At 56.0% G+C, this 123,880-nt stretch overlaps 2 protein-coding genes across 13 annotated transcripts; one reads left to right on the top strand and one right to left on the bottom strand.

Moving 5' to 3' along the window:
• Window positions 1-4,915: 4,915 nt before the first annotated feature.
• On the bottom strand, window positions 4,916-36,877 carry CA5A (carbonic anhydrase 5A). 3 transcript variants are annotated; one of them, XM_069456268.1, is made up of 7 exons: window positions 36,572-36,873; window positions 30,335-30,532; window positions 16,532-16,650; window positions 14,062-14,157; window positions 13,851-13,913; window positions 9,766-9,921; window positions 8,167-8,385 (listed from the first exon to the last, which is right to left on the bottom strand). In XM_069456268.1, the coding sequence occupies exons 1-7, from the start codon at window positions 36,711-36,713 to the stop codon at window positions 8,227-8,229; spliced, it is 933 nt and encodes a 310-aa protein (XP_069312369.1). In that variant the 5' UTR covers window positions 36,714-36,873; the 3' UTR covers window positions 8,167-8,226. The 3 variants fall into 3 exon arrangements, with proteins under 3 accessions (XP_069312371.1, XP_069312369.1, XP_069312372.1); XM_069456270.1 differs by lacking the exon at window positions 16,532-16,650 and having other exon boundaries at window positions 4,916-8,385; window positions 36,572-36,877; XM_069456271.1 differs by lacking the exon at window positions 13,851-13,913 and having other exon boundaries at window positions 36,572-36,874.
• Window positions 36,878-40,422: 3,545 nt separating this feature from the next.
• BANP (BTG3 associated nuclear protein) lies at window positions 40,423-119,995 on the top strand. 10 transcript variants are annotated; one of them, XM_069497820.1, is made up of 13 exons: window positions 40,423-40,533; window positions 63,027-63,165; window positions 67,261-67,352; window positions 71,022-71,221; window positions 84,666-84,782; window positions 86,458-86,633; window positions 93,773-94,012; window positions 99,584-99,751; window positions 105,861-105,991; window positions 107,721-107,783; window positions 109,810-109,848; window positions 118,283-118,426; window positions 119,409-119,995. In XM_069497820.1, the coding sequence occupies exons 2-13, from the start codon at window positions 63,096-63,098 to the stop codon at window positions 119,478-119,480; spliced, it is 1,512 nt and encodes a 503-aa protein (XP_069353921.1). In that variant the 5' UTR covers window positions 40,423-40,533; window positions 63,027-63,095; the 3' UTR covers window positions 119,481-119,995. The 10 variants fall into 10 exon arrangements, with proteins under 10 accessions (XP_069353921.1, XP_069353923.1, XP_069353914.1 ...); XM_069497822.1 differs by lacking the exon at window positions 40,423-40,533 and adding an exon at window positions 41,284-41,373; XM_069497813.1 differs by lacking the exon at window positions 40,423-40,533 and having other exon boundaries at window positions 63,033-63,165; window positions 105,861-105,990; window positions 107,711-107,783.
• Window positions 119,996-123,880: the final 3,885 nt, after the last annotated feature.

Genomic DNA, 123,880 nt, shown 5'->3' with positions numbered 1-123,880 from the left:
TAACCAGGGTGGGAGGAGGCCAGACACGGAGTCATCCTGGGACCGCTAGCTGCCACCAGGAGTGTCGGGGCTGTCCCTGGAGCTCTTCTCAGGGCTGCTCAGCTGAGCAGTGCCGAGCCATGTCCCTCTGGACCTCCCCCCTCAATATGCCGGTCATTCATCTGCAGTGACAAACTGTCCAACATCCCAGCAGCCCAAACAGCCAGAAGCAGAGGGGCGCGAGGTCACGACAGGTCACGCAAGTATAACTTGCGATGCAGCGTCTACGCTGGTGGCTTGAGAGAGATGCAGAGGGCTCCACTCCGGTTCCTCACCCCCGTGTGCTTTCAGGGGGTGCTGCCTGGCTTCGGTCTACTAAGGCTAGGCAAGCTTAGCGAGCCCCCGCCAGGTCCTCCGGTATTAAATACTTCTTGTTTAATAGAGTGGGCGTCACCTCTTAGGGTCATTATGAGGCAACCAAGGCTTAGCAGGGTTGTGTAACTTGTCCAGCAGCGAGTGGACTGGAAACACACCCTTTGGGCCCCAAACGTGTACTGTACTTTTAATCATTCTGCCACTCTTCTTCAAGGACAGGGAGAGGTGACCAACAGTCGTACAGGGAAGTGTGAAATTACAGCCAGGATAAGCAGAGAAGGGGCCAAGAGAGCAGGTCACAGGGACCAGGCAGGTGCCAGTGGGCTCTCGGGGGCGGTGCCTGGCGCTGAGAGCCCGGGGTGGGTGAGATGGGCGGGGGAGGGAGGGAGCCGCACCTGCACGCAGGGCTGGGTGTTGGCAGCAGGTGGACACCCAGGAGCTGGAAGTGTGGACAGCCTGAGCACCAAGGGGACAACACCCCACCGGCGTTTTCAAGTCCCAGGGCTGTTCTGCCCCACTGTTGATTTTCACTTGGTTTCCATATGGCACCGTCCTAGATCTTCTTGCAAATGCACTTTGGTGTGTGTGTAGCTCTGTCTGCCCTGACGCCAGCTTCACAAAGCACTGACACACCTGTGTGTGTGTGTGTGTGTGTGTGAGAGAGAGAGAGAGAGAGAGAGAGAGACACACCTGCACCCAGGCTGGCTCTAAATCTTAGCAGAGAGCGCCCTCTGCTGGAACAATCAGGACACGCGTCCACCGCAGGGCGGCGGTGCACACCCCTAACAATCAGTGGTCTCCGCAGCTCTGCCATGCTAAAAGTTGTGTCATTTGTTGTCACCTGCACTGGTGGGGAGCATAGAGTCTATGGAGGGAAATTTGGGACTTTCCGTCAAAAGCCTTTGAACGGTGCATCCCTCTGACCCGGTAACTCCACTCCTGGGAATTTCTCTAAGGAAATAAGGTTGTGTTCTAAGTTTTGGCTACGTGGTGGTTTGCTGCCACTCTAAGAAAAGAATAGCCGATATTGGAATAAACGGAATGTCTGCAAGATGTGCTTTGGTAAACACTGCTGTGTGGTCACCCTTCAAAGTCACAGCGTGAAAGAGTCTTTACTGACAGGTCTGTGGCGTCCCAGTGGGGTGCCTACTGGGGTGCTGTGGCTGAGACGGGACCCCACGTCCAGTTTTTGGGGTGGGATCTGGGAAAAGCTGCTTTTGGAACAACAAGCAATTTCTGTCCCTCAGGTGGGCAGGGGGTGACTTGGCCTCGAGGCCTCTTGTTTTGGGGACAATGTTTCCCCAGGCCTCCTGGGACGGGGGAGATTGGCCTGAACCCCTGAGGGTCATGTCCACAGCCTGCCACCGCCAGGTCAGAGGTCCCTCTCTGGATCACGACCCCTTTTAGGAAGCTGCTCTCACCTGGCTGGGGCTCTCAGGACTCTGGGGCCTGTCTTGGGGGAGAGGAAGCTGTCGCGGGCCACGGTTGCTGCGGGAAAACAGCTTGGACCTGAGCAAACAGGGCAGCTGCCCGGGGAGCTCTTCCTGCTCCCCCAACCCGAACTCTCTTGTGTCATCACCACGGGGAAGGGAGGAAACGGCACGATCTTTGTTTCTAACCGTGAGGCGTCTTCTCGCTGCTGCTCGAGGGTTCCGGTTTCCCTCACCCGGCCAGACGCAGGCGTGGAGGCCTGGCGGATCCTGGCGCCTCTCTAGGGCTCGTTCTTCTTCCCGGGAAAATAACTGACCTGATCACCCCGTCGCGGATGTCGGGGCCTCGTGCGATTCCTCCGCTAGGCTTGTTCTCCGCTGTCGGGGAGAAAGGTCTGCGCCCTTTCAGCGTAGCCAGTGTCCTCTCTTCTCCGGGAGGTTTGTTGTTGAAAGCCGCGCTGTCACTGTGCTCGGCCGCCGGCTTTTCCTGTCCCTGCTGTCCCTCCTGCTGCCCGGCAGGTGTGTGTAGGGCAACCGCGTGTTGAGGGTTTGTCCCGGACCAGGCCCAGAAGGCACCTTTGTGCTGTTTAATTTCTGCAACCACAGCCACAGGGAGTCCTGTGTGTGGTGGGAGAAATAAGCAGTTCGGGCCCTAAGTTGGGTGGGAGGCCCAGCGCGGCTTCAGACGCCGGCCGCCTGCAGCCATAGCGCGAAACGGCGGCCACACGGATGGCCCCGCTCACGGGCACCGGGTTAACGCGAACACGGATTCTTCTATCAGGAGAGCTTCATTTCTGCTGCTCCCGGGGCCCCTGGCAGTCCCCGTTGCCTCGTCACTGAGCTGTCCTCCGCCCTGGTAGAGGACACGCTCCCACGACTTTGCATCTAGAAACCTGTTCATAGCTCTGTTCACCTCAAGAACCTGAGGGACAGGCCGCCCTCCTCTGCAGCAGCCCCCGCGCCCCTGGGCGGGAAGCCCCTCTCTTTGCCCCAAGGCCCCGCTGGATCTGGGCCCTCCAGTCTCTCTGCCCCCGCACCCGGCCACGCTGGTCTCGCTGCTGCTCCCGGAACTTCTCGGACCGCCCCGCTCACCCCTTGACACCTCTGCTCAGGTGTGACCCTCTCCGATGGCCACCTCTGGCGCATTCTACACTTGCTCATTCCCTCTGCGGGCTCCCTGCTGTGCCCCCGGGCGTCACCCCCGCCAGGGCCAGGCCTGGGTCTGTCTTGTCCTTCCGTCCACGGACGCAGACCGGAAGGTGCTCCGTGAACAGCTGTCGGTGCTAAACTGCAGTGAGGTTGTGTTGGATTATGCAGTGAAAGAAAGGGTTTTGTCATGTGGACATACACGAAAGGCTTGTCTTTCTGGAGGCGAAGCCCACCTGGGTGGGCCGTTGTTGTCTGACGTCTGTGCCTCTCTTTATGTGTCCAGGGCCCACAGCGGTGCGCGGGGTGGCCCCCTCGGCATTGCCAGAACTCAGCAAAGGGTCAGCAGATTTCACTTTGCTGAAAAATAACTCCCCGAGGTCAGAGACGTTTCAGTGCTAGTAGCAGAGATTCCCGAGCCGACACAGGAAGCTCTGACAAAGGGAATAATCTCCACGTTGGAAACTACACGGCCTTGATCTTCAACGCCGCGGCCGCTGCACGTATCTTAAGCGCGGCGGAAACAGAATCTCTTTTTTTCCTGTTGACACAGGTTTTAACATTTCCAGGGAGGTGGGAGCCGGGCGTCTCTGCTGTCACCCACCCCTGGGTCTTATCAAATGCCGGAGGGGGCCGAGGCTCCCCCTGGACTTTCTTCCCTCCGCCCTGGGCCGCAGGAGAACCTTCGCCCACCCCAGCGGCGGCCGGATGGGAGGGTGCGGGGTCTGAAGCAGCCGTTGAATTCTGTCGTCTGGGGGACCTGAGCCCTTTCAGTGCTGCCCACCTGGACACTTTGCTCCACCTCTCAGCTGCGGGCACAGCGGCCACGGCGCGGACGCTCCACGGCCAGGTGGGGGAGCTCAGAGCTGCGCAGGAGGTTGTGCAGCTCACGGCTCCACCCTTATTTCGGAAAGTGCCCAGGTGGATGCTGTTCCCCAGCCCGCACGATGCCTTCTGCCACGTGGGCTGCGATCCGTGCTGCCCTGTGACGGGCCACGTGCTCCACGTGTGACCTGAGCCTGTCCCGGGATCACACTCACCCCCCTCCCTGCCCTGGCTTCTCGGGGGTGACAGTCAGCAGATCCCTGATCTAAGAAAGTTTCATGTTTGTAACCAAAAGCGTCTCATGCCCTGCGGTTCATCAGATATTTAACAACGGCTAGACGCGTGCCTGGCTCTGCAGGAAGGAGACATCCACGAGGACACCGCCGCCTGGGGGTGTCCCGTGAGCACGCAGCTGTGGTAACGTGAAATGTCGGCAAATGCCAGTGCAGGGCAGCGCCCAGAGTGGAGGGGACATCGCCGCCTGGGGCAGGGACGGGGGACGGGGTCGTGGGAGCAGGCTCTGGGGCTGGGCCTTGGGAGAGAGGAGGAAGCCCACGGCGGGGCGGGGGGAGGGTGGGGCCAGGAGGGGGATGGCACCCAGGACGCGGAGCGAGAGGTCACACGGCTGACCTGGGCATGGAGAGTCCTGCCTGGGCCCCACAAGCGGGAGCACAGCTGTGCCCTGGGCACGCAGAGCGGGTGAGGACACCACCCCCTGGACGGATGCCCCAGAGGGAAACGAACAAACACGCAGGAGCGCCACGCTCAGCGACACATGCCCAGAGACGGGGGCCGGGGCCACGGGAGGCCCGTGGTCAGGCAGATGGCTGGGGAGGACGCTGAGGAGGGGAGGATCGACGCATGCAAGTAGCCGCGGAGCCAGCACGCCACGCGGGGACACCACGCACACAAGCCCACGTGGAAAGGGGGCTCCAGCCCTCACGGGGGAAGCTCGTGCTTAATCCCACGTGTGAGGAGAAGCCGCCCGTGGGTGGGGAGCAGCTTGGCCAGGCGAGTGTTTCTCAGCAAAGGCCCACGGTGGAGTGCGGATTTGGCGGGCACGGGGGAGGCTGGGAAGCAGGTGGCCGAGTCAGAAGGCCGAGACGTCCTTCAGCCGCAGCAGAGGAGCCAGACGGGAGTGTGGGGGAGCCACCAACAGAGCCCGCTGTCCCCTTGGGTTCGCGGAATGGGGGGTGAGGAAGACCCGAGGGTGACCCCTGGGCCTGGCTTTGGCGCTGGGTGGGTGGGGAGGGAGGCAATGGGCACCCCGCTGGGGACACAGCGTGAGCAGACAGCCCGCCTTTCGGCAGGAGGCACGAGTCCCACAGAAGGGGGTCCCCAGCCACCGCAGGGCACCGCATCAGGCAGGTGCTCCAGGCGACACCACGCAGGTGACACCAGGCGGCAGCAGGCGTCAGGCACGTGGAGGGAGTGGGCGCAGGGGCTGTGTGAGCCCTGGGGCGGCCGGGGGGGCGACAGGGACTTTGTCCTTGGGGCAGCGTCGAGGGGACCGAGTCGGCTCGTGGCCTGCTGGGAACGGGCCTGTGCTCTGGTCGGCCGGGAGGGCGGGAGGAGGGTGGCAGCTTGCCAGGGACAGGAACGCTTCTCACACAGCTGCGTCTTTACAAAACGAGAAAATAACATGAAAGCAAACGGAGGAAGCCTCGAACCTTCCAGGTTGGGCCAGAAATCCTGGAGCACAATCGTGAGCCCCGCCCGGACACGATGAAGCCCGGCTGCGCCCGGCCTTGAGCTCTCTCCGCCCTGGCGGGGACGGGGGTCCTTCCGTTTGTTTTTGTACTGTCGCTTTGAGGCCCGAAGTCAACACCGTTTCCTCTCGGTGTGTTTGTGGTTTCGTAGCGAGGTGTCCGGGCTGGGTCCACGTCCCAGGAGGAGCCCAGTGTCTCAGGGTTCCCACAGTTTTTAAAAATAACTCACATTTTTTCAGGAGACAAAGACGTTTGTGCACCAAGGACAGTCCCCAAACCAAGGTGAAGACAGCTGGTCACTCCCAGCTCCTCGCGGTGCTCCTGTTGGACGTGGCGTCGCCGTGTGGTCGGCAGAACCAGAGCCCGGGGCACTGCCGTCCTTCTCCCCTCCAAGGGACCGACAGGCCCCTCTGGCTCCTGGGCCTGTCTGTGTCCCCATGTCCCTGTGGAAATGGGTGGCACGTGGAGAATGGCCGTGTGGCTGCAATGCCCCAGGCCCAAGCTCCGCACTCGGAGCCCCACCTTCCGGTGGCCATCGTGGCTGTTGTTTGTTCCGCGCGGTGCAGAGCGCGGTTCCCACAGGGCTGGGCAGGTGCCTGTCGGTGGCCGGAGTTCCCGTCACGGCGCAGCTGCGGCCATCGTGGAAGGAGCTTTGTTGCTGGAGTCCGGAGCCCAGGACTTTCTCTGGATGCTGCGTTTCCCCTGGTCGAGCCAACCGGCACCGCAAGGGCAAAACGCTGCCTGTCCCCGGGCCGGGGAGGGTCACTGACAAGGTTCTCAGCTCCTCAGGCGAGCCTCAGTTTCCCCATTAAAAGCTGGGGATGATGTCACAGAACTTGTGGCCACGACTCTGGGATTGCGTGGCTCACCCCCGGCTACACAATCCAGTGAAGCATCGTTCCCCGGACCGATGGCACCGCAGGCTGGGCCTCCGTGTGGTCCTGTCCCACCGTGGGGCTGAGGACACTCAGCCCTGTTCCCCGAGACAGCAGTGGGACGCGGCGGCAGTGTGGGCCGTTGCTGGGGCCAGCGCTCCCTGCTGTTTGGCAGACCCCACCGCGTGGCCGACTGCGAGGGGCGTCAGCGCAGAACCGGAACAGAGACGCGTTCCTTTCCGACCTCTTTGCCTTTTCAGCATCTGTGTTGGCTCCTTCCAGCCCATCCTGTCACCCAGCGTCACTACCAGATGTGATCTCCTCGTAGAAGCCAACACGCCTTTTCTTTTAAACATTGTTTTGGAGAATGAACTACCTGCGGGTGCCTCAGCCAGCACAGCAGACGGTTCCTGGGGACGCTGGCACCGGGGGAATGTGTCCCACGATGCCCTCGGGGGCTAAGGCGGCAGGCAGGGCTGTGTGTGTCTGCGCCGTGTGTGAGTGGCCACAGTGACGGCCGCAATTCGTCCTCCTGACTGTTGTCTCCCGGCCTGACACGGCCCCCCTCCCCGCTGCCAACCTGAGTCCCGGAAGTGCCGGGCAGCTCCGGGCCTGTCTGCAGAGGCTCAGAGACCCGGCTCTCAGGAGGGCAGCAAAGTGTTTTCTTTCAATTCAGGTGTGCTATTAACACACACACAGTAAAGTGTGCAAACGCACGAATCTTGAGTGTCCGCCTCCATGGCTTTCCCATACGTGCAAACCCATGTGACTGTCGCCCAGGACAAGAGAGCTGTGCCGTCCACGCAGCGGCCACGGGCCACGTGTGGCTGTGTAAATCTTAACTAATTAAAATCAAGTGCAATTAAAATTCACTTCCTCCATCATGCTGACCACAGTCTGAGTGCTCAAGGGCCACGTGTGCCTGTGGTTGCTGTGCAGATAGTGCAGCTCTGGAACATTCCATCGTTTCAGGAAGTGCCATTGGACAACCCTAGTCTGGAGCATTTCCGACATCCGCACAGCCCGGGTGGCTCCCCGTGCCATTCCCAGGCTGCCCCTCCCCAGGCAGCCCGGGGGGACCGACCTAGGGCTGCTGGGCTGAAGGTACAAGCCTGGTTTTGCACGTACAGTGTGGGGCTGGGGACTGGCCCGCGGTGTCCACGTCCTGACCCCTGGAACCTGGGAGTGGGACCTGACGGAGCACCGCACCCCCCACACCCCAGCGCCAGGGATGTCACGGTTAGGGACTATGGTCAGCAGGACAGTGGCCCCCAAGGACGTCCACACCCTAAGCCCAGAACCTGCGGCTCCGTGGCCTCACGTGGCAAAAGGGCTTTGCAGGTGTGATGAAGCTGAGGGTCTTGAGCTGGGAGAGTCCCCGGGCCATCCAGGGGGGTCCGATGTCACCACTGGGGTCCCCAGAGGGAACCCCCTACACACCTGGGTCCCAGCTTCTGCTTCCTCAACCCTGAGAATCAACTTCTGTCGTTTTAAGCCACCAAGTCCGTGGCACTTTGCTACGGGAGCCCGAGGACACAGATGCACCAGGAACTTGAATTGGGAAGGAGGGTGTCAGTTTCGGGGAGCTGAGGGGTGGCTGTGCGCGTGACGAGACCGAGGACGCCGAGAGGAGACAGGGAGAGCGGAGCTGGGGGCCGAGCGATGACCCTGGTGAGTGGCGACTTGCCCCGAGGCCCCCACGCCCGCCCGGCCCGTGACCCACCCCAGCGTCCCAGCGTGACGTTCCCGTGGTACTTACGTTGCTTTGAAGTGATTTCTTTCACTTGCCACTGAAAAGCACCATGACTAAAACAACAATCTCTTTGCTTTTAATGTCAAAGTCACAAAGGATCAATTGTGACACTCGGGAAACAACATTTCCTCTTCTCAGAGCGGCTCCGCCTGTGCCCGCGGACCCTCCGCAGTGGCCTGGAAGGACGCGCGGACCTGCCGGTGGAGCAGGGGCTGCAGCGGACGGTAGTTGTCGGCCAGCACCGTCTCCTCCTCGCCGGCGGCAGAGCCCAGCAGCGAGCGCAGCGCGGACAGCTGGGGAGACACGGGCGGCGGGAGCTGGCGCGGGGCGGCGGGCGGTCCCCCTCCTCGTGCCTGCGCGGTCCCCTCCCGAGTTGGAGCAGGACAGCTCCGCGTGACCCGTGAATGCAGAGGAAGTGACGGTGCGTGTGGGCCCAGGCAAGGTCACTACAGCATTGCGGCTGCCACCACGGTGCTGGGGATCACGCGTGCGGGGACGCCGGTCGCTGTTGTGTGTCTGTCGTCCCTAAACTCCAAACCGCCTTCCACAGGCAGAATTCCCACAGATTCTTAAGATCTCCGTAGAGAAGATAGTATGGCTTTTTTAAAAGTATACAAGTATGATATACTCATTTTAGAAAATAATTAGAATATTTCGATAATAAAAAGGAAGGAAATAAACACCACTGCCGACCCACGGCCCTGGGACAACGGCTCTCAGCTTCCTGCGTGTGTTCACGTGACAGGTTAGGGCCCCGCTCAGTCACTCCCCACAGCCTTACCGTGGAGCCTTGCTTTGCCCAACAGGACGAGCGTACACGTGAGGCCAGGGGCTTCGGGGTGCGTGTGCCACTGGCCTCTCTGTCACTGACTGTGAGACCCTGCCCTGGCAGCCGCAGACGCGGGACCCAGCCCAGCCCCCACCACAGCCTTCCATAAAGCTCCCCTCCAGAGCCAGAAGCCTCCACCCAACGCTCAGACCCGTGAGCAGGAAGGTAAATGCCGCCGCGAGCCGCAGTCGGGTGTTTTGTTACGCGGCACCAATGCAGCGACAGCTGACCGGCACAGTCCGCCTGGGCTTTTCTCTGGGCCTGTCTCGTTCTCCAGCCTCTCAACACAGCCTGTGAGAACACCCTCGGCCGTCTACATTCCTCACTGCTCCGTCACCCAAGGAAGTGGAACAAACTCTAAAATCTCCTCCCCCTCGGTGGTCCTACTTCTGTGACCAATGTCTGGCCTGCATCTGTGACAGCCTTCCTTGGTTAATGAATTCGCTTACAAATGCCTCTTGAGTTCCTATTATGGGCTGGGACTCAGGTGCCAATGGTGGTGTCACGTCTGTTTACGTGGACAGAGACAGGAGAGCACCTGCCCTAGGTGAGCCGTGTGCTCAGGGCCCCGCCACGCCTGGGTGCGGGACCACGGGAGAGCAGACAGCGCCACCACGCGCTGTCTCCCCCAGTCAGGTCCCCCCACGTCTCCGTGTGAGAAGAGCCGTGGTTAGTGGGGCCTGTGTCCAATCTTGGCAAGCCCCTGTTTCAGTTGGAAATTCTCCTTGTGCAGGAGCAGCCAAAACGCACCAAAGAATAAAACTCCGTGACGCTCGATCACAATGACTTAAGGAAACTGCCAGACACAAGGGACGTCGCCCACGAGTCCTGCCACGCGGGTTACCTGGCTCTGAGCCACCTCGATGGGCTGCCTCTGGATGATCCAGGTGACCGACTCGGCCAGCGGCGGGGTGGTGAGGGAGCCCGCGTAGGTCCAGTAGTCCCGGCAGGCGGGCAGCAGGCGGGAGGGGTCGAAGGGGCCCAGGGCCGCCCTCGCGTCCTGGGGGAACAAGAACCACGGGGCGTCAGTTCTCAGGGGAGACCAGGGGCTGCAGGAAGGGGCAGACGCAGCATCCGGCTTATCTCGGCACACGCGGGCTTGGCGCGCTTGGGGGGAAGCGTCTTCCCCGAGATAAAGGCTTGAGGCCACCTGTGAGGCCACCATTGGCTCATCTGGAAGCCGTGACTAGAAAGTGTGACCCTTATATACAGAGCAGGAATTCCCACCAAATGCTTGTAGTTTTCCTTTTTTTTTTGAGACAGAGTCTCGCTTTGTTGCCTGGGCTAGAGTGAGTGCCGTGGCGTCAGCCTAGCTCACAGCAACCTCAAACTCCTGGGCTTAAGCGATCCTCCTGCCTCAGCCTCCCGAGTAGCTGGGACTACAGGCATGCGCCACCATGCCCGGCTAATTTTTTCTATATCTATTTTAGTTGGCCAGATAATTTCTTTCTATTTTTAGTAGAGACAGGGTCTCGCTCTTGCTCAGGCTGGTCTCGAACTCCTGACCTCGAGCGATCCTCCCGCCTCGGCCTCCCAGAGTGCTAGGATTACAGGCGTGAGCCACCTCGCCTGGCCTGTCGTTTTCCTTTTAAAGTCATTCATCTTTATATATTTTAGGCATAAAAATAGTACATTTTCTATTGTATTCAAATATAGATATACCATAAAATTTAACATCTTTTTTTGGGGGGGGGGGCGGGAGGACAGAGTCACACTCTGTTGCCCAGGCTAGAGTGCATGTGGTGCGTCAGCCTAGCTCACAGCAACCTCAAACTTCTGGGCTCAAACAATCCTCCTGCCTCAGCCTCCTGAGTAGCTCAGACTACAGGCATGAGCCACCATGCCTGGCTAATTTTTTTCTATTTTTTTTAGTTGTTTGGCTAATTTCTTTCTATTTTTTTTTTTTTTTTTTTTTTAGTAGAGACCGGGTCTCACTCTTGCTCAGGCTGGTCTCGAACTCCTGAGCTCAAGCGATCGTCCTGCCTCGGCCTCCCAGAGTGCTAGGATCACAAGTGTGAGCCACCGCGCCTGGCCAAAATTTAACGTCTTACCATATTTCAGTGTCCAGCCCGGCGGCATTAAGTACATTTACACGGTTGAGCAGCCATCACCACCGGCCCTCTTCAGAACTTTTCCGTCATCCCAAACGGAAACCCTGTCCGGGTTGAACACTCTCTGCCCGTCCTCTGCCCGTCCTCTGCCTGTCCTCTGCCCGGCCCTGGCACCTTCCTGCTTTCTGTCTCCGCGAATCTGACTCAGCGGGCGACTCTTGTGGGCGGAATCAGGTAGAAGTTGTCTTTTTGTGACTGGCTTATTTCTCTGAGCATAGCGGCCTCAAGGTCCCTCCGTGCCGTAGCGCGTGTCAGAGTTGCCGTCCGTGTGAGGCTGACTCACGTCCCCTGCGTGGATCGGCCACGTTCTGTCCCTCCCCTCGTCTGTGGAGGGACACCTGGGTGGCGTCCGCCTCTGGGCTGCTGTGAATGATGCTGCCATGAACACGCACGTACAACGTCTCCTTGAGATGCTTTTTTTTTGAATTTTTTGGGGTGTGTACCAAGCAGTGGAACTGCTGCATCATATGGTTGTCCTATTTTTAATTTTTTAAGGAGCCACCTTGCATTTTCCACAGTGGCTACACCGGACACACTGCCCTGCTGCGGCAGCTGGTGCTGTCTCACGCACGTCCTGACGCAGAAACGGGGAGTTCGTGGGCGCTCGGGGGGACACCCCGGCTCTCGCGCCGGCGTTTCCCTTCCCACGGGGAGCAGGTGGGACTGACGCCCGACAGTTGTCCTCACCCCCCGCGTCCCACGCTCTCCCTGCTGCTCCCGAGACTGGCCCAGTGAGCCCGTCCCTGCTCGGCGCCCTTTGTTCAGAACTCGTGTTTGCTTCCTTGCTATGTTTTACGAAACGACAGAGCGAAAGCTGCCTGAGTCCAGCGGGTGCCAGCGGTCACACACCCGCCATTCAGCGTTCATGACAGCGGCCTGCGGGGCAGTTCCGTGAATGCACCTCTGGCTCGACGGGAAGCAGAGGGACGGGGCAGACGGAACTGCCCGGAGGGAGCGGGGGCCACACAGAGAAGCCCCCACACCCAGCAGCTCCCGCCGTGGGGGTGCGCTGGAGAAACGGAGTAGGGAGTGGGGTAAGGAGTGGGGCGTGATGGGTGTTTTATAAAGGTGGTCTGAGAGGTGCTCCCAGAAAGCAAATAATGCATTAAAAAATAAAAACTGTGGTCCCGAAGGCTCGCTGAGAGGCTGACATCGAGGGAAGGCGAGGAAGAGGAGGAGGAGGAGGAGGAGGAGGAGGAGGAGCAGGACGTGCTGGTGCAGCGCCATGGACATGTCCCTACTTCACTGCTGGGGAAGGCGAGACAGGCGCAAGCCACTTGCCCAAAGCCACACCATCCACGGGCGGGACCCGGGCGCTCCGGAGTCGGGCACGTTCCGAGGCTGGTGTCCCTGGCCCCCCAGGGCTGCAGGATCACAGGGGGAGGGGGACCACCTCTGCTCAGAGCCTCCCTCTTCCCAGTCAAGCTCTCTGGCCTTCGGCCAGGAAGAGGACATCTGTGTGTGGCCAGCATCGTCCCGGGAGCTCTGCGTCCCGTCCTTGAGACGCACGAGGTCCACGGCAGCCACGTGGCTACAGAGAGCCGCTCGCCCTCGGGGCCCCGGAGCAAGTCAGGGCCCGTCCTGCACGCGTGGTCGGCCCAAGTGGCTGAGTGTGGCTCTGGTGAGCACACGGCTGTCCCTCTCTGACTGTCACTTCTTGTTCCTCCTCGGGAGGCCGAGGCGCAGAACACAGCCTCAGGACGAGAGCTGTCCCAGGCGGTCCTTCCTCTCACCCCCGACACTGTTTCTCCCGTGCGGTTTGCGCACAGGGGCGAGAAGGCCCAGGGCCTCCCAGGGCAGCCCTGCACAAACGGCCCCACAGCCGCCTCCGGTCTCTCTCCGCACGAGGTGGGACCCCTCGTGGGGTGTGGATGCTGGATGGGAAAACATCCCCCGGCCCAGGTTTACTCTGGCCGTGGACCAGTGGGGGGAAGAGGACGGGGCGCCTTGAGGAGTTCCTGAGCCGCAGACGGAACGCAGGGGGCATCTGGGCTCGGTCCCACGAGGCTGGCGGGACCAGCATCAAGGGGAACGCAGGGCACAGATCAAACGGCTCCCGGGGCCCGGCCCGAGGAAGGGCTGGCCCCCTCGCCCATCTGGACCCGTTCACACCATTGTTCAGACAGGCGCAGTCTCATCCGTCCCCACCACTGAGGATCACGACGACTCCTTCTGCCCTGGAATTCTTTTGTTTGGAACTGAATAAATAAACTACATTTCTGTGCTATTTCCACCTCTGCATCAAAGTCCTTTCTTGGCTGATCTTGGAGAAAAGCGACGTGGTTGTCCTTGTCATCTTTCTGAGCTGTGCCTGGCGTGGCGAGACCTGCAGTGTGGGCCTGAGCCCACGGCCCCAGGTTCTCCCTGGACAGGGATGGTCTTGGGGTCTCACCCAGGGAGCGTGCTGGGTGGTTCCGTGGTCCCCACTCTGAAGTGTTAACAGGTATTGATCTCAATCTGTACTAAACAAACTTCACACTGGTGGACGCCATTGCTTGGGCCAATCAATTTTAAGTAAACAGCAGTCCCAGCGACAAGCAGATGTGTCAAAACCTTCAAATGCTGCCTGAAAGGCCGACTTTTGGGAAACCCCAGTGGAGCCCAACACCCTTGCTCTACTGAGGAGCAGACCCGTTCGAGGCCCTCGGAGCCAGCAGGGGCGCGGCCAGAACCGGGCCGCGGAATCCCCTTTCCAGGGCTGGTGTCGCCTCCCGCCACAATGCCCGTCCCCGGAGCTGTGTATCTTCCCCTGCAAACGAGTCACCCGTCTGCACAGCTTTGCCGTCAGATTCCGCCGATGTCAACACGCGCAGCTCACCTTGTGCCGTATGTCCGGGAGGGCGTCCACCACCCGCTGCAGCGCCCGGTGCGGGGCTCCCAGCTGCGCAGCACGGACACGACACGTTAGCCGGAGAGGCGGAGGCGAGGGACGGCACGCTTCGCCGTAAGCGGACGGTGCTTAGGGAGCGACTCCTAACGATCCCTCGCTGCTTGCCTCGTTAGGGGGCCGCGCCCTGCCAGGGGGCTACCTTTAGAAACACGCCTATCACAGCCAGGCCGTTCTCTCCCGTGACGGCTTCCTGGTAGCTTCGGTATTTCACAGCATTCCAGTGAACTAAATGCAGCTGAAACACAGTAGAGAGAGGATTTAAGTTGACTGTGACGCAGCAAGAAATAAAACTGTCATTTCCCCTCCTGCGTGGCAGCCCTCGGTGTCCCTGTAATAACTTCAGTGGATTTAGTTGTGGCAGCCGGGTGCGCACAAGTCCAGAGCTCCCCATGACTCTGCAGCTCCCAAACGCTCAACAAAACCACTGCGATCGGGGCCGCGCCTTCCTGGTGGGACAGAAAGGGAGGATTGTTTCAACTTCATCAAACAGAAACGGGTGGTTTGGCCATTTGCTACTTCTTAGTTACCGTGGAACAAGGATTACCGGACAAAATGCAGGACTCTCGGTTACATTTGAATTTCACATAAGCAATGAATATTGTTTTTAGTGTATGTCCCAAATATTGCACATTTTCCTAAATCTGGTCCCTGACCTTGAACTTCTTGGTGTCTTTATTTTACACTCCTCCTTCAGTTTTCCTGTTGCAGGAGGATGGGTCTGGGAGCGTGGTCTTCCGTCCCAGCTCAGATCAGAGCTGGCTGGGGAGGGGCCTTCCGAGTCCCTGGTGAGCAGGAGGCGGGACCGTGGTCCCGGTGCCTGGTGAGAGCCGGGTCTCACCTGGAAGGGAAGGGGCCTGGGCGTCAACGTATTTCCTTCTAAGCATGTGGGTCGTGGTGGAGGGTCTTCTAAAGACTGACCAAGCCCCAAGCCCACGAGGACGGGGTGCAGCAAGCCCTGAGGCTTCTTGTCAACAGGCCCTGCCCTGCTGGGGTTCTGGGGCGGGTCCTGCGGAGGGCAGTGGGCAGTGGGCACAGCGTGGCCCCTCACCACCGGCTTGGTTCAGTGACCCCGGCCACGTGCATCTGGGCCCAGGAGCCAACGCCGGTGGCTCACCTGGAGTGTCGCGCCTGAGACCCCTGACCAAAGCCTTGTTCCTTTACAGACGCCACCTTTGGAGCTAGTTTTCCCTCTCAGCCCCCGGACCCCAGGGAACGGCTGCAGCCCGGGCCAGAGGCACCGCCAGGAGGGGCCGGAGTCAGGGAGAGCCCTGGGGGCCAAGTTCGCTGATCTTGTTTCCCTAGCAATAAACTGCAACAGTGTTTCTCTGTTAAAGTATCTATTTATTGAAAACAAAGCTGCAGATACAGGTTGCTAAGATTAAAGGTGCAAATGAAAAAGAGCTTGTTAGAAGCCCTATAACACTGGTTTTTGTAATTATTTATGAATATGTGTAAAGTTATAACAATAGCTGTAACTCCCTGGTTACATGTCCCCAGATGTCACCTCTGGGTGTGATTTTCATTTTTTTTCTTTTTTTGGTTTGGGTGGACTCTAGTTCTATTTTAACTACAGTATTTCCAGGTGCAGTGGCTCACACCTGTAATCCCAGCACTTTGGGAGGCCAAGGTGGGATGATTGCTTGAGGCCAGGTGTTGGAGACCAGCCCGGGCAACACAGCAACAACCGTCTTTACAAAAAATAAAAAAAACTAGTGGGGTGGGGCTGTGGTGTGCGCCTGTAGTCCCAGCCACTCCGGAGGACCCCTGAGCCCAGGAGTTGGAGGCCACAGTGAGCTATGATCGCACCACTGCACTCCAGCCTGGGTGATAAAGCGATTCGCTATCTCTAAAAACAAACAAACAAACAAAAAACCGCCAAACCAACAACTATAATATTAATTTCATAACAACAATAACGAAATTGAAAAACAGTCCGTAACTCAAACTGCATCAAGAAGTCAGGCAGGTTGGTGGTGAACAGAGGTGACGAAGTGGATGTGGCCCAATGGTGACCACAGTAGGGACATGGCAGCCTCGTGGGTTCTCACTGCACAGTGCTCTCCTTTTTTTTGCACGTTGGAAAATTTTCATACTAAAATGCTGGAGAAAATCTGTTAACATCACATAAGGCGTCACTCTTCACCCCAACATAACCACAAAAGCCACTTCCTAACACTCACCCCTACTCATTGTCTTTCCCCGCTCCCATTTCGGAATGTCGAAAATATGACTTTCCTTTAAGCAGATGATCTCTGTTGTAAAGATTTCAGATTCTCAGAAGAGCACCTCCTGCAGCTGCTAGTCTGTACTGCTGCAAGCAAACAGCTGAGTTCCAGGCTGCTAAGAGCTCAGGCTTTGTTCTCGAACCCCAGCTGTCTGACTTTAGCAAGTTACACTCAGAACCTCAGTCTCTTCTTCTGTTAAATGAGCGTGTTTATAGTACCCTCCTCTTAGTGATTAAGTGGGTAGGGTGGCCAACTGTTCTGGTCTGAGCACTAAAAGTCCCAGGTCCCAGGAAATCACTCACACCTGAGCAGCTGGGATGGCTGGTCTCCTCACACTAGAGCCTGGCTCACAGAAAGCACCTGAATGTGACGAGGTCTACGAACCTCTGCCGGGTACACGTGGTCATCCACCGTGTGCTCCGAGCCCCACTCGTTCACTGCTCCCCAGTGGAAGTGGAACTGCTTCAGTCTGTAGTGGTTTTCCAGGGGCCCGCCGCTAATTCCTGGAAAAGAAAGCAGTAAGCCTGTGTGTTCTTTCGCCCATTCGTTGAGCTGTGGTGTTGCTTGCAGCACTGTCCACATTTAGGTTGCACGATTGCACTCACGAGAGATTGATGTGGCCGGGCGCGGTGATTCACGCCTGTAATCCCAGCACTCTGGGAGGCTGAGGCAGGAGGATCGCCTGAGCTCAGGAGTTTGAGATCAGCCTGAGCAAAAGCGAGACCCCGTCTCTACTAAAAATAGAAAACTTAGCAGGGCGTTGTGGCACACGGCTGTAGTTCCAGCTACTCAGGAGGCTGAGGCAGGAGGATCTCCTGAGCCCAGGAGTTTGAGGCTGCAGTGAGCTACGACGACGCCACTGCACTCTACCAAGGACAACAGAGCAAGACTCTGTCTCAAAAAAAAAAAAAAAAAAAAAAAAGAGAGAGAGAGATTGATGTATTGCTGAACCGACAAACTCAAGTTCAGCTTCGTCCCCAGCACCCAGCCCAGCCGGGCGCCCATAGCAGGTTCACGGCTAATGCTTGAGTGGCTGCAGTTTCCGAGCGCGGCCACTGGGTGGCGGTAAGGACCCCGGCTCCCCACCTGCAGAAACACCGCAAAGGCCCGTTTCCCAGGTGTGAACCAGTCCCACAAGAGTTCCAGACTTTTCTTTAATTAAAAAAAAAGTGTCTTACTAAAGAGGCTGGAAATGATTAAAAAACAGTGTATTTTGAATTGAAAAAAATTAATCAGCTTATATCCTATCACCAAATAATTTTGCAAAACAATACACAATGAGCAAGCTTTTAAAATAAACAAATTCTGAGCTACAACGTGCTACCTACCTTTCCACCTGTCCTGGTCTCTAGGCAGCCTCTGCTTACCCTGGTCACACTACATGCCCAGGTTTTACCGGCGCAGTCCCCTCTAAGTCACCCTAAATACTCACCCTGGAGCCGACCGCTCCACCTCCTGCACCTGCACAGGGCCCAGCGCGCCCCCAGGAGCCCCCGAGCCGGCCGCAGCCAGCACCGCGCGCCTGCCACTGCGGAATCGGCTCTGGAGTGCAGACTCCTGGCCGCTGTCTGCAGAGATTCTGGCTCAGCAGGGCCGGGTAGGGCCTGGACGCTGCACTGTACGGCGTTCCCAGCTGAGTCTGCCGCACGCGGTGTCTCCTGTCCCCGGCTGCTCTGTCGCTATCAGATTCCATCGACAATTGCTGCGATCTGGTAACTGCTGGACAGTAACTGCTTTTAACGGGAACGAGCACAGCGTGCTGCGGGCTGGCTCTGTGGGAGGCACCCGCAGAGCTGTGCGGGGAGTTTGAGGGGTGGCCTCGCCCCACCCTCCCACCTCCCGCTCCCTGGGCCTCGCTTACACGAGCCCCCTTTGTGGCAGAAGTGGGGACGATATCTAGGGGTGACGAATGGGTTGAGAGTTCGACACCGCCGGCCAATGGTGGTTTCCCCCGTAGACAGAACTTGTGGCTGGAGCCACTGAACTGTTCCACACCCACGAGAGCTCAGACCCGGCCCACGATGCGCCCAGGGCCAGACACGCGCCACCCGGCACCGAGCTCCTGGCCGCCCTTCTTCCCTCGAAGACAAGGATGCTGGTCTGGAACAGCGTCAGGGCCTCAGCTGGTTTTAAAACTCTATGACTTTCGAGGTGACTTTCTATTCTCCTTACATAGACACGGATGAATTAAATCTCAACTTTAAAGATACCCAGAAATATCCCTTCCCCCAGCAAGCACAGAAAAACATGGTGAACAGTAGAGTCTTCTCCCGGCTGTGGCGCGGAGGAGCCGGTCTGCACCTGGGGAAGCCGAGGCAGCGCCGAGCGCCTCCCGGCTGGGGTCAAAGTGCAAGGCCTTCACGGCGATTTTCTAGGGCTACCAATACAAGAGGGGCGACTTTTCCCTTTGAGGGGCCTGCAAGCCGATCGGCCTTTGTGGCCGTGTGTTGTGTTTGAGTTGCTAGGAGAGGCCACGTGGGCTGCTGGGGTGCAGCCGTGGGAACCAGGGTTCGAATCCAGGTCTGACACCAAGACCGCGCCTTTCCTACTTTATCTCAAAGCACAAAGTGTAACCTAGGGACATGAGAGGGCCACAGGTGGCCGGCGAGGTTAGCTCTGGGTTCACATCTCCTGGCGCCTGGTATCGGCGGTGGAACGGGGGCTGTGGCGCTGCCCCGCCCGGTGCTGCCAGAATGCACCGGTTCGTGGCCCAGGCGCGAGCTGGGGGGTGAGTTGGCCTCTCGGACTCGAGATGTGCTCGCTCCCAACACGCTCATCCACGCATGTCGCTGTCATCTCTTCTGGAACGAAGTGCCTACAAGGCAGGAACGATGCACGTTTCATTTACGCCACAGACAGATTGGACTGGACACGTCGGGGGACACAATGTGAAAGGCTCTGAGCTAAGCACCAGCCGGGCGCATTCCCAGGCCAGGGGCCATTCTGTCGGGTTCAACATCGCACCAACAGCGCTTAGTGCAAGAAAGGGGCCTTGGCACCCCACAAATCCTTGCTGGATGAATGAATACATGAATACGTGGGATTAGTCAGTTCGTTGATTTGTTCAACGGATCACTTAGTCAGTGAACAGGCCCGTGTCCTCCGGCGGGATTCAGCCTTCCCCGCAGCAGCCTGGGAACGCTCTGTGATTTCTAGGAAAGTCCACAGCATATTTAAGGACTCGAATTTGCAGCTTAGCTCTGCCTCTAACTTGCTGTGTGATCTTGGGCAAGCAGCTTAGCCTCTCTGAGCCTGAGCCTCTCCACCTGTAACATGAGGAGAGTTAGCAGGATAAACTGAGGCAAGGGCAGGAAAAGCATTTTGTACAGCGTTGTCAGGTGATGATGGTGGAAATTACACATCACCTAACCCTATTGCAGGGATTCAGCAGTTCCATCTATTTAAAAAAAAAAAAAAAGAATGACAAGCTGTGGTCTGAGCTTCGGCGTCCTGTGATTCTACGCAGGCACATAAATAGGGTCTCTAGGGAGAATGGTCCAACTACAAGCGGCACACGTCCCTCTCGAGCTGGAGGTCTGCCAGACCCCTGCCAACAAAAACTTCACAGGAAACGGTCACCACCCACCAGCCAGCCGCGAACGGGGCCTGCTGGGCTCCGAGGGTCTTTGCGGCGCCGAGCGCTGCCCCTTCCTCTCGCAGGTAAAGGGCTAAGCCCGGAGTCTGGATGGCTTTCCCCGGGCCCACAGAGCGCGGCTCCCTGCTCTGCCCGACACCAACCTGTCCCCAGAACTCCTCACCCACCAAAGCCGCCTGGGACCCGCCGACTCCTCACTTACGTGTGGGTTTAAGGAGCCACGGGATGCTCCACGTCAGACCCTTCGCGTCCTGGACACTCGTCCTCTGCCGTGGGGCCTTCAGGACACGCAGCTCCGCCGCGGGCTGGTTCAGGCATCTGGTCATTCGTATCTGAACGGGGGACCCACTTGAAACGGCAGCTCTCGGGGACCAGGGGCCAGGCGAGCTCACGGAACACCCCAAAAAGGCAACTGTATCTCAGCAGCTTCGTAATGTTCAAGCAAAAGTAAAGGGAGAAGCCAAACCTCAGCCTCCCGAAGAACGGCGACGGGGAGGCTGGGCCCGAAGAACGGCGACGGGGAGGCTGGGCCCGAAGAACGGCGACGGGGAGGCTGGTCCGGCGGGTCTCTGCGGGTCTCTGCACGGGCGGGCGCGGGCGGCTGAGGTCTCGCTTGCGCTGGGCTGGAGCGGCCCCCCGTGGCCGGTCTGCGCAGTTGCACCAGGCTCTGCGGCGCGGCCGCGGGGTGGAAGCCCGGGCAGGCGGCTTGCTAAAAAGCACCGCCTTTGAGTGCAAAAATGCCAGCGGGCATCGACTGCCCACGCAGCCCCTTCGGGATCCAATCAGGCGTCTCATCTACGCGTCCTGAGCCCCTTTCAAGTTGGAACAGACAAATCTCATTGTACATTTACAATCTCACTGCAAATTCCAAAATTAGTCCTGACTGGCAGCGACGGCTGGCCAGGAAGTGCCAAGTGTATTCATCCAAACCCTGGAAAGCCGCGGTTCCTGGTCTCTCTGCCGAGGGCCAGAAGCGCGGTCTGGAGTCCGACCCGAGGCCAGAGGCTGGTGCCACCGTCCCCCAACTGTGTGACCTCGGTCCAGTTATTTTGCCACTTCCAACCTCAGTTTCCCCATCTGTAAAGTGGGGATGATGCTAGAACCCGCTCCACAGGGCTGTTGTTAGGATTAAGTCACATGAAAATGCCAAGTTCTTAGCGCAACATCTGGCAGGTAGGAAGCACTCAAAGAAAAAAACCCAAACAAAAAGTAGCCACTGCGTGTCTCGTGTCTGCGTGGGATGAACCAGCCGATTAGGGAGCAGAGGCTGTCACCATCCCGAGACTCACACGTCGGGCGCTGTGCGTCCCACCCGCCAGCTCCTGCGTCCCACCCGCCAGCTCCCGCCACTGCGCCTGGCGAGAGCCCCTGGCTGGCAGGCTGGCGGTCACTGAGCACCTGCCATCTGCGGGACGCTGCGTGGGCCCTGCGGGATCCGTTCCTCACAGCGACCCTGCAGAGCAGGCACTGTGAGCCCGGCTTTGAGATGAGGAGACTGAGGCAGAGAAGAGAAGTCGCCTGCTCTGCGTACCTGGCGACCCGGCAACCCGGCCACCTGGCGCGACGGTCAAGCCCTGAGCTCTCTGAGCAGGCTCAGGCCACATTCTGCTACTTGTCTTGCCAGGAAAGTCGGGAACCCAGTTTAAGGCTGCAGACCCAGGTAAAATAATTTCAAAATGACTTTTCATAGTGGCAATACAATGTCACAGTAATTCTCTTTAATGAAAGAAAAAAGCAAGCCCCATTCATGACAAGGGGGCCTTTAGCTTGCCTGCCCCCCGCCCCCGCTGTGAGCGGGGCTTGTCCACAGGGCGGCGGCGCCACCCACCGCCCCAGCCTCGCCGTGAGCAGGTGACCTGAGCCGCCTCGTCCAGACATCATCGGGCAATTGCATCGGCGAGTGACAGACCCTCCGAACACAATGACAGATGACGTCGGAGGCCCACTCTGTGCTGCGAGGTGCTGGCCCCAGACAATACCGTCTCTGCTGTTACTAATACAGCAGCCGCTGGCAATAGCCACCTATTTGCAGTTCGAGGCTTTTACCAAGATAAGCAGGCTTTTGGCAGGCATAAGTTGCTTAAGGCTTAAAATTAGTCCAAGAGACGTTTGAAATGTTCTAATTAGTTGAACTGCAAATAACACGATGTCACGAAGGATCAGCCTGTTCTTGGCGCCACTCTGCGATTTCACTAATATCACAAAGCTCCCGAGCTTTGAAGGGTTTCTGTGTGTTCCCTCGACCGGGAAGGTCGTCGTAACCTTCTCTGGACGGTAGGAGCCACAGCTTGTGGCCGGCAAACGCCCCTGCTGGGGGCCACCACGAGCCCCCAACCCCAGGACTTGGAGATGAGGGAACCTGGGTTGTCCCCTCGGTGTTAAACCCCACACTCATCACACCGCGGCTCTGGTGTGGGAGCCAGGCAAACCCGGGCTCACATCCTGGTTTCACATCCTGGTTTCGGGCGGTGTGGCTTTGCCCCCATTGTTTTATCTCTCTGCCGATCGGACTTGGCATTTGCAAAAGATAACGAGGCCCCGCTTCCTGGGAACATGGCAAGGATCAAACACTGTGATGCTGACAGTGTTAGCAGAGCTCAGATGATGGTGGCCACTTGCTATCATGACGACAGTATTGTCGTTATTGCAAATATCACCATCACCACCATCTCATCAAAGCAGAGGTTTGTAGTTGCCTGAGGCAGCTGCGACCAGCCCCAAGACAGGCCTGGCCTGTAGAGACACGGAAAGATACATATATCTTAAGAAAATGTCCATTAGAAGGAGACTGGGCCGGCCACTGAAGCATAAAAGAAGAAAAATCATTTATTCCTTCGACAAACTCTCACCGAGTTCCTACCGTGTCTATAGCACGTGTCCTACGGTACTGGGGACAGAGAGAGGCAGATGCCCTGGAAGAGCTTGGAATCCGCGAGGACGGGCAGCCTGTGAATCAGTAACGAACACAAAGGGGCGCCAGTGTCATGGCAGGCGAGGACAGCCTGTGCTGGGGGGACTAACCGGGAGAAGGACCCAGAGAGGCCCCCTATGGGAGGATGTTTCAGCCGAGCCCTGGGAGTGTTTCTATTTGTCGAGTAGAGAAGGTTCTGGGAGAGGGAGAGCAGGTGGGGAGGCTGGTGAGAGAGCACTTGCGGGAACGGTTGGGTGTCCCCGACGGCCAGGGCCTGTGCAGGGGCAGTGGGAGGTGGGGCCGAAGGGGCAGAGGGGTCAGCGCCTGCCGTGGCCAAGGAAGGTGGCTTTCGTCACAGGTTCGAATGTTCCAGTCTTGAAAGAGTGGCTGCATCATGCAAGGCTCGCCCGAGGGCACGGCCATCAGACCCCCAGCTCCCCCGGCCCTGACGCCAGGCTCTGCTCCGAGGAGGGCGGTGGGGGAGATGCTCTGTGGCGTGGGCTGGGCTTGGCCTTTCTGCTGCCGGGCAGTACTTCGCCGTGGAGATTTCCATGCGATAGCACGCAACTCGAGTATAGCCGGGTGACTCAAGGCCTGCCAGGGCCACCTACATTTTTTTTCAAGTCACAAGACCACATTAAAAGCCCTGAAGGATAATGGGGCTCTCTGTGGCAGGCTCTCCCAAACACTACAGAGTCTACTCAGCGTCCCCAACAGAAAAGTCCTAACGTTTGCCCTCCGCAGGTCTCCCCCAGAGCTCCTGCCGGGCCCCCCGCCTCTCTCAGCCGCACTCGGCCCCGCGCCCACACTCCCCACGCAGGTCTGCTTGGCCTGGCGCATCCTGGGGCGGCGGAGCCGGCTCAGGCCTCGCAGATCGCCCTTGCGGTGCTGTGACAGAGTGCGCGGCGTGCGGGGACCCACGCTGGTTGTGTGGGAAGGTGTCAGGCTCCTAAGTGACATCTGCCACGAGAGGTGGGGTGCGGGCAGTGGTGCGCTCCTTCGTTCGCTGCCCTTGACTTGGTTTCTCTTTCCATTTCCCCATGTTTCCTAACCGGAGAGCTCCGTGGCAGCAAGCACTGTGTCTTGAAGGTTTCGTGACCCGTGCGTGCTGCTCTGCCCGCGCTCACTAAATACTCGCCAAGAGAAAACCACCTGCGCAGCCGTGTTGCAGGGTCACGACCGTAGCTTCTTGTGCAGAGCGAGCGTGTTCAATTCCCGGTCGTTCTGCAGGAGCCCCGAGCAGGGGAGCCGGCTCTTTCCCGCCGGGCAGGACTCAGGTCAAGCGGGGTCTTGCCTGCCCGGACCGACAACCTCCCTCCTCTGCAGTCACCTCTGGCCCATCTCCTGCTTTCATTTTCCTCATAGCACTTGTCACTATCCAAAATTATCTTCTTTTTTCTTATGTGTTTATTTATTTGTTTTTCTGTAGACTTGGGTAGAGAAGTATATATTTATTAATTGGTGTTTATTTCCCTACCTCACTAGAACACAAGCTCTTTGGGAGCAGAGACTTCATCCCTACAAAAGACTACACAGCACAGAGGGTAACCCTGCACTATGGGGAGCAGCTGTGGTTGGATGATTAGAACCTTTGTTTTTGATCCAAATTGTAACATATTTGATCCAAATTGTTATAACACTAGCCGCCATTTTGTCCACAGTTATCCCACCCCTGGCCACAGTTGATTGGAGGAGGATGGACACTCAAAGCATGCTGGACCAATCAGAGTCCCTTCCTGAGCCCTGCACCTGATTAGCATAGGGCTGAGCCAATCAGAGTCACTGCCCTGGGAATTTGGAATTGGAATTGAACAAGAACCGGAGCAGTGGCTCCCTGGTGGTCGAACCTGTAACAGGTACACTGTGGAAGCTCTTTGGAACATTTTTGTTTTTCAGTCTTGAGAACCAGAAAAGCAGATAAAGCATTTGTAGAGAGAGAAAGAAGGATGCTGACTTCCACCTAACACTCAAAATAACACCTATCCCCCAAAATAGCCACACCCAGGGCCTGAGGGAAGAAACAGTAGCTAAATAATGGGGATTCTGGACTGCTGATTTATGAATTTGCAATGAAAAGTAACTGCCCCAGGATAAAAGTGTGGTGGCCTCATTCTTTCCTCTTAGTCAAGGGATCATCCTTGGACTGCAAGCCACCGTCCCCTTCTTGACAGCTTGAGGATTCCCTTCCGAGGAATTCCTTCTTTCCACTGTGTTTCCTCTTGGAACTTCCAATTCATGCCCCACTAGAGAAGCTTAGAGGTCCCGAGCCTCCTCCTCTCACATGGGAACAGCCCCAGCAGGCATCTTTCCTAGCCTGGTCAGCGAAAGGGTCCCCTGGGACATGGATCTTGCCTGGGATGTTGCAGGGGCCCGAGAGATGGTGAAGGAGTCCTTGATGCAGTGGTTCCTGCCCTGTCTCCAGCCCACCTGCTCAGGTGGGGGCCCCGCACCTTTCTGGACACCTCCCTTTTGACTTCTTGCTGGAGTCTGTTTCTTTGACTTGTAACTGAAGATCCTCAAAGGATGCAAGTGAAGCCTGTAAACGTCCAAATCACACTGGTCTGCAGGTCACTCCCTCCCTCCAGGAGCAAACACCCATTGAGCTCCTGCTGTATGCTGGCCCTGCACAGGGAGCCAATTCTGTGACGGTGAATGGCACTCTGCACTTGGGCTTGCAGGAATGGAGCCCCTGTCAGGGTCCCTTGGTGCCGGGGTAACTATCAATTGTCACTTAGAGGACAGAATGCTGTTATGGGCTCCACTTCACAAATGTACATGACTTAGCCTTCACCTCAATGCTGGAAGGGGTGCTGGAAGGGAATGCATTAGCCGGCATGTGGCACCTTAACTGCCCATCACTGTCCCTGTTCGTGAGTGCCCTTTCAGGAAGGCTGCTTACGAGTCACAACAGTGTCACTGGGCGGGGGGCCCCATTTTTCTTTCCTTGGCTGGTTGACCAGGTCATGCACACACACTGAGTCCTCCATGGTCAGAGAAAGCCAGGCTGCAGCCTGGCCAGCAGCTGTTCTCTGCCTGCTCCTTGTTTCCCTGGTGGAAAACATTACAAAGAGCCCATAGCCAGTGCCTCCCTGTGATTATTTTATTTTGAAGGAAGCACAGTTGGCACGGTTGTCACATATCGAATGCTTAACCCTCCCGGCACCGGGCCAAGCACTCTGCATGGGCCATATTCTACTCCTCCCACCCACCCTGTGGGGCCAGTGTCAGATCTTCAGTAAGCAGAGGAGGAGACTGAGGGTCAGAGAGGTTAACTGACTTGCTCATGCCATCCCGCTGGGACTCACACCCTGCTCTCTTTGGCTTCAGAGCCGAGGCCCTCACCCCATGCCAGACCCTGCTGCACCTGCAAGGACTCAGATGAGCTGCCACTTGGGGGCATGCTGGGTTTCACAGAGTGAGGTGGTCTGCACGTGGAATGTGACAGTGGCTGTCTATGTGGATAGGCTGCAGTTTTCCCCTCCCCACCCCGTCCCTCAGGCCCTTCTTCCCTCGACCCTCAGGCCCCTCACAACATTTGGGACGAGCCCCTGCCCCGCCTCTGCTCTCCCTTGCCACTAGCTGCTCCATCTCCAAGTGCTGGCATCCCTCGTTTCCTAGAAAAACCGTGGGCAGCCGTCCATGCTGACGGAAATTTCCTTGGCCTCCCACTTTTGTTTTGCTTTGAGTTTCTCACGCTCACCGGTTGGCGGGGCCCAGACCTCAGCAATCACATTCAATACGGAACGGCTTCTACCCCACGCACCTTCCCCACTCACCCGCTCCTTGCTCAGGAGCCATTTCCTTTCCTTCCAGCCAGGGCTGGGTTTTTTGCTTTTTCTTTTAATTTATTGGAGAGACTCATTATTCCCGTTTTCTTGCAGGAAACTTTCCCCAGCCCTGCCCGTCCTTCGCCTGTGTTTTCCATTCCCTTTGCTCCCGACTCTCAGTGGAGGTGAACAAAGAGGACAGAACATCTGAAAAGAGGGGCTTGGGGACCTGGGAAAAAGCTGTAGCAACAGGGTGGGACAGGTCACATGAAGCTGAGTAGGAGAGAGAGAGAAAGGAAACTGGGTCTTTGAGAAAATGACAAATAAAGTAAAACCAGATTGGCCTGTGTGGACACGAGCCACAGGAGGAATTACCCAACTAATTTATATGGCCAGGGAGAGACACCCAGATAATTCTTTCGGTCTGTGGCAGGGTGGGGTGAGTCCCTCTGAACCAGATGGGAAGGTGGGGAAGCCAGAAGGGGTCAGGGCCAGGTCAGATGCCGAAGGCTACACACAGGGTGCAAGAGCCCTGGACGTTAGAGCGACTGAGTCAGGGATGGGCCAAGGTCTGCTCAGGGCAACAGTGAGTCTATGTGCCCAGCATGGGCCACGCTTCTGGGAGCAGCGCCCCCCGACCTCACCTCCAGTGTCCCTTGAAAAGTCACTTTCCTCTACTTTCATCTGCATCTTGCTCCAGGGGGGTCATCCTCAGGCTGGCCAGACAACGGACCAAAGCGGGCTTCTGACGGTCAGCCCTGGGACTGTCACTGGGATTCTGGGAAAGAGGCTCTTTCTCTTGGTGTTGCTGGACTGGGAGGCTGAGCCAGAGCCCTGGCCGCCCTCTTTCCACCATGTGGGAACCCCCAAACTACAGGGAATCATCCCAGGAAGAAGCAGAGCCCCGAGAGAGGGTATTTGGATTCCTGGCAGTGTGGTTTTCCCCCCTGGGCCCAGCCATATCCTGGACGTTTTAAGATCTGAGCCAACATATCTCCCTCCTCTTTGCTCAAGCCAGTTTGACTTGGGATTCTGCCACATGCAGCCAAAAGAAGCCTTAACGAATACAGTGGATTCCTTGCTTGGAGAACAAAATGAGATCAGAGGCTGCAGGGCCCAGAGGGAGGAGGGCAGGGACCCGGGCGTGGGAGCTGGCTCGTGCTGGCTCCAGGAACCTCTGTGCAAATCTGCCCCCAGCTTCACCACCAGTGACTTCACCTTGGAAGCTTAAACTTGGCCACGTGGGAGTGTTTACACCATGGAAAGCGGCAAACACCACTCACCATGGCTCTGGTCCCTGCACCCAAGGCCAGAAAGCCAGCTGCTAAGCCTCACAAGCGCTCCGCTGCGCAGACTTGGAAGGGCCCGTCCTCCCTGGGGCCTGTTTTGGAAGTTCAACCGGACCCTGAGGACAAGTCTGAGTCATAGATCACTGACAGTCTGCACGGGCCACGTTAAACAGACTGCGGCCAACTTTCCACTTCCCCAGGCTGCACGCGGCCTCAGCGGAATTGCATTTGAGGGCAGAGTGGAAGGACAAATGCTGGTGACCCTCCAGCACCTTCCCTTCCGTGTCTCCTCTCACCTTAGTCACTTTTTACTTGTCTGTTTGTACTTAGGACTCCTGGAAGCAAGTGACAGTGACTTCAATCAAATTAATTTACCAAAAAAAAAAAAAAAGAGGTTTGTTAGTCCAGGGGTTGGTTGGCTTCAGGCAGGCAGCAGGCAGGGGCCCCAACATCGCCTGGCCCGGGCTCCCCCCACCCCGCTTCGCTGCCCCGCTGGGTGCTTCTCTCAAGCGGGTTCCCACTGCCTGGGCGCAGAGCGGACCCCAGGGCGGAAACAGCTGCTTTTATACAATTCCTGGAAATAACGCTCTGGCTCTCATTGGCCAGGCTTGAGTCACGTGCCCATTCCAGGACCAATGACTGCCGCCGGTCCTATTAGGACCGCCCCTTCCCAGCGCACACCGTTAACACACTAACCCTAGTGAGGGGCGGGCTCTGGCCGCACTGGGGCACTGGGGGCCGTGGGACAGGTACCCTGCACTCCCCGGGAAGGTCTGACTCCGCAGGTACCAGGTGGGGCAGAGGACCCTGCTCACAGGGGCTCCCATCGCTTCGGGGCATCTGCCGTGTGGCTGGCTCAGCTCCCCTGCGCAGGCGCGGCGCCTGCGGACGGCTCAGCTCCCCGTGGCCTCGTGCCCGCGGGTGCAGATTCTCTCCGCAGGGGACACACGCTCCCCACACTCCTCTCCTTAGAGAGCGGAGGAGCCCTCTGTGGTGGGGGCTCTGCGGCCTCAGGCCAAGAAGCTCTCTGAGCCCCGTTTTTCTCATCTGTAAGACGGGGAATCATCCGTGTCCCGTGTGATTGTTACAGGAGTGCCCGAGCGTGTGCCGGTGAAGCCGTGGCCAGGAGAAGGGGCTGCGTGAGCGGCATCACGGTCGCCAGGGGCTGGGACGGAGGCTGACTTGCGGGACAGACGCAAAGGCAGGTGCGGAAGTAACTTCCCACTGGACCGTCCTGCTTTGATGGAGCCGAGTGGACCCGGGGTCAGCGCCCAAGCAGGTGCTGGCAGCCACGCTGGGTGCTGTGCAGACCTGGTGCTGGGCGCTGGCCCGGGGTGGCCTCCCTTCCTCCCCCACAGCCTTGGAAGTGGGCGCCCCGTCTGTCCCCAGTCACGGGAAGAAATGGAGGCTCATCTGATCCCTTAACTCTTTGTTATTCCGTCAATTTACTGAGCACCTGTGATGCCTGCTATAAAATGCAGAACCAGACAAAGACCTGCCTGGGGGAGTTTACGTCCTCGTGGGAACAAGGCCAGTGGACAAGGTCACTGGGCACGTGGGAGGTGCTGGGACCGGGGCAGGCGCGGAGAGGGGCTGGGGCTGCGTCCGGGCCCCAGGCCTGGTGACTTGCTGGGAGGACTCCCAGGGCTGGCGTATCGTCACCCTCATGGCCAAGGCTTCTCACAGCAAAAGGGCGCAAGGCAGAATCAGCAATGGGAAAGGCACAGGTGCGCGGGGCAGCGCCTGGAGACCAGGCTCGGGCTTCCAGGGTCCTCCCCAGTGGAGTCACGCGGGACACGCTGAACTACCCCAGCAACGGCTACCGGGGCAGCACGCCAGAGACCCGGCGCCCAGCGTCCCAATGGGGGTTCTTCATGGAGGCGCCTGTGTCTAGTATGCGCCCCAGTCCCAGGCGCCCAGCGGGACAGCAGGGGCTCTGCACACAAGGTCACGACAGTATCAACAGTTCCTGATCCCACAGCCGTTTTATCCTGGATCAGATAAAACTGCAAATAAGGTAGGAATAGAAAGGATCGTCCCAAACCTGACAGAGCAGCCACCCGAGACCCCTGAGGGTCGCTGGCGAGGATGTGATAAGATGATCCCACAAGCCCTTGATGGAGCGCTGGGACCCAGTACAGGCTCGTGGCCCCCCCCACCCCCGGGACCTTTCTCAGCACCTCCTGCACCCCCATCCTCCCAGCACCACCTTCTCCCTGCACCCCCACACAGCCTCCTCTCCCGTCCTTGCTCCCCTCCCGCTGCAGTGGCCTCGCCTCACCCCAGTAGGAACCAGGCTCCCGACGCCCCACCCCGCTGTGGGCCCAGCCTCCTTCCAGGCAAGGCCAGCATGGGGGTCGCAGCAGCCACCCCCTCCCGTCCTCTACCACCCCCTGGAACGCCCTCGAGGGAAAGGGTCTCCTCTGCTCCCCAGACCCGGGTCCTGCAAGTGAGGGCGTTCACCCTCGCAGTGAGTGCCACTCTCCTGTCCCCTTGTCAACCTTTTCGCCCCACTCCTGGCCTCCCGGGAGCAAGTCTCTGTCCCCTGCACCCAGCAGCACAAGGGAGGCAGCCTTCCCTGCTCTGGCCCCTCTCCTGGGTGACGGGAGGACAGGAAGGGCTCACCTGACCCCTCGGTGGCAGAGTCAAATTCCACCTGGCAGAGGTAGCCCGTGTTCCAGACGAACATGCAGGACGCTGCGTCGTACGCGACCTGGAGTGGCTTCAGCCGGGGGTCATAGACGCTGTCCCTGGCCCGGATGTTGATGGGGGACTGCCGGGTGCCCCCGGGCACGGGGACCGGGCCTGTCCAGAGGGGGTGCACTGTGGGCAGAGAGAGGGAGACCCTGGCTGAGGCACCGTCTCCATCCGTGTATCACACAGACGGATGTGGCAGAAACACAGCCACGTGAGGCCCCACAGGCCCAGGCAGTGTGGCGCGCGGGCCACGGGCCTCTCAGCCGCTGAACCTGCACCTGTGTGCGTTGTCCCCGCCTCTCCGGACCACTCCGAGACACGGATTGCCCCTCCCACCCGGAACGGCAGCCCCTCGGCCTGCTGACGGGCTTTTGACTCCCGTGTGGTCATCGTCACAGAGCATGGCCACAGGACAGTCAGCCGAGGCCCAGGGAGGGCAGGAGGTCAGTCACATGAATCCTCAGGGATGCCACGGATACTACTCCGAAGTCTGACCCGCCAGGCCGCCCGCACGGAGGAAGTAAAACCCCAGCAGCAAGAGAAGTAAGCAGAGGCCCTCTGCCCCTTTTCCTGAGGTTCACTTTGAAATGTTTTGAGTGCGCTTTTTTTTTTTTTTTTTTTAAACGGAGTCTCACTCTGTTGCCCGGGCTAAAGTGCTGTGATGTCATCATAGCTCCCTGCAGCCTCAAATCCCTGGGCTCAAGTGACCTCCTGCCTCGGCCTCCCGAGTAGCTGGGACTACAGGCTCGAGCCACCATGCCCAGCTAATTTTTCTATTTTTAGTAGAGACGGGGTCTTGCTCTTGCTCAGGCTGGTCTTGAACTCCTGAGCTCAAGTGATCCTCCTGCCTGGGCCTCCCAGAATGCCCAGCCCGAGAGTGATTTTTAAAGTAAGATACATTCATCTAAAACATTTTGGAAAGTGCAGAGGTTTGCAGGCACAGCGGCAGCCGGCCCACAGCACCCCCAGGGTGCGCCCAGGCAGCTCTCTGTGCAAACGCCCGTGTACCAGGAGAGATCTGGGATTTTTTAATGAACAAGAATCTGCTCTTGCAAGCTGCCTTTGTCATCTAACATCCTGAGCCTCATTCTGTAAGTGAAAAAAAAAATACACTTATTTTTAATGGTGGCGCGATTCCCTCGCACAGTTATGCCACAATTGTTAAAATCAATTCTTTAATGGTGATGTTTAGATGATTTCCAACTTGTTCCAATTTTAAACAAGGCTGTGATGAAGTTCCTGTTACTTCTCTGTATTCTTGCCTGGATTATTCTTTGCTATGAACTAACCATGCACTGGCCGGGTCAAAGGGCGTGCCCAGCAGAATTCTGGAAGACGAGGAGAAAGATTTGTAGCCCTGCTGGAAGTTTTTCTCCCGAGAGGCTAGTGGTTAACACATTGTTGTTTTGGTCTCTAACGAACTTGATAATTTTTTTTCAGGAGATGTTATTTAAGAAGGAAACCATCAGAGGTCAGTAGAATGTAGGAAACATTTTAAAATTGAAAAGATGGCAGAATCACAGAATGTTTATTCTAAGATTACAACTTTTCTGCTTTTCAGTGTGACAAAGTCCTTTCTGATAGGAAATAACGGTGATGGTAGACGGTTGGCTGTTTGTTTTGCTTGTTTGTTTTAATTTTGTGTCTCGGTTGTTCTCAGCCCAGCTGACGTGTGTGGTGGCCGCACCTGCTGGTGTTTTGCTGTCTGCCTCCTGCACCAGAAAGGAAGCAGGGGCTCGGCCGTTCTGCTCACCTGTGTCCCCGTGCTTAAACAGTGCCTGATGCAACGGATGTTTGTTGAATGAATAACCCCTAGTGTGGGTTAACGGCCTTATAGATGAGAAAACAGCTGAGTCACTTTCCAAACATCTGTCGCACGTCACCTGCAGAGTCTGAACTGAGATCCCGTCTCCCAGAGTCTCCAACTGCAGCTTTCTGCAGCTCTGGGCTGTCACCCAGGTCTCGACGGTTTTTCTCTGTTCTTTGTGAACCAGGGAGGAGGACACCCCTACACCCTTCCCCAGTGGTCTCCCGAGGCCAGAAGTCCCATCATGGGACCTGTGTGTCTGGCTCCCCTACTTGAGTGGACGTGGGGCCGAGGCGGGCAGTGCCAAGGAGCAGGCTGCCGGGGGCCACCGACCCTCCACCTTGGGCTGGGAGGCGGCAGGGAGCGGCGGGGACTGTGGCAACCTGGGGAGCTCAGGGCACTTACAGGGGCTGCCGCCGCCCAGTGGGTGGGAGAGTGAACCCTCTGCTGCCAGATCTTTAGATTTTTCAAGACAAGTTAAAATATAGATTTTCATAGAAGTCTCCCGATGTTTAAGTGTTGCCAGGTAAGTTTTTTGGTTTAGGCTTTAAACATCGTGCAGAGGGAAAGACACGTTTGTGGCTCCGCCCACGCACTGAGGTGTGGGCAGCTTATTCACCACCTTCCCCCGGCCCCTCTGCGTCTGTAGGAAGCAGAACGATGGTGTGTGATGACAGCGTGTTTGCACCGGAGAAGCACCGGGAACACTTTCCCGTGCACAAGAGGCCCGACACACATTCGCTGCCCCGCCTTACAGCCTGGCAGGACGCTCCCGTCCACACAGAACTCACTAAATCCGTAAAACAATGACTAAACATGCTCGGGGAGATCGCTGGCCTGGAAGCGTTCTGCAGATACGGCCTGCGTCCAGCCCGGGCGTGCCCCTCCTCTGGATGGGTGACGACGGACTTGGGAGGTGGCATAACTGGCCCGGAACTCGGGCAGTCACACCAGGTCCTTTGCTCGGGTGTCCTTGGTCCAGCTTTCGCTTTAATTCGCAATTACACCAGCAGCCCTGGGCTCCCACGGTCTGTTTTCTCCAAAGAGCCCCTCTGAGCCGGCCCAAACCTCGACTGCGTCCACCGTCCACCGGGAAGTGAGACTCAGCACGCGGGGCAGCCCTCGGGTCCCCCCTCCCTCCCTGGGCACGGCGTCTGCCACGCTGCACAGACGTGAATTTAGACGGGACGCGGAGCAGCGAGGGCCGCAGAGGCCGGGGGACTCAGACCTCCCTGACCCACCAGGACGCGGGGTGTGGGGAGAGGGATGTTTTAGGTCCCATTTGCTGAGCTGCACAAATGGGGCCACCACAATGAAACATCTGCATGGAACATGGCATCTGCCACCACGTGAGTGCATGCGGCGATGAGGTGACGCCACTTGAATACTGAATAGGCTTCAAATATTTACTCACGTTGGCCACGGAGCTCTGCGGCCGACGCCGGCACAGCAAGGGCAATCGTGTGCTGATTAAAGTCGGTCTCGACGGGAAGTAACGGGAGTAAAACATTATCCTCCTTCTCAGTCATTCAGCAAATATTTATAGAGCTGCTCCCGCGGGTGGAGCCCCGGCCCGAGTGCAGGGGACACGGCCTGGAGCAACAAGCCGTGTGCTTCCGGGTCACAGGGGCGAGATCTGGACGGAGACCCCCTTCCCTTGACACACTCTCATTCTCCAGTCCCCAGGCTGGACCACCGCTCAGCAACCTTCTCCCCTTCCCCTCGACCTCTCTGGGAGGCCCCTGGGCTTGGCCACGGTGACCTGCTGTGACAAACAGCAGATGTGAGTGAGCGAGCAGCCGCCTTGCGTGGTTTGCAGGGTTGCTTGCCCTTCGCCATGAGGACGTGCCCAGCGGCTGCTGGTCCGGGGAGGAGGGAGACAGGCTGAGTGGGCCTGGACCCTCCCCGCAGCCGGCAGCCCAGCTAGCGGAGCTCAGCCTGGCCGAGCCACACGCAAGAAGCCCCCAGACACGGGAGCAAGAAACACCTATTGAAATGTTCAAGACGGTGCCAGTAAATGTCTAATCAGCGGCTCTCCCAGGGAATAGACACCTTTGATTTCTAGTGTTTGCTAATTACCATGGTGTAAATACCCCACCACGGCCGATTTCAGGTTACCAGTGTGATGTCGCGTCACAGACTCGGGGACAGACAAGAACGTCGGTGAGAGGCTGCCTGGCACCCATTGAAACACGAGAGAACGTGTAATTAAAATGATCCCTAAAGTTATTCTGGACATTTTGTAACTGACTTTTCTCTCAAGGCCAAACTACCAGTGATTTTCATTTACTTTTTGTACCAAATTTTTTCCCCAAATGAAATATTCTGCAGGATACCAATACATAAAACACCAAAGTAAAGGAGTGAACTCCTTAGGAAGTTCAACTCTTCCCTGTTTGGCAGAAGAATATTTTCTGTTCATCATGGAACTCTGAGATGACTGGGCAGAGCTCCGGGGTTCTGCCGGGAGCGGTTTGAGGACCGCAGCATCAACTGATTCCGGCGCCTGATACAGGGCTCACTCTCTCCAACACAAGCGTGCAAAGTCGCGCGCACGGTGTAAGAGTAAAAAAACTGTGGGGGGGGAGGGGATGGGTAAATTCACACCTAATGGGGGCGGGGGCACTTTCTGGGGGATGGGCACGCTTGTAGCTCTGACTTGGGCTGGGCAAAGGCAATTTACGTAACCAAGTGTTTGGACCCCCATAATATTCTGAAATAAAAAAACCTCGATTATTTAATCCTCCTTTTTCCTTTAAAAAGCTTTGTCTTCCTTCACCTCCCTGAACACGCACACGGTTTGCTTGGCACGCGTGCTCCTGCTGCAATGCCCACTCCCGAATTAATATCACTTTCTTTAAAAAAAAAAAAAAAATCGTGTATCACCCAATGCTCACTGACAGGGTGATGCTTAAACAAACGCAGGGTCCCCACACGGTGGCCTCCGAAGAACAGCGCAGCTGACGCCTGGAGAGCCCTGCTCTGGGCCTTCCCGTGTCTCCGTGTTTCATCCTCCCGACCACGCTGTCCCCTAAGTGCTGTCATTAACTACCTTGCACAGAGGACGAAACTGAGGCTCAGGGAGGTTGGGAAACTTGCCAAGGGGCACACAGCTACAGGGTGGTGGGGTGGGGACCCCAGTCTACGTGGCCTTGTGCTCTCAGTGGCTGTGCTAAGAATAAACAGGGGGACAAGCGCTGAGAGACAGTCGTGAAGACGTCTGCAGGTAAGAAGCCAACACGCAGATCTGCGCGTACAGCACGATGCTTCTCGTATGTTGAAAAGTCTCGTGTGCGTGTGGACATGTTCTGCGTGTGTGGAGGGAGGTGTCAGAAGGCTGCGCCCAGAACTATGCCCCGCAGTGGGCTCTGGGCGTGAGGGTTGGGGCGGTGGGGGGACTCCCTGCCTCAGCGTGGCCCCTGCACTGCTCCGGACCTGCAGAGGGGTCCGCTCTCCTGGCAGGAGCCCTGTGCTGCCCTCCAGGACCCCACCTGGAGCGCAGGGGCACTGGAATGACGGGTTAGGGACAGGATAGCGTGGAGAGGTGACATGGTTTCTGCCCCAGACCCCTCTGGGTGGGGGGTTTAAAACGTGGGTCCCCAGCCACTCTGGTTTTCCGTGTCCCTGCTGATTCCTGAGACACCCCGAGGCTCAGGCAGCTCCACCCAGGGCTCCAGCACGCCCTGCGCTCTGTCCTCACCGCCACGGGCCTGAGTCCCCACAGGGCAGGGACCCGGGCAGAGCCCAAAGTGTCCCGCAGATGGCCCTGTGGGCTCGAGGCACATGCTGGTGCGGCCCAGCGGGTTAGTGGGAAGAACTGGCGTGTGTCAGCTTCCTGCATATGTCACGCCATCTCTGTGCGGCCCAGGAGACAGTGTCACCCCCGGTTCATGGATGAGGACAGGGAGGCTCAGGGAGGGGAGGCCACCTGCCCGAGCTCCACCTCTGACAGGACACACACCTGGGTCTGGCTTGGCAGGCCCTGCTCCCTGAGCTGCGGGACACGGACGGCGGGGACGTCTGCGTCGGGGGAGAACACAGCAGCTGTCACTGAAGGCCCTTCTCTCACCGAGGAGGAGTCTGAGGCCCAGAAGGAGCCACGGCCCAGCCCCAGGCCGGGAGCGACGAGGCCACCACCCCCTCGTCCTGAGCATCTCGCCCTCCTGACGACCCTGTGAAGCGGAGGTTAAACGATTCGCCCAAGGACACCCAAGGTCACCAAATGCAAAAGAAAGAGTGGCAATCTCAACCCAAGCTCTCTGGCTGGGGACTGTCTCTCATCTCGAAGGCACAGGCAGTCAACGCAGTCAGACACATGTCGGTCGAATCGCACCTTGGGAGACTCGAGATCTACTTACAGGCGCCATTCCTGCCCCTCTGTGCGCAGGGATGCTGGGAACACCGTCGCTCCGGCCTCGCAGGGCCACGTCGGGGAGGCCCCCACGTCTGCCTTGCCAGGAAGGAGAGCCCCGACACGTTCCGATGGCTCCTCCCCAACATCCCGGGTCTGTTCTGCAGACCCAGTCAAGAGGGGGTGGCTGTTCCCACTCTCCGTCCTCACTTCGATCTGCACCACTGTGGAGTGGAGGGGACCTGCCTCTTTTCGTGGAAACTCACCCAACCCCCGAGCCTCACGGTTAAAGTTCAACCCGTGCCTGTCCCAACTTGTTGGCTGACGTTTGGTTTGGGCGTCAGGTGGGTGCATGGGGACAAGTGGCCTTCACTGGGGACAGGCCGCTCAGGTCACTGTGCTTCGATCTGGTAAATAGTGGGGCGAATCTGCCTGGGGTCGGGAAAACTTTACGGAGAGCCTGCTGGGGGCACCGGGGAGAACGCGGGAGGCGAGCGGGTGAGAGCGAAGTCCTGTTCTCGTGGTGTGGGCGCCGTGGCTTGGAGCCGTGGGACACCGAGACCAGGCACAGAGCCCTGTTGTGTGTACGACAAGGGAACGGCAGGCCCAAAGACGCAGGGTGGGGGGCTGCCGCAGTGCTGGGGGGTGGGTGGGCGTGGCAGCAGGCGCCCGTGTGCCCAGGGCTCCTGGCGACGCAGCCAGTCCTCACTCCCCATGAAGACTGGAGTGGAATTCACGCTCCCTGAAGCCAGAGGCCCCGTGGCCTGGGACGCTGTTGTCGCGGCATAAATACGAACGGTGCCCTGTCACCCACAAGAGTGCCCACGTCTGGACAGTAAGACGGCCACCCCAGCCAGACGACCTGTGACACCTGCAGATGCCAGCCGCCATGAAACCTGCTCTGGACTGGACAGCAGTTCGTCCCCAGACACCTTTTACCCTGAAACGGACCCTCCGGGTTGGGATGGAAGAGTCTGTAAAATTTTTTGGTTTAAACTTACAATCTTTTAGAGGGCAGGGATCTCGTACCTTATCATGGACTCCTAGAATCCCAGGTGTGGAAAACCCTACAGAACGCGGGTTCTGAGGCGCGAGTCCACCCAAGAACCGCCTGAAGTCACGCGCACGGGTGATCCGCAGGTTCCGTCCTTGCTCTGATGGGCCCCGCACGTTTGGTCGCCTCGGTTTCCAGCAACAAAAACCAAGCCTGGATTATGTGCTTTTCTTCCCACAGAGTCATTCCGGAGACACACCCACCCTGGGTAGCCTGAGTCATCCATCCATTCACTCATTGACTCTTGCCTCAGTTTCCTCATCTGTAAAGTGGGGACAGTGACACTGGGCAGAGCTGGCGGGAAGGTTCAGGGGGTCGATACAAGTAAAGGTGTGAGAGCAGCACTGCCATGGCTGCCCGCCACGCCCACAGCCCGGGCACCGCTGAGCCCTGACGACCCCCACCCCGGCCAGCCGACCCTCCACGGGCTCTGGGGGCATGTCCTCGGCTGTCCTCGGCCATGCGGCCCTCTTCAGCCTGCCCCTGTCAGGCCGACCGCACGGATGCGGTGGCCGTGGGTCTGGGGTCTCTGTGGCAGGGCTCTGCTTCAGTTAGAAACTCCACGTCAGGTGGGTAATTGTGCTCTCTGTCCTCTTAAAGGACCCGGTGCCTCAAGGAACTGCACTTAACACAGAACAGAAAGTTAGGATAAATGACAGCCACTGTCCCGGGTGACGCAGAGGTACCGTGATGGTAAGTTCCAGCCACGGAGACCACAAATGAATCAGGAAGCCAGCATTTGCTTTTGCAAACTAATGGAGTGTCATTTGAGAAGTCCAGCATGTTCCTGAACGAGTGAAATGGTAACACGATCACGTTCTGAGCCGGACCCCCTGCTAAACCCTTCACAAAGCCTGCTTCCCCGACGCCTCCCAGGAGCCCCGTGAGCGCTCAAGACCGGCTCCCGTGGAGGAGGCGAGGCCTGAGGCCTCAGGGACGCGCCGAGGGAAGGCTCGGCTTCCAAGCCGGGCTGGGCAACGGGCGGGCTCAACAATCTAGCCTTTCACTCGGCCTTCTGGGCTTCTCCCGGGCAACCGGGGGCATCGTGAATAATCCGTTTCTCCATCCTGGTGACGTCTTCAGAAAGAGGAACCTTCGGAGGGACTGCAGGGTCTTCCTGCAGTGGGCACGGCGAGGGTTGGCCAAAGAGCCTTGGTGGTCTGTACGAGTGGCCCGTGCACACACGTGGCGGTGGTTCCCCCATTTCTGGTGCCACCGGGGCCAGCGTGCACCTCCCGCTCCTCTTACACTGCCCGCAGTGTGGCCTTACCTAATTAACTCCAGGAGATTGGACTGGATTCTTGCGTTAACTGACCGGTGAAGGGAAGGGTCCCCACATGGCGAGTGAACCCCCTTAGTGGATATGTCTTTGCTGACGACCATTTCATTTTTTTAAACCATGGTGAATTAACAGACGGCACTACTGAACAACTTCCTCTATTTTAGCTTCCTGAGCAGCGGGGAAAAAAAATCTAAAACATCAAAAACAGTCACCAACTCCAGCATAGGCACAGTTATAGTTTTGATTGGCTTAATTTCTGATTTTGACTTAATCTGAAGTGGCTTGGGGGCCTTCGATAAGCCCTCACCGTGGTGTGGGGGGTGGTTTTGTTTTAAATGTATCCACCCTTTATTCACTCGTTCACTTGTTCCCTCACTTACGTCTGCTGCGACAGGGGACCGAGGCACCCACGCTTGAGGGCCACCACTCCGACTTCGTGAGGTCTTGAAACAACGTGAAAAACACCGTCCTAAATTTCTCTCTTCCCCGGTCGGAGACTCAGGCCCCGTGTGCAGAGTTCTCGGCCAGGGCGGCACTCACACCCGGCTCCTGAGGTGGGGACAGCAGGGGTCGCCCCGGAACTGTCCCCGCCTCGCGGTTCTGGGGATGGGGTGGAGGGGGGTGCTCAGCGGTCGAGTCCGGGCCCTTCCCCAGCGGGAGCGGACGGGACGCTCTGGCCAGGCCGCCGCGCCTGTAACAGCGGGTGGCCTTGCGGGGACACCGCCTCATCTTCCCACCGGGCCCGTTCCCGCGGACTTGCGGGGGCCGTCCGCACCGGGCCCTCCCCCGCAGCGCCAGCACGACCCAGCGCGCACTCGCGTTATCACGAGTTAACTCGTGTTAGCGGCCGTCCACACCACACACGGTGCCCCGCGTGCCCCAAGGGAGACACACCTGTCGCCCACCCACAGTTCAAGGCACACACCCCGCGGCTCGCGGGCGCACTCGGAGCCCCCCACGGGTCCCGCAGCACGGCCGCTCTCTTTCCGGAAGCCCTCCCAGGTTCCGGAACCTCGGAGCCAGCGCCTCAGCGGCAGCAGGTACGGCCCGCGGTGCGCGCACAACTCACCTGGGCCATCCTGACTACAAGTCCCAGCAGCCCGCGGCGCGGGGATAGCACAGGCGACCCGAGTCCGGAGAGACTACAAGTCCCGGCAGGTACGGCCAGCACGAACGGACTACGGGTCCCAGAGTGCACCGCGCGCCCCTGCGCAGGGCACCCTGGGACATGTAGTCATGAGGGGAAGTATGTCTTAGTCATTCCGTCCTAGAGACGGTGCGGATTCTTCAAACGGCCCACCGCAGCGATTGCTCCCGGGCTGGCGAGGCGCCTGGGCGTACAGTGGGGAAGTAAGAGCCTAGGGGAGCCAAGGTCCCGGCAGGGGAGAGGGCCGCCTGCGCATGCTCGCCGGGCGTCCGAGCAGGCGGAAGCGCGAGCAACAGGCCTCGGCGCCCGCAGGCCCCGCCCCCGGCGTCCTCTGCCCTGCGCCCAGTGAGCCTGCGCGGAGGGTGGGGCAGCGCCCAGCGGGGAGGGGCCCGCGGCGCCTGCGCAGAGCGGCGGCTTCTCTCGCGAGGACGGACGCCATTATCGCATCTCCCCGACAAACACCACGAGAATTCCGCAGCCCACACGGTAATTGCAGCTCCCGCAGCCGGTCGCGTCTCCACCTCCCCCTTCCCGCGGGGCGAGAGCGAGAGCGAGAGCGAGATCTGCCTCCTCCCTGCTGCCTCCGCCCGCCCGGCCGCGGCCCCCGCTCCGGTCCCGGCCTCGGCCCGCAGCGCCCCGCCGCCGGGCTCGGGCCCAGGCCCCGGGGGCCGCGCGCGGGCCGCTCCGCAGGGCCCTCGCCCCGGGCGTCCTGCGCGGAGTCCGTTGGCCCGGCCGGTCCGTCTGGGCTGGGGCTGCTGGGGGCCGGGGCCGCGTGCGCTCGCCGGGTGTCGGGCGGCGCTGCCCGCCGGGGACGCCGAGACCCCCCGCTCGTGCGGCGAGCTGACTCCGGGCTTGCTCCTGCGGGGCGCACTCCGCCTCGACGGCATCGTTTTGTGCCGCCCGAGTCACCGGCGTGGGCCGCAGCCCGGTAGCCCGGAGCTCGACGCCGGCCCCGCGTCTGCTGCTGGCGGCGCTCGGCCGGGCGGGTCCCCAGGGGGCCTCGAGTACGAGCCCTTCAGCCCCACATCCCAGAACGTTTTTGCTGTTGTCTGATATGGTCCTTAGAACCGTGGCCGTTGTTTTTCTCTGGGACGCAGGAAGTAGGTGACTTCCAGCCCCACGGCGGGAGCGGACGGGAGACGTTGCCTTAGTAGAGGACTGGGTTTCTTTTCACTGATGAGGCGGCAGGGCTGTCTCGGCACGGGAGGAGTCAGGATTCGCTGAAGAACTGTGCACAGGTGGGGCGGGCGTGGGCTTTCCAGGATAGCGAGCCTGCTGCACCCTGACCAGGGAGGGCCCGGGTTACGGCCTGTTGATGTGGAACAGGTAATTCCTCTCCTACCTGCAGTTCCCTGGCCTGCCCTGGAATGCACCCGAGGCCTGATGGCGTCGGTGCAGCTAGCACTACGATCCGTAGTGGGCCTCCGTCTTCTCAGGAAGGAGTTGTAACTGGAAGTTACCGGGGGACAGAAAGGTAACTTGGAAGGGTCGAGTGGTGCTGAGTAAGCTCCAGAAACAGTAGATAAGAAATAGAAAATCTGATCCCTTAACATCCGGCTTTCGGCACAGCCCTGTGCAGATGTCCCTGTGCAGTCCAACCCTGTGCAGTGGTGGAGGAAGACACCAGAACTGCCCACAGAATTCTAGACAGTTAGTTCCATCCTTGTCTTGCAATTAAAATAAGACCATATGCTTGTGATGTTGGATTCTGTCATCATTGGCTTTAATTTTTAGAAGACGGCTCCCATGTGTGGAGCGTGTCAGTGCTGGACGGCCAGCACTCCAGGGCTCCTCACAGTGACCCAGGGACGCAGGGGCTGCCCGCACCTGAGAGACGAGGCCGCTGAGGCCCACAGACACTAAGTGACTTGCCCAGGACACGGCCAGGGTTTGACTTCAGTCTGTCTGAAGTCTGCTCTTAAAAAGAAAATACGTATTTTTAGTCAACATAATAGAAATGTCAAAGCAAGACTTAATGGAAAGCAACAGTCCGCCTCTGCACCTCAGTCGCACTCCTCTAAAACACTTTGACCTCTTTAGTGGTTCCTTCAGGTAGTTCTCCCTCGCTCTAAATTAGCAGGTGTTCTGTCCTCGTGCGCACTCTTGGCTTTGTCACTGCTGGTGTGTCCCACCTCTTCTGTTCTCCGTGCCCACTGTGTGTCGTCACTCAGGTTGTTTGTGTTTGGACTGTGCAAATAAATCTTCCTTGCACAGCAGGGTGGCACGTTGCCCTTCCTGCCCCCGCCTGCCTTTTCCTGCTCTGGGTCGTTGATCTGCACAGGTGTGCTGGCATCTTCCTTTAGTAAACGCTGGGGTTTGTTGAGGACCCCACGTTTTAATCGTGGCTTTCTTCATTTAAATGAGAACCTCTGCCAAGTATTCTTTCTCCTTTTGGGTAACCTTTTCTCTCCCTGGAAGTTTTTTGGATCTTGTCTTTGGTGTTGGGACATTTTACAGCGTGCTGAGGCAGCGGGTTCTCACTCCAGTCTCGGGCTCTCTGTGCTCAGGCGTTTGCCGTCCCTCCTCCAGGAGTTGCCCTGGTGGGTGCTGGGCAGCCAGACTGACCCTGGAGTGTCACCTTCATCGTCCTTCCCGTGTCATGTTCATCTCACTTCTGGGGGAGGGCTTCAGTGTGCCTTCTGAGCCTATTTTAAATTTTTTATTTCCGTAGTCAAATTTTTAATTTCCAAGAGGATGTTTGCCTTGTTTCTGTTTCACGGTAGCTTCATTGTTTCATGAATGTCTTATCTCCTTGACTCTGAGAAAACCAATAAGGATTCTTTTCAGTTCTCTTTTGTTCTGATTTGTTTCCTCCAGTGTCCCTGTTCCTGTTCAGTGTTGGCTTCTTGCTCGGTCTGGCGAGCGCTCCTCAGATGCTGATGGTGACTGCTGTCTGAGGTGGGCGGAAGTTGGCACAGCCCTGGGTGGGCAGGGCAGACTCCCCTCGAGTGATTGGGAGCTTGTCACTGTGGGCCTCGCAGGGCCAGGTCAAGGGACTGGCTCTGGGCTGTTCAGCTTCTTTAAGGAAGACCCCTTTGCTTGGCGCTGCTCCACTGTCTCTCTGCAGGGCTGTGGCAGGGTCAGCTCTTCTGTATTACCTACGGGGACCGAGTCCCCAGGCCCAGCCCCTCCTGCAGGTCTTAGGTGTGGGCCCAGCCCTGGCGGGGCGCTGCGCGGCGTGGCACCAGCTCCCGTGTGCGCCAGGTTGCCCTACGTTGCCCTGACCACGTCCTCTCCATCTGTCAGAGCGTGTGGAGTCTCCTACCTGCCTCTGTTCTCTTTCTTAGGGGTTTATTGTACTCTATGAAAAATCACTTTAATGGGGTAAGTGTAGGTCACCTGTGTGACCATCACTCACCTGCAGCAGGAATTCCAGAGCCTGTTTTTGCCTCCACTCCGCTCTCCTTCCTTGTGGCCTCGGTGACGGGTGCCAAGTCACCAAGTCACCGTTCCCATGGTGGCCTGTGAGTCGCGGTGCCGGCAGGGGGTTCTGGCTCTGCGGCCTTATAGGGGCAACGGGCTCAGCTGGGCAGGGCCAGCCAGACACGTGTGGTGGCAAAGACCTTGGTTGCAGACTCTTCGGCTGGCTCCTCTCTGGGCGCTGTGCCAGGGCAGCAGTGGACCACGCAGCGAGGCGGTGACCACCGCGCGGGGAGCGTGGTCTGATGCACTTTGTCCGACTGTCACACTGGGAAGTTGTGCTTAGTGAAACTGGTTCCGTCCGGCAGAGCCGTGCCAGCGGAGTGGCCCAGGGGCCGGCAGCCGCGAGCAGCATCACGGGGACTTTGCGAGAAACGCAGACTCGCAGGCCCCACCCAGACCTGTGGAGTCAGAATCTGCAACTTGGTCCAATTTTAATTATCAGGTTAATATTAGACTTCAAAGGAAAAGTTGTAAAAATATTTCAGTGAGCTTCCCTGTTCCCTTCACTTTCTCCCCAATGCTGACATCTTACGTAACCGAACATCCGTACAAAAACCAGAAAGTTGACATCAGCACAGCACTGTTAGCTAAATCACAGACCTATTCCACTGACGTCCTCTGGCAGTTCCAGGTTCCCACACCCAGTTTTGCTGCCATGTCCCTTTAGTGTCCACTTGTCTGTGACAGCAATATGGTCCCCAAGTATCTTCCCACAAATGTTTATAAATCACAAAGAACAACAGTAACTTCACAATGGAAAAACCCAGCAGGTACCACCTGAAGCAGGTGATCAAGGTAACGTCACCAGTAATAAGACATTCATCCCAGCCACCCCCAGTGAGCTATGCTGAGAAGGACACATCGCTTCTCTGGTGGCGTAGCCAGAAATGCAGTAGAATCACGAGAACATGTTAGACTCAAACTGGGAGACATTCGCCAAGATCCTGACCGGTGTCCCCCGGGGGTGTGCAGCCCTGGAAGGACAGGGAGGCTCAGTCCGCACGCAGCAAGGAGGGTGGGCGAGCTCGTGCACGTGGGCGCCCAGGGGGTCCCCCGAGTGCGGGGGGATCCGGGAACAGTGCGAGAGCTGCCAGCTTCAGGCTCCCCGCATAGATGAGTTTGCGTTAGTGGTCTGACAGCACCACCCGGCGTGGCTCGTTAGCCTTCGGTTTCTCTCGTGATCCTCGTCTGTGGGATGTAAATCCCGAAAACTTCAGTCTTTGCATTAAATGAGCCGTGTGAGAACTCAAGGCTGGAGTCGAAATGTCCATGTAACTGAAAGACCACTTGTACTTCGATCTAAAAAAAAAATTTCCTCATTTTGAAAAAAAGACGTGGGGGGAAATAAATACTGAGGGTCTCAGTGAGAATGTCCCAGATAAAAGCTGTGGAAAGTCCCCCCCGATGCCTGACGTGAATAAAGATCTTTGTTGCTCTTGTTTCCCGGGGTGGGCGGAGCCTTAGGGAATTTGAGAGCAGGTGTTGGGTGGGTCACAGGGTTGCAGGTTGCTCTGAAAAAGCCACCAGAGCTTTGCCAGCGGCGCCCGGGGCCCTAAGTCCACGCGGAAGGACGGAGTGACAGCGGACGGAGTGACAGCACACAGCCTCCCCAGCCACCAGCCTTCTGCTTTGAAGTTGCAAACACCCTTAAGCCTCGGTTTCCCAGTTCGTCTTGTGCAGCTGGAGACCTCACTTTTGTCCCTCTCGGCCCCGCCTGCCCCCGGGAAGAGAGGATGTCTGTTCTCGGGGAGGGAAGGAGCCCCCTCCCGTCCCCTTGGGCGCGACCCCCCCGCTGTGAAGGACGAAGCGCGGTCCCGTGTGCATCTTCACGGCCGTACCTGGAAATGGGGCAGGTCTCGTAGCGGGGCTCAGTGCAGGGCCTGCGCCCCCGCGGCTGGACGCCCGTGGTGTCTTGACTTAAAATACGGTGGAAACATCAACTTAAGCTACAGCAGACAGTGCCTAAAATATTGTGAAGTCTCATGAAATCGATTGCTATTTTGAATTCTGTACATCCCTCACGACTGCATGAACTCAAGAACTGTCCAGTTTGATTAAGACCATCTGCCTCCAAGGTGGAGGGGACACCAAGATTGGCTTCCACGTGGGAAGTCTTACGCCGGGGAGGGGGATGGTGGTGGCAGAGGTGGCGGGGGTCCCAGGCGGGGGACCCGCAGGTCGACTGCCCACGGAGCATGAGCTGTGCGAGAATGAAACCCACAGACGAGGCCAGAGAAGGTGAAGAGATGAGAACAGGTTCTAGTTGAGTCACTGGACGAGTAGGTGGCGTGGGGTGAGCGTGCGAAGGCCTCTCCCTCGGTGGCTCGGTTGCCCGGGCGCTGAGAGCGGTGTTGGGGGCTGCAGGGGGGGGCTGGGCCCCTCAGGGACCCTGAGTGTTTTGCGGGAGCACGCGGAGGGCTTGGGTGGCCGCAACAGGGCCCTGCACGGACAACGGTTAGTAATAAAGATGACATCTGTGTATCGCGGAACGCTGCTGTGGCCTCTGGTGATGTTTTTCCCCCTTTTTCCTCAAGATGGAAAGTCAAATAAACTTGAAGCCAAGTTTAACCTTTCTGAAATTAGAAATGGGTTTGGATAAAACTGGAAGCAAAACCTGGTATGCACGCCGTTGGCATTTCCTTGCTGACGGTATGAACTGAATTTCCCTCGAGTGTGGCGGAAACCCAAGACTTCTATCTTAACTTTACCAGAGGATGCAGGGAGGAAGCGAGGAGACCGGTCCTGGGGACCCGGTGGGCGGGAGGCGGCCAGGGTGGGGATGGTGCTGCTGCCCCTCTGTCCTCAGAGCTCGGCTCCTTCAACAGCGGGAGCTGGGGACGGGGAGGGGCACAGGGACCGGAGCAGAGTGCCGCCCTCCGGGCCACCCCCGCAGGCTGCGTCCAGGTAGTTCATGCCGCAGGTGCTTTTAGACTGAACCTGACTCAGGCCGGGGCCCTGTTTGCCTGAGACCCACCTCTCGGCCCTCGCAGGTGTCAGCGGCAAACGCGGCTGGCGACAGTCGGCTTCCAGTTTTGAAAAGCCAACATTTCATGGATTTTTAAGATTTGCAGAGTTCAAATAATTTCACATTTTTTGAAAAGTGAGGGCTTCATATTTATTTTATATTATGTGTTATTTTAAATTTGTATGATTTGAGGTTATATAAAACGCAGTCATGCTACGCCAGGGAGGGGCGAGTGGAAGGGGCGGAGCTGGGTGGAAGCAGGTCTGGGGTTCCCTCCCGTCCTCTCGGGCTCGTGCGAGAGCTCAGCCACGAGCCCAGTGAGCTGCCGCCTTGCCTCGCTGGGGTTCTGCCGACCCACCACCCTCCCCTGCCAGCCTCACGCGGAGAAGGAGGCGTCCCGGAGTCAGGAGTCAGGAGCACAGCCCTCCAGTCGTGGAGCCTGGTGTCTTCATCCTTAGCTTGGAGGCAGTTGCAAGATTCTAAAGATGCCGCGAGCGGCTGGTCCGATGGCAGTGGGTCACGAGGACTTAGTGTCACTGAAGTTGGCCCTCAACTTCCCACTGCTAAATTGCACTGGCTTTAAAAACATATGGTGCCCTGCCGTGCAGATGCTGTTGAGAACCAGTGAAGGGCCAGGTGGGAAGATGTCCCTGTCGCCACTGCAGGCTCTGCCCTCGGAGAGCAGGGCGGGAGGGGTGAGGCTGTTTCCCAGTGATGCGTCTTTGGGGACAGACGGCGGCCACTGTCGGCCCGAGGGCTGCAGCGTGTGGATCCCATGTCCTAGACTGAAAGTACCGACGCGAGTTGGACAAAGGTCAAGGTTGGGGAGGCGAGTAACATTCCGAGGACAGTGAGGAGCAGTCTGGTGCCACGCGCCACACGGAGCACTGCTCACTGTGCTCTCCAGCCCTCTGTTGTCCTCACCGTACAGGTGGCTGCCAGGAGCCCCCAGCATCCAGGTGCTCAGCTGCTGACAGGGATTTGGGGACGTCTGGAGGAACCCACTGCACCGCCACGTTGCCCTGGTGAAGGCGCTGAGCGTGTTTGGGGAAAATCTCCTTGGAAGCGTCAGGAGCCCGTCAGAAGCGTCATTAGCGTCGGCAAAGTCATCCTTAAACATGGAGAAGGCTTCTATCCATTGTGTCATTGTCTTTCTTTGGAGAAAACCCCCAAGATCTTTTAATAGGAATTGGGTTTTTTGCTTATTAACTTCAGGCTTAGAAGTTGCAAGAAAAATGCAAAGAATTGTGTTACCGGCTTTTCCCATATTCTCAAATGTTAACATTTTATCACACTTTCTTTGTCCTCTCCCTACAGTGCTTCACCCTCTGTGTGTGTGTGTTTCTCTCTCTCCCTCTCTCCCTCTGTGTATATTTATTGTTTCTTCTCTAAACAGCTTAAGCCACGATGTCCTTTGATCCTTGTATGAGTAAGTGGCTGTTTCCTAAAAGCAGGGCATTCTCTCGTGTAACTGCAGCATAGTTCTCAAGACCAGGGATTTGTCATCCATGCGGTCTCTGTTTAAACCATTTTACTAATTATCCCAGTAACATTATTGCAAAAGAAAAGAGACTCCTTTATGAAATTCGGTGGACTCATTTTTCCCCCACAAATACTTGCTGTGACTGCATAATCATAAATTAGTATCGTGCTCCTTCTAAACTATAAGTTCAGTAGAATCAAAATCTGCAAATTTATTTTTGACAAAAATCACTTTGAATAACCATTTCCTTTTGCCATTGTACTTGGGAGAGGCGTGGGCCAGACCTGGAGTCGGTAGCGTCCAGAGGCCGAATGCCTGTGTTTGTGTGCACGTGAGCAGCGCTGGCGGTTGAAGCAGGCGGGGATGGACCCAGCCGGCCGCGGTGTCATCTGCCAGGCGAGACGGGAACGGGAGGTGGTCTAAGCTCCCTCTAGCAAACGTCGGGCTAGGTAAAGGTGTCTCCGGTTCAGGGCTGGACCCATTTATATATCAAAATTGTCTGAATATTTTGGGTTACTAAATTAAACTTTGTTCACCCTGCAAGTCAGGTTGTTATTGGATTAAGGTGAAAGCAGCCTTCTGAAAGGCGGGCGAATTAATGCCTAAGTCACTTTTCTTTAGTCCGAGTAATTTTCTCAAATGCGGCACGTGCTTGGTAATTTTACTCAAGTGCAGCCAACAGTTTCTTGCCCCTCCCTTGCCGGCAGAGCCCCCATTTTGAGGGGAGCTCCAGCTGGGGGGTGGCCCGACGTGCTCTGTCCCCAGCTTGGGTCCCCATCGCAGCTCCACGCTCCAGCAGTCACTCCCCGCACGGCTCTACGTGCCCTACACGGGCCTTTTGACGGCTCGAGCTTGTCGCTGATGTCAGAGCTTGTCCAGTAACTTTTGGGTTCCAAGGGCAGCTTCTAATCCATGGCGGACCTCAGACTGTATGTTAGGAATTATGGTCTTGCAGGGAACTGCCCAGATGCTCCGTCTGGTACCAAGATCATAACTCGGCTCCCTGGCTCCCGTGACGGCAGCCGGAGTGGGACGTACTTGCCACCACGAGGGCCCGATCCAGGGCCAGGTGCGGGTCGGCGGCATCTGTGACGTGTTCTAGTCTGTCGCTAGGCTCTGGTGGACCTCCTTAGGCCTGTGTCTGCATCTCTGCTCTAGCCCTGCGGCCCCCAACCCCTGGGCCACGGCCTGTTAGGAATCGGGCTGCCCGTCACTGCCTGAGCTCCGCGCCCCCGACCCCATGGAAAAACTGTCTTCTGTGAAACTCAGGGACTGGGCCACAGCAGGAGGAGATCGGCGGATGAGCTGTCGCCACCTGAGCTCTGTACAACTCTCCCCCAGCCCCAGCCCCAGCCCGTGGAAAAATTGTCTTCCTCGAAACTGGTCCCTGGTGCCACGAAGGTTGGGGACTGCTGCTCTAGACCGTATCAGCTTAGCTGGTTCTTCTCCGTCACTGGCACTGTTGCCTGGCATCTGCGGCGTAGCTCGGAAGTCACTGGGGTGTAGGGACAGACGGCCCAGCACTCTGGCCCAATTGGCTCCTGAATCCGCCTTTGCCGCTGTCACCATTGCTTGTTTTGATTGACGGTTCTGGTTGGGAGTTAGTTTGCTTTTGTTTTTACGTTGCCTGGTTGGGATTACAAATTCCCTTAAAATTTTGGCACATGCTAGTTGTTTGGGTTGGTTTGTGTGAAATTGCAAGGTGGAAGGAGATTAGGACACTTTGGTGTCCTTACCCCGCAGGTGGACCACCGTCCTCGGGTTTTGCAGAAGGTGGGGGTAGAGAGGGGGTGAGGGGATTTCAGCGTCTGGGGGCAGCTGGGCGGGGAGCACAGGCCCACACTCCGGGAGGAGGAGGGCAGAGCAGGCGGTGGCTTGGCTCAGCTGACGGCCCACGTCTATTGCAGGGGCTGGTCCACACCCTCCCCCGTTCCTTCACTGCTCTCTGGTCATGAGTAAATATCCACTATGCCTCTTGCAGATTTGCACACAAGCGAAGTGTTTAGGGACAAATTCGGGGCCTGGGTGGAAGGCTTGTGTCGAGCAGTGTGGAAGACAAGCCTGGGGCCAGAGTGGACAGGGCCAGGGACTCGTGCTGTGGGGCTCGCACTCTGTCCCGTGGGCTGTGTGGGGAAGCAGCTGGAGTGCGGGCTTCAGCAGCGCTGGCTCGTAGCTGGCCTCGGCAAGTCTGCTCACCTCTCCCTGAGCCTCAAATCCCTCACCTGTCGACTGGAAAGTACCTCGTAGGGTTCCAAGGCTTAAATGAGATGTCCTAGGTCGCTTGTCAAGGAGCTTGGGGCATACACTACGCGGCTATTGTGTTATTGTCTCTTATGATCATTCACTGCTTATGAGGGCAGTAGCTGGTTACCGCGTAGCGGAGTTTATGGAGTAACAGGATGGAGCTGGGTCCTCTGCAGGCAGCGGAGCTGGACGGGAGGGGCCCGGCCCCGGCCAGAGAGCGCAGGTGTGGTGCAAGCCGACCTGTGTGGGGAGGAAGGTCCTTGGAAGGCCCGCACCCTGGAGTTCACCCACGTGGGTTGGCCGAGTGTGGCTTTGGGAGGGGCCCACGGAGCCGGCAGCCTGCCAGACGGTGTGGTGTGTCGCAGAGGGCTGCCACCTGCCCTTTGGAGCAACTGGTGCCAGAGGACGCGGCCAGAGGCCAGTTCCTGGATGACGAGGTGTGCAGCGGAGAAGGGCGTGACGAGTCCGAGCGCGGGGGCCCTGGGATTTGGTGACGGGATACTGAAGGGTTAAAGAAGCACCGTGGTGGGGGCGGCCCCCTGAGCAGTCTCCTGGGGGGGCAAGTTAATGGGGAAACAAGCATTGGTGGCTGGTCCCAGTGGCGATGGCCGAGTCGTGGCCGCGTGCCGCAGTAAGGGGCCCGTTGATTTGACAGTGGCAGACACTGGGTGTGGGGCACGACAGAGCTCCCTGTCCTGTCCCCGCGGTGTGTGGCTCAGGGTACGGTGCGCCCACCGACGCAGCGTGAGTGTGTTGTACTAAGTCAGTGAGTCTTGCTGCCTCCTCTTTTGAAGCCTCGAGGGAAGTTGCTGGAAGAACACGTGAATCCAGGTGTGTGTTCTTCGTCTGGGCTCCAGAAGGCCGGGCTCGGGCGTGCTGCTCCGTGGGTGCGTGCGCTTGGGTGGCAGGGTCTGCTGACTGCACCCTCGGTGCTTGGCACTCACGTCCCGAGAGCAGGGCCATTCTACATGAACAGTAGTTCAGTGTCACTGGAGACACTGTCCATATTTACACGTCCCCTGGAATTCTTCGATGGCCACCGCCCCCCTCTGTCTCCCTAGTCCCTGTGGCCCCGCCTGGCCTCTGCTGGCTTGTTCTGTGCCACTGACTTTCACGGTCCCCAGCCGGGACACTTGTGCCTCTTGTGTCCCCCCACTCCCCAGCACTCTGCGGGGACACCGGTCTGGGCAGCCGTCCTTGACCCTCCAGGGCCGGGTGGCTGCTCGGGGCTGTGCTCCCCCAGCACCCGTGCTCAGCCCTCGGGGCAGTGGGTGACGAGTGCCGTGGGCCCTGCTTTGCAGGACCCCCACGTCAGTGCACGTCCGGGGGGCAGGGGCACTGTCTCCCCCCTCCTGTGCTGTGTTTAGTGCTGTGCCCGGGGATCGTGTTGTGGAAACGTATGAACAAATGCAGTAAGATCACTTAATTGTGTAAAAGCGTTCACAGAGGCTCATGACAGTTTCTCATAGAACTAAGAAGTAAGGTTGAGGTTTTGTTTTGTTTTTGAGACAGAGTCCCGCCCTGTTGCCTGGGCTCGAGTGCTATGGCGTCAGCCTAGCTCACAGCAACCTCCAACTCCTGGGCTCAAGCAATCCTCCTGCCTGAGCCTCCCGAGTAGCTGGGACTACAGGCGTGTGCCACCAGGCCTGGCTCATTTTTTCTATTTTTAGTAGAGATGGGGTCTCACTCTTGCTCAGGCTGGTCTTGAACTCCTGACCTCAAGCGATCCTCCCACCTTGGCCTCCCAGAGTGCCAGAATCACAGGCATGAGCCACCGTGCCCTGCCTGGCCAAGGTTGAGGTATTGAAGCCTACAGTCAGTTGTATATTTTTATACGCCTGCATTTTTGGCAGATGAAGTATTTTATGGTATGTGAATAAATATTTCATACCATGAGCAATTTAGTAGTTACTAGGGAAGAAATAAAGTATGAATGTTATGTATGTAAAAATCAAAATTTTTATTGCAACACGTATGCAAGCTTGTATAGTGTATTAATACTTATCTTTGGCAGTTGCTAAATCAAGTAAAAGTTGCTTTTAATTGCATTTATGGCTTATATTTTATAATAAAGTCATCTGAAACTCACTGTAGCATGAATCAAGGACAGGGCCCCAAACTGTATTTGTGTAGTCATGTTCTTCACAGACACGCAATAAAAATGACTCATTTTATTAAATCTCCACCCTCAATACACATGTTCTTAATGCTCTGTGGATAAAACAAAGTTCGTGGAAAACACCTCCGCTGCATTTCAAGGTCGGATGATCGGAGGATTGTTTGAGTTGCCAGCTGAACTAGCTGCTTTTTTCATAGAATACTATGAAAGCATTATTGACAAATCGTTGGTATTTCTCACTACATGAACAAAGCCTGTCACTTCAAAGAAAGCAGCTAATGGTGTTTGTTGCCGGCGATAAAATTGGAGCTGTCAAGTGAAGTTGGAACTTTGGACAGCTCGTATCTGCCACCGTGAGCTGGACAGCTCCCAGGGAGGAGGACGTCGGTGCTCGTGTTTCCAAACGTGATGCCTTTGATGTCACATAATGAACATTTGGAAGATCCGAGTAACTCAGTGAACCAGTATTTTCCAAACGATCGATGCAGGGTCGCGCCTGGGTAAAGGATCCGTTTAAAGTGCAAGACAGACCAGAGAATTTTAAAGTACTACAGTGCAAAAAGTTCACTGATATGGTACCAGATCCCACGATGCAATTGGCCTCGAAGGAAAAACAAAACACTTGTTGAATTTGGGTGTCACCAGGGAGGGATGTGCGCAGTTACCTGACAAGGCTCTCAGAACACTTCCCCTCGCCCCCTGCCCCGCCCGGGAGGCCGGTTTCCAGCCCGGGCACCACCCGGGCACGTGTCAGCCGGCTGGCGGCGGAGGCAGACCTCAGAGCCCAGCTGTCTCCATTAGGCCTGACGTGTCCTTCTTCTCACTAAGGATTTGTTGTTGTTATTTTGGAAACTATCATTGTTTTCCATAAAAAGTGTTTTGTATGTGCTGTGGTTCGAATGTTTGTCCCCTTTGAAACTCACGTTGGAACTTAATCCCCAACACAATGGTCTTAAGAAGAGGGACCATTAATAGGTGATTGGATCACGAGAGCTGTGCCCTCCTGAATGGATTAATCCACTCACAGATTAACGGATCAGGGGGCTATTACGGGAGTGGGTCAGTTACCGGGAGAGCCAGTCTGGCGTCTCTCACGTACCAGCAGCAAGACGGCCTCACCAGACGCGGCTCCCGGACCTTGGGCGTCCCGGCATCCTGGGCTGGAAGAAATCAATTTCTTTTCTTTATAAACTCCCTGTCTCTGGTGTTCCGTTAGAGCAGCATAAAGTGGATTAAGATAGGATGTTAACATGTAACGTGTTGATTTGTATAATTTTAAAATGAACTAGTAAATATTCGAACATTTTCTGTTCTCATTTCAAACACGGTAGATGTCGAGAGGTTTAACCCGGATGAGCACAAGCTCCGTGGGGGCCTCGTGACGTTAAGGTGATCTCCCGAGACCAGGACGTCAGGGAACCACGCCCGAGAGTCCGCACGCCTCCTAAGGTGTTCCCTAGAAACCGTGCACGTTACCGTGCTCAGGTTTTGATCGTGACCTCTCAAAAATTTGGATTTTTCCTGCCTTTCCCCCCAAATATTTGGCTTTCTCATTATGATTTTTAAGTTTATTCACTTGAACTCTCAGCAACGAGAGCTGTGTCCGTGTGTCCAGAAGGACGTGCAGAAGGTCCCGCTGCCTCGCTCGGCCTTCCCTGCTGTTGGGGGCAGTGGCCTCGGCGGCGCAGGCCCCACTGGCAGAGTTTGTCGCCTGGGGCCCCTCTGGGCTTCAGGTAGGTCTGAGAACGGGGACAGGCGTGTGTCGTCCTCAGCTCGGCCGCTTCCCTCTCCTGCGACGGCGGCGTATGTTTGAGGAGGTTTGTATGTTTTGGAAACCACAAATAAAAGTGGCGAATTTAACCTCCGTACCGGGGAAGGACCTGGCCTCTGCAGCTAGTTTGACCCTCTTTTCCTGATTTTAAATTTAAACATTTTTAGGGAGGTTGTCTTAAAGAGAAACGGTGTTTCCTGATCTTTCCCAAGGGTAAGCGAAGCTGCGGGATGAGTGTTTCTGGCTTCCCTCTGCCCAGCTCGCCTGCCCGGCGGTCCCCGTGGGCCCGTTGTTCCCACCCTCGTTCCCGCCTTTGCACGGCCCGGCCCAGGCTGATCGGGCGGAAGGTGAGCTGAGCCCCTGTCACGTATCTCGGCTTAATAAAAATTGATTTCTTTGTGTGCTTCACACTGGCTTTCTCATTTATTTTATTAGTGCCCTTGTATCTCAAAAGGACTAAGTGGAACGGTCTTTAATTTCTCAGCAGTTTTCTTGTTTCCGGAAATTTAGCTTTTTGGCTAGGTGCAACTTAGCCACTTCTTACATACTTATTTATTTTTTTAGAGACAGGGCCTCAGGCTGGCGTGCAGGGGCGTGACCATAGGTCACGGCGGCCTCCAACTCCTGGGCTCTCGCCTCAGCCTCCCGAGGAGGGGTCTACAGGCGCACGCGACCACACCCAGCTGATATTTCACATTTTTTGTAGAGACTGGGTCTAGTTATTGCCCAGGCTGGTCTCAAACTCCTGGCCTCAAGCGATCCTCGTTCCTCGGCCTCCCAGAGTGCTGGGGTTACAGGCGGGAGCCGCCGTGCCTGGCTGTCCTGATTTATACGGTGTTACGGACTTGACGTTCTAACTCAGAGGGGCCGAGAGTCTCGAGATGGCCGCAGGACGAGGTGGGGGCACCGGGAGCTTGGTGGCAGTGGCCCTCCCTCCACCCTGGTTATGTTTCCGGTGGTCTTTCCTGCATAGTCACACACACCCCGCCTCGTATTTGGGATAGCGTCTTGCTTGTGCTTGTTAAGGGACAGTCCTGACCCTGAGGCCTTTTGTCAGCAGGGAATGTGTTCAGTTCCTATTTTGTCATCTATAAAGTGAAATGCCCCCTTCCAGACGTGTAAGGGAGACTCGGGTTTGTATCTGTGGCTCGTGGAATGCATCTCCTAGCCTGGCGGCTGTGTGTGTATGTCTGGGGACTGGGCAGTACTGTGATTCTAGTCGAGCTAAGTCAGACCCCTACCCGGAGGTCACCCATCTGGACCGCACTGTCCTGCTTCCTGTGGAAATAACCGCGTCCAGTCCAGACGCAGAATCGGGGCTTTCATTACGGGCTGACGTGAGAAACAGCTCTGTGAAGAATGCTGCCCTAAGAAGGTCGGTGGGAAAAAATCCCCTGCTGCCACCTCACTGAGGGACCCACCTGTGTCATGTGGTTTACCTGGTGACCAAGAAGACCCCGGTGTTGAAGGAGGTCTCAGCGGTGAACACAGGGAGACTGTATTTAGTTTTTTTTTTTCTTGCCACCTTTTTTCCTGTACTGAGAGCTGATAATCTATAGCATTTTTTTTTTAATCTTTACTGCTCATGCTAAGTTTTATGATCAATTACAATAACTTTTATTCCTGTTTTAATGGCTTTGTGATTTTGGTTTATGGGTGTCCAGGATGTTTAAAAAATAGCAAAATTAAAAGGTATTTGCAGTCACACATCTCCGCCAATGAGCCGCTGCCGTTGCCCGTGGCCGACAGTCGGCGAGCTCCGTGTGCTTTCGCTGTTGGCCAAACACGTCGTTCACGTTGATTTCACATTCGTGACCTAACTGGTTAGAGTTGTAAGTTAATTATAGCACAGTCCTTTTTGAAATCAAAACGTAGACACAACGCTCTTTGAAGGCCTCGATCCGTACATTTTAGGTGGAGATGCTGGCGTCTGTCATTGGGCATCGGTGGTCGGCGCTGGCGGAGCGTCCTCTCCCTGGGTTCGTCCCGGCGTGCTGGCCGCGCCAGCCGTGTGCACAGTGACTGGAGGTCCTGCCCGACGGGAGCTTCCCTTCCGGCTGGGAGACGGATGCTGAGCGAGGCAGACAGATGTTCGTATTTAAGACGTGTAGCCAGGCAGTGAAGCGGGAAGGGCCGGGAGGGGCACTGGTGGTGGGTTCTCAGGGTGTGGCTCGCTGTCCCCGAGGAGACAGGGAGTGCTGAGGGGTGGGCCGAGGCTGGCTGTGGCCCCGAGCTGGCATGTCTCTGGTGATCCCCGGGGGGATGGCCCACCTGCCGGCCGGAGAGCCCGAGGGGACGCTCAGGCATCGGCAGCGTGTGGCCAGCTGCAGAGGGCCCGTGAGCCGTCGCCAGGGCTTTGACTCCGTTGGAAGCCTTTGGAGGGGCGCGTTCGGACAGTGTTTTGATGTCCCTCCGGCTGCCACTGAGAAGGGTCGTGGGCAGAGGCGGAAGTAGGCCACAGTGAGGAGGCCTCGTGTGCCACCCTCGGGGATGGCCTGGGTCCAGGCTGGGGTGCTGGGTGGGGACGGGCGGGTCTGGTGGAGTGAGAGGGTCCCACGCAAGAGAAGAGCCAGCAGGGACGGCGGCCGTTGGGCCGAGCAGCTGGGAAGCGGGTTTCGCCTTGAGTTGAGATGGGAAGTCTGTGGGGGACGGGCTGGTTTGGGGTGGGCGCCGGTTCAGTTTGAAGAGGTTAATCCTGAGGGAGGCCCCTCGGGGCGGTGTGCTCCGTGGACCTGGAGCTCGCTGAGAGGCCAGGTGGGCAGGGTGCGTTCCCCAGCAGAGAGGTGTGTCTGGTGTCTGCTGAGCAGGGGCCCCGGCCCGGCCTGGGCAGCCACGGCAGGGACACGGGCCAGGCTGGGCCCGCAGGGGAGGCCGTGTGCGAGAGCCAGGCAGCAAGTGGCCTGGGGCAGTTCTGGCTGAGTGGCTGAGGGGAACCCCCTGGGTGGGTTCTTGGCGGGCACGTGAGCGTGGGCCAGTGGTTCAGGCAGCTCTCTGGGGGGTTCTGACCTGGAGCCAGGGGAGGAGGGAGACAGCAGGGGGAGGAGGGAGACAGCGGTGGGGAGGAGGGAGACAGCGGTGGGGAGGAGGGAGACAGCAGGGGGGAGGAGGGAGACAGCCGGGGGGAGGAGGGAGACAGCAGGGGGAGGAGGGAGACAGCCGGGGGGAGGAGGGAGACAGCAGGGGGAGGAGGGAGACAGCCGGGGGGAGGAGGGAGACAGCAGGGGGAGGAGGGAGACAGCCGGGGGGAGGAGGGAGACAGCAGGGGGAGGAGGGAGACAGCGGCAGGTGCTGCCCAGGCTGGAGCGGAGCCTGGGGAAGGGAGTGGAGAAGGCGTAAGGTGGGGCCAGGGGAGGGGGGGGCGAGGGTGGAGAGTGGGCTCTTCGTCCCTGCTTGGCTGTGGGGAGCCCCGAGCCCTGTGGGCTGACCTGCAAGGCAGGGTTGGAGAGGGTGCTGTCACACTTATCAAGAGTCGGTGTCACTGACCTCACCTGTGGACTCCTCACCTGACTGCAGAAAGAGTTTCACAGGCAGCACGTAGGTAACAGGTGCAGCTCACGGATGGAGGGAGAGGTGAGGCTGGGCTCGTGCTGCCCGCGCGCCCTTCCCCGATGGGCAGCCTCACTGCTGGCGCGTGTCATTCCCAACCACCCTGTGTGTGTTCCCGCGTGGGCGTGTGACTGCACATGTGTGCCATGTTTAGGAAACAGAGTTGGGATCACATCACACATGCTGCTCTGCAACTTCCCAGTTATTCCTCTCTGCCGCTATCGCGTTCTGGAGATCTTTCCGTTTGGCCGGTGCTCGTGCATATTGATGCCGGCGGTGCTGGGACGCAGATGGTGACTCCGCCCTGCCCTGCCGTGGAGCACCCGGGTCGTTGCTTTGGTTGGCGGGCTCTGTCCTCTCGTGTGCCCTGAAAGAGGCCTCTCTCCGCAGACCTGGTGGGGCCGCAAGTGGTGTAGTTTCGGTGAGAGACTATTGAACGTCAGTCTCGTTCCAGCTGTTTTATAACATCATATCGAGACTGGACTATCCCCAGGACTTCTGAGAAATGGCAAATTTAATTTGCCAAAATAGCAACCGCACACATCGCCCTGTTCCAGTTTTCCTGGGCTTCTTGCCCTAGTTTTTTCTACTGAAACCTTTACTGTTAGCAGAATTTTAAATGACTCTATCCTGGCAACAGCGTGATTTTTGGGTCAACAACTTGGATAATGTGTGGTGTCCTGCTTTGGAAGAGGTTAGGATTCAGGATTTCGTGGTGAGTTTAGAGTATTTTCTCAAGCCACTGTCAGAGCTTTTAGAAACCAGGACAAAGCTTGAATTGAGCATTTAACAGTTTCCATCAGCCCCTTCTGAGGCAGGCATTTGACCTGGAACCTGTGGACGCAGGGCCTGTCCTTAGGTTCAGTCTGGCTGCGTGTGAAGGACTCCAAAATATGTCGTTTTTAAACCAGGTGGCTGGTTATTTTCCTTTCTTACGAGAAGGTCGGAGGCGGCCTGGGCGGTGAGGCAGCCCCTGGGCCGGGGGCCGGGGTCCTTCCTGCAGGGCCGAGCTGCACACCCCGCTCCTTGGGCCACTGCCCGCCCAGGCCTGGGTCCCGCTAGAGGGCGTGCGGAAGGGATCCGGCCACGGCCACTCCTCTCCCAGGAGGTTTCCCGGGAGCTGCCCGCACACCGTGTGCGTCCCCGGCCTGCTGCGGGAGGGGCTCGCAGGGAGGGCAGACGTGGGGCAGGCGGCCCGTGGTCTCTGGTGTTAGCGAAGCCTTCGGAACTGTCTGTGCTTTTTCCTGGACCAGGGTCTATAGTGTTTTTTGTTTTGTTTTGTTTTTTTAAGGTTCTGAAAGCAGTCCGTGACCCTAAAGTGTTTTAAATCCACGAAGGCAGAGGTCGGGCGGGCGGCATTGTCTCACTGCGCACTGCTGCTGTCCTTGGGAAGTTTGGCTCATCCTTTGATAATCTGCTTCTGGTTCTTACTCTGGGAAAAAGAAGACTGAGTTTATGGCGTATGTAGCTTTGATCTTCAGACTGACTAGCAGCTAAGCCAGACTGAGAGGGCCTCCTCCGAGGACACGGGTTTAGGGTGAACACACAATCCCGTCACACTGGCTGGGCCTGGCGGGTCCTTCCGTGTCAGGTGACATGAGTGCCGGGCTCCCCGTGGAGCAGCCTGAGGTTGAAGGTTGAGACCTTCCCCACAGTTTATACCTACGTATTTGTCCGATCATTTTATAAACTTGTTGTTTTTTTTTTTTAATTTTTGAAAAGGTGATAAATCAACATGATAAAAATGCAGATAAAGGGTGCAAAGTGAGCAATAATTTCCTTCTCACTCCTGTGCACTGACAGTCTCAACCCAGCAGTATTCTGTGCATATCTTGCATATTTCTTAAAAACAGCGTGTTACACACCCTGCTCTGCCTGTCTGTGCTCTCGGAATCCCGTGTCTCGGGCTCACGTTTCTTTCCTTGAGTGTCTTAAATATGTTGATCCAGTTTTTCTGTTGTAGTTTGATAATCTAATTTTTTTCCAGTGTTGGTCGCCTCGTCTTTTGCCTGGCTGTCTAAAGGAATTTTTTCTTCAAATAATAGTTTTGTTGTAGTGTGTCTTGGTGTTTTGTTACTTGTTCTGTTTTTGTTTTTCCTTTTTCCGCTAGGTTTGTGGTATGCCCTTTTAATAAGTAGCTTCAAGCCTCTCCTCGCCCCCTTTTTGGAGAGTTTTCTTGAATTACTGTTTTTGTGTTTCATCTCATTGCTCCTAGTTTTCTTCTCCTGCGTCTCCTGTGATACCTGTGCAGGGTCTTCTCTGCTGCTTGTTTTGGACTCTTTTCTTCCCTTCATTTTAATCCTTAAAACTTTGCTCATTTTGCTTTTTTCAAGTTGCTAGCAAATATTGTGTTTATTTGCTCTAAGGTTCTCATAGTTTAGCCTGCATTTCTGAAATTATTTTTCTTTTATTACTAGTATTTTCTGAGCTCTGTCATCTCATTTCTGAGTTTTTCTAATGCTGGTTGATGATGAATGATATTTTATATCTTTAGTGTATTTGAACTTGTTTTGAAATGTTAGGCATAGTTTTCATCTTTTGGGGGGGGACTTGTCTGTCCAGCACACTTTCATTGTCTGTAGTGATGTCATCTTGTTACATCTTTGTGTTTTAGAGACGAGATTCTCACACTGTAGTCCGGGCTAGAGAACAGCAGTGGCATCATCACAGCTCACTGCAGCCTCAAACTCCTCGGCAGGCGATCCTCCTGCCTCAGCCTCCCAAGTAGCTGAGACTATAGGCATGCGCCACCATGCCCAGCTAATTTTTTTTTCATTTTTTTAAGAGATGGGGTCTTCACTATGTTGCTAAGGCTGGTCTTGAACTCCTGGGCTTGAGCAATCTTCTGCCTTGACTTCCTGAGTTACTGGGATTATAGGCGTGAGCCACTGTGCCTGGCTTCTTATTCTCTTTTAAAATATATTATCTTTGCATGAGATTTGGCCTCAATATTCTCTATTGCTTATTTTTATGTGAATTCAGAAGAGAGGCTTGATTTAGAATAATTTTTCTAATTTCAGTGTTTTGGGGTTCTATCTTGTGGGTTTTTTTTTTTTTTTAACCAAGTGTTGAAAATGTAGCATCTTCCTTTCCATGCTCTCCTGGCTCTGTTCTCTCCAACCTTTAATTAGCTTTTGTTTTCCTTTCTTTCTAATTTCCACGCCCGGTATGTTTTGTTTTCTATTCCCAGTAATGTTTTTCAGTTATTTGGCCTTGAAGGGAGCTTTGGATGGTTGGCGTTGAGGGTTCTTGGCGTCCAGCGAATCCTAGGCCTTTGGACTCTAGTACAGCTCCCCTTGCGTTTGCCCACGGCCGGCCCCGTGCTGCGCCCCTCCGCTCAGCCGCTGTCCCCTGGGCTCAGGGCTTCCCTCTGCCTCCTCCCTCACACACACTCAGGCCACGATGGCCTCGCAGCTCTCAGTGGTTTGTCCCATTTGCTGGTGTCTGGGGTTAAGAGAGCATCTCGCCACCTAGTTCTGTTGTGGATGTCGACCTGGCTTTAATTTTGCAATCCTAGCAGCTCTGTGTGTTTTCTTGGAAGGATTTGGGGAGATTAAAAATCTGTCACTGCCGTCTTTCCAGAGTTGGGCTTCTAGAAGCTTCAGTCTTTGTACTTCTGAGGGCTTTTGTTTCCTCTGCCAGGTCCTTGTCACCAGCTTGCTTCTTTGTTAAGAGCAATTGACGGTTTTTTCCTCAATCTAATAATCTTGTGTAAAGTTAGAAAGTGGGAGTTAAGCCATCTTTGCTATTTTATTGATCATGTATTTGATCATATGTTTCTGTAAAAATATTGTCTTTATAAAGGAAGATTTAAGACAGTGCTTGGCTCCCTCCTCCCCAAATTATTGTCCCCAAGAAATTCGGGAGCTGCCACCATGTAAGCTGTAGAATTTGAATATAGACAAAGGAGAGGAGGAACCACATTATTTATAGGGTTTAAGAACATGTGTGAAGCCTGCTAATTTAATTTTATGCTTGTTGGAACTTATCCATTAACAGGAGTTGTCAGTAGACTCATAGCTGAAACCATATGACCTGAAAAATCACACTTCCCCTGCCGTGGAGCTGGGTTTAAGGACAAGGACAGGCCAGGCGCGGTGGCTCACGCCTGTAATCCTAGCACTCTGGGAGGCTGAGGCGGGCGGATCGGTTGAGCTCAGGAGTTCGAGACCAGCCTGAGCAAGAGCGAGACCCCATCTCTACTAAAAAAAAGTAGAAATTAGATGGATAACTAAAACTGTATAGAAAAAAAAAATTAGCTGGGCATGGTGGTGCATGCCTGTAGTCCCAGCTACTTGGGAGGCTGAGGCAGGAGGATCGCTTGAGCCCAGGAATGTGAGGTTGCTGTGAGCTAGGCTGATCCCATGGCACTCTAGCCCGGGCAACAGAGCGAGACTCTGTCTCAAAAAAAAAAAAAAAAAAAAGACAAGGACTGCGGGGAGGTGCTTATCCACGAGAGGAACTTGCTGTGTGGAGCTGGGCGCGTGGTCTCCACCCTCTAGCAGTGCGTTGTGGGAAAGACAAATAAATAATTTATTTTATAAACTTTATTTATAAATAGTTAAAATATAAAGTATCATATGATAAAAATATTATGGTGATGTCGATTCCTGAGGTTTCCAAGACATCCTGTTTCTAAGTACCCCGTTTAGAGCTGTGCGTGGACAGACCGCAGTTTGCGCGATGCAGCCGTATTTTTATTTTGGGAAATAAGGTTTCTTGATGCCTAATCCAAGTGTCACAGGAGCTGGAAGAAAGTCACTGACTGTGTTCTAGACACTGCGCTAGGCTCGGGGATAGCCCTGCCGTGGCCTTGGAGCTGGGGTGGCGCTGGGTTCAGGGCTGACCCTGAGAGTGGACAGGAAGCAAAGCAGGGACGCCTCCAGGCCACCAGGGCTGCGGCACAGCAGAAAGGGAGTATGAGGCGTGGCCCCGGTGGCGGGTCCGCTTGGGAGAAATTTGGACGGGCTGGTGAGTCGCTGCGGGGGCAGCGGTGTGACTCGTCCGGGGTGCTGGCTTTCCAGGCTTTGGGGAGCGTAGCGGGGAACTAAGACCCCCGCGGGGAGCAGGAAACCACAGGACTTTGCTGCGGGGGGTCAGGGCCCCCCCGGGGACTTTTGGTTTGGGGATGACGTTTCCACGCCCATTTTTAGAGGGAAACGGTGAAGGTGGACCGGAAGTGAGAGACTGCCAGGTAGGGGCTCGTTCGGTGGTCGAGGAGGGAAGTAGCGAGTCATGCTCGTGACCTGTTCCTTTGTCCTCAAAGCACACTCCCCTGTCGGTGGTTTGGGACAAGAGGACCCCCATATTAACAAATGCACAGACATTTATGTCATCCTGCATGCACGTGCGTGGTTAGCAGTTTACGTCATTTCATGTGTCACGGTGGTTAATTTTCCTTTCCTTTTCCTGGGCTTCCGTGTGGCAGGTGACGGGAGCCCAGCCCCGCTGTGACGCGGACGCGTGCGCGTGCACCGCCGCTCGCCTCCCGCTCTGGATGATGTCGGAGCACGACCTGGCGGATGTGGTCCAGATCGCGGTGGAGGACCTGAGCCCCGACCACCCAGGTACAGAGCTGCGGGACCGCGGGTGGAACCACCTTCTCTCCATTCTCCAGAACCCAAAAGCCGCCCCAGTAGTTTTCTTTCCGTTACATTACGCGGAAGAAAAGGTGATGCGTGCTCTGCGTGAAAAACCCAAATCCGGGCGATGTGAAGCCGTCAGGCCCTCCCTGTCCCCCGGGAGTCCCAGGCGTGGAGCCTCCAGCACTGTCTGTCCTGAGCGCTGCTGCTCTGGCGCCCTGACGCGCGCACGCACGCACACACGTGCTCGCACACACATGCGCACGCATGCACGCGTACATCCGCCGTGGGATCCCGCGCTCCTGATGGCCTCTGGCTTTGTTCCCGGCCGTGTCCCCCGTGTAACCTAACATTGTAATGTGTCACGGAAATCTCACAGTACCAGTGTGTGTAAATCTACTTTTATTTTTTCAGCGGTTGCCCGGTATCCCCGACTTGTTGAAGTCTTCCCTTTCTAGACGGCCCTTTGCACAATCCGTGTAGCTTTTCTTGTATACACAACCCTGTAGGAAGTGTCCTTGCACACGTATCTTGACAAGTGTTTTTGTAGGGTAAGTTCCCAGAAATAGAATTGCTGTGTGTGCTTAAAATTTTGATAAGACACTGTCATTTCCCAGAAATGTTTTATTAATTTATTCTTCCACCAACAGTAGTTGAGAACAAGTTTTTTTCCTCCACTTTTACTAAGGCTGGTCATTTTCTTTAGGGATGTTAAAGGCACAAATCTACTTTGAAGCCTTAACTAAGTATTTGTTTTAAGGACACCCATTAGAAATGAAAACCTAAATTTCATGAATGTTGTCTATGAAAACACCTGGTTAATAGTCACACTTATTATTTTTAAAAAGATTTCCCTTTTTTGGCTTTAAAGTTGTACGTGTTTTGTGGTTCTGTTAAGTTTGAAGTGACAGGTGCACAGAGTGAAGTCACTGAGCGCTTTGGTGGCCTGGTTGTTCCTTGAGGAAGGTTAGAATTGAAATGCTGACATTTTTCCCTTCAGAAAAGAGAATTTTCAGAAATCCCCTAAGATAGTGTGATGTCTCACTTGCATGATGTATTTGGTATGTTAATTGAGAAAACTGCATTTGGAGATTAGTTATGGTGCGGAAGGGGAGAGTAATGTAAATCATTTCGGAATTAAATGAACAATCACAAAGAAATATGCAGCCAGTGTTTCAGGAATGCTATCTTTAGTCAGTTTTCCACCTTATTTTGCTCCTGATTTGTCTATAAGGGTCACTATCACTGCGTATAACAATTTCAAAAATATCTGTTTGTGTTTTAGAAGGTGAGTGACAGTTTCTTTAGAAAACACACACACTGCATTGATAAAAGAAAAATGTTCCAAGCAGTTCTAAGCATTTTAGAACTGTTAAAATTCTAACAGCCTATCCCAAATACATTCTCTGTATGTAGACTATAGTCCAAAAAAGGAATCATTTCTAATCTTTATTTCGTTCCATCTCTGTTTCTTTAAACGCCTGGGAATTACAATTTCTTGGCTGTTTATGAAAAACCTGCTGTGGGCAGAGCTCTGAGCCCTGCCCAGACGCACCGCTCGCAGCCTCTGACCCGAAGGCCACCAACACCTGGCGAATACCAGGGGGTATGACACACATTTGCGTTCATAATTGGTTTAGGAATTTTATAAAATTTAACAGTACAGTCAAGAAAGTAGAAGAAATAAAAGTTCCCTGTAGTCCTAGTGGTGTAGCTGCTTTTAAATTGTTGGCACGTATGTCTTTCCAGATTTTTTTTTTTTTTTTTTTTTTTTTTTTTTGAGACAGAGTCTCTCTCTGTTGCCCAGGCTAGAGTGAGTGCCGTGGCGTCAGCCTAGCTCACAGCAACCTCAAACTCCTGAGCTCAAGGGATCCTCCTGTCTCAGCCTCCCGAGTAGCTGGGACTACAGGCATGCACCACCATGCCCGGCTAATTTTTTCTATATATATATTTTTTTAGCTGTCCATATAATTTCTTTCTATTTTTTTTAGTAGAGATGGGGTCTCGCTCTTGCTCAGGCTGGTCTCGAACTCCTGAGCTCAAATGATCCGCCCACCTCGGCCTCCCAGAGTGCTAGGATTACAGGCATGAGCCACCGCGCCCGGCCTCAGATTTTTCTTATTAATATTTCCATGTGGTTGTGCTCACTCTGCTCATTTGAACGCACATAGGTTGTGACTGTGACCTGGCCTGGCCTTCCAGGTGACTGCCAGGGGCATTCTTTTATCTAACTCTCTAAGTAGTGCATGCAAAATTAGAAAAAGCAACGTGTACAAAACGTAGCAAAGTACAAAGAAGAAAATAAGTGTCACTTGCCGTCCCACTGCCTATAGCAAGGCGGATGTCGTCTGGCCACAGGGAGTTCATCCCGAGGGGCTGTAGTGTGGGGCGCGCTTGCGAGTGCAGTGATGGTTTGCCAGGGTGTGTGAATATTCAGATTTCTGATTGTTTTCTACCAGAAGTGCTGTAGTAAACATGCTCGTGTATATGTATGTTATATATGTACACATTTCTGGTTTTTTTTTTTTTTTTTTTTTGAGACAGAATGTCACTCTCTTGCCTGTGCTAGAGTGCCGTGGCGTCAGCCTAGCTCACAGCAACCTCGAACTCCAGGGCTCAAGCGATCCTCCTGCCTCAGCCTCCCGGGTAGCTGGGACTACAGGCATGCGCCCCCATGCCCGGCTAATTTTTTTCTATTTTTATTTGTCCAGCTCATTTTTTTCTATTTTTAGTAGAGACAGGGTCTCGCCCTTGGTCAGGCTGGTCTCGAACTCCTGAGCTAAAGCAATCCTCCCGCCTCAGCCTCCCAGAGTGCTAGGATTATAGGAGTGAGCCGCCGCACCCAGCTATAATATGTATTCTTATACACTGCACTCATTTCTGTAGAATAGATTCACAAACTGGTATTACTGTTAAAAAGTGAGCTAAAGCTATTGGCCCAGAGAGTCCCAGCTACTTGGGAAGCCAAGGGGGGAGGATCCCCTGAGTCCAGGAGTTCTAGTCCAGCCTGGGCAACATAGGGAGACCCCATCTCTAGAAAACATGACAACAGCAACAAAGCTATTGTTAGTAACTTGGAGGGCCGTACACACTCACCGCTAAGAGGAGGAAGGGTGTAGACAGAGCTGTTGGTGATGCTCCTGCCCTTCCCACACAGACGTCCTGTGCTCACGCGTGAGCCCATGGAAGGAGGTAGGAGACACACCATACAGTTCACACTGGTTATTTCAGGCCAAGACATGAGAAGAAAAAAATACTGTAGCGAAAGGAGAGAAAATACTCATGACATAATGTTCAGCAAAAATCGTCAACTATAAAATTCTGTCTACAATTGCAAAGATGTAAATTTTTATAGATGAGCTAGGCCTGGGGAAGAGGACTGGAAGCCTCACAGGCAAATAGAAATGGGGTTTGCTGGGATGAGGTGATTGCGGACAGTTTTGTCTGTGATTTGTGATTACCTTTAATACCATTTTTGTAGTCAATTTTAGACAAAAGAGAGGAGGTTGGGGCCATATTGTGGCAGGGCTTGGATCTGGGCTGAGGAGCTTGTCCTCGGGGAAGCCCTGGGGACCCCTGAAGTTGCTGCGGGGGAGGGGAGAGGCCTCTGTGCAGCTGAGTGTGTGGGGCTGAGACCATCGGGATTGTCAGCACCTATGACAATGGGATGTTCGGAAGGTAGTTTCGATTTTGAAATGAGGCAGCCAACAGACAAGACTTTATTTTGAAGTTGGGAAGAAATCATCATTATTGGTTGGGTTTATCGCACTAAAACCAACAGGGCGGCCTCGCAGAGCAGTGAGAGAGACGGCCGCGATTTCATGTTCGGACGAACAGCGGCAGGTCAGGGAAGTGATTTATCTGGTATCTCGGGTTTTCCTGGGATTAAGGAGACATCATCCTATTTTCTGCCTGACTGAGAATTTTAAGTTTAAACTGTAAAAAGGCAAAATGTGGAACAGTTTGTGCCATTTCTCCTTTCACCTTAAGGTGTCAGTGCCGTGTACCGCCTTAATGTTAAAAGACTTCTACAAAGCTTTTCACGTGAAAGTTCAGGTTTTTGTGTCTCACTGATTTCAGTTGTTCTGGAGAATCACGTGGTGACAGATGAGGACGAGCCGTCTCTGAAACGCCAGCGGCTGGAGATCAACTGCCAGGACCCGTCCATAAAGGTAGGGCGGCCGCGGGGCTCGCGGAGCGGAGGCGTCTTCCGTTCCAGGCTGCCGTGAGCGGTCACTGTGAACCGGTGGCTGGAGACAGACGTTTGCCCGCTCACGACTGTGGAGGCCAGAAGTCTGAAATCAAGATGGCGGCAGGGCGGCGCTCCCTGCAGAGGTTCTGGGGGAGGATCCTTCTGCCCTTTCCAGCTCTAGTGGCACCAGGTGCTCCCGTCTCTGTCTCGCCTCATGTGGCCTCCCCTCCTCCAGTCTGTGTCTTTCTTTCCCCTTCTCTCTCTCTCTCTCTCTTTCTTTTTTTTTCTCCTGAGACACGATCTTGCTCTGTCGCCCAGGCCGGAGTGCAGCGGCCTCATCATAGCTCACAGCAGCCTCAAACTGCTGGGCTCAAGCGATCCTCCTGCCTCAGCCTCCCGAGTAGCTGGGACCACAGGCGTGTGCCACCATGCCCGGCTAATTTTTTTTTCTATTTTTTGTAGAGAGGGGTCTTGCTCTTACTCTGGTGGGTCTTGAACTTGCCTCCAGTGATCTTCCCGCCTCAGCCTCCCAGAGCGCTGAGATTACGGGCATGAGCCATGCGCCCAGGCCCCCTTCTCTTAAAAGGACCTGCCATTGGATTTAGGGCCCACCCTAATCTGGGACCATCTCACCGACTTATTGACATCTGCGAAGACCCTTTTTCCAAATAAGGCCATATTTATATTTATAAGTTCCAGGGGTTAGGATGTGGTTATATAATATCATTTTTATGAATGTCAACTCACTATAGAAGAGCATAAGCCATTGTTTCTCCTTGAAATGATGAAGAATAAACATGGTTTAGATGGAGTTTGCTGCCAAATGTGAGGCATCTTCCTATAGACCTAGAGGCCCATTTTGGACGGCAGGAAAGGGAACAATTACTGTGGCTGTATTTTCCACTAGTGATGAATTACTTCTGTGCCTGTCATTTAAGTCACCTGAGTTCTAAAGTTGACTAGACGGGCTTGGAAATACTCAAGTCAGTCAGTTGTTTTTGGGTCTTTGAATTTGCTTGTTTGGTTCCAGTGTTCTCAGAGTCATGGAGGCAGATCAGCACATGTGGAAAGTTGATGAGAGCCATACAGATGGAAGGCAAAGTCACTTTTCTTATAGTTCCTCTGTTTACATAGGCTGTCTGTTCAGAAATATTCAATTCAGTTTGTTAACAACGAGAAGCCGTGTAAACATGTCCAGGTGATTTAAAACTGTATTCTCCCTGAAATTTCTGTTTCAGACCAGAGGACAGATAGAAGGCGGTTGCATCGGTAGCAGCGTATTATCATATCTTAAAATAAAACGCAATTACAATTTTATCACAAAAGATACATTCCTTATAAACAACACAGAAACATAGAAGGTAAAAATGATGTGGCCCTGCCCTGGTCCCCGCTCCACTGTTGGTAGAGGTTGGGCTGCGGTCTGAGCCCTGCCGCACACGTGTGGTCATGTGCACGGTTTAATAACGTTTGCTTACCAAATGGCCAGGACCTCCTTAACAAGGAGATGTGAGTGGTTTTATGGTTAATATCGCTTGTATGTAAAAGACATATAAAAATACTAGGCGAGGTGGCTCATGCCTGTAGCCGCAGGACTTTGGGAGGCCGAGGTGGGAGGATTGCTTGAGGCCAGGAGTTTGAGACCAGACTGAGCAACATAGTGAGACCCAGTTTCTACCCCCCCCCAAAAAAAGAAAAAGCCATTGTGGTAGCACAGGCCTGTAGTTCCAGCTACTCAGGAGGCTGAGCTCAGGAATTCAAGGTCACAGTGAGCTGTAATGATGCCACTGCACTGGGCAACAGAGCAAGACCCTGTCTCAAAAAAAAAAAAAAAAAAAAAATCAAATTGAATTTTAAGGGGCCAATAAAACAATAAAAATACTATTTCCCACTCTTTCTTCTTCATCATTAATTTCTTTGGTAAGTTGTTTTATTAGTATGTAATAGTGACTTTCAGCCAAACCCCAGGCAGAATCATTTCTAATTCGGAATTAAAATATTGTTTTTACTGTGTTTAAAGAATTCAAGAGCCAAATGTTTGACATTTTCAAGTTATAAAATAATGCAGGCTTCCCCAAGTGCGTGCATTCAGCCGCACTGTGGACTCGGCATCTCAGGTGACCGAGCGCCAGCGTGTGGCTCTGGGTCACCTGAAACGTGTCTCGTGTTTTCCTCTCTCGCTGCTTCAAGGTTGCGGGTAGTTAGCAGAGGAGGGTGGATTTCAGTTAGTGTCCTCGGCCGTCTCCTCTCCGTATCAGCACTGTGGGGAAGAGCCTTGTCGGGAGAAGGGGTTGCCTGGGGAGAGTGACTGTTCCGGTGGGTGTGGTATTTCCTTACCCCCCGCCTGGCCCTGCTGCCTGGACACCGCGAAGGCTCACAGGTGCATGTAGGTGCTTCATGAGATGGGCTCAGCCTGCTGAAATGCACACAGAAGGGCACTCATTTTCTTTTTCATCCACATTTTGATGCCAGCGACGAGATAGGATGCCAGGTATCGCTGGGGTCTCGTGTCCTGCAGATTCGCTCAGGTCGGGGAGAGGGACACAAGCAGCGTGTGGGTCACCTGCGGTTGGAGGGGTCCCTCCAGCGCAGAGGTGGGCGGCACACTCCCGCCTGTGCCCTGCGCGGCACGGCCAGCTCTGGGTAGCTCCCGGGCGCCACCCTGCCTTCCTGGGCCTGTCTCCTGCCTTCCGGTGTGTCCATCCTGGGCGCTGTACTCTTAAGTCAAGGGCAGGAAAGGAGAAGGAAAAGACGGCACACGTTACGTTCTTCATTGATTTCCGATGTGGCCTCTCCCGTCAGGTGCCGGGCTCTCGAACTGCCCGGCAGGGCCGGTGGTGCTGTCCCGACCTGCCGCTCGGCAGCACCGAGACCGTCACTCAGCTGGGGGGAGCCGGGGAGGGTATCTCTGCTGCGCAGTGGGATTCCCACGTGACTGATCCGTTTCCACGTGTGCTCCTGGCCGGGTCAGCAGCTGGGGAAGGGGAGCACTTGCCTGTGTGGTTTGCGTGTTTGGTGTGTTGCTCGTGTTAGGAGCCCTGTGTACCTCTCACTGCTCGCTGCTGTGACTGCTGGGGGTTAGGGACCGGGACTAGACGCAGCCGGTCATCAGCCGTGCGGCTGCTCGCCGCTAGGTGGCAGGCTTGCTGTTCAGGAGCTGGTGGCACCAGGTGTCAGCATCAGGGCACCTGGACCCAGACGTGATCTGGTCATCTCTGCAGAGCGGTTGGGTATGACACGAATGTGCGTGGCCAGTGCGGGTTTTCGGCTGTTTTGATGTTAGGTGTAGTCTATTCTCATCATTAGAAAGATTTGACTAGTTTTATGTAAATTTACTGGTTAATAACATATTAAAGATGACGTAAGTTTTTTTATTACATGGGCTCAACTAAAAATCACAACTGCGCATACAAGTAAAACCTTGGTTAAGTGGTCACATTGTACATACAAAATGTGACTTGTATTTAAAATGTGAGCTTGTTTACTCAAATGTTTCTGGCTTGCACCTAAAGAGCTAGTTACAGTGCAGGGATTGTTTTGTTGGAACAGATCCAATTAAAATTAAGAAATAGCTATCCCAGGTTTCTTGGAATTATCTCCTTCAAGTTCGAGATGCCCTTTCTAAAGCGTTCCTTCCTCTCCCTTCCAGTCATTCCTGTACTCCATTAACCAGACCATCTGCTTGCGGTTGGACAGCATCGAAGCCAAGCTGCAGGCCCTGGAGGCGACTTGCAAGTCGCTGGAGGAGAAGCTGGACCTGGTCACCAACAAGCAGCACAGCCCCATCCAGGTCCCCATGGTGGCCGGCTCCCCCCTCGGCGCGACCCAGACGTGCAACAAAGTGCGATGGTAAGAACAGGCCAGGGCAGGGTGCCCTGCGAAGTCCCGTGGCGCCCCGGCTGGCCGGCGCGGTCCCGCCGCTTGCTCTGGCCGCGAGGGCTCTGCCGCAGCAGTTCCGTGGCGCTGGTTTCACTTAGACCGAAGCTAAACACATGACATCCTGCTGGCGTGACTTGAAGTCATTCTCACATTCTCTTTCTGACGTGAGCCAGGCTGAAGCAGCTTTTCTTTGGAACTAACCCACCCAGTCTTTGAAGATGTGCTTTTGCTTCTTTTCTTTCTCCTGCTCTGTCTGGCTAGTCTTTAGATACAGTCTCTTCATGTGCGGTGTGTATGAATTTCACCTGAGTATATCAAACTTTCCATTCAAGTCTGCAGTTTTTATTGTGATTATTTTTTTTAAAAAAAATTAGAGCTGTGGTCCCCAACCCTCAGGCCGAGGACTGGTACCGGTTTGTGGAAAAATTGTCTTCCGTGAAACTTAGGAACGGGATGAGGGGGGCACAGCAGGTGAGCGGTGGGCAGCGAGTGAGGCTTCCTCTGCGTTTACAGCCGCTCCCTGTCACGCACGTCACCGCCTGAGCTCCCCACCCCCGTCCTCGCAAAAACTGTCTTCCGTGAAACCGGTCCCTGGTGCCAGAGAGGTTGGGGACCGCTGGTTTGGAGTCCAACCTAGAGAGGTGCTCAGTGGCATACGTACTGTCTGAACAGAAACCTGACGAATAGCTGGTCGATTGGAACTTGGACCTGCTCATGTGTCTCTCGTCCGAGTCACCGCGTCAGCGCCTCTAGCTCAGGGTCAGCCGAGGCCCAGGCTCTGGGGACAGCTACTATCAGTCCTGTTGGCCTTTTTGCCGTTCCCACAACTGGCCCAGCAGAAGTCCCACTCGTGCCAGTAGACAAATGTGTCTTTGTGCTTGCTGAGGGCCTGACTCGATTTTACTGAGGGCTGTTCCCTTGGGTTCCCTGGCCCGACCGCAGCCCCCGCCCCGTGTGCCTGTGGGGAGTGAGGATGCTGGGCAGCGGGAGGCCGGGGGTGCAGAGCAGTGGGAGCCCCAGGCAGCCTCGGAGGGCGCCGTGGCGTGGCCACCACCATCTGAGGAGGCTGCTGGTGCCACCTGCCTGTCTGTGCTGGTGGCTGGAGCAGCGTTAGGTGCTTCATGGACTTTGCCTGGGAGTGTGGGAAGTGGGGGGGGGGGTTCCTTCGCTGGTTAGTTTCGGGGTGCTCACGAACATGCCCCAGCATCACTGTGACCACCTGCCCTGGTCAGTCTGGGACAGCTCCAGGGGCTGCCAGCTGCGCCGGTGTGATCACGCGCGCCTCTTGCCCTGGTGTGTCTGATCACCCCCGGCCCCTCCCTGACCTCTCGCTGGTGGTGCTGGGACCCGGACTCGCAGTCCCCAGCCGGGAGGTGGGTTGCTCGTGGCGGCCTCTGGGACGGGCCTTTGCGCTGGGTTCATACGGTCACCAGCACGCTTCTCCCGCACGCGTGTGTGGGTGTTTCTCCGTGCAGGTGCCCGCCGGGCCCAGGCAGTGGCGTGCGAACCTGTCAGACCCAGTGCCTTTTCTTTAGGGACTTTTTTTATAATGCCCCTTCATCCTAAAATGCAATGTTTAGAAAGTATAATTTAAAATTTAAAATTAATAGACTGCCCCAAGTGTGCTGTAGTAGAGAAATGTGACAGTGGTGTGTAATGAGCCGCTCATTCCCGGTGACAGGCCAGGTCCCCCCGCCGCCCCCCCGCCCCCCAGGCCTGGCAGGACGGTCCCTGCAGACCGACCTGGGCATCACGCTGGGGCTCAGACGCCCGTTGTCACAGACTGTTACAAAAGGATGAGCAGTCCCTAAGGAAGTTGCAAATAAAGTATAATTTTTCTGGACTTACATAATAGTTGAATTCCTGGAAAATTCAAGTCATATCAGAAGTATGCGAAGCTGTTTAGTGTGTGCATGTTGCATGGGTAGGAGTCTGGGTTCGGCGTGTTGGAGGCGTGTTTTCTGCTCAGGATGGGTGGACCTGGGAAGCTCGTGCGGGAGGATCTGTGTGGGGCGAGGCCGAGTCTGTGAGGAAGGTGTCAGCCCCCGCCGCCTGCACCCGCCAGAGCCCACCCGCGGGTGTCTGTCAGCCACGACAGCCACCCATGTCCCACGGGGGCTCACGGCACCCCGGGCGCCTCCGCTGAGAACCCTGCTCTCAGGGGTACAATGAAAGGAGGAATGACACTTCCTGCCCACGGAGCCCTGCGTTCCTGAGGATGGCCACCTGTCATTTGTCCCTTCCGTGCTTGTGCTGGACAGGCCGTCTCTGTGAGTTAGGGAAAACGTTGTTGCAATCTCTCCGTTTAGATTCCACCACAGGTAGTTTGTGACAGTTTCGTGGCCAGGAGAGAGGACTCGCTGTGGGTGAGGGGGCTCCGGAACCTGGAGAGCAGGCGTCGGTGTGGCTTGGACCTGGAGAAGGCCCCGCTTGGAATTCCGTCTGACGAGAGGCACCCGGGCCTCGGGGTGTCACAGCTCCCCGACTGGTACTGTGGGGTGACCTCGGCGGGTCATAGGGTCGTTTCAGTCCGAGATTCCAGCCTCCTCGTCTTTAAAGAGGGGATGAGCAGAAGAGGACGGGGGTCTGCGCTGGGGCTGCCTTGGTGCCGGGAAGCAGGCAGGCTGGGGACAGTGCGGCAGCGGGAAGCGGGCGGGCTGGGGACAGTGCGGCAGCGGGAAGCGGGCGGGCTGGGGACAGTGCGGCAGCGGGAAGCGGGCGGGCTGGGGACAGTGCGGCAGCGGGAAGCGGGCGGGCTGGGGACAGTGCGGCAGCGGGAAGCGGGCGGGCTGGGGACAGTGCGGCAGCGGGAAGCGGGCGGGCTGGGGACAGTGCGGCAGCGGGAAGCAGGTGGGCTGGGGACAGTGGCACCACTGAGGCCACCCAGAGACCAGCCATGGTTTTCTCTGTGTTCACAAGTGGTAAAATAAAAGGAAAGTTTTCTATTACTGACCCAGATGTGTAATCTTGTTACACCAAATTAATTTTTCTGGTTTTAAAGAATCATATTGGCAAGGTAAAAAGCTATTACAGAATACGTTTATTGTATAGCAGCATGGAGTTTATTAATATCGCTAATGAAACCATTACTTATAAAAATTAAATGTAAGATTACTGGAAGAACCATTTTCCATTTTCTCATAGTTTTAAATATTAATATATATTTTTTCATAGCAAAGTTTTAAATATATTTGAATAACTTAAAGAAGGTACTAAATCTGGCATTTCTTTCCATATAAGTTCTGAAAATGAGAAAAATTGCCCACAGTTGAAGCGGTTACAGGAAATTGCAGGGGGAGAGATAGCACATAGGAACTTAATCCCAGTATGTCAAGGAGAAATATGGTATTTAACTTAGAAACTTACTGATTTGTAAACTCCTATGCATGACTAAGTGTCTAAAACGTGAGCAGTGGAACATAGAAAAGTCTCCCCAAAAAGTTAAAAACAGGTTAGCATTCTGAGTAGTAAGTTAGTACTTCTCCGGATTATTTATTCTGGGCCTCAGATGCTTAAAATGAGGTTTAGAAGTATGTAAGTTACAGATAGTCTTGTGTCCAAATCACATACTCTTAGAACAACTAACGATCCCCCAGGTCCACCCTTCGCTGGGTGCGAATGGCTCCTTGGAGTCTGTGTGTGATCCCGCTGGATCGTGTGTGTAATCCTCAGGAACCTACGTGTAATCCTCAGGAACCTACGTGTAATCCTGTGGGAGTCTGCGTGTGATCCCTCAGGAGTCTGCCTGTGATCCCGCAAGAGCCTGTGTGTGATCCCTCAGGACAAACGCAGGCCTCTGGAGCCGGGGGAGAAGCGTCCCCTGACGTGCCTCTCACCCTTCTGTGGGGGGCTGCACCTGCTCAGAGCCAGCCCGGCCCCCACAGACACAGCTACGGCCTCTCTCCTGGTCGAAATCTACCCACCTGTCGGCTGTTCCTAATTAAAGCGGCCGCCGAGTGCGTGCTATCAGTGCTGAGGCTGTTGGTTTGTTCTCCTTGCTCCCTGGAACACGGCACGCAGTGGAGGACTGCCAACCTCCCTTGGTATTTTGGATCTAGATTTCCAGATTCTACACCTGAATGAGATTCTTTAAATAAATTCAAGAAAAAAGAAATCCTTTCTTCTTTGAAGCCGAAGTTAAATCATCGTGATTAAAATATTTGTGCGATGACTTGGCTGGGATTCCTCCACAGCAGCCGTCCGCTTGGGCACAAGAAAAGTGGGCTCTCAGTTCCCGTAGGTGGGTGCTGTGTTCCTCCCTGCAGGTGTGCCCTGCCTCTGGATGCTGCGCGATTGTAATTCTAGCTGCAGTGACAGGAGGCTTTGACTTTGAAGATGCTCGGCAGCTGCCGAAGCGCCCGTGTCGCGTTGTGGAGCCTTTGTTGAGTGGGCCGTCCTTTGAGTGCCGGGCTGCGAACCTTTCAGTAAGGGCAGGTGTTCTACTGCGTGGCCCGAGGGGTCAGGGCATGTGTAGGTGCGTTTATGCAGGTAAAGTGAAAATCCTTTCATTACGCTGCTTCTTCGAAGCTAGACCCAGGACAGCAGCGCGAGTCGGACGTGGCCGAGGTGGGTGCAGGCCAGGGTGGCCGTGGCACGAGTGCTGGGACCTGGCAGGGGCGTGTGCGTGGCTGGCAGGGTGCTGTGGAGCCAGACTGCCCGCGAGCGCAGAGGGCAACTCAGAACACGGGTGTTTCTGCCGTGTTTTCATTAACTGAACATACTAACAGGAAACAGGCTGGTGTTTCTTATTTTTAAAAGCTTTAGCATGTTTCTACAATTTTATAACAATCGTAGTAAGTCAGAGGCTTCTTTATAATACTGGTTCTCAAAATTAAAAATATAAGTGGTTTCTTGTGAAGTTCCTCTTTCAGAAAGATGTGTCAAGTGCCGCTCCTGAGGGTGACTGTCCTCTTAGCGTCTCCAGTGAGCCTGGAGGTTTGGGCAGAGGACAGGGTTGTGCACGCCCTTCTCTGCCCTGCCATGGTTTGTCCCCGGGCAGAGGTGGGTCTAGCGAGCAGATCACAGACACCCTCCCCGTGTTTCCATGGCAGACACAGGTCCTCGATGGCGACCCCCGCTCCCCCCCGAGCCCAGCAACAGCTTCAGACTCAAACCGACGTGGCGTTTCTGGCTGCCCCTGCCAGTCGGTTGGAGATGGCTGCAGATGTTCAACCCTCCGCTGTCCTGGTTCTCGGGGGTTCTCGTGTCAGGCCCTAGGAGGAGGGGCAGGGTACGTGTTCACGCACTCACGGGAGGCCGTGTGTTCAGGGGTTCTCATGTTAGGCCCTAGGAGGAGGGGCAGGGTACGTGTTCACGCACTCACGGGAGAACGTGTGTTCAGGGGTTCTCGTGTTAGGCCCTAGGAGGAGGAGCAGGGTACGTGTTCACGCACTCACGGGAGAACGTGTGTTCAGGGGTTCTCGTGTCAGGCCCTAGGAGGAGGAGCAGGGTACGTGTTCACGCACTCACGGGAGGACGTGTGTTCAGGGGTTCTCATGTTAGGCCCTAGGGGGAGGAGCAGGGTACATGTTCACGCACTCACGGGAGGCCGTGTGTTCAGGGGTTCTCATGTTAGGCCCTAGGAGGAGGGGCAGGGTACATGTTCACGCACTCGCAGGAGGCCGTATGTTCAGCGTCCAGTCAAGAGCCTCCGAGCTTTGTAGGCTTTTACGAAGCAAGTTCTGAGCTGGTGCCTGTGGGTCTGTGCGGCCCTAACTCGCTGCCGTCCTTCCGCACAGCCAGGGCCGCGACCTCTGGATCCACTGGAGCTGACAGCGCTGGGCTCTTTCCTCTCTCGCTCCGGGGCCTGCGTGTACTTGTTGCTGGCTCCGCTCAGATGTCCGGCCCCTGGGTGTGGCTGGACCTTGTCCCCGTGTTGCCGCCCTTCCCTGCCCCCGCCCTGCGCACTCGTCTGCACTTGGCCCTTGCGTGGTTTTCCAGGTTCTAAGCAACTTAGTTTTCCTTTTGTAGTAAAACATGGCAAACAAAACTTGCGAAAATAGTTTAAATCTGCCTTTTTCAAGGAGCTGCTTTTATGTCTTATTTTGCACGTGCTTGAGCAGAGCCCCCTGTGTGGACCACCAGCGGAGGGCGGAGAGCCGGTTCCCAGGTGCGGGACTGTGGCCTCCTGCTGGGACACGTGGGCCAGGACAGCCCTGTTAGCTGAGATGTTTTGTTTTGAATCCGTCAAAGTAAAACAATTGAAACACGCAAACTGCCATGGGGGCAGGCCGGGCGAAGGGCTCCCAGGACTTTACTGTTTTTATAACTTCCTGTGAATCCATCATTATGTTAAAACATGGGAATCAGGGTTCATCTAGAGAAGCAGAACCGGCCGGAGGGACGCGTGTGCGTGTGAGAGCTCCCTGTAGGGGTTTATCACGAGGGACTGGTTCACACGGTCGTGGGGCCACTGAGCACGCGTGAAGGGTGCAGGGCAGGCAGTCGGGAGGGAGGTGGCCGCAGGCTGGCCCGGTGGGCGGGAGCCGCGTGGAGGCTCCGAGGCGGGGGAAGCACAGGTCTTCCAAAGGGCTCACCCAGGCACCGGCCTTTTGGTGGACGTGGAGCGGATTAATTGGGATTTTCAGTCTCCCCAGCAGCATCCGCTGAGTGATCCGGGGGTGACGGCTCAGCCCGTCCCACAAAGTAAATGGTGGGGACGAGTGGCCTGGAAGGGCACTCCCGTGACACGGATAGAAAATACCAGCATGTTCAGAAAATTCAAATAACACAAGAAAACGGAAGCTACTTCATAGCTTCCCGTCCAAATTTCTTGAAAATCCTTCCAGACACACCGTCGTGCACATGCACACGCGTGTACACAGGCATCTACCCTCGTCTGTACTTTTTTTTGCCACTTAACATTGCACTGTTTCTACACTGACCCTTAGACAGCTACTTCCGTTCTTAATGTGATAAACATGTTTCAAAATTTTTGAAAAACTCAATACTCTTTTGTACAATTTGAGGTTGAAATAAATTGCGTTAGTTGCAAGGGTGTTATTTCTGGCATATTGTAATGCTGATATTTAAAGACAGCACTGATTTATTCTCTGAAATGTTTCCCTTGTAACGTAAACACCACCGTCCACTTTGAACACCTCACGAGTCAGCTTTTGGCAGTCACGCTGTGCGTTGCTGCTTTGCTTTTCAAACCTTTGTTTCCATTTCATTTCGCTCTCAGAACTTTATCCTGTTAACCGGGCTGTCCTACTCCCTTGCCGCAGAAATAGAGATAAACTGAAGCTGGAAAAATTCATGTCCTGTATCCATAAGGCCTAGGGTTAAAAAAATTAATAGTGCACAGTTGCAGCAAACAACATAAATGTCTTACCCGCTTATAACTATTTTGAGTAATAAAACATGGTGAATATACTTTTCTTTTTGGAGACAGGGTCTCACTCTGTCACCCAGGCTGGCAGGCAGTGGTGTGACCACAGCTCACTGCAGCCTCCAACTCCTGGGCTCAAGCGATCCTCCTGCCTCAGCCTCCCCAGGGCTGGGATGATAAGCATGAGCCACCATCCCTGGCCGTGAATGCGTTTTTGAGGAGATGCGGCTTTTCTCTTACTTAATTCCTGAATCCGTGGATGGTTACGGTTTACTGCATGTGAGGATTCAGCATGGGTTCTGTTTCTGGTTTTGGTTTCGATAGTTCTGAACGTGGAGAAACTCTGTTCAGACCAATAAATCTGTGAGAGAGGAAGGAGCCCTTGGTTTCCTCATGTTATGTGCCAAAAACCTTAGTGGTCTGTCATCAAAAATTATTTCTGATCTGTGAGCTAAGATTTCAACTAGATCCTTCCATGAGTTTTGTTGAAAGCAAAGGACTGTAAACCCGCCAGTTTGCCGAGGGTTCCTTGCCAGTCGGGAGGCTCTGCCGCGCCTGGGCCAGAGATTGGGGACCCTGTCCTGGGTCTCGGGTCTCATCCTGGGTAGACAGGAGCTTCAGGATAGTCGGAGTCAGAGGTAATTTTTTTTCTTTTAAGTGGGAAAAGGGCTCTGTGAAAGGGAGGCCGTGTGTTCAGGGGTTCTCATGTTAGGCCCTAGGAGGAGGGGCAGGGTACGTGTTCACGCACTCACGGGAGAACGTGTGTTCAGGGGTTCTCGTGTCAGGCCCTAGGAGGAGGGGCAGGGTACGTGTTCACGCACTCACGGGAGAACGTGTGTTCAGGGGTTCTCGTGTTAGGCCCTAGGAGGAGGAGCAGGGTACGTGTTCACGCACTCACGGGAGAACGTGTGTTCAGGGGTTCTCGTGTCAGGCCCTAGGAGGAGGAGCAGGGTACGTGTTCACGCACTCACGGGAGAACGTGTGTTCAGGGGTTCTCGTGTCAGGCCCTAGGAGGAGGAGCAGGGTACGTGTTCACGCACTCACGGGAGAACGTGTGTTCAGGGGTTCTCGTGTCAGGCCCTAGGAGGAGGAGCAGGGTACGTGTTCACGCACTCGCAGGAGGCCGTGTGTTCAGGGGTTCTCGTGTTAGGCCCTAGGAGGAGGAGCAGGGTACGTGTTCACGCACTCACGGGAGAACGTGTGTTCAGGGGTTCTCGTGTTAGGCCCTAGGAGGAGGGGCAGGGTACGTGTTCACGCACTCACGGGAGAACGTGTGTTCAGGGGTTCTCGTGTTAGGCCCTAGGAGGAGGAGCAGGGTACGTGTTCACGCACTCACGGGAGAACGTGTGTTCAGGGGTTCTCGTGTTAGGCCCTAGGAGGAGGAGCAGGGTACGTGTTCACGCACTCACGGGAGAACGTGTGTTCAGGGGTTCTCGTGTCAGGCCCTAGGAGGAGGAGCAGGGTACGTGTTCACGCACTCACGGGAGAACGTGTGTTCAGGGGTTCTCGTGTTAGGCCCTAGGAGGAGGGGCAGGGTACGTGTTCACGCACTCACGGGAGAACGTGTGTTCAGGGGTTCTCGTGTCAGGCCCTAGGAGGAGGAGCAGGGTACGTGTTCACGCACTCACGGGAGAACGTGTGTTCAGGGGTTCTCGTGTCAGGCCCTAGGAGGAGGAGCAGGGTACGTGTTCACGCACTCGCAGGAGGCCGTGTGTTCAGGGGTTCTCGTGTCAGGCCCTAGGAGGAGGAGCAGGGTACGTGTTCACGCACTCACGGGAGAACGTGTGTTCAGGGGTTCTCGTGTTAGGCCCTAGGAGGAGGAGCAGGGTACGTGTTCACGCACTCACGGGAGAACGTGTGTTCAGGGGTTCTCGTGTCAGGCCCTAGGAGGAGGAGCAGGGTACGTGTTCACGCACTCGCAGGAGGCCGTGTGTTCAGGGGTTCTCGTGTCAGGCCCTAGGAGGAGGAGCAGGGTACGTGTTCACGCACTCGCAGGAGGCCGTGTGTTCAGGGGTTCTCGTGTCAGGCCCTAGGAGGAGGAGCAGGGTACGTGTTCACGCACTCGCAGGAGGCCGTGTGTTCAGCGTCCAGTCAAGAGCCTCCGAGCTTTGTAGGCTTTTACGAAGCAAGTTCTGAGCTGGCGCTTTTGCGGTGCCTGTGGGTCTGTGCGGCCCTAACGCGCCGCCGCCGTCCTTCCCGCACAGCCAGGGCCGCGACCTCTGGATCCACTGGAGCTGACAGCGCTGGGCTCTTTCCTCTCTCGCTCCGGGGCCTGTGTGTACTTGTTGCTGGCTCCGCTCAGATGTCCGGCCCCTGGGTGTGGCTGGACCTTGTCCCTGTGTTGCCGCCCTTCCCTGCCCCCGCCCTGCGCACTCGTCTGCACTTGGCCCTTGCGTGGTTTTCCAGGTTCTAAGCAACTTAGTTTTAGTTTTCCTTTTGTAGTAAAACATGGCAAACAAAACTTGCGAAAATAGTTTAAATCTGCATTTTTCAAGGAGATGCTTTTATGTCTTATTTTGCACGTGCTTGAGCAGAGCCCCCTGTGTGGACCACGAGCGGAGGGCGGAGAGCCGGTTCCCAGGTGCGGGACTGTGGCCTCCTGCTGGGACACGTGCGCCAGGACAGCCCTGTTAGCTGAGATGTTTTGTTTTGAATCCGTCAAAGTAAAACAATTGAAACACGCAAACTGCCATGGGGGCAGGCAGGGTGAAGGGCTCCCAGGACTTTACTATTTTTATAACTTCCTGTGAATCTATCATTATTTTAAAACATGGGAATCAGGGTTCATCTAGAGAAGCAGAACCGGCCGGAGGGACGCGTGTGCGTGTGAGAGCTCCCTGTAGGGGTTTATCACGAGGGACTGGCTCACACGGTCATGGGGCCACTGAGCACGCGTGAAGGGGCCACTGAGCACGCGTGAAGGGTGCAGGGCAGGTGGTCGGGAGGGAGGTGGCCGCAGGCCGCAGGTGGACGGGAGCCGCGCGGAGGCTCCGAGGCGGGGGAAGCACAGGTCTTCCAAAGGGCTCACCCAGGCACCAGCCTTTTGGTGGACGTGGAGCGGATTAATTGGGATTTTCAGTCTCCCCAGCAGCATCCGCTGAGTGATCCGGGGGTGACGGCTCAGCCCGTCCCACAAAGTAAATGGTGGGGACGAGTGGCCTGGAAGGGCACTCCCGTGACACGGACAGAAAATACCAGCATGTTCAGAAAATTCAAATAACACAAGAAAACGGAAGCTGCTTCATAGCTTCCCGTCCAAATTTCTTGAAAATCCTTCCAGACACACCTTCATGTACGTGCACACGCGTGTACACAGGCATCTACCCTCGTTTGTACTTTTTTTGCCACTTAACATTGCACTGTTTCTACACTGACCCTTAGACAGCTACTTCCGTTCTTAATGTGATAAACATGTTCCGAAATTTTTGAAAAACTAAATATTCTTTTGTACAATTTGAGGTTGAAATAAATTGCGTTAGTTGCAAGGGTGTTATTTCTGGCATATTGTAATGCTGATATTGAAAGACAGCACTGATTTATTCTCTGAAATGTTTCCTTTGTAACGTAAACACCACCGTCCACTTTGAACACCTCACGAGTCAGCTTTTGGCAGTCACGCTGTGCGTTGCTGCTTTGCTTTTCGAACCTTTGTTTCCATTTCATTTCGCTCTCAGAACTTTATGCTGTTAACCGGGCTGTCCTACTCCCTTGCCGCAGAAATAGAGATAAACTGAAGCTGGAAAAATTCATGTCCTGTATCCATAAGGCCCTAGGATTAAAAAAAATTAATAGTGCACAGTTGCAGCAAACAACATAAATGTCTTACCCGCTTATAACTATTTTGAGTAATAAAACATGGTGAATATACTTTTCTTTTTGGAGACAGGGTCTCACTCTGTCACCCAGGCTGGCAGGCAGTGGTGTGACCACAGCTCACTGCAGCCTCCAACTCCTGGGCTCAAGCGATCCTCCTGCCTCAGCCTCCCCAGGGCTGGGATGATAAGCATGAGCCACCATCCCTGGCCGTGAATGCGTTTTTGAGGAGATGGGGCTTTTCTCTTACTTAATTCCTGAATCCGTGGTGGTTACAGTTTACTGCATGTGAGGATTCAGCATGGGTTCTGTTTCTGGTTTTGGTTTCGATAGTTCTGAACGTGGAGAAACTCTGTTCAGACCAATAAATCTGTGAGAGAGGAAGGAGCCCTTGGTTTCCTCACGTTATGTGCCAAAAACCTTAGTGGTCTGTCATCAAAAATTATTTCTGATCTGTGAGCTAAGATTTCAACTAGATCCTTCCATGAGTTTTGTTGAAAGCAAAGGACTGTAAACCCGCCAGTTTGCCGAGGGTTCCTCGCCAGTCGGGAGGCTCTGCCGCCCCTGGGCCAGAGATCGGGGATCCTGTCCTGGGTCTCGGGTCTCGTCCTGGGTAGACAGGAGCTTCAGGATAGTCGGAGTCAGAGGTAATTTTTTTTCTAAGTGGGAAAAGGGCTCTGTGAAAGGGCCCAGACATGTGGAGGTGCTCTCTCGAGGAGGACTGCTTTAGGAAGTGGTGCCTTCCGGAAGTGAGGATCTGGACACTGGCCGAGGGTGACGCACGGCCACAGCCCCCTGCACAGCCTTGGGGACCCCGGGGTCATTATGGCATTATGTCAGCCAGAACCTGGCGCCTCAGAGCATGATTTCCGTCGTCTTAGGAGGACTCTCCAAGGAACAAAGGCATACTCAGTCCCGTGCCCTCGCCAGATGGTGGCATGAGTGAACTTTGCTCTATTAGAATTTCTTCTCCGACCTTTAATTTGCTAATGGCCATTGGGAAGGGACATCAGAGAACCACTGTCCACCCAGCAGCGTGTCCTCATTTAGTTGCTCAGAGGGAGAGAGGGAGTTGGGTGTGTAGGGTCCGGGGACGCCGCCCTCCGTGGAACCCGTGTTGGGCAGAGACCAGCTGCGCATAGACCATCGTCTCCTCTTGTCATGTGTGAGGAGCACGAGATCGTCCCAGCCCGGCAGCCACTGCAGTGACCAGGTCAGGTCACCGGGGTTACCTGTAGGTGATTGGTCCGGGCTCGGTGGGTCACTCTCCGTGTCGCCAGAACAAGTAGAGTCATTGGGAAAACAGCACCCTTGTGTGAGATGCCGCAGCTCAGGCCTTGAGCTCAGAAGCACCTGTCCCCACACTGAGTGTGCAGTTACAGCCAGCGGCCCCGACCCCGGGCCGAATTTCTCCTGTGCACATCCACGGGGTCTACAAAATCCAAGAGGGGTTTTCACTCTCGGGTAACAGCGTTCTGTGTTTCAGGTGCCAGATCCTCCTGCTCCCAGCCTTCCCCAGGAAGGCACAATTTAGAGATTTCTTATGACCACAAAGTGCTACAGGTTAAATTAATGCTTGAAAGATATGAAGAGTCAAAACCTTGAGACTGAGCTATGGTGGCTGCTGCCCGTTGGACACACGAGCGCTTCGTCTAGAACCTGCCGGCTCTCGTGGTTCTGGGTCACGGGCTGTTCTTCTGTAGAATCACTTTTCTTCCGAGCAAAACCCCGAGGCCCGTGGTCGCGGCCGACCCGCTTTCCCGCAGAGCCTGCAGGGAGGCCGGGCTGTGGCCTCTGTTCCCGGTCCAACGTGGTGTCTGCCCCTTTCCTTCCAGAGTGCTGGAATGACACCGGCGCCGCACGGGTCTGGGGGTAGGTCTGTCACGCAGGGGTCAGTAGGGATGGAACGAGCAAAACGTCAAGCTGGTTTCCACGCAGACCTGCTGCCCCAGAGGCCGTAACTGTGCACGGTGACAGCTTGTGATTTTCCCATCGGCTCTGAATCACGTGTTCAGACGCTCTCGGCGCAGCCCTCCCGTATTGTCCGGTTGTGCAGACCGAGACCTCCAGCCGTGAGGAAAGTTAAGCCCCATGGACGAGTCCCGTCTCCAGGTGTGCTCACCCAGCACGAAGTCCGCGGCTTCTGCCCGGGGCCGCTTCCCTCCCTTAGCGCAGGTCGCTGGGACTGACTGTATTGAATGACTCGCATGCACTCAATGACTGTTGTTGTTTTAAGGTCTTCTTTTTCTTTGTGATTCTTTTGTTCCGTAGCGTCGTCCCCCAGACTACAGTAATACTCAACAATGATCGGCAGAACGCCATTGTAGCCAAGATGGACGACCCCTTGAGCAACAGGGCACCGGATTCCCTGGAAAATGTCATTAGCAAGTCAGTAGCACGGCACCCACCTCACCTTTCCCCCCACTGCGATGCGTCCCGTGGGAATAAGTCAACGTCCCCAACCAGGGCACAGTCGAGCACGCGGCTCATCTCTGGCCACAGGTTGAGCCTGGCAGGCACCACCCCTGTTCCTGGAGGTTGGGGAGGGCCCGCACAGTGCCCTGCCCCGCTGTGTGGCTGCACAGAGGGAGTGGCCCGGGGGGCTCGGGGGACTCCGTGTCTCGTGCTGGTGGGGTCGTGGAGGGAGATGGCTTTGTCTCTCCCCAGCAGTCCTTGAAGGTGTCTGTCCTTCAGCTTAGCCCGTTGGTCACTGGTGTCTGTCTGTCTATGTAGAAGCACGTCAGGTAAACAGACACCCGCGCTGCGTTTGCTGCAGGAAGTGGGCATGCTGAGTTTATGGCCTTTTTACTCCCTTTCTTTTGAGACACTTTGAATGGCACCTGGTTGGAAGTGGGAGTGGACAGCAGACACGGTCACCACCCCGTGTGCAGGTGGCCCCTGCCCGGCGGTCAGGGTCCTCTCTCCCAGTGACGCACCCCGAGCGGGTGTCATTGCTTTTTGTTTCCTGTCTGTGTCTTCACGAGGTTCTGTTTTGCTTTTTTCTCCATCTCTTCTGCGGCTTGTTCCTCCTCCAGCTCTGTGCTGCTTCCCTGTCGTCTCAGCTCGGGTTCCTAGGCCAGCAGCTGCGGGTGCGAGGGCGGAGGTGGCAGGTGGGCCTGGGGGGCTCAGGCCCAGCCGCCTGGCGAGAAGGCGCAGGCTCTGTCCGTCCTGCCTCGCCTGTGGCCCACGCCAAGCTCAGTGGCAGAGTTGGGTGTTGAGGAGCAAGGGCGGCCCGGAAGGTTCTCCATGGTTCTCCAAGGTTCTCCACGGAGCCAAGTCCCCCAAGAGCACAGTGTGGCCCCCTGCTCTGGGCGCGGCCAGTGTGGTGAACACCTTTTTTTTTGACTTTGTACAAAGAGAAGTTACGCCTGTTTCCCCTTTCTCGGTGTGTGGCCGTCCACGTTAAGGCATGTTGACAGGGTCATTAAATAGGCAAGTAACAAGTCTCCACATGTGTTTTTCGAGCACCTTCTGGGGCTGACCCTGTGGTCCTGTTTGCTGGCAGTCTTCTGTTGTTCTCGTCAGGGGCCCTTGTGATGAGCGTAGCTCCCAGGGGATCCTTGGCCGTCTTTTTAAGGCCACTTGAGTGTTTTTTTTGTCCCTGCAAGTACTTGGGAGTGGTGATGGCATTTCTGGAGGCGGGGCCATCTTTAGGGAGCCCTGACAGCGTGGGTCGGGTTGGCCTGGTCTCAGGGCACCTGTTCCAGCTCAGTCTTGCCTGCCACGGCCGTGACCGCGGCCCCCTCGCCGGTGCCGGCACTGTGGGTTCACTCACCTCTGCAGCCACAGCCGCACTCCAGGCCGGAGTCACAGCAGGTCACAGTTTCACTCCCGTTATGATGGGGATATTTTCTTTAAATGTTTAAGTTTTATTTTATACTGTTTCTTCCACCCCCACACTGGTTTCTACCGCTAAGTGGCCAATAATCTCCGTAGAGAGGGCCGTCGGGAAGGCCGAGAGTGGCCGGCCCTGCCTAGTCAGCCTGCGATAGGTCGCCCTGCCCCTGCCCGTCTGCTGTGTTGCGCTCACCACATGGGGCTGGTGTGTTTCTCTCCTGTCCAGCGCTGTTCCCGGGCGGCGGCAGAACACCATTGTGGTGAAGGTGCCGGGCCAAGAAGACAGCCACCACGAGGACGGGGAGAGCGGCTCCGAGGCCAGCGACTCCGTCTCCAACTGCGGGCAGTCGGGGAGCCAGAGCATCGGGAGCAACGTCACCCTCATCACCCTGAACTCGGAAGGTGCGTCCCGGAGAGTTTCTTCTCCCCTTGGCTGGAGCAGCCACAGGGACAGGTTTTTCCCCCTCTTCTTGCTTTTTAGAAACGTCATATGTGTTTATTGCTTTCTCAAAAAGCGATACGGTATGAAAACGACGAAGAAAGGGAAATAACTTGTCATTGCACCGCTCAGAGATCTCTAAGCCTTCTGGGCCTTTTCTCTGCACACCTGATAATTTTAGAACTCGCTCGTTCCCTGACACGGTAGAAATCTCTCCCCATTGATGCAGATTTGCATAGTTGTGTCCAATCCGTGTCACTTATTTAATCTACTTCCGGCTGCTTTCCTAGGTCAGACAGTTGTAACCTCTCATCGTTTTTCCTTGCGGTCGGCTGTCTCTGATGCTCAGGCCTTTTGCATCCCTGTGGTTGGCGTCCGGCCCAGGCTGTCAGCTGGACCACTGGGTTAAAGAGCAGTTTAAATTGGGTCCCTGGCGCCAGTGGTGCTGCCTCTTCCGCTGAGGTCGGCAGGGGGGGAGTGGGCGTCCCCTGCAGGTGAAGCTCTTTGTGCTACCTGACTCCCAGCGGGGGTTGCTGAGAGTCCCGGGTGGGGAGGACACTGCCTGTCTCCCGCAGGGTCTGAGTGCCCTGTCGCCTGGCGCTCGCCCGTGGTCGGCCCCCACTCGGGAGCCTCTGCGTGTCCCTCAGGACTAACTGACGCCCGTCACCAAGAGTGACTTTGTGACTGCAGCTACCGCAGTGCGGGGAGAGAAAGGAGGGGACTCAGACGCGTTCAGCTTTGTGTCACGGAGTTCCAAAGCCTGGGTTCGTTGACTAGCAAGAACTCGAGGTTTTTCTGCTTCTGCGTCTGACTTGTTGCTTTTTCCTAAAAACTTGACGTAGATTTTTCTGTTGAACAAAGGTGTTGCTGTTAGACTCATCAGCATATCTGAAACATTGAAAACCACGTTCTTGTCAAAAACTGCTTTCTCCCCAGTACAAATTGCGGGGCTTGAGATGGCGGAAGAGGGAAGAGAGAGAGAAAGAGGGGCAGGGAGACGTTACACATTGATACCTAATTTATATGCCGTGACACTGACCATTTTACAGCGTAGGTTTCAGTGGTTTTTGGTACATTCTCAAAGTTGTGTGGTCATCACCTCTTCGTGTAATTCTAAAATACAAGCAGAAACCTGTCCCCCTTAGCGGTCACCCCCGCATCCTCCTCCCACACCCCCCGGCCCCCGGCACCCACTGATCTGCTTTCTGTCCCCCTGATATTTTCCTCCTGGGGACATTTCGCAGTGATGGAATCCGGTGACGTCATATATATCGTAGCACGTTTCAGAGTTGCCTTCCTTCTGTGGCCAAATAATCTTCCGCTGTGCGGGGGGACCGCGTTTTGTTCATCCTCTCGTCAGTTGACGGGCATTTGGACGGTTTCCACTGTTGCATATTGTGATTAATGCTGTATATGTATGCATTGCAAGGTTGAGGCAACTGGTTTTGTTACACATTAAATTTGAGGAAAAGAGAGATGCTACTGATGTCATTTGCATGGAAACTGAATGAAAATCACATCACAAAATTGCAGACAAGACTAATCGTTCTTATTGTTGTTCTATGTAGATTTTGTGTAAATACCCACGTAGGTCTGGCTACCCATCTTGGGCCTGTTTGGTTTAAACTGTCAGCTCGGGCCAAGCCCAGTGGCTCATGCCTGTCATCCCAGCACTCAGGGAGGCTGAGGTGGGAGGATGGCTTGAGCTCAGGAGTTCGAGACCAGCCTGAGCAAGAGTGAGACCTCGTCTCTACCCAAAATAGAAAAATTAGCTGGGCATGGTGGTGAGCACCTGTTGTCCCAGCTACTTGGGAGGCTGAGGCAGGAGGATTGTTTGAGCCCAGGAGTTTGAGGCTGTAGTGAGTTATGACGACACCTCTGCACTCTACCCAGGACAACAAAGTGAGACCCCATCCCTAAAAAATAAATTAATTAATTAAAAAAAAAAACCTGTGTCAGCTGAAGAACAAAAAACTTAAAAAATTTTGGAGAGTCTGGGGTTATCATAAAACTCCAAAAATAATAAAATTTAAAAATTAAAATTTTTGATTTCATTTTTAAAAATTAAGTTTTGAAGCCTTAAAAATTTTAAATGTTTTAAAATTTATGTTTCTTAATGTGTTATGATTAATGTGAAATATATTTCAGTTGGGAGAGACAGCAGAGTGAGCCTAAAATGAATGTACCAAAAGGAATCAGATTTGGAACTTGCTTAGTATTAATATCTACAAGGAAAAATACGAATTTTCTTCATATTTGGGTTTAAATTCCTTAAATATGGGACGATACACTTCATGTAAGACATTATTCTTTAGCAAAGGCTTTGAGCAAAGTTCTACAACCACTTTTAAAACTGATTGTTTCCACCCACGGTGACTTTGACATACAATACAGGTTGTTCGGATTGGGGCAAATTGGAGAAATTTTTCCAAAATTAAATTTTACTGTGTCTTGCAGAAGAGGTCATAACTCCATTCCATTAGGAAAAAACATTTTTATCGTAAATGTCTCTCACCAACTCCGCCCCTGGGGACGTCTGTCCCAGCAGAGTGTCGTGGTGGGAAAGTCCCTGTCTGGCCGCTTTGACACAGGGGTGGGGGGAAGATTAGCCGGAGACAAATGAGGTCGTCTTCAAGTGATTCTCTGCGTACAAACGTTGGCAAAGTATCCGATCCATTAATGTCTCCTGTATCAGATTGACCGGGACCTGTGGTGCGTTGCGTGTCAGACATTTCCGTGAGATTTATGAGCGTGCTGAGCTGTTCCCGCCTGTGGCTCCCCCCAGCCCGGAGCAGCTCGCTGGCCGGGAGAAGTCGGGCCGGCACGTTCTGCATCAGAGGAGGCGCGTCAGCGTGGGGAGTGCCGACGGGGGCCGGGCTGGTCCCTGTGTCCAGTCGTCTGGGTCCCGGGGACAGCCAGGGGCTGCAAGTGGACAGATTGCTCTCGTCTTCCACGAGCATTTCAGTGCCTGAAGTTTCAGAGAATGACAGGTTTCAAAATGGTTATTTCTCAAGAATTCCAAGCAGCTGGTGTGAACTGGCGTGCTGTTTTATGTCAAACTCGGAATCCAGTTATTATCCGGCAAAGGTACCATGTCGTTTTATCCTAGTTTCTCCCTTAGACAGTTCCCTTTGTCTTGACATAAACTCCATCGGCCAGGAAGGGAGGTGGCTCCTGGCGGTCCGGAGCAGGGAAGGGTAGACTCGGAGCCCGCGCCTGTGTTCTGTCTGTCGGGGGCTGGGTCCTTGTGCGCATGTCGCGGTGAGTCCCGGGAGCGTGTGTGGCCTCGTCGCTCCAGGAGGAGCCGAGTCAGAGGGACAAATGAGCTGAAAGGGCCTAGCTGGGCTCTGTTAATGAATGAAGGGATGTGGCTACGATTCTTAACAGGGTTTGGATTCCTGCTGTGCACACAGCTGATAATTCTTACAAAACTAGACAAATCGTCCACATAGAATGTCGGGTACGTCCTTTTAACGGGGAGGATTGTACTTCAGTCTCGATTGCATTATCGTCAGGAACTGGTCTCGTGGATGTCAGCGGGGTGACCTCTGTGGGGACTCTCAGCACGGGAGGTGGCGAGGCCGCCTGGAGGGGCGGGTCGTCTGTGGGATCGTTGGCATGGAGCGCGTCGTGGCGCCCGTGCTGTGAAGGCGGATTAGGTAGAATTGCCGTGTTCACAAGACACGAGCCACACATATGGAAAGAAGAAAACTTAGCCAACAATATTCCTTGAAAATGTATTTATGCACTTTGTTTTACATGGGTGTTTCTGACGTAGGTGCTGTGGGTGGTGACATTGGAACACGCTGTCATGGCGGTCGTAACTTGGCCGCAGGGGAGAGCGGGACTGCGGATAGGTCAGCGGAGACAGCCCTGCGAGACAGCAGGCGTGGGCCCCAGAGGACAGCGCGTCAGAGCGGTCGGGAGGGCAGTGCAGGGAGGCGGGAGGGCCACGGGACATCGCGGCTCAGCACGGGTCTCAGGATGCGCAGCCTGTGCCCAGCGGGCACACTCCTCGGGCCAGAGGGTGACGTCCTGGGACACTCACTGTGGGCTCGGTCGCACCCACAGTGACACGCACGCTGAGCGGTCAGGGTTTACCTGGGGCCGTCCGTGGAAAGGTGCCCTTTGAGAGGAGACCTCGGAGAACAGGCTCCTGGGGTGCAGAGCTAAGTGTCGCGCTGGTCTGTGCCTCTCCAGGTGCTCTCACCCCCCTGCACACAGGTGTCCGTCCCCAGCCCCTCCCACCCTCACCTGAGGACGGTGCTGCTGCTCGGGAAGGAGCCTGGTGGGCTCCCTCCCTCCCCAGACGGGGCCCAGACGCGGGCCCAGTGCCTGCAGCTCCTGCAAGCGTGTGCTGAATTGGTAGTGTTTGGCGGTGATTCTGGCACGCTGGGCAGCCCTGCCGTGGTGTCCGTCCAGTGTGATCTACAGCAGGGGCTGTTTCCACGTGGCGCAGTCCTCGTGCCTCTGCACAGCACTTCTGAGACTGCACAGGAATATTGCGGAGACGGGAGCCATCGCACCTCTGATGAGATCCCCACACGGAGACACGGGAACGCAGGAGAGTCGAGCATGTGATCTGAGCCCCGCCCACCTGCTTCCCTGCACGTGGCGTGTCGGGGAGGAGGCCGGGTGGGATGTGAGTTCCATGTCATGGTACCTCGTCCGTGTGCTCACACTGTTGTCAGGTGCCACGAGCTCCAGTGATCCCTGTCCACTCTGCTCACGCTGCCGTTGGACCCCAGGGCACTGGAGGAGCTGGTGGGGAGGGTGGGCAGACTGCTGGAGTGAAGTGTGTGAGCGAGAGGCGGGGTCCAGGCGGGGTTGGGCCCCAGGGTCAGCAGTGAGTTCAGGCTGAGCATCTCTGGGGGGACGTCCCCTCCAAGGACCGGGTGGGGCCGGGTGGGGTCGGAGATCCTGGGGGCCCCCTCTCCTTTCCCAGGAGCCTGGGGGTGCCACTCCTGCCTGTCTCACAGGTGGCGACTACGGGTGGCTTCCTGATCCCGGGGCGGTGACTCTTCAGCTCTGCGCTGGTCAGAGCTGCTACTGCCCGTGTCTTTTGTCCGCCTGGCTCGGACGGCTCTCGTGACGCACACGGCATGTGTGTAACATGGGAATGTGGTGGCGTGAACCACGGCAGAGGTCCAGGCAACATGCAAAATAGCACAGGTCTGAATCGCTTTTTAAGGTGCTCTTGGGAAGTCGGCACCCAAAGGACACCAGAGGGGAGAATTCTTAAAAAGTTTGTATTTAAACTTTCGGTTAATTCCTTCCAATAGACTCCTTCTTAAAAAATATATAAATTTATAACTATTCTCTGTGGTCTGACAGTGCAAATTCTTTTTCTTTTTCCTTTCTTTTGTCTTTTCCTCGTAGAGAATTTTGTGTACACAGGAAGTTGAATAATCTGGCAAACCTTATCAGGGAGCACGTGTGAGAGGACCTGCCTCTGTCTCAGCACAGAGAAGGTGTCACTCAGCACCTGGCAGTGTTTGCGGACCGGCAGCTTTCTAGGCAGAGACACTAGAAATGCCCAGATCCGGTTTTTCGTAGGCAGGAAGTTGTCACAGTCTCGAGCACTTTCTTCTGGTCCGGGCTCTGCCTCTGCCTTGCCCTGTGACCTTGCTCAGATCCCCGCGTTTCCACGGGCACCTGTGCCGGGGGAGGGGACGCACTTCACCTGGTTCCGCTTTGGGGTCAGAACGCTGCAGGGTTCCAGGTAGGATCGCGAGTTCTCTTGGTCTGTGATGACGTAGGGAGTTTCTTCTGCCTTCCAGGGAGGCTGTCTGAAGGTGACTGACGAGTCACCAAGCCTTTCAGTGCCTCACTTGGTAAACTTAGGTGGCCCAGAGAGGAGTCATCGTGGTTGACAGAAGCCGACCCCTCAGTGCAGCTCGGAAGCCAAGAGCCGGTGCCCGCTCGGGGGCGTCTTCCCTTGGTCCCAGACGGAGCTGGAGGGGTGTGGGTGGGCTCTGGGGCGGCACTGCCGGGCAGGCAGGGGGAGGTCCCACCCCCGTTGCGGGGTCTCTCTCGCAGGCTAGCTCTGTCTCCTCTGGTGCCGCCCTCTCTCCTCCGGCTTAGGCACTGGTGCTTCCCACGCTCGAATGCAGAGCTGTGGGCCTTGTGTTCAGTTGCCCCCAAGAAAGCCAGAGTCGGGGGCCACCGTCTTTCCCCGTGGGGAGCAGCCGGCAGGTGGAGGTCAGACTCGGCGCCTGGGCACAGTGTGGGGAGAGCTGGAAGGAAGTCAGTTCTGAGGGTAGCGGGGACATGTCTGGCGGTATGGAAGGACAGCAGGTCCGCGGGGGTCACAGGGTGGGGCAGGCGGAGCATGTGGCCTTATTGGCTCTGGGGTCCCAGAGGCCCCGCTCCTCCCACAAGTCCCTCGCCTACCCCCCGACCTCCCCCCCACCTAGGACTCGGCATCCTCCTGCCGTTACTAGCAACCTTTGGGACGTAAAACAATATAAAAGCACAGGTGCTGTGTGTGGCAGGGAAGGACGTCTGGCCACGCGAGGAGGGAAGGTCAGAGCAGGCGCTTCCCAGCCGGAGACCCCACGTCCACTGCTGAGCTGTCAGAGGAGGGAAGGGAGGAGCGGGGACCCCAACCGGGAAAGAAAAGTCCAGGGCACCGTGGCAGGCAGGACTCCGTGGTGGGGGCGGAGGGGCCCTTGGGGGTAAACACGCCCCTGCCATGCCCGGCCCACCCTGCCTCAGCGCCACGGAGGCCCTGGGTGGGCTCCACGTCCCGCATGTGTCGCTGAGCTGACCAGGCGCCTCTGGCTCCCGTGACAGCCGGGCTCAAGTGCAGAACAAAGCGTGTTTACACGTGTGATCCGCCACACTCGTCTTTCTGAAACGGAGGAGGCCTGGGTGCCTTTGGGGAGCGACAGAGCCGTGTCTGTTCTTTGTCAGCTCAGCCCCGTGGCGCCTTCTGGTGTGAGGGTAGGGGCTGCCCAGCAGCCGCCGGGGAAGCCGGAGCGGGGTTTGCCAGGGAGCTGCGCGCAGCGTCTTGCTGAGTGCTCCGGCGTCCCGACTGCGTGGCGTGTGCGGCACGTGCCCCGAGCCGAGGCTGCCTGCGGACTGTCCCTCTCTCTTCCAGAGGACTACCCCAACGGGACCTGGCTGGGCGACGAGAACAACCCCGAGATGCGGGTGCGCTGCGCCATCATCCCCTCCGACATGCTGCACATCAGCACCAACTGCCGCACGGCCGAGAAGATGGCCCTGACGCTGCTCGACTACCTCTTCCACCGCGAGGTGCAGGCCGTGTCCAACCTCTCGGGCCAGGGCAAGCACGGCAAGAAGCAGCTGGACCCTCTCACCATCTACGGCATCCGCTGTAAGTGTGGCCGCGTCCCTCTCGCGGGTGGGGTGGGCGGGAGGACGGCTGCTGGCGGGGGAGCCGAGTGGGCACCGTCTTCAGTGTGGGGAGGATGCGGCGTCAGTGGCTGAGACAGGCACGGGCCGTGGGGTCTGAGTGGAGCGCCCGTAGTGGCTGTTGTCTGTGCCCTGCAGGGGGAAAAGACAGTGGGACGGGTTTCTCCAGGGGGTTTGAAAACCAGACCTCGTGTCCTTCGGCGGCTTTGAGGAAGAGGAGGAGGAGGAGGAGGGGGAGCGAGGGGTCCTCCCTGCCTGCTTCCCGGTGGCACCAGGGAAGGCCGCCTGCCTCCTTCCTGCAGGGAGCCCGGGCCGTGGCAGCTGTGCTGTTGTGATGGAAACCGGAGGTCTAAGAAATTCTGGTGTCCAACACGGCCTGTGGAGTGTCCTCCTCTTTGAGGAGCGGCACTTGGTCATCGCGGTGTGATCCTGCCGATGGCACTTGGAGGGGATGAAGGCGCGTTCAGGTCCTTCTAACCCTAACCCGCTGCCCCGACACCCACACGCTGGTTCATCCATTCCGCGGGGTCCACGTCGTTCCGGAAGCCCTTGCTGTGGTTTCTAGCAGGACGTGGGGTAGAGGCAGCACCCACGGGACCAGAGCCCCAGCGCAGGGCCCGGCTCCCTGCGCCGGGAAACCCCGCTCTGCAGAGGTGCGCGGCGCGAGTGAACTCGGTCTCACTTGGCAGGAAGGAGAGCAGGGCAAGGGCCTGGGCGTCCGTGCCCTCCCAGCGGGCAGGGCCTGCCCTCCCCCGGGACAGAGCCTGGCTCCGCGGGCAGGTTCCCCGACGCTGACCCACGAACCTTCCTGTGAGGAGCAGTGACAGACGTCAGGGCTGACTTTTTCAGCAGCTGTCACAGAAGTGGTGGGGACACTTTCCCGTGGCCGCTCCGACTGACCTCTGATTACAACCTAGGGGTCCTGCTGACCTCAGAATTCCAGAGGTCACTGAGCGGTGGAGCCCGGGTCCCTGACAGACGTGCGTGCCGGGGGTGGCTTGGCCCAGGCTTTGTGCCCCTGCTGTCTGGGTCCGGTGGCACCTGTCGTGGGCCCTGGGGTCATCTCAGATAACCTACTGGAAGGTCCCCCGGGTGGGCAGCGGACACTGGTCTCTCCGATGGGGAAGGAAGTGGTTCGGTGACGAATAGCGTCACAGGGGAGGTTCAGAGCAGGGCCCAGCCTCTTCCTTAAGGCCACACAGTGGGTATTTCAGGCTCTGCAGGCCGACCTGCTCAGCCCTGACGCGGCCACGCACAGCTGTGGGCCAACAGTGCGGCTGGTGCCCGCCCTCTGCCACTCCCCGCTTTGGGGCCCCCCTCATGGGTGACCTGGATGCTGTGCTCTGGGGGGGCCTGAGAAGGGCCCTCGGGACTCTCTCGACAAGTGGGGCACAGGTGTGGCCCCATGATTTTCCCCATGACGGAGGGGGTCACCACACTGGGAGACAGTGGGGACGGTGGCCGGGAGGCTCTGGCGTTGGGTGCGGCGTGCAGCGCGAGTCCAGCCTCACCGGCTCCGCGGGAGCGATTAGATCGCGGCTTCCCTTGGGCAGAGGTCAAGATTCCTCGTGTTTTCTAGGCCAGCACTATCAAGTCAGGTCTGTAATTTCAAGAAATAAGTTGTTGGCACTCGTTTTCTGCTTTGCTTTCTCTTTGAACTTGAGATTACATTAGCAGTGCTGGTGTTTTCATTCCTTCGCAACTGATAAACCTCCCGCCACCCACCGAGGACGCGGCGAGCCCTGCTGGTCGCTGCCCAAGAGCCGCGCGTCCTCTGTGAGGCTCGTCACTTGAGAGCCGGGACCTGGCTTTGTCATCTGAGCCACGGTGTCGGTCACGGGAGCTCTAGAGAGCGGAAGGCAGCCACAGGGACGGGGCCACCGCCCGGCGCCCACCAGCAGTGGAGGGGAGTGTGGCGCGGTCGGGCTGCTCCCCCGGGGGAGGTGAAGGGACAGGCCGCCGAGGGCACAGAGTGGGGCGGGACCGGGTGGGACGGCTGCCGCGGCTCTGTGGGCACCGTGTGCCTCAGCCACCAGGCCTGGGGGCTTCTGCTCCCCGTATCCGGGAAACTGCTGCCGTTGCCATCCTCACCCGAAGGTGCCACACGTCTCCCAGCCGGAGCAGCCAGCGTGCTCGGGTCGAGGGAAACCAGAGAGCAGGGGCACACGGTGTGCAATCGGGGGGTCCCTGCGTCTGCCCCGGGGGGCCTTGGGGTGCTGGTGAGGACCACACAGCGCGGCCGCCTCTTCCCCACTCGGTGGGCACCAGGCTGCTTCTCACTCCTAACCGGTAACCCGACATGGACAAATCACTTCTCCTTTCTCTGGCTTTCGCCTCAGAACTGAAGTGAGGGTCATGACATTCTTGTTTCGTGAGTGTTTTTGTTCTTAACGTGTGTCTAGGGATGAAACGCTTCTGCAAGTGCACAGTAGCAGTTGGGTTCAAGGTAATCTTCCGATCACATCACTGTAAGATTTTCCCCACACCGTGTGTTAGGCCGAGGCTGCCCAGAGGTGCAGACAGCTGTTGGAAGAGCAGTGGGAGCAGCGGTGGCAGGGGGTGCCAGGGGGTGCCAGGGGGGGCCGGGGGGTGACGGGGGGGGCCCTGGGGGGCGGGAGCCTGAGCCACAGCAGGTCAGAGCTTCCTGCGGGGCCGCGCAGAGGTGGGTGCTGGCCCCCCACGGGGTCTGAGCGAGAGCCCTGTGCCCTGTCGGACCCCGTCGGACCTTCCGAACCACAGCTCTGCATGGCAGAGACGTTTTTGCTGCTGGTTCGTCGGTTGGTTTCTCCTGGCAGCCAGCGGGGGCCTCGCCACCCCTCGAAGCCTTGAGTTGCTGCTGGAAGGAACTAGGAGGACTTGTCAAGGGACAGCGTGTGACGGTGTGAATGTAGGTCCTTCCTTCAAAGGACAGAAACCAGGCTTTGACCTGGCAAGTTGATTTTTATACAGTCGAATTTAAATATTAATGTTTTTACTCATTTTTATATTTATACACCCATGTGATTTATATATTTATACAATATATAAATTGTATTATACAATATAGTATATAAAACATATGTATTTAATGTATATTAAAATATATATTTACATAGTGTATATATACTTGTTAGTGATGGAAAAGAATATATAAAATATATATTAAGAAAAATTAGCTGGGCATAGTGGCGCATGCCTGTAGTCCCAGCTACTCAGGAGGCTGAGGCAGTAGGATCGCTTAAGCCGAGGAGTTTGAGGTTGCTGTGAGCTAAGCTGACGCCACGGCACTCACTCTAGCCTGGGCAACAGAGTGAGACTGTCTCAAAAAAAAAAAAAATTAAAACTTAATATAATTTTTCAGTCCCTAGACGTATCTAGAAGTTTTTTCCTTGGGTGTGAAGACGCGAGGAGGACAGGAGGAGGGTTTTGAGCATGTTTCTGACGTGCCCCACACACGTTTTCCTACCGCGTGTGACTGTAGTTTCCTTTCTTGTCTTGCAGACCACGGTTGCAGGTGGCCCGTGTGTAGGTGCAGCCGGCAGTGGGTCCTCCCGTGACCGTTTACCTGAGTTTTCATAGCTGGGCTCCCTGGTGACTGTGGTCAGCGGTCGGGTCCTTCTGAAACCAGAGTCAGTAGGTGGGGTCACCGGGAATTATGTGACTGTAATTTTAATCCTTGGTTTCTGTCACAGTTGCGCTCTGCGTTTGGGTTCTCCTCTCCCTGAAGCTGGTGAGAGCCCAGCCTGGGTGAGGCTGTCGCCGGCACACAGCAGTAGCTCAGGACGTGTTTATCGAGTGGAGATTCTGTGACTATCTTAGGGATGACCTGGAAGAACATGAGAAAGGAGCGTTGATGCTTCAGTTGTGAATTTGCTTGTACACGTGAGGAGGAAAAAGTGCTGCTGAAACTACTTTAGGTTATTGTTCTTTCTGATCCTATAAATCCTACTCCTTAACTTGTTTTTTTTTTTTTTTTTATCTAGAGTAAGAAACTTTGGCTGTCAGTCTATTCAGAGTCAAATATGTCTTAAGCTTGTATTTACAGAAAAAGTCAAGAAGTGTCTTTCCAGAATCCAAGATACTTTGGATACTTAATATGGTACTTAAAACAAACACTTCCTCTGTTTTGATTATTTCTAGTATTTTGGTCTCAGTAAAGACAGATTTTTTAGGGCTTGGGCAGTAATTTAACTCTCAGTGGATGGTCCAAACTCCATGCTCCCGGTAGTCAAAACAGGACGTTTTTCAGCTTAATCTTTTTGTTGTTACAACGTTGAATTCCATCCATCTATTTTCCTGTTAATCAGTGGAGTTGCATGAGCCAGCTCTCGAGGTCGCTGTGCTGAAGAGAATTTCTTAGGATTCCCAAGTTGGTCATCATTAATTCTTGTTGCCGTTTGGTACAAAGAAGGGGTCACGTGGTCTGGTGAGAGGTGGGCTAGGCGTGCAGTAGGGAGCTACTGCATCCTGGTCACGTGGTCTGGTGAGAGGTGGGCTAGGCGTGCAGTAGGGAGCCACTGCATCCTGTCCTCAGCTTCCTCCTTGTCCAGTGAGGGGGCTCTGGATGCCGCTGGGTGGTGTTTGAGAGCTCCCAGGAACATGCGTGATGAGCTGGGTGCCAGGGAGGTGCTGTCCCGTGTGTGGGGTGAGCCCTGGAGGAGCACGGGACCACATACGCCTGCGGTGGCCCCACGGGGGAGCGCGGGCCGTGCCCGTGCAGCCAGGTGTGGGGGCTCCAGGGATAAGAACAGCGGCGGGGTGTGTGCTCCTTGAGCAGGCATGAGTGAGGCCCCAGCAAGTCACACACGCGCCCAGCAGACTTAGGTAGCAATGGAAGAATGTCTTACGGCCAGTTGTAATGATTTTTTTATCCAATAAGTATTTAAGCATTTGCTATGTGCTGAGACATGCTGGGTGCTTGACACGCATAGGTGAACAACACGGAGACCCCGTGTTTGTGAGGGAAGCAAAGAGTAAACACAGATTCATGAGCGGATGAATCCTGCTGGTGTCGGAAAGTGACCAATGCTCTGAATAAACGGCCAGTCCCAGGTGCGGGGGACACGCTGAGCATGAAGGGTGGGTTACGGAGGTGACGTTCGGCCGAGACCCGAAGGCGTGAGGAGGTCGCCACGCAGACGTGAGTGAGCGTGAAGGGTGATGAGCTGGAGTTTCAGAAAACCGGTTTTCACTGAATTGTTGAGATCCTCGATTTTACTCTCTAGACATTACGTCCCGTCCGTGACCGCAGGGCCGAGGGAGAGGCTGGGGGCTCGTGGGAGCACCTTGTGCCCCTCCTCACGTCCGAGTTATTTGAAAGTTAGGCACGTTAGAAGAACGTGTGACTGTGTTCTAGTACGTATTTGTACTTGGGAGGTCATTTCCTGACTGGCCACCTACGTCTCTGTGATACATGATCTTCCGGATCCTTGATCTTCCAGATCCTTGCACGGAGCGGGGCTCAGGCCCTGCGGGAGCGCCTGGGGGTGCGGCGGCTGCTCCCAGACAGGGAGGCCTTTATCTCACAGCTCGTATTTGCGGTGTGTTCTCCCAGGCCACCTTTTCTATAAATTTGGAATCACGGAATCTGACTGGTACCGGATCAAGCAGAGCATCGACTCCAAGTGTCGGACGGCGTGGCGGCGGAAACAGCGGGGCCAGAGCCTGGCGGTCAAGAGCTTCTCGCGGAGAACGCCATCCTCATCCTCCTACAGTGCCTCAGGTACGCCTTTCGCTTTGCGGGGGCTGCCCCTCTCCCCTCCAGCTCGAGCGCAGTCCGCACGGCCGTGCCCTGAGGGGCACAGTCTAGAGCGGGGACGACGTGTGTTGCAGAATCTGCAGCGACCCGTGGGGACCCTGGACGGGAAGCCTCCACTCTGTGCTCACCCCCCCGGCTGGAAACCTCAGCCAGACCCGCTCGAGGCTCCGCCGTGTGGGACAGAGGGCCCACGGGGCCACCCTGGAGGTTTGCTAGATGCTGGGTGTCCAGGCCTTTGCCTGCTGATGTGGGTCTGAGGCAGAGAGAGGGCGGGGTCAGGACCCGGACAGGTGCGTGAGGCCCTGCTCACCTCCTCCCTCCGCTGTCTGCTCAGCTTGTAGCGTAACGACAGTAACAGTAACGTTATTGTATTGCTGTTATGTGCATGGTGACCACAGATGAAGGGTTGGGTGGATTCCAAATTTTTATACTCTTCTTATTTTGAATTTTTGGCCTCAAGACTTATCCACAAGATGATGGGAAAAAAGAATCCTCTTAGTGGTGTTGCTGGAAGGATTGATTTTCCCTGGGAAAATTTTACCAGGAATGACAATGTGACTTTATATTGCCTTTCACCCAAGACATCCCAAAATATTTGAATAAATATTTGAATTAAAACAATTCCTTTTAAACTCCCACAGTAGCTCCCTTGGCAGTGGCTCCTGGAACTCGAGCTCTGGCCGGGGCTGGGGTCAGGACCCGGGGCAGCCGTGGGCAGGGCCCGCTCTTCTGAGTGGGGTCTTCCTGGGCCAGAACTCTGTGATCTGGAAGCATTGCAAGTTACAAACCAGCTCTCCCGGAGAGCTCGGAGTCCTTCCGAGCCATCCTGCAGGAAGCGGCTCTGCGGTTGTTTTGGTAGTTATCAGATACTCAGCCGTGGCTGTTGCCAAGGGTTCCTGAAGATGGGAGCTGGCGGGCGGTAGCGGCCACCCAAGTCGCACCCCGAAAGCAGTGCTCTTTTGAGTGGCATGCGTGGCAGAGCTCTTAGAGGGGAGTCGAGGCCTTTCTGTCGCAAGTAGGGATGCCGCCGTGGGAATTTAGAGAGCTGGCAGCCCTGGGCGTGGGGCAGACGCATTCGCCGAAATGCCGTGTGGCGCAGTGGCCTGCGGCTGCGGCAGTGGAGTCACAGAAGTGGGATCCGTGACCTGAGATCCGCCGCCGAGTGTTGCTAACCGGGCGCGGAGCAGACGTGAAAACTGCAGTTATGGCATGTCCCATTTTAATTAAAAACGTACAGCTACATGCGGACCGTGGTCGAAGATCTGTATGTGGTAATTTTAGCAGTGGCTGTCTCTGGGCAGGGGGATTATCATTTGTATTTTTGTCTTTGTATTTTACTATAGTTCCTAAATTATTTCCAGTAAGCACTGCATTAGTTTTATAGTTTTAAATAAAATGCTGTTTAAAATTCAGGGGGAGGGGATTTCTGCTTTTAGTCGTGGCAAGATGCGGTCGGGACGAAACCCTGTGCACAGCTGTTCTAAGACGTTGGGCAGCAACCAGCTCAGGACCGTGACCCCCCCAAGGAGGTGACCCTGCCGCCACCCTGGGTTTCTTTCAGGAGGCACAGTTTGGACCATGGGGCAGTGGGGGAGGTTCCACGCATAGCGTGGCTGTGCCACCAGGTCGAGGGCACAGGTGGGAGTTCAGAGAGGCTGAGGCAGCTGACGGTTGTGGAGTCCAGCTCTTGAGAGAGTTCCACGACGGTGAGCTGCAGAGTCTGCACGGGGCTCCCTCGAGCGTTTGCTGGATCCGAAGACACGCGTGCGCCAAGCACAGGGCGGCCAGTGTCTGAGCAAATGCCCCTGGGCTCGCTCGGGGCCGAGGGCCGTTCAGGTTCCCGCCAGCCGGAGGGTTCAGGTCCTCTGTGGTCGGCCAGGGCCTCCCGGGGAGAAGCCAGAAGGCAGAGCCTGCTGGGGGGGCTGAGCTGTCCCCAGAGTAAAGGCAGGGTTGAACAGCAGCCTTGGAAAGATCTCGCTGAATCACAAGTAACAACGCTTTTAAAACGAAAGACAACAAAACCTAGACGCCCAAAAAAGCAAAATCCACAATGTCCCGTGTCCAGTCAACACCACCAAGAAGCAGGACAGTGACCCAAGACCAGCAAAACCCGTCGATAGAAAGAGACCTGGTCTGGAGTCAAAGGACCAGGACAGGACAACCTGTATTAAAATTACATTCCAGGATTTAAAGGTGGAAAGGGACGTTGCAAGGAGATCTTGAAGAACCTTAGGAGACAGGAAGTAGGAGATCTAGAAACACCGCACGGGAATTCCAGAGATTATAAATGAGGGGGGTTGTGCGGCTGTGTCCGTTTGGCCAGATTAGTGGTTTATTTCATCCGGTGGGGCATCGAAACCCGAGCTAAGGCTCTCGCGGGCACCTTCGTGACCAGCGGCTCTCACCGTGTGGCCTGACCACTGCTGGGCGCGTGGGTCTGCGTCATCAGGGCGCTGATGGATCTCGAAGGGGCAAAAGGAATGAGATGAAATTTCCCAGCTGCAAACGTGGCCGCAGAGCATGGCAGGGGTGCGGGCGTGGCATGGCGCGTGGGAAGCTGGGCGGTTGGCCAGCTGCGTTCCGTGACGTGGCCGCCTCAGGGCCAGCGTGGCTGCAGGTGCTTCACCTGTGGCGGGCTCTGTGCACGGTGAGAGGTGAGATCCTGCCGGCTCTGAGCTCGTCCGACCCGTGGCTACGTGGTAACGTTTTGGAGCCACTTAAAGAACTGTTCAGAGACGGGCTTTCATGGGCGTAGCGGGATTTGAAATCACTGCCTTTGGGGGAAGGGTTAAAGGAAACGGCTAGAAATTCAGATCTCACAGGCCTGATAACCAGGTCCACGAAATGCCAAGGAGGTGGCACATCCATGGGGAATGGGAGTGGCTCCGGGGGTCCTACAAGGGTGGGCACAGGAACAGCAGGTTCTGGAAGGGGGACGTCAGCCCGTCTGGGATGTTGTCCTTTTTCTCCCGGGGTCCACGTGGCCTAGCCCAGGGCCAGACGCAGGGTTGGCCCTCCACGCGTGTCCTGAACACGCAGCACTTTCAGCTGTGCTCTGCTCTCTGAAGAGGGACGCTGTGCCCGGTGCCGGAGGAGGAGGGGACACACACAGGCATGGCTGGGAACGAGAGTCACGTTCAAAGTGGGCTTCTCAAAAACCCTGTGAGGGCGGTTGGCGCAACTGTATTCCCGTGGCCTCGGGTGTTTATTTGTCTAGGAAGAAGCAAGAGTGAGTTCCTGAGCTATCATATCCAGTCTCGCCCACTGCCGGGAAACTCAGACAAGCGCCGCTTTCCCGCGGAGTTCGCTGGAAGCCAGAAGCTCACCCGCGGCTGCCATCTATGTCTACGCAGCACCAGTGTGGAATGCGCTTTGAGGAAAATGTAGAACACGTTCTTTTAAAAGGACCCGTATTGTAAACCTCAGTTGATTTAAAAGTCCTCTATTTTAATGTACTTCGTACTTGGCCAAAGTTAGACAAAGCAGAGTAGGTAGTCAGGTACAGGGACTCTGGAATCTTTGTTCTTGTTGCAGCTGCTCTTGGCCTAACAAAGCTGATCTGATATGCAAGGTGGTTGGCAACAGAAATGTTCCGGCAAAAAGTAATTAAGCCAGACTCGTGTTAATTTGGAATTGGTAGTAATTCCAGCTGGGGTTGCCGCGTTTGCTTTTCAATTACAGCAGACGGAAAAGGAACTTCCAAATAAATACTGCGGACGGGATTCCGGGCCAAGGCCAGCCTGTTCGGTTACATCAGTGCGGCCAATGTGAACACAAGCCGTGAAAGCAGGAGTTCCAAGCGATTTTTAAAGTCAGTTTATGAAATCATCTGTATTGTACCCTCCTACCTGGCCACACTGTGTGAAATTTATACGTGCTCGAGTTTAAGATGCCTGGATTTTATTGTTTAAAATATAATTCAGCCTTTTCCCCCACACGTCTCATGGGCGTGCTGAAACCCTCAGGTGGGATTAGGCAGTGGCCCGTATTTTAGGGTTGCAGAGAACCAGCTCCCGGAAACCGCTGCCTGCGCACCTGTGTGCAGCTGTCGTCACCTCCGCCCGTGGCAGTCCTGGGGGGCTGGGGGAGAGCCAGGCCAGGGGAGGGGAGAGGCCCCCTGCGGCTGTGCCGTGTCTCCAGTTCTCTGCCTTACAGCGGACAGGGTGATCTGGCACCTTCTTGGGTCCCCCCTGGACTGACTGGCATTGGGGTGGGCACCCTCATCTCCCGTGGCTCGCCGTGGCTCTTAGACTATTCTTGATCGTGGACAAGTAACCAACGCAGTTTTTTTGCACTAGACTTTACTATCAGTGTAAGTTATAAAATAGGGACTTAGTCTTCCCATTGTACAGTTGTAGCGAGCTATTGAATAAACGGTAATTTTGATCATTTGAATCTTTGGAAACCATTTATATCACACCTACAAATCATGTCTTCTATGACTTTTAGAATCCTGGGGACTGCCATTGTTCTTGGTTGTATTTTGAGTGATTGGGATCTGTCAAATCAGTTGGTTTTTACTGACACTGGAGCAGAAGTTATCTGGGAGTCCGTTTGTTATACATAGTTCTTATTCGCTAGCAGAGTGGCCCTTACGTAGTTTATTCACGCGCCCTCTTACTGAAGTTTGAAATGGGTATTCCTCCTTGCATATTTTTAAGCTGACATTTAAAAAAGCTGATGCCTAACATTTTTCAGTATAAAGTAATTGAAAAGGATGTAATTTCCAGCATATTATAAGTATTAACATCTTATTGTTATATTACTTTAAAAAATGTATTCAGTGGAATCTATATACCATGGCAGTTGGATACTTACCATTATTTGTTAAAAAAAATACACGAAAAGATTTTATTTAACAATTAGAAATTCCATAGCTTTCATTTTTCTCCTTCCATTAATTCTTTTTTTAATTTTAATTTTTTTAGAGATAGGGTCTCTGTCACCCAGGCTGGAGTGCAGTGGTGTGATCATAGCTCACTGCAGCCTTGAACTCCTCAGCTCAAGTGATCCTCCTGCCTCAGCCTCCCAAAGTCCTGGGTTTACAGGTGTGAGCCACCATGCCTGGCCTCGTCCATATTAATATTCTAATTCTCTCACAGAATTTCATCTTAATACTATTATCTAACTGTCTATTTTGCGGAGGGAGACAGGGTCTCACTCCGTTGCCTGGGCTCAACAGCATGATCATAGCTCACTGCAACTTCAAACTCCTCCTGAGCTCAAGTGATCCTCATACCCCAGTGTCTTCGTAGCTAGAGCTACAGACGTGTGCTGCCATGCCCAGCTAATTTTCTAAACTATTCATAGAGATGGGGTCTTGCTATAATGCCCAGGCTGGTCTCGGACTCTTAGCCTCAAGCGATCCTTCTGCCTTGACCCCCCCCAAAGTGTACAATATATTTTTATATTTAAAAGTTCTTTTATTGATCAATCATAATTATCTGCAATAAAATGTATGTATACTTTGAAAATTAAAATTTTTTCCCTGAACTGTCAGTGTTCTAAGTGTTCAAGAAAATTGCGATTGTGGTATCATTACAATTCAAATCAATACACAACACCTCAAAACATACATATCTCATTTTGATTAGATACAGAAGGTAGAATCTTTTGGAAATGGATCTTCAAGTGAGTGGATGGAGCTTTTCCCTAGTTTGTTTGATTATCTGGAACAAATACGGTTTATTGCTGGTCTAGAACAGGTCTCAGTGTCAGTTTTAGTCCTAGTTTTCATATTTGCAGATGCATCCTGAGGAACTCAGTTCATTTAAATAAGTCTGGGACTAGGAGGAGTTTTGTTACGACAGCGTCACTCGGTTCTTCAGACCCTTCTGGTTTCCATGTCAGAAATCTGTTAAACTAATGATTACTGTTAAATCTGTTAAACTAATGATTACTGTTAAATCTGTTAAACTAATGATTAACGAGCGTGGAGGCGTGCTGACCAGACGTTTCCTTTCCTCTCCCGTCGGGGTGGGGGTGAGGGGCGAGAGGGAGGCTGCGATCCTGTCTTGTTCCATGGGGGCTGGTTCCCGAGAAGGCCTAACGCCCTCCCTGCCTCGCCCCGCAGAGCCGATGATGGGCACCCCGTCCCCCGCCAGCGAGCTCCAGCCGCCGCCGCCGCAGGCCCTGCACTACACCCTGGCCAACGCGCAGCAGGTGCAGATCCACCAGATCGGCGAGGACGGCCAGGTGCAAGTAGTATGTACCCTTCTCGATCGTGTCTCGGGGGACGGGGGAGGCCCGGGGGGGGGGGGGGGGGGGCGAGGACGTCCAGGTGCAAGTAGCATGTACCCTTCTCGATCGTGTCTCGGGGGGACGGGGGAGGCCGGGGGTGGGGGGGGGCGGGGCGAGGACGGCCAGGTGCAAGTAGTGTGTACCCTTCTCGATCGTGTCTCGGGGGGACGGGGGGAGGCTGGGGGGCAGCTGTCACCGCGTTTCCGGAGCACACGGCCGGCCGGAGGCAGTGCACGTGCCTCACTGCGCGTAGAAGCACACGGCTGTGCGCGCTTACGTTTCAGAGACGAGGGCGAAACCAGAAACTTTGCTGGGAACCAGAAACCTCAAGTTTCCCTGGGATGTTGCTGGTGTGTTACTCACGCCAGGCTCCCTGGGGCCTTGAGGGTGGCGCTTGTCGCCGAGCCTCTGTTGCCGGGGCCCCTCCTGGACACGGGACCCCGCTCCGTGAGAAGGGGGTGCTGGCTGTCATCTCAGTGTGGCCCCAGCACGCCGCCCGAGCGGGGGGCTTACGGGAAATGTGGGCACTTGCAGGAGGGTTTTTTCCTTCTTCCCCAAGAGATGAGACAGTTTCGAATAGTGAATTTAATAAGCTTATTAAATTTGTTTCATTGAGATTCACCAAGGCAGTTACTCTCATCTTTGTTAGTAGGAAAGTTCTTTGAGGGAATTCCAGAATAGATAACTTTGCCGTAGGGTTTACATAGAACATTCTGCGGGAGTTTATTTTAAGACCCATTGGGACTAAGAATTTCAAATAAGATAATAAGTATTTCATTTAGCTAAGTAAGGGTTTATAGGAATTATTCGTCTGCCTATATCTATAAACATAAATGCATTTTAATTGGGTTCTTTGATTTTTTGGAACCACATTTATGACTGTTTACTCGAGCTATTTAAACAGTCATGTCAGTACGTCCTTGATTAAAAGTGAGCTGCCTGCCCTGCCGTCAGCGCGGACTCGCACAGCGCGGGTCACACGTGGCTCGGGCCGCCTGTCCCGCCCTCCCGTCACGGGGAGGTTTCCAGTCCCTCCAAGCTGAATTTTAAAAAGTTGTCATTCTGAGTTTTTGTTTCCCTTCTTTTCCATGTGTCCTGCACATCCGTAAATTTGTGTGTCTAGTACATTTAGAGATTTAACCCATTTTTCCTGGGACCCATTGCTCCTTTAAGAGTTAGTCTAGAATGTTCGGTGTGTGCTACACAGTAGCCCCTCAGCCACAGTTTCACTTTTAGTTACCTGTGGTAAACTGTGGCCCAAAACATCAAATGGAAAATTCCAGAAGTAAACAGTTTTAATCAGTTGCAAACGGCTTGCTCTTGGGAGCAGTGGGATGCAGTCACCATCGCCCTGCTCTGTCCCTCCCGGGCTGAGATGCGTCCCTTTGCCCTGCACGTCCCCGCCGCGCGGTGTGCCTGGGGAGGGGGCGGGGCAGAGCACGCGGGGGGCTCGGCAGCCGTTGCTGGGGGTTCCTGGAGCGCGTCCGCTGTGGACGAGAGGGCACGGCTGTGCACGAAAAGTTTAGTGTAGAGAGGCGATTTAATAAGCTTGAACGAGGCACATAGTACATTGCACAATTCAGCAATACAGCAGATAATCGAGAATGAACATTCCGGAAAATGTTTCTCGTTTCCTGTGGCTTTGATTGTCTTCTGATGCTCCTTTGTGTCTTTCTTGCTGCGGATCCCACAGGGACACCTCCACATCGCCCAGGTGCCGCAGGGGGAGCAGGTGCAGATCACACAGGACAGCGAGGTGAGTGGCCCTGGGGCTGTGTCACCGCACGGCAGGCTGCTGGGGGTCCCCGGGAACATGTCGCACTGGCGTGGTCGCAGGACGCCGACCCCTGGGGGCGCAGGTCCAGGCTGCTCCCCTGTCCTGACCACCTGTCTCCACAGCCTCTCGCCTGTTTGGTAAAGACGTTCTGCTCCTGCGGGAGGCCCCCTCAGAGCACCCTCCTCTCCCCGTCCAGCCGCCCTTCTCCCCTGGGGCGGCCCCTGCGTGGCCGGGAAGTGGTCCGCACAGGCGGCCCCAGCTGCCTCCCCGCACTGTGGGACTGACGCCCGGGCCGTGGGGCAGGGGGAATCCCACGAGGTGACACACAAGTCCCGGGATCTGGTGACCTGCCGTCGAAGGGCTCTGCTGCCGTTTCCGACAGCACGGGCAGCGGCAGCAGGTGCGGGGCGGTCGGCCTCCCTGGATCTCGTCCGTGGCCACCGAGCAGCGCACACGCGTCGCGCTGTGTGACGTGTGTAGTGTGGGCTCCCTCAGAGTGTCTCTGGGAGACGACGGACACGCCCGTGTCCAGGTGGTGACGGCACCGGCTTTGGCGTCTGTTGCAAAGATCCCTGGTGTCCCCCACACGGGATGCAGAGGCAGACAGAGCCCTGGCGGTGACGGGGAGGTCGTGGGCTGTCACAGGGCCACTCGGGAGTTCTCGCAGAGGAGCGTGTGGCAGTTCCGTGGTGCCGGCGTTTCGGAGCTACTTTGTGACAGTTTCCTCGAGTTCCAGCAGCCACGCAGGCTGCGTCTGTTACAGGGCTGTGACGTTAGCAAGAGCACAGCTGTTGTCCGAAGGGCGGCCCCGCAGCGTGGGCGCCGGTGGGGACACGCCGACCAGGGAGCTCAGCCAAGGTTCCTCACGCTCCAGAGGTCGTGTCCCTCTTGGCAGATTCTTAATTTGCTCGTCGTCATTTGAAATGAAGGAAAATGGATGCAGTAGTCAAAGAAAAAGTCGACACACATTTGCTTTTTATTGTTTATGCTAAAAAGAAATCTTTAGATTACTTATTTTTTTATTATTAATTTTGCCCTTTTTTTCCTAGTTTTCAAAACTGAACTCATCTCGCATACGTAATTCAATCTTTTTTTGTCATTATTAGAAATTGAATGCAATACGTTAGAAGAAATTACAAGCAATTGTTTTGTTAAAACAGGGTTAGCTGCAGAGAGACACTTAGCAGCCTGCCAGACCTAGGACAGTGCTTCTTTTTTTTTTTTTTTTTTGAGACAGAGTCTCACTCTGTTGCCCAGGCTAGAGTGAGTGCCGTGGCGTCAGCCTAGCTCACAGCAACCTCAAACTCCTGAGCTCAAGCGATCCTCCTGTCTCAGCCTCCCGAGTAGCTGGGACTACAAGCATGAGCCACCAGGCCCGGCTAATTTTTTCTATATATATTTTTAGCTGTCCATATAATTTCTTTCTATTTTTTAGTAGAGGTGGGGTCTCGCTCTTGCTCAGGCTGGTCTCGAACTCCTGAGCTCAAACGATCCGCCCACCTCGGCCTCCCAGAGTGCTAGGATTACAGGCGTGAGCCACCGCGCCCGGCCCAGTGCTTCTTCACAATAAGTGGAAAGGGACTTTCGCCCGCCGGGACCCGCACGGCTCCTGGGCCAGCGGGTCGGCCACCTCGTGCCCCGTCCCTGTCTGGGCCGTGTCACTGCGACGGTGTGCGTCACCCCACCAGGGCGCTGGGCAGATGTGCGCGGGGCCTCTCTTTTCCACTTTATGTGCTTCTTGCGAATCTAAAATTGTTTCAAAATAAAAAGTAAAAAAGATACGACATTTTCATTTGGGGTCAGGGTGCGGGGAATGGGTGCACTGTTTTTTTGAGTTGCTTTGTTTGTCTTTTTAAGTAAAAACAGTCCCTAGAAACTCAGTTGAAATATTTTGTTTTGGGGTCGAGTTTCTGGAGCTGTCCCGGTGGCGTGGCGGCCCCGGCCTCCGTCTGAACCTGTCTTGGCGTGTTTGTCCCTGACTGTCCCCTCCTGTCACCCTTTGCAGGGCAACCTCCAGATCCATCATGTCGGACAGGACGGGCAGGTGAGTGTCACCCCCCAACTCCTCTCCCGGCCTTTGCTCACGCACGGGCTTCCTCTGGCGGGGGTGGCGGCTCCCACGGGAGGGGCTGGGAGCCAGAGAGCTCCAAGGTGTCCTCGTGGTGCCCACACAGGTGCCCCGAGCGAGCAGGGTGGGGCTTGCGTTTGCTGCTTTGAGGCTTTTGCCGCAGGGAGGAGACTGCCCCACTCCTGGCTCCTGGGATCGGCGACTCGTGGGAGTCAGAGCAGAGACGGAGCCGAGGCAGGGCCGGTGCCGACCCCGACGGCCGCTGGCGGAACTCGGCACCCGACGCCTGCTTAGAGGAGACTCGGGTGGCTAGTGTGTGTTCACAGGGTGCCGCCTTTGCCCGGAAAGCCTGTCTAGCTAATCCTTGCTTGTTTTCCGCTTGGGGAGATTCTACTTGTGTTTTATCGTTTGGCCAGTTCTCACTGTTGCCGCGCACACGGCCCCATCGGCAGACTGGCCAAGTGGGTTTCGAAAGGAACCCAGTCCCCCACTGTCCTCGCTGTCGCGGGCAGGGCGGGCTGAGCAGCACGGCCCGTGCGGGGGGCACGTGGCCTCATTCTCCCCCGGGCCCCCCTTGGTGCCGACGCTCCTGGTGTGAGCTGGATGGGAGCGGTGGGGACGCACGGCTGTTTGTCAGCGGAGCTGTGAGTCTTGCCGTCGTGGCTCCCACCGTGCGTGCTGCCCTGGCTGCGGCCGCCTGCTCCTGGGGGTTCCTGGTCCGCGAGACCTCACTAGCACAGCCCGCTTTGCCCGCTGCGGGAGGATGAGACTGCAGGCCTGTTCCCTGCAGTTCCCGGCGTGCTCGGGAACCACGGAGCCAGGGCCCGAGAGGCAGGGAGGAGGCAGGGCCTGGAGAACCCCCTGTGCCGAGGCCGCAGGACGAGCGGATGGCACTGCCGCGGCCGAGTCTGTCCGCAGGAGGCTGGAGGCCGCGGCACTGCGGTGAGGTTGGAGGGAGCCACCTCCGCTCAGCCTCACGCGCCCAGTGTGTCCCCAGCGTGGACAAGGACTGGGGAAGCTCAGCCGAGCATCGGAGGCCTTAGAGCCATTCGGGAAGGAGCGTTTCCAGGGATGGTGGTGGGTGAGCAGGTGTGGGGGTGCCCCGGGCTGCGTGGTGCCCGCCCCTCACCCCGATCCCCTCCTGCTCCCCGGGGGGAGCCAGGGTCGGCCCTCAGCCCTCAGACCTCTGTGCTTCACCGGTCGGCCACTCCGAGGTGACGTCTGTCTCGGGCTTGCTTTGACTTGTGTGCGGATGTTGTAACCTCCCAACATCCAGCGTTGCTGGTTGGAAGAGGGAGGAGGAGGAGAAGGGACTCCTCGGAAGACTGAACTTTAACCTGCAACTAGATCTTTTCAAACGTTATTTTGAACCATTGGCCGGTTTGTAAACGTGTGTGTTATCTTCCCACCACCGTCCACACTGTCACCACCACGGGGCCAGCTGAGCTTTTGGTTATCGTGACCTGTGTCCTGATCTGTCTCCCCGCTTGGCACTGCAGTGACTGCGCCTCCTTTGCCCGGTGCGGGGGAGTTTATGGAGGGTGAGGGGACCAATGGTGGGAAAGTGTAAGGGAAGCCAGGGCACCGTCCGGCCTCGCCGCGCCTGCCCTGTGTGGTTGCTGGGCGCGGAGGTGCCCGGCGCGGAGGTGCCCGGCGCTGCTTCCAGACAAAGGCTCCTCAGCACAGAATTTGGGTTCAGCAGATTCAGGTTCAGTAAGTTTTGAACACTTTGTACCAAACTCCGTTGCCAGGTGATGCTTTATCTATTGAGATATTCAAACCTGGGTCAATTATTTATATTTGGAGATTTTTCAGTCACAGAGGAAACCTTGAAAGGCTTGAGATTTGATCATGCGGCTTAGATCACACATCATGAGATTATTTAGTGCTGTTTCCAGTATATGTGTGGTTTTTTTTTTTTTTTGAGACAGAGTCTCAGTCTGTGGCCTGGGCTAGAGTGCCGTGGTGTCAGCCTCGCTCACAGCAACCTCAAACTTCTGGGCTCAGGTGATCCTCCTGCCTCGGCCTCCCGAGTAGCTGGGACTACAGGCATGTGCCACCATGCCTGGATAATTTTTTTCTATGTATTATTAGTTGTCCAGCTAATTCTTTCTATTTTTAGTAGACACGGGGTCTCGCTCTTGCTCAGGCTGGTCTCGAACTCCTGAGCTCAAAGGATCCACTTGCCTCGGCCTCCCAGAGTGCTAGGATTACAGGCATGAGCCACCGTGCCCGGCTGACATGTATATTTTGACACTTATAGTATTTAATATTTTTTTAATAGTCGTAGCTAATGTCATCTAAGATGTATATAAAAAACGGTCATATCGAATCACTTGAAAACCTAGGTTTTTTTGTGTGTGGTCTGGTAAACCCATCACCAGTGATGAGCACAGACACCGCATGTGGATGAAGCAAAGTTAAGCAAGACAGAGAGTGACGCAAGCCACTCGCACTGTGTGTTTCTGAAATAGCTTTGCTGGTACCCGGTGACAGTGGCGGTGGCGTTCTGGAAGCTTTTAAACTTCTCTCCCCTCTCTGGCATCACCTTCTCGTCTTATACTTTGCTTAAGAGTAAATTTCAGTAGCTTTCGGAGTCTTTTCCTTGAAATGAGGCCTCCCAACCCAGCTGGGAAAAAGATTGGAAGAGATGGGAAGCGTCCAGCGTTTCATATGGAAGGTATTTGGGATGGGGCAAGGAGAAGGGGCCGTGTGTGCCGGGCGTCTTCATCTGGAGCAGAGAAGCGGCCTCTGGTGTGTCCAGTGGGCTTCGGGCCACTTTGCCCGGTTTGTCACCCAGGGGGGGCCGCCTCACCTTCACAGGCAGCGTGCCGTGTCACTCCGCTTCCAATAACAACGTTCCCATCAAGAAAATATGTCCCTGCGTCGCGTGCCAAAACTCAAACCGAGGTCTGGGAGAGTCTTGGTGGCTCAGGGAATTAATCCCTTATGGAAAAGCCTTCCCCACCAGAAATGGTGGAAAATGTAATTTAAGCCATAAAAGGTCAGAAATAGAGTGAGTTTGGGGTTGACTAGTCCCGAAAACACCCCGGGAAGGTGACAGAGCCGCCTGCGCGTCCCCTCCTGGTGGGAAGGCCGCCCGGATGTCGTCTCTGCAGGTTGGCCCCTCACTCTGTCTGAGCAGGGGGTCCCGGCCAGACGGGGCCGAGGCCTTTCCTGCCCTGGCTCTGACCCCCCCAACCCCCCGCCCTGAGTGTTTGTGCCCGGCAGAGGCCGTTGCCCGCGGCAGGGCCACCCCGTGCAGAGTGGAGAGTGGGCGCGGAATACCCAGGAACTAACTGCCGTAACTTCTCCGTCTGGTTTTTCGAGCAGCGAGGACGGTGGTGTCAGGCTTGAGTGGTGATTATTCAGTGAAATAGGTGTGGTGTTTTGGGGCTGTCGTTTCTGTCCCTGTTGAATTTCCTGGGACGCTGTCCCAGCAGTTGTAACACAGAAGACTCTTTCAGGTGGGCAAAGGCCCAGGAACAGCTGGACAAAGCTCTTGGCCTGGAAGGAGGTTAACATTTGTGGAGAGAGAGAGAGAGAGCCTGGATGAAAGAAAGCTGCCTTGGGTTTGCATGTGCAGAGTTCAGGCAGCCCAGACAACGGGGCCTTTGAAGGGCTCGCTTGGCCGGAGCTGGAGTCACGTGTGCGGAAGCCGTGGCCTCACCTCGTGCCGTCTCTGTGCCCGGCACCCTCGGTGTCGCCCGCCGACCCCGCGACTGTGACGGCAGGTGGGGGGGCCGTTTCTGCTCAGTGCCATCGTTTTCAAACACACGTTTGCAAGGTTAAGTGTGACGATATTAAAACCAGACTCTCCCCGTGGTGCCCAGCGCAGGGTGTGCAGGGCCTTATCAGCACTTGGTGATACTTGCTGCGTGGATGAACACAACAACTATTCCAAATCAGCACTTAGTTCATTGTAAGATGCACAAATGGAAGACATTTGGAAATGCTTTTTAAGCCATTTAAGCCATTTAAAAGTATGTCACATACTCACTAATTCTTTAATCGTGAAGATGTATAGAACGGTCGTCATTTAAAATCCCCAACACAATAAGCCGAAAGTCGTCACCTCTGAGTAATTGCAGATTTCCTTTTAGTAGGATCCAGCGTTCGGACGTTCTCTGTGCAGGGAAGGTTTGGTGATTCTTTGGGCTGTTCCGAAGCTTTTCTGTCACTGTCTTTGAAATGTGCCCCTGTTTCCCCGTTAGCGGCCGGCCGGTGTGGACGGGCTTCGGCGGGGGGTGCCGTGGGCAGATGCCGGGCAGTGGGGAAGCGGAGGCGTCAGAGGGACCGTGCGGCCTCGTCCTCACAGCAGGACACGGAGGCTTCGTGCGGACGGGCGAGCCCGGTCAACGCCACGCCGCTGTGTCCTTGAGCCGTCAGAGGACGGGATCACTGAGTAGGAAGACAGGTTTCAAGTGTAATATAATTTTCCACTTTTTTTTTTTTTTTTTTTAACTCACTCTGAGGGTGAACGGCGAGTGACTGTTAAATCCATTGTGTATTTATGAGGAATCTTCCATCTAGACACGGCAGCTCCAGCCCTGAACCGGGTGCCTGGTGAAAGTGTTAGCGCTGGTGCTAACAGCGTGTTGACATGATTGAAGGAGAAGCTTGTGTTTCTACCTCTCTGAGCTTTGGGGAGCTGAGGGGCAGGGGGGACAGAGGCCCCTCTCTGCCTCCGGCGTGGGCCATGGGGCACGGCTGTCACCCAGCAGCGTGGGCTGTGGCGTGTAGCCCGTGGCGCGTGGGGTTCTTGAAGCCGTGTTTCCTCACGGCTGTGTCCCCGCCTCACCAGCGGGAAGGCTGTCACCTCCTGGCACCGTCCCAGTCTCCGGAAAGCGCCTGGCAGTTTGGGATACGGTGCCCAGCATCACACTGGGCTCGGGGGCCTCCGCCAGGCACGGCAAGACGGTGCCGGCTCCTCTTGCAGAACGAGCAGGCGTGGTCTGGTCTTCAGAGGACACACGCCTCTCCTCGCAGGCGACACCCGCTGTCGGTGGGGGCCTGGTGCCCCGAGGCGGTTCTGCTGTGGGCCGAGAAGCCCAGCTAAGAGCGCCGCAGAGTGAAAAGAGCCCCGTCCCCAGACTCTGCGGTGGCCTTGACCGCAGCCGGGACGCCCACGTCAGCCCTTCCGAGCTGAGCCTCCCGCTCCGGCGGCCCCCAGAGGCAGTGCTGTGGGGACCGGGTCCTGGGGGCACAGCCGTTTTCTCAGCCAGCCATCGGGCCCCCCCCCCCACCGTGTGCCCAGGGAGAGAGGGGCCCTGCCCCTGCCTCCCGCCACGCCCGGGCCTGTGGGAGCAGCCTGCTCGGTGAGGGGCTCCTGCCCTCCCTGCTGAGCCAGCGCGAGTTGGTGCTCGTGAACCACGTCCGCGACGTGAGCTCTGATCGTTCCCGGAGAACCCGCCGTGCGCCCAGCTCTGCCCAGGCAGGGACACACTGCTGACGTGACGCGTCTCCCGGGCGTGACCTCACAGCTTCGGGCATCATGGGGCACTGTGGATACAGGAAGGGGATTTGGGATGAAGATGCTTCCGGCCACTCAGTCCCCAGACGCCCTTCTCACCGCAGCCTCCCCTGAACGTGGGTTTCCCGGGGTCTCCCCGGAGGGTGCGGAGGCCCCAGCCTGTGTGGGGCCCAGGGTGTGGGGGACGCCCAGGGCGTGGCGGGGGGGCCGTGGCCCGCGAGGCCGGGGGCTGAGCAGCTGCCAGAGCCGCCCCGTCCCTGTGGCTGGACTCGGGACACCCCTGGCAGGTGGGGGAGGGTCTCCGCTAGTTAATTAGCTGCAGCTGAGTCAGGTTAATTAGCCATCAGTCCAAGGGGCTGGTTCTTCTCAGTTGGAAATCGGAATCTGGCACTTAAGACACCGTTGGCTGTTTTTCCTGAACGTTGGCAGCTCTTTGTGGATCACTTTAAGCCACATGAGTAGCACAAGGTCTGTGCCGACGTCTGTGCCGTTCCGGAACCTCGTGGCTGTGCTGGACCCAGGCGGACCTGCTCTCACAGCCGCAGGGGTGGGCAGGGTGTCTGGGAGGGATTTGGGAGGAGACCCCGGGTGCTCCCTGGACAGGGCGGGGGGCTCGCTGCCCGTGAACTCGCCTGGGGGCCGCACGTGAGAGGCAGGAGCCTCGGGGCGTGTTCCGGAAGCCAAAGGCCGGAAGCTTCGGAAACTAAAGACGCTGACCAGGCGGCCATAGGGCATGGGGTCACTGTGTTCCATCTGCGCGTCTGGAAGTGGGAAGACCGTTTCTGGGCTATGACCCCAAAACTCGATCCCCACAGGGGAACTTAACAACAGCAGGAATTCTTCCTCTCGCAGTGCTGGAGGCCAGAGTCCGAAGGCGTCAGCAGGGCGTAGCCCCCTGAGAAGGCGCTAGGGCAGGACCCTTCCTGCTGCTTCCGGTGGTCCTGGGTGGTCCTCGGCTTGTGGCTGCGTTGCTGCGGCCCCCACCCGACGTCCCGTGGCCTCCTCTCCGCGCGCCTGTGCTCAGGTTCCCTCTTGTGGTGGGGACGTCGGGGCAGGGCCCTCCCGAGTGCAGCACGACCACAGCTGACGTCACAGGTGTCCCCAGACAGGGTCACGTTCACAGGTGCTGGGGGACGCTCGACCCTCAGGACCCCCCCAGCCCGTCCTCAGAAGAATGTTGGCCTCAGCCGCGCACTCTCGCAGACACGCGTGCTGAGCCGGCTCCGCACCACGGAAGGCGTGTTTGAGGTTGTGGGTGCCGTGGAGCCGCCTGGTGGGGACACGTGTGCTCTGCCTCTTGGGTCCCGTCGGGGTCTCTGACGCACACAGGCCCCAGGCTGAGGCCGTGGGGCTGGAACCTCCTGGGGCTGGGAGCTCGGGGACGTCCTGCTGCGAAGCCGGGAGCACCCCCTCCCCAACACACACAGCTGTGACCAGGGTGGTCCCATCCTTGAGACTGGCCGTCCCTGCAGCCGTAGCGCCATCCTCCTGCCGGTCCCCTCACAGGGCCCAGGGTCTGCCCAGACCTGCCTCCTGCTGACTCCCTGGCAGCCGTCGTCACTGTCACGCAATGTCCCCAGTGGAGTGGCCCCCTCGGCCCCAGAGCGCATCCACCACCCCCCTCCTCCTCCCCCGCTGTGGCAGGTGCGGGGGCGGGGGGGCTGGCCACGGGCAGGACAGACGGGACCCTCAGAGCCACGAGGACACCAGACGGGCACGTGGAGAAGAGCGTGCCTTTGTGAACTGCTCCCCACGTGGGAGGATCCCGACAGAACACGCGCACGGCTTTAAAACCTGCGATCAACACCCAGGTCACGGACTGTCCGATGAACTTACCACCGGGAAGCGGATGCCCAGGCACGCGCTGACCTCTGGGGTCACGTTAGCCGTGGGCATCGTCTTCCTCTAAACCGGACTCAGGAGTCTGGTGTCGTTTCCCTCCGTGGCTGCAGCCAGCCTGTGGGGCGTCTGTGGCCCGGCCGCCCGGCGCCCGCAGAGGGGCTGCCCTGGCCCTGGGTTTCCGCGGCAGAGACCGCTCTGCCCCTGGGCGCTATGGGCTGGGGATGGGTGGAGGGGCCCGGTCAGGCCCACGCAGCCGGAAGGTGCTGGAAGGAACCAGCAATTGAACCAAGCCCGTGACGCGAGGCCTCTGCTCTTAGAAACAAGAGTCTCCTGCTACTTTTTCCCAGAATTCTCAGTTTTGGTTTAAACTGAGTTTCAGTTAAAGCAAAGCCACGTTGCCTGGAAAAATTTAGTTTTGAGGCAGAAATAAGAAAATCCTACCCCATAAATCAGAACTAGAAGTTTCTGCTGATGGATTCTTGAAAAGTGTAATTAAAACACTGAATCATTTTGTTTCGTTCAGTTTTTTCCCCCCAGGAAGGTGCCAACTGCATCTGGAACGCCATGTGCCTGTTTACTCTGCGCCCGGCAGCACGCGGCGCGGGGCCGGCGCTCTCAGGCCCCGTGGGCTTCCCGGGAGGGTGCGCGGCGCTTTCGGCACAGGTCCCAGCTGCCGGCCGCGCTCGCCGCAGCGGCTTGGAGCTCTGGATGGAGATGCCAGGCGGACGCTGTCGCTGAGCTTTGAACTTGGCTGGAAACCCCACTGTGCAAACGTGGGCTCTCTCCTTTGATCCTTTTAACCACTGCTGGGGCGTGGATCACGTGGGGGGTGGGCACTGCCAACCCCTTTTGATCCTTCTCTCCCACTGCTGGGACGTGGCAGAAGGACCAGTGACTTACACCACGTCAGCCGTCGCTCTGAAACGATCTGGGAGTCAGAGTGGACCCCAGGTCCTCAGTGTGGTCCTGGGGCGGTTTCCCTGCTGCTTGTTCAGGAGATGACAGGGCACTGGCTGCACTTCCGGCGCCCGCCGTGCTGGTGTCTGCACGGAGTGGTCCGTGTGCCCCTGACGTGGCCTCGGTTTGTGTCCCCAGGTGCTGCAGGGGGCCCAGCTGATAGCCGTGGCCTCCTCGGACCCCGCGGCGGCAGGAGTGGACGGGTCGCCTCTCCAGGGCAGTGACATCCAGGTCCAGTACGTCCAGCTGGCGCCGGTGAGTGACCACACGGCCGGGGCGCAGGTGAGTGCTCCGTGGTGCGCAGGCCCCGGGCCCGGCCGCCGACGCTCACGCCCGGCCTGGGCCTTTCCATTGGTGACTCTGTCCCGTGCGTTGCCACTAAAGGGCCGTGACGTGGACACAGACACTCGTTTGAGGCTCTTGTTTTTCATAAGCACCTGAAAACACAAAGGTGAGAAGGTAGATCCTGGCCCGGTTTCAAGTTTCAGCGGATTCTTGAGTTGCTCGTGGAAACGTCTATAAACTCAGAGGCAAAAACGAAGTTCTGCCCTGTCCTCCCCGCTCAGAGTCACCTGTTCTTGGGCATGGGGGAGCATGGGGGTCTCCCTTTCCCCGAGCACGTGCTGCCCTCCAGTCGAGGGTCCCCTGCTGTGGGGGGGACCAGCCAGGGCCGCCGTCCCCAGGGAGCACTCGTGCCTTCTGGCGGCTTCTCTGCGGGCCCCGCAGACCTGGCCGCCAAGCCCGGGTGTCTGGACAGAGCCTGCGTGTGGCACGTTCTGGATGGCGAGATGGGAGATCAGGAACTTATTCCGAGATCAGATACTTTTGCTTTAACTTGCCTTAAAATAGAGCTGTGAGTGTGTATTTAAAGTCCTTTTAACGTGTATAACTCACTGATTAGAACGCATGTCTTTAAGGGAAGCAAAGTCACTTCCCCTAAAGTGCTTTTTGGAGCTCGGGACGGTTTCACAGGAGGCAGGCGATGACCGAGGTTCGGGCCGGTGTGTCAGGCCAAGGGTGCGCTGTCAGCTGCTCGCAGGCTATTCCCGCGAGTCTGGGCAGGGACGGGGAGCTGGGGTGGCCCAGTTCATGTGGCAGGGGCGGGGGGCTGGGTTTGTGCCCGTGACCCCCGGGCTCCTCCGAGCTCCGGTGTGTGGGTTTCTTACCCCGTGCACGACAGTCGAGGGCTGTTCGTGACAGGTGAGAGGCCTGGCTGTGCATGGGTGGTGGTTTTTCTAGAGAAGCCCTCCTTTCTCTCCTGCAGACAGCCGAGGCCCTGCAGCCCACCCTGCAGCCCGAAATGCAGCTCGAGCACGGAGCCATCCAGATCCAGTGAGGGGCGGCTGTCGCCGCGGTCGCGGAACTTCACCGAGCCTGGTGCCGGCCCCAGCCCCCAGCCGGGTCCCCACACCCTGTTGTCACCGCGTCCGGCACGGCGGCCACCGCACCTGTTGTGTTTGGTGCATCCGAGAGCCGCCGCCTCCGCCGGGGAAAGTGTCCTAACAAACCAAACAGACGGCAGCAGCCCACCACGCCCGGCCGCAAGACTCCGTTTCTTTGAGCCCCTCCGCCGGCGCCCGGGGGACGAGGGAGGCACGGCGCCCAGTGTGTCGAGGACTGAAATCGAGAACTGATATTTTTCTGTTTAAACAGCTTTTTTAATTTGCTATGGTGTTTATAACAAAAAAGAAAATTGAAAAAAAAAACAAAGCCGTGGCGGGCAGAGGCCTTGCCGTGTGCTGTCGGCGTCCGGAGCCGCGTTGCGAGGCGGCGGGCGGTTTCAGACATGCTGCTCACCTGCTTTTCTAGGGGCGAAGCACCCAGGCACTGTAATTATGCGTTTCTAATGAAATAAAATGTATTTATGACCACGGCGGCTCCGATGCTCTTTCCTCCCTGGGCCGGCTTCCCCGGCTTCCCTGCTCCGGCCGGCGACACCGGCGGAGGATGCGGTTCCACCCGCTTCGGGGCTCTCGAGCGCACCCGGCTCCGCATGCGGCCGCCTGGCGTCCCATTCTCTCCGTAAGCCACTGTCGGACGGACAGACCTTCGCCCGCTCCACAGGGTCCAGCTCGGGGGGCGGGGGGGGTCCCCAGAGAATGTCACATGCAAGGGGCGTGGCTTAACACCTAACACGTTTTAAAAGGCAGAGGAAATGACTGTGGATAGATGTGCCACGGTGGTCTGGGTTCCACGTGGACGGCAGGGCCTGGGCTGCGTCCACTCACACTGTCCCGGCGGTGGCGTCACTGGGGCTGTGACACGCCTGCGAGGAAGCCGTGTTCACCGATGGCTCTGTGCCTTTCTGGGAAGTGCCATGTTGTCACCTGTCACACCTGTGCCCTGCTCCACCCCACTGGGGTCCTCGCTGGTCTCGAGGAGGAGCAGCTCCCCAGCAGGATGGCCTCCGTGTGCCCGAGTCCCCCACACGGGGGGCCGGCCCCGAGGGCAGGCGCTGCCAGGCTCCCGGGACAGTCCGCAGGACACAGGAGGGTGGCAGGGGCCGCGTCAGGGAGGCAGGAAGTCTCATCGATGCAGGATCCCCGGGGGAGAGAGTGGCGAGGCCAGGAGAGAGATGGCATTTACGGGGTTCGGAAGTGGCGCGTATCCCCAGTGGGAGAAACAAAAATGAGTCCCTGCCCAGACACACACAGGACAGTACAGACGAAATGTTGGCGGCTGCCGGGGAGAGAGCGGAGCAGCCACGGGCGTGAAAGAAGCGGGTGCTCACACCCACGGGTGCCGGAGCAGGGCCGGCCCGGCAGTGCCTGCAGAGGAGAGGCCGTCGGCACAGGGCTGGGCCTGTTGTCCCAGGAGCTGGTGACAGGCCCCCAAGGGGCGCAGCGTCCCTCTCCCAGCGTCCCCCACGAGCGTGGAAACATCTGTCCACACACACGGACGCGAACATTCACAGCAGCCAAAAGGTGGGAACAGCCCAGGTGTGCGTCACAGGTGAACAAAATGCGGTCTGTGACAGAGTGGAACGTCACTCAGCCACAAACAGGAGGGACGCTCTGACACGCGCTGCACACGGTAGAATCCAAAGCTGTCCTGCGTGACAGAGGCCAGGTGCAAGAGGCCACTTAGCGTGTGATTCATGCCCAGGAAATGTCCAGGGAAGACAGATCCGTGGAGACAGAGTAGACTAGTGGCTGCCGGGGCCGGGCGGGGGGATTGGCACCAACTGCTCTTTCTCGGGTGATGAAAATGTTCTGGAATTCGCGGTGCTGTTTGCACAACTCCGTACATGCACTAAAAGTCATTGACTTATTCCCTTAATGGGGTGAATTTTGGGGATATTCACATAACAAAACAAGAAGAGACTCGGAGACAGAGACAGTCCCGGCCTGTGTTTGGCGGCCGCATAACCTTAACACCAGAACCCGACAAGGATGTTTTAAAAAAAGAAAAAAAAATCGAAACGTCGCGTGTACCCTATAAAGATAGACAACTGTTACGTACCCACAATAATTAAACACAGAAAGAAAGGAAAAGAAAATCTCGGCCAGTGTCTCTCCTGAGCGTCCCGAGCGTTCCCAGAGTGCGAGCAGGGTCGAGGCTGTGACACCGAGTGGTGACACATCAGGACCGGGTTGAGTTGGGTTCAGAAATGCAGGGCTGGTATAATATTTAAAAAATCAGTGGACATAGTTCATCCCATTAACAAAATGAAGCACTAGACCACACGGTTATCTTAATGCAGAAGAGTAATTTGTAAGATTCAACACCTGTTTGTAAATAAGAGAACGTTTAGCAAACTAAGAATAGAAAGGAACCACTGTGGAGGGCGGTGCCGCGCCTCCCACTCCGGGGAGCACAGGGACTCGGTCGCCCCGGTAACCCCCGGGGTCTGCCCCACAGGTGCCTGGCGGGTGTGTTTCGGGGGACGGGCCAGGGTGGCCACAGCAGCCCGTGGTCGGCCGAGACGGGAAACCGGCAGACGCCGTGGCTGCCGTACGTGGTTGCTGCTCGTCCCCGGGGCCACGTAACAGCAAAAAAGGGAAGGGTCGTCACCCCCCCCAGTCACGCCAGCGACTCACACACCGTGGTCCCCTCTGCTCATTTCATAAGCAAAGTGATCGCTGGGTTAGAAATTCCCGGCAGGGGACGGGGCGCTGGTGACGGGGAGAGGCGGGGACTCCGGGAGGCCGGCACGGGGGTCCTGGCTCTGGGCACCCCCATTGGTGAGCTGCGTTGCGCTTCGCACAGTTTTCAACCTCAGCCTTCAATTTAAAGAAATTTCAAAACACAAAGGGCAGAAGTCGGCCACCAGCAGACCTGGACCGAAAAGGGTTTTGAAGAAGGCGGAAGGAGCGTGATCCCGACGGAAGAGCGGAGGGAGGGGTGCGTGGGGGCAGCCTGGAAACCGCCCGTGGAGCCCCAGGGGTCCAGGGCTTAAAAACAGACAGAACTAGCACAGGTGAGGGGGTGTTGAGGAAGACGGCAGGAAACACACGTGGACTTTGGCCCATGGAGTTGCAGACGTCCACACCCAGAGTATGCAACTTCCAGATCGGTGGGAGGGGAAGTTACAGTTCGAAAAATTAGTCCCAAAGAAGGCAAGAAAGGAAGGGGCCCAGCGTGGGGGGTGTCCGCTTGGCGGCACAGATGCTGGGTCCTCCCACAGGGGCAGCAGAGGAGCCAAAGCGTACAGAATGGGCCTGGATCTCAGGGAAGCTCACGGAAGAGTGCAGGGTTCCTAGTCAAGGGTCCACACGGGGAGAGAGTGCCTGGGAGTTGGGGTGGCCCTTGGGGTCACTTTCCTCCTGGGACAGCTGCCAACGAGCAGCTAGATGGACGGGCACGGGGACCAGGGCTGCAGAGGACACGGCCCGAGGGCACCCTTCCCTGTGGGTTGGGTCCTGGCAAGGCCACACCTGGGCCTCTCGGGGCTGCCACGGGGCTGCACGCTGTCTCAGTCACTGACGTCGCACTGGTGTCTCGGATGGCTGGCTGCTGTCCCCGGCTGCCAGACAAAGGCAAACACTGATCCTCCGGGAGGAAGATAATATCAAATTATGTCCACGAGCAGTTTTGCAAATACAGTATCCAAGACACAATCAGGCAAAGGAGAGAAAGCAACGCAAATGCAAACCTGCAACACAACACACGGTAGAAACAGACCCTCAGCACCAGACGTTGGAGTTAACCCACAGACTTAGAAGTAGCTCTGCGTACAGTTTTCTTTCTTTTTTTAAAGACAGCATGCGTACATTTCCCTTGTTTTGCCTCATTTGTTTCTTAATTGTATAAATGTATGGGGTGCAAGTGCGATTTTATCCCATGCACAGATTGTACAGAGGTGAAGTCAGGGCTTTCAGGGAACCCAACACCCGAATAACGTACGTCGTGTACATTGTATCTATACGGCCACACCGCCCCAGCGCGCTCATCTCGTCTGCTTGCAGTTGTCAGAGATAAAAGGGGAGTTTAAACAATGAACTGAAACCTTTTTTTAAAGTACCAAATGGTAGTTCTACAATTAGAAAATAGAATAATCAAAATCAGGAATTCAGTATGTAGGCGTCATAACAGATTAGACATATCTGAGGAGGTAATTGGTGAACTCAAAAATAGGTAGAGGGCCGGGTGCGGTGGCTCACGCCTGTAATCCTAGCACTCTGGGAGGCCGAGGTGGGCGGATCGTTTGAGCTCAGGAGTTCGAGACCAGCCTGAGCAACAGCGAGACCCCATCTCTACTAAAAATAGAAAGAAATTATATGGACAGCTAAATAT

The sequence above is a fragment of the Eulemur rufifrons genome, chromosome 23 (assembly GCF_041146395.1).
Source record: "Eulemur rufifrons isolate Redbay chromosome 23, OSU_ERuf_1, whole genome shotgun sequence".
Lineage (NCBI taxonomy): Eukaryota > Metazoa > Chordata > Mammalia > Primates > Lemuridae > Eulemur > Eulemur rufifrons.
Note: the sequence above shows the minus strand (reverse complement) of the source record. Positions and strands in the feature narration are given on the sequence as shown.

Excerpts from the sequence above, each read along its gene's own strand:
- BANP (XM_069497814.1), top strand. The coding sequence starts at position 63,096 with ATGATGTCGGAGCACGACCTGGCGGATGTGGTCCAGATCGCGGTGGAG. Across the intron at positions 67,353-71,021 it reads GCCAGGACCCGTCCATAAAG|TCATTCCTGTACTCCATTAA; the intron begins GTAGGGCGGCCG and ends TCTCCCTTCCAG. Across the intron at positions 99,752-105,860 it reads ATCCTCCTACAGTGCCTCAG|AGCCGATGATGGGCACCCCG; the intron begins GTACGCCTTTCG and ends CTCGCCCCGCAG.
- CA5A (XM_069456268.1), bottom strand. The coding sequence starts at position 36,713 with ATGTTGGGGAGGAGCCATCGGAACGTGTCGGGGCTCTCCTTCCTGGCA. Across the intron at positions 16,651-30,334 it reads CTCTGCCACCGAGGGGTCAG|GAATTAGCGGCGGGCCCCTG; the intron begins GTGAGCCCTTCC and ends TTTCTTTTCCAG. Across the intron at positions 9,922-13,850 it reads TCCCGGACATACGGCACAAG|GACGCGAGGGCGGCCCTGGG; the intron begins GTGAGCTGCGCG and ends TTGTTCCCCCAG.